Source organism: Anthonomus grandis, chromosome 12 (genome assembly GCF_022605725.1).
Source record: "Anthonomus grandis grandis chromosome 12, icAntGran1.3, whole genome shotgun sequence".
Taxonomy (NCBI): domain Eukaryota; kingdom Metazoa; phylum Arthropoda; class Insecta; order Coleoptera; family Curculionidae; genus Anthonomus; species Anthonomus grandis.
In genome coordinates, this window is record NC_065557.1 from 26,144,845 (window position 1) to 26,266,783 (window position 121,939).

Here is a 121,939-nt window from a genome sequence, read left to right on the forward strand (position 1 = left end):
ACACCTTCGTGGAACTGTTGATGAAGCCATGGACATAATTTTTGATTTCCTGGAAGAAAACTCGGAAGAGTGTCAGTTTTCTTTGACGAGGTTGACAGAGTTATTAGGTGAGAATACGCTTGATGTACGAACCATTAAAAGTCGCCTACTTAAAAAGTATGGAGATGACATAACAGTAGTTACCACATCAAACAAAACTCCGCTTGTTTGCTTTAAATATACAGGATACAAAATCTTATCTGATGCATGGTATACTGATCAGATATCCGATCCCCAGGAAGAGCAACCACCCGCAGAAGGCAGCAGCTGATATTATCCGGGAGGATATTCGCTCTAAAGTATGCAACACAGAAGAATACCCGCCCTCATATAATTTTTTGCAAGATGTGGAGTCCGTAATACCAAACACGCTAAAAACATTTATGGAGATCGCGATTTTAAAAAACAAACGAGGATCTTTGGATAAGTGGCATAAAAAGTGTGTTGCTCTGTCACACTCAATAGTGTCAGCTGTGCCTCATGCATATCTTCATTGCTTCATGGTGTAGGTGTTTATTTATATTATAAATTTGCGTCCAGTCATCTTGTTGACTTGTTATTCAACATGGGATTTTGCGCGAGTTACAAAAATATTGTAAAATTAGAGAGCTCCGCCATCCTAAGACCAGGCCAAATGCAACTGGAGCAGAGGAGTTTTGTGCAATTCGCCTTTGACAACGCAGATTTTAATGTTAACACCCTGGATGGATTAGGCACCTTTCACGCTTTAGGAGGTATAATGATGGTTACTCCTAGTGAATCAATTATCCCAGAAGAAAGTTTTGCACGAGTGGATAGATGCGGTGCACCCCAGCTCATTCGCCAAAGACCACCTATGCAGTTACAAATCTACCAACCAAAAAATAAACAAGGTTTGGCTACCATCACTATTCAGGATGTGGATAATTCTCAAGAAAGGCCTGAAAACATTGTGCCATCTTCTTCGGATGTTGCATGGCTGTTTGGTAAGAGTATGAAAAAGTGGTGTATACCTGGATGGAATGGATATATGGAATAGGCCTCCGCTCACTTGCCTTTCGAAACAACAAAAGTTGTCTGCCTACCATTCTTAAATCATCCTCCAACACAGTATGACACTCTATTAACCGCTCTTCGGGTGGCAAATAAAAAATGTGATGCCTATGGTCAAAAAACATGCCTCGTGACGTTTGATCAACCACTATACAAAAACGCTAAAGAAATAGTGGAAAACTGTGCAGATTCTGAATTTAATAACGTGGTTGTAGGGTTAGGTTAGGAGGATTCCACTTACTTATGTCTTTTATAGGAACAATAGGCAAGATAATGGAAGGATCTGGATTAAAGAAAGTCTTTTCAACTATTTTTGCGCCAAACAATATTGACAAGATAATGTCTGGGCACTCTTATGCACGTGCTGTGAGGGCTCACACTCTTACTCAGCTAGCATTACTCGATGATGTGTTCTGCAGCTTTGACCCTTCTACCATCTTAACGATAGCCGAAAATGGGCAATTCCAACTTATCCAAAACAAATTTACTAGTGCGCTTGATAATCTTGAACTCAACGGTCCAACAGCAAAGCTTTGGGTTCAATATATCTAAATGGTAACTTTGATGAAACAATTTATCGACGCAGAGAGAATGGGCAACTGGGATCTGCATCTAAAAACCATTCAAAAAATGCTGCCATTTTTCCATGCAGCTGGCCACTTTTTTATGCCAAGTGTGCCCACATGTACCTCCAAGACATGTTAACACGGAGAAAGAATGGATCCCGCCGAATTCCAACTGTTTACAAAAAGTGGATACTTTACGATTCGACGAACCAACAAATTCTGGTGTGGTATATGGTCAGACATGACAATCGAACAGGTTCTTATGAGGTCAATAAAATCATACGGAGGTTTGACCCGGGGTCGCGGAATGACAGATAGTGTGCTAACCCGATGGACATTAGGAATGATCTACCTCCAAAACATATGCACAGATGTGGAAAACTACTGCGGTTTTATGAGTGGTACGTCTGAACAGCATATTGATTTACGACAATCCAGAATGACTAGAGACGAAAAAGATGTAGAAAAACTGCTTGCTTTCTTTGATCTTCACGCACCATTTCCCAAGAATGATTTCATTGAGTAGTGGACTTGTTGGAAGTAAAGAGGTAAACTGCCACAATGCGGTAAAGGCGGTAAAGATTGGAAGAGAGATGATGTCAAAAGTTATTGGTGAAAATTTCGAAAATGTAAAGTTTTCTAGAAAAAATACTGTCAACACGCTTGCCTCTGTTACCTGCTCTGTTTTGATTGGAGAGAGAATGGTGACCGTTAATCCTCTTACTCTGTTCCACAGACTTTGCATTTTAAAAAAGACTGAAGAGGAACTGAAGGATTTTTTGCACACGAATTGTTGCCATTTCCCATGGCACTTTTTACTGAAAGTGGAATTAGAAAAGGTACGAAGTCAACATTTTATGCAGCCTTTAATTCTGTAAGTCTAAATGAAAATGAGCAGAGGAAAAATACGTACGTAGTTGTAGATGGTGGACATCTGCTCCACAAAGTTGTGTGGCCTCGGAATGTGTCTTTTGGAGAAATCAGCGCCCGGTATGTCAAATACTTAAAATCGATACGGACCAAATATAACAGTGGTTTTTGATGGGTATCCATCTGAAAATTAAAAAAGTTGTGTTATCTTTTCTTTTATATCAGTTAAAAGTCAAAAAAAGTTAAAAAATAACTAAAAAAAACTGGTGAATGCGGCGGGCATTTCTATCTCCCAGCGCAATCACCAATTCATTTATTTAACTTTGTTTAAAAAGATAAATACGAGGCGAGCTACGACAGTTCTTTAAAATGTCGTTTTCTTAAGATAATTTTTTTTACACATTACAGGGCAAAAAAAAAGATTAAAAATAACTTTAAAAAAACTGGTGAATGCGGCGGGTATTTCTATCTCCCAGGGCATTCACCAATTTATTTACTTAGTTTTTTTTTAAAAGATAAATACGAGGGGAGCTACAACAGTTCTTTAAAATGTCATTTTCCTATGAATATTTATTTATTTACACATTACAAGGCAAAAAAAGATTGAAACTAACTATTAAAAAAATGGAGAATGCGCCGAGCATATCTATCTCCCAGTGCATTCACTAATTTATTTACTTAGCTTTCTTTAAAAAAAAATTTGTACTTTTTATCGTACCTAAATAATAAACGAAATGCAAAAAGAAAACCAATCTATATATTTAAAACACTAAGCAAAATTTTTCAGCAAGTTCGTGAGAGAGTTGTATTGCATTAATTTACACGATCTTTTTTTTTAAATAATCCTCTGATTACCGAGACCTTTCAACACTATTTTTTTTATTGTTTTATTGCGTATATTTTTTTTTATAAAAACAATATAATTTTTAAGCCGATAACATTTTCTGTGCAGTATGGCGAATGCGCTGGTACGTGGATCGACAGGACCGGGCGAGGCGACATGCACATCTGACGTCACACGAACGATAGGTTATAATAATTATATTATATCAATCGCGCACCTTGACCTCAAGAAAAACGGCGTGGCAATTGTGGGTTGCATGTACTATTATTGGAGGCCTTCTTCGACTTTTCTTTTATTTTCACGCGAGCAACGCCGCGGGCATTCAGCTAGTTATTTTAATAACGAAAAAGAAAATAAGGGATTGCTTAGAATGTACAAGAAGAAGTAGCTAAAGCGCTTGGAATTAGTTTAAGAATGATGCAAAAGGTTGTATATGAAAACAAGAACAATCTTATTTCCAAGCAGGAAACAAAGTGTAAAAGGAAGAAGCCGAAGGCTGAAGATTTAAGTAAATCTGTAAAAATGACGTAACAAATTTGACTTAAAAAAGAAACTAATTATAACTATCATTATCACTAACAGAGTCGGAAAACTCTTCGTCATTTTCCGAATCTTCTTCAAATGGAGCAATGATCAATGGTTCAACTTGGATATCGAGTACTTTTTCTCTCTTCCACCAGGTTCTAATAACGTTTTCTGTGTGATCCACTAATTTCCGCCAATACTCCTTTGTGATGTGATTCAATGCCTCATTCCAAACAGCTTCAACCTGGTCAGATCTAAGCCCAGCACTACTATGATACGACGCATTGTCTAATACTATTAAGGAAGGTTCTTGCAAGTTCGGTATTAACTGTTCTTTTAACCATTTTTCAAACATTTCGCAATTCATATTGTCATGATAATCCATACTTTTAGACTTAAGAAAAAATTAATCTTGCACCTGGAACGCATCCCGTTGAAGACCCGGCATGTAAAATAATAAATCGTTTTCCCTGACCACATCATTTTTTTCTTTTTACGCTTTTCACAGATTCATCTTGCGAAGATTTTATTCTACTCTCGTTTCAAAATATCCAAGTGATATATATCTAAGAATACTTTCCTTAACTTTGATTTTTAATTTTGTGTATATTGTCTTAAAAATCCTATTCGTTGGCTCACAATATTTGGTAGTTCACACAAATATCTTCTATTGCAGTCTTTTTTATAGCGAAAACCTATGCTTTTAATTAATTTTGATAAAGCAGAAAGTCCAATTTCCAAGGTGCCGCGTCGCTTTAAAACATCCCTCAGAAATGGCAGCGTTATATTTGTTTTTAGCCTATATAGTTCATAAATCCTATCCCTTACTTCCATTTTTACACATTCACTTAAATCTTCAGTCTTCGGCTTTTTCCTTTTACACTTTTTTTCCTTCTTGGGAATAAGATTGTTCTTGTTTTCATATACAACCTTTTGCACCATTCTTAAACTAATTCCAAGCGCTTTAGCTACTTCTTCTTGTACATTCTTAGGCAACCCTTTATTTTCTTTTTCGTTCTCGAAGTAATTAATAACATTAAGTACCATTTTTTTGGCTTGAGGACTTAGAAATCCACAAAAAGGCTTTTTCTTTTCCATAATTTGAAATTTAAATTATCTTGTCACAAATAATGTCATCCTTCAATCGAAACGAGACAGGCATGTTTGTTATGAAAGTAATTGTTTTAGAACCACTGACATTTATCATTTTATCTTCTTTTGATACATTAACGCTGCATATATCTGTTTCGTTTATCTGACGCGTTGTAGTTAAAAAACGTTGTTGCGCAAATTGAAATGAAACGTAACTACAAAAGTTTGTCGTTGATAATCCGATACACTCGCACGATAAGAGCGATTTTGACTATAACCGTCATACGTTACTTCATTGTGATAAAAAAACCTTTTAAAGGAAAGCAAGTGAACTTAAAGAAAGCAAGATTCAAATGTATCTCAAAATGTTATTGGTAATAGTGATGTAAGTGTATAAACATGTCTTCTTTTTGTGTTGGTCAGCAAGACATGTTACTTTCCACTGCATTAGTTCAGGTACTTGATTCACATGGTCAATCTATAACTGCTAGAGCTTTGCTTGATTCAGGCTCGCAATCAAATCTTATAACTGAAGATCTTTGTAATAAATTGAATATTTATAAGCAAGAAATCAATATCTCAATTAATGGTATAAACCAGTTGGCTTCTTGCATAAGATATAAATGTAATATAGTGGTACAATCTCTTCATTATAACTTTAGCAAAAATAACTCTTGTCTAGTAGTACCTAAAATTATTGGTCATCTTCCTGGTAAAACCTTGGATGTGTCTTAATTGTAGATTCCAAGACATTTAAAGTTAGCAGATCCCGTGTTTGCTATTTCTAGTAATATTGATCTTCTATTGGGAGTTGATTTATTTTATTAACTTTTGTGCATTGGTCAGCTTAGCTTAGGTGATACTCAACCTATTATGCAAAAAACACGGTTTGGATGGATTATATCAGATCCTTGTACTGTTGGTCAAATAACGCAATCTTCAATTCATTGTGGGTTAAATATAAATTTGGATATTCAAAATCAACTGGAGAAATTTTGGTCAATTGAGAAACCCCCAAATTCTTTAAAGCCTAGGCTTACAAATGATGAAAAAGAATGTGAGGCTATGTTTGTTGAAACAATGAAAAGAAATAAGGACGGCCGATTTGTGGTTCAATTTCCCTTTAAACAATGTCCATCGGTATTGGGAAATTCAAGATGCTCCGCTAAAAGGCAGTTTTTTTCATTGGAAGGAAGATTGAATAAAAATCCACAAATGAAAGAACTGTATAGTGACTTCATGAAGGAATATGAGGCCATTGGTCATATGTCTGTATCAAGGGAGAATTCTGGTGATATTTCTTGCATTTTACCTCATCATGGAGTAATGAATGAGAATAGTTCTACAACTCGTTTGCGTGTCATCTTTAATGGTTCATCTCCCACAGATAATGAAATATCTCTTAATGATATTCAGTATACTGGTCCAAACATACAGGATAATTTGTTAGAAATATTATTAAGGTTTAGAAGACATAATATAGTCGTTTGCGCCGATGTTACAAAAATGTATCGCATGGTACTGGTTGATAAAAACCAAAGGAATCTGCAAAAAATTTACTGGAGAGTAAGTCCAGATGAAAGCTAAAGGTTTATTCACCCAATACTCTCACTTATGGAACCACTTCCGCCACTTTTTTGGCCATAAGGTGCCTTAAACAGCTGGGTCTAGAGTTTAAAAATGAGTATCCCGAGGCTTGTAATGTAATTTTACATAGTTTTTTTGTAGACGATTTGCTCTTTGGGGCAGATACTGTTGCAGAAGCTGTAGATCTAAGTTCTAAGGTATCTAAAATATTGTTAGCTGGCTGTTTTTTTCTTAGGAAATGGGTATCAAATTCATCTGAAGTCATTAGTCAAATCGTTGGAGATATCTCGAACAGTATTTTTAATACTCGTGACATACATTTTAGTGATGAGAATAAAACTCCTGGTGTGTATTGGTCTTTTAAAAATGATAATCCTATGTATCATATTTCCTTAATTAATAATAAAAATTATAGTAAAAGGACAATCCTTTCATCTATTGGTAAAATATACGATCCGTTAGGATTATTTGCCCATGCATAACTATTGCAAATATGATTTTTTAAAAATTGTGGAGTACAAAGATTGGTTGGGATGAATCTTTGCCCTCAAATATTTATCGTTTTTGGCATAAATGAAAACAAGAATTGGCGGTCCTAAGTAACTTAAAGATCCAACAAAAAATGCTTTGTTTTGATTTTGATGTTGTGGAATTACATGGGTTCTGTGACAGTTCTTTTGAAGCTTATGGTGCTTGTCTTTATATTAAGAGGGGTCAAACGCAAATTTCCCTAGTATTCGCCAAGGCTAAGGTAGCTCCTCTGAAAGTGATAACACTTCCCCGACTGGAATTAAGTGGTGCATTGGTTCTTGCGCAATTGGTCAGGACTTTTGAAAGATCAGTAAATGTAATTATTAACAAAACATATCTGTGGACTGATTCATCAGTCGTCTTAGGCTGGATTTCCCAGTCACCTCATAATCTACCAACAATAGTTGGAAATCGTGTATCCCAAATACAATCATTGACTTCAATTCATAATTGGCATCATGTCTCATCAAGGGAGAATCCTGCGGATATACTATCCAGGGGATGTTATCCTCAGTCATTGATTAATGTGGTGGAATGGTCCTCATTGGTTGAGTAATGATTGCTTAGAATGGCCCAAATCAATTATCGAAATTGAAGTTTTGCCTGAATTAAAGAAAAACGTTCACACTTGCCAGGTCTTTCCTGAATGTTTTCCAATGAAAAGATTTTCTAGTTTTTCTACTTTAAAGCGTAGTCGTGCTTACATTTTACGATTCTGTTATAATTGTAAGTTAGAAAAAACATTAAGGCATAATGGCCCACTAACAGCCCGTGAGCTAAGTAATTCATTAGAAAAATTGGTCATAATCTCTCAGAAGATTTTTTTCCATATGAATACTCATTACTTTTGCAAAAGCAGCTATGTCACAAAGGCCCTTTAAATATTCTTAACCCATTTATTGATGTGAAGGGAGTTTTAAGGGTGTGTGGTAGATTGGAATTATCGGATCTGGATTATGCCAAAAAACGTCCTGCTGTTTTGTTAGCCAAACATCATTTTACCAAATTGTTGTTTTCTTTTGAGCATAAGTTATTACATGCTAGTCCCCTTCACTTACTTGCTTCAATTCGTGAACATGGCTAATTGGTGGACGAAATTTAGCAAGGCAGACAGTTCACAAATGTTTAAATTGCTTTAAAGCAAGACCTAAATCAATTGGGCCATTAGTGATATATTTTAATATTAATTGTAGCAGCTTCTTCGACTGAACACAATTAGCCTTTTTCACCAATTTTACCTTAGACAATGATCACTCTGGACCAACCGCCAGAAAAAGGATAAATCTTGAAAATCTGCCAAATAAACACCCTGTACATTTTATTTTATATTTTATATTGATTTCTACATCAATGATACATTACTTTCTACATTGTTCATATCAGTGCCAAGGAAGGCGTCATAAAACCATCTACGAATCCATGCTTCACCGGTGGAATTAGTAAAGAAGAAAGACGGCTCCACCAAATTCTGTGTAGATTACCTACAACTTAATAACGTAACCAAAAAGGACAACTATCTTCTTTCTCGCACTGATAACACTCCAGATACTAGATCCTGGCTAGATCATTTGGAATATTGACAGACATTTTGGAAAGTGGTAACATCAATATTGCGACATGTATCAATTATTATGTGACGTAGATCGGAGATAGATTCTGGATGGGTGACGTAGACTTTTTGTTTTAAGTAATCCCATAAACAAAGTCCAGATATATAAGATCGGGCGATCTGGCTACTCGGTCGGCCCTCCACAACCAATCCACCTAATAGGGTAAGTATTAGTCAAATATTCTCTAACCTTTCTAAAGTGAGGCGGTGCCCCAAGTTAAAGAGTTGTAAATCGTATATAAGATGGGTTTCAGACAATACAATAATGTCAAACTCATAGGTAGCTTGCTTTAAAAAGCATTGAAATTCATCAAAGTTAGTGTGGCGGTTACATTCCACACTAATTTTAGCGCTCTACTGCATGGAGCAGAGACCCTCCTAATTTCTTGAGGGATTTTATTGTATTTCCAATCACTGGTTTGCCCAAGGGTTCGCCTTACTTTGGGAAATAAATCAAGCATCCTTTGATTTAACACAACTTTATTAAACCCGATTAATTCATAAAATGGTCCAAAATATAGTCTACAAAACTATACATTGTACAAATCACTACTAAAAACTTAACTAAACATCTAAAAGCTTAGTTGAAACATATCGGGGAAGTACCGCCGCGAGCTATAAATAGCACATAAAAGATACCGATCGGCTATTGCGCGCCAAAATCGGGAGCAAAGTTCAAGGAGACCGCCCGTGCGAAGGGCGACCGCGACCTACTGTTTTCTTGGTCGATCGACGACTTCATACTGCATACTCATTGATTGATTTGGGGTGGACGACGGACGGCGACGCGCGTTATAAATACGTCATTGTTGCATTATTTAAGTCCAAAGTTAGATGGCGTCACTATAATTGTTTTTACCACTTTTTCTGTTATTGTCCTTATAACTAAAGTTGTGCTGGTAACAACAGTTAGTCTTTAGGAACTTAGTCCACACATATTTAATTGAATTATTCTAAATCTGTTTCTTTATTTTCTATTTGGTTAAAAATATTAAAATTAAAGTTAATTAAGTGCGTAGGAACAAGATTTTATCCCTAATAACATTCTCCATTGTGATTGAGTGGTCTATATTTGACGCATTTATATAAAATACCTATTTCGCACTAACATTTTTAATAATAGACATTAATCAATCAATCAATCATATGCTTTATTGTCAAAAAATTACAAAATTTTGTAGACAAAGCTAAAAAAAATATAAAAACAAAATAAATACATGCAAAACTGTACAAAAACAATGTACCTGGTCAATAAAAATAAACACAATGGTCAATAACAGTAAATTAATTAAATACAAAATGAAAGTGCAATTCATTTACTAAAGAAAAAAAAACTAATATATTTTCTATTTTAAGACATAAAAAGAGCCAGTGTGTGTGTGATACCCAAAAAGTTATCCTAGAAAAAAATCCTCCACTGCGTACAAGGCTTTTTCCAGAAAGTATGCCTTCAAAGCATTGTGAAATCGAGGAAAAGAAGTAATTCATTTAATTTCCAAAGGCAAATGATTATGCATCTTTTTGGCTCTGTATAGAATAGAGCTTTTTACTAACTCGGACCGAGGGGCGTGCAGATAAAGATCATGCACTGCGTTTCGAAGTTAATAATTGTGAGACGGCCTACTTGGCATTTCTTACTTATGTTTGCGTACTAAGCAAATAGATTCCAATATGAATAAAGAGGGAAGAGTAAGTATCTTGTATTTTTTAAAGATTTCTTGACGGTGAGCTCTGCTATTAAGTCCAAGCAGATACCGAACTGCTCTCTTTTGGAGTTTAAAGATGCGCTCAAATTGAGTCACACCGCATGTGCCCCAGAATGGAAGGGCGTAACGTAGATGTGACTCAAAAAGGGCATAATAAACTGTTCTTGATGTTTGAAAACTTAATTCCCTGGAAACTGATCTTAAGGCAAAACATGCTCAACTTAATTTTTTATATAAGGCATCAATATGCAAGTCCCATTTTAGGGAGTAGTCAACATTAAGTCCCAAGAACTTCACAGATTCAACAACGTTTGGACGTTGTTAAGTACAAAGGGTTGAATAGTAGTTTTATATGATAAGACTTTAGTTTTTGAGACATTTAGGCACAGAAGATTAGAATCGCACCACGATTTAATGGTAATTAAGTCATTAGAAATAGTAGCATGTAGTGCCCTAGCATCTGGATTGCTCCATGTAAAGCTAGTATCGTCAGCAAAAAGACAGATTTTGCCACTGATGTTAAGATTGGCCATGTCATTTATAAAAATCAGAAACAAAATAGGGCCCAGGACTGAACCTTGAGGTACCCCACATTCTATTGGTTAGCAAGAAGACTTCGTTGTATCAACCTTTACAAGTTGATTTCTGTAACTGAGATACGATTTAAACCACTCAAGGGGCGTTCCTCTGAACCCATAGTGATTCAATTTGTCAATTAAGATGTTATGGTTTACACAATCAAAAGCCTTGGAGAAATCACAAAAAATTGTTGCTGTTGAATGATTATTATTTATACTGGTGTAAACACTATTAAAGAGAGAAAACATAGCATCATTTATGCACTTGTTACTCAAGAATCCAAATTGGTGAGGAGTAAGAATTTTATATTTAAACAGAAACGATAAGAGCCTTTTTTTAACCAATCGTTCAATGATCTTTGATAAAGTGGGAAGAAGTGCGATTGGGCGATAGTTTGAAGCTTGTTGTTTAGCTCCTCCCTTATGCAAAGGAATAATTATTGCAGTCTTAAGGCAGGTAGGAAAGGCTCCATTTTGGAATGACTTGTTAATTAAGTTTGTTAGATGGATTAAGGTGCAATTTGGCAGATTGGAAAACATTTTGAGAGTGAGCCCATCTGTACCAGATGATGATTTATTTTTTATTTCATTAATTGTAGTTTGAAGCTCTGTTGATATAATGGGAGTAAAAAAGAAGCTGTGTAAATTTTCATTTGGGAGATATGAACGAGGATCGTGAGAAGGTGTTATGGTAGCCATTAGAGTTTTAGCTACATTAACAAAGTAGTGATTAAGGTCCTCAGGTGAAGTAGGGATAGTGCTAGATGAAGAAGTCTTATTTCTTAATTCATTTACAATAGACCATGTTTATTTGGCAACATTACTTGATTCGATCATCCTTTTATTATAATAAATATCTTTTGCAGCTTTTATAGTCTTATGGTACATTTTTCTATAAAGCTTGACATAGTTATGAAAAAATACGCTGTCTGTCATTAATACGAAGTTAAAAATTAAAATAAAAATGATGAATATTACACATTAGAAATGTACGAAATATTAAAAAACAGTTTACAAATGTTACGGTTTAATACAAGATAAAATTAAAATTAATAAAAAATCGTTAAAAAAGGTTTTAGAAATTCGTTAGTACCTAAATGTCTATTACTTCCGTAGCTTTTTAATTGGAGGGGCTGCACACATTTAGGGGCTGACAGATCTTCTAAATCAGACAGTGGTTACTCTTTAAATGACGTTTTATTGGTCGGGTCCACCGTGCAGGATGATCTTTTCTCAATTTTATTGCGCTCAAGAAAGTATAATATACTACTCACCGCTGTATAGCAAAGATGTACCGGTAAGTATTAGTGACTCCGGATCATCACATGTGCAAGTAATTCAATGGCAGTCTAATCCATCTTGTGAAATTCACCCATATCTTTTAAATACACTAACATATAATACTGGTCCTGCTGCATATCTAGCTACTAGATGCTTGAAAGAAATTTCCTTAGAACTATCCCAAATTAGTTCCTTTATAAGTAAAATAATCCCTAAGGACTTTACGTGGATGATCTGTGTAGCGGCAGTGGTGCTGTTGAGGAAATTAAAAATATAAAAAAAAGTAACCAAAGCTATTAGGGCATATGGCTTCCAGCTTAGGAAATTTCACTGTAATGACTCCAAAGTTTTATCAGACAATAATAATTCAAGTAGTAATGTTTACTTTAGTGAAGATTCCCAGCTTAAAACACTTGGTCTATATTGGGAGCCCAAGGATGATATTTTAAGGTATTTTATAAAAATGTCCTTTAGTAATAATTTTACGAAACGAAATATACTATCATGGATAGCCCAAATATTGCTTAATCCCTTGGGTCTTGTTACCCCTGTGGTCATAACAGCAAAAGTTATAATTCAAAGATTAGGGCACCATAAATGATCTTGTGATGAATCTCTACCTTTAGACTTAACATTAAAATAGAGAAATTTTCAAGATCAATTAATCGATTTGAATGCTTTAAGAATTTCTCGATTTGTTCTGTTAAAAAATGCAACCCCTATTAGTTTGCATGGTTTTTCTGATCCCACAATCTTTGACTCCCGCGCACTTTCTTGTTGGAGAAGAATTAACTAGTATGCCTGATGACAACTACTTATCTATATCCGACAACAGACTCGTGAAATTCAGGCGCTATCAAAAAATTATACAGCAGTCAAATATGTTTATTTTGTTGTAAGTTTATTTTGACGGTCGAGTGAGGATAATAGAAGGATAACATTAAACTTTAATACAAATTTTTTAAATTTTGTTTGTTTATACCGACTACAAAAGCCACAAACTAATTGCAAAAAACTGAGACCCTTACAATGGAACGGTGTCGTTTTTATTTGGTTTTTAGTTTCTTAAACATCAAAACAGTGGCAACCTCTGTAGCATTTTCCATACTTTGTTTGGTTTCTTTTGAAAAATTTTAAAATATAAACATAAACAAAAATTGGTATTATTAATGCTGTCAACTGTCAAACAAATTCTAAGAAAATCAACCGAAGAATTTTTCAGAATTTTTAAGTAACCGAGCAGCAACCTGTGATTTACGGAAAATTTTTTGATTAACCGGTTAATTCAACTGGTGAATTAATAGTGAATTCTGAAAAGTGCCAAAGTTTACAAAATAAAAATATTCACACAAACAAAAATGTTCAAGTGTTATTTAGTTATAACATGAACAAATAATTCGCTCTTAAAAGTAGTGGTAAATCAAATAATTTTTTGTGAGGAGCAGTAACTTTTATGATAATAAAGTGACGTTAGCATTGACAAAAAATACAAACTCATTTAACTACAAACAAATTACACCTGAACAGGTGTATGCAAAAAAGAATATTTCTTCAGTAATATTAATATTCAGTAATAGTTCTATTCTCTAAGAGTAAAAAATATTTATCAATACAATTTGTGGAAATATTGGAACAATGATGGTGGTGAAGAATTTGAGTTAACATTACCTGATAAGATAGTTGAAGTGGACATACCACTAGTGTCTACGTTCTCTGAACTTGCAAAAATGCTTAAATTTCATTATCAACAAATTAGAATATTTTTTTTTGCTTTTGGAAAAAATTAAAAATAACTGTATTCTAACAGAACCTGATATTTTAGCGGAGACCATGGAATTGCATCAAACCTAAGCTTTACCTCAGAGGGATAATCAGAGTTATTATAGAAAAATGGTCGAAACAAACTTTAAACTATAATAAATCCTTCATCCATCCATGCCTTCTTTAACATGGGGTTTATAGGAAATGTGTTAAAAATGTTTAAATTTGTGTTTTCCCTATATTTATATTCATATTAGTCCTTAGACGATTAATAACGTAGATATTTTTGGTTGTCTTAGTTAGGTTGTGGCAAAGAAATAGACAATCCTGACATTTTTGTTAGTTTTAGACAAACTAAAAAAAGTCTTATTTTTACTCTGGCAATATGATCTTAAAATATTTGCACCCAATTTTGTAACACCCTGTACATATATTTTAAATTGGTTTTTTAGATACTTTAAATTGTGTTTCATGAAAAATATGGGTATTTGTACAATGGTACGATTTAAATATGGAGTGCATTGAAATTCCGATACGTCCGGACTATTCCACCCAGGTTAAAGAAAATAGATTATCATTGACCAATTTTTTAAAATTCTTTATTGTATATGATAGTTCCAAAGGTTACATAATTTATACTGCAGTAAAATTAAAAGACACAGCAGTTCCGTTAAAATTTTTTTTCAAAGTAATTTAAAAATTCATTTGTCGCTGGTGAGTAATTACAAGGTAAAGAACTTTTAAATTACTAGATTTGAAAAATAAAAGTGTTTAGTGTAAATTGCTCCAAACAATAGAACTTTGATTATTCTTCTTTGAGTACCGTATAAAAACAAACCTAGATTTGTAGTTCTTCGGAGAATTATAGCTAAAATAATATGTCTCGAATTTTAGAAATAAAATTTAAGTGGAGCGAAATGAATTTTTTAGAAATGATTTTATTTCAAACACCTGTACGGGGTAAGTTTATATTTAATATGTCAATTGAAGAGTATAAGACTGAAATTATTAAAAATGCAAGATGAAAAAAAAAAACGATTTCTTTAATAGCATTTTCGCTATCTAAGTTGTTTTCTTTAGATGATGTTCTAAGATATCCAGATTATTATAAATCAACTTTTCTTCTACCTTTTTTGCGGAGGTTTTATGAAAAATAATCATGCTAAAAATTAGTCCTACAAGCAGCAATATGCTTCTTGTTTCCCTTGTAATTTTTCCTTCTTTTTCTGAAATCGTGAATAAAATAATAGATGGGAACGCCTTATATGTACCGGGATATACAGGGTCCTCCAACAGTGCGTCGGTCTTCCATAAAGCCTAAAAAAATTAGGTTAACATTTTCTAACCTCTTAAAAAATTTTTGGGACCTGATAGCGCATATCTGGAAAATATTTTGAAGTATACAGGGTGCTTCAAAAAAGTAGGGCGATATAAGCAGTATTTTTTTAAAATGGAATGCCATTCTTTTTATTTTATTTTTAAGACCGCCTTAGGCTACCTAGTATACGCGCTAAATATGGCTGCTTTGTCATGCGCAGTTTGACTGCAATAATTTTTTTTATAAAAAAAATCTAAAAATCATTACATCATTTAATTTCATCTTGATACTAGAAATGTTAATTCAATGTCAATATTGGACTTAAATGGGATTCTAGAAGAATAGAGAATGACTTTGACTTAAATTGTTTCCTTCTGTCATATACAGGGTGTTCGTAGTTAGCAATCATATTTTACGAATTTCAAAGCTCCATTTCTCGCTTTTTTTAAATGGAACACCCTGTATATTTTTTATTCATTTAATGAAGATTTGTTTCAGCTGGTAAAAACAAAAATTTGATCATGATGTAATTTTTTTCTAAACTTTAAGTTATTTGATCTTGTGACCTTCATTTGGGGTGGATTGCTTTGTCCTTTTGCTCGCTGCCTGCTGTTTCTTCCTTCTTGATTTTATCTAATAATTATTTATATTATTAAAAATATTGTAATTATATATTAACGTGTCTACTTTTATTAAAGTGTCTTACTAATTTTGTTCTTCTCAATTTAGAGACTAAGATTGTTACGGTTCAACTTAGCTTGGAATTTCCATCATATCCACAAACACATTTCGGACAATAGAAGAGTTCGTTTGCAATATATACAGCTCAACGAAAGAAATATTCACGAAAAATTATAATTTCACCGCCACGAATTCCAAATCACCATATCAAACTTCGATACTTTGATCCTTTCCCTGCAAAGATGAACTCTAACAACACTTATTCCGGATAATAAACATTACTCTTACGGCTAAAGAGAGTCGTTAAGTAAATGATAGAGATGAGTAATAAGTATGAACTAATAGCGTCAATTGAAAGATTGAGTCTGACGACAATGTATGAGGAAGATGAGGACAATCAACGTCTATTTCGTAAATAGCCGGATATCATATTTACGAAAAATTCTGAAATAAGTTCTTTTAAAATTATGTGTTTTTAAAAGTATAATGGATAAACTATTGCATACCACTTTAAATTCCTGCAAGACTGACTTTGCCGATAGATATACATGCAAAACCTACATTTCCGGCTATTTAAAGGTATAAACTATACTTATGCAAAAAGATATTTACAATCAAATGAGTCACTAGAATGATTTCACTAAGCATGTTAGACTGCATGCAAGACCGATTCTACCGATAGATATCGATGCAAGACTTGCATTTTTAAAAATTTGAAGGTATAAACAATACTTATGCAAAAGGGCATTGATAATTTAAATAAGTCAGAATACGAATTTTATTATGCAAATGCATTGGTCCAGCGTAGCGCTGCCACTCGGGTGGGCTGCATCTTCTATAGTTTAGACGATGCCCAAAGGCTAATAAAAACATTTCATCCATAATCAAATTGTTCTAAAAAATCTATAGCCAGCTTTCGTATTAGTAGGAATACTTTACTTAATACACCGACCTTTATGTCCTTTAACCTATATAACAACAAAATGACGACAAAATATATTAAATGTAAAAATGAATATTTATAAATATACTTAGTAATGTCAGTACAATATAATTGTACATTTAATTTTTAAATGTTTTAGTTAATATCCGTATTATTACCTACCGCATGATTAAGATGTTGCTGGAAAACAGAATTAAACTCTCAGTTGCCGTAATAACAGCATTCTTTAGTTCTACGCAAGTTATATGGTTTATTTATAGATTATGTACTCTTCGCGACATTAATTACTTCTGTAATTATATACCTGTGACGATTAATTCATATTTAGTAAGTAATAATTTATTTATTGTAAGAAATTTATTCTTTATAGTAACTATCGATTTAAGTCAGTTGTAGCGATATCTCAAGTGATTGCAAAATCAGAATATTTTAGAATGACAGTCTATTACATTGAAAACCACTTTTGGTTGGAAGAGTGGGCTCCAAAGGAGGCAAAGCAAGAGATGAAAATTAAAATTGGACTTATAAAGAAAATTTTTTTAAGCTGCAAGATATTAAGTATTGTATATTTTGTCCCTTTTAATGGTTTTGGCTATTATAGAGATATGTTTCCAATTATGGATCTTATACGGTATTTTAATGCACCCATAATACTAGGATGGATTTTGTATCCTATTATTTACTGCTTAATTTACTCCTCTATTACTATGTTGGTTTTGTTAACTTTTTTCATTACATCATATATGACTCAGGTATGTTATAATATTAATAATAATTTGACTACATGAAATACAGTCTGAGTTTATAACTTGGAATAAATTCAGTAGTTCATATACTTATTTTTTTTCTCAAAAAAATCCTCGGACCCGTCGATTAGTATTTTTAGTTAAAAATAGAGTCATAAAATATGTCCCAAAATATGATATGACGTTATCGATGATTTTCTAAATATCAACCTCTTAGAACATTGAAGAGCTAGAATTATTGCCACGGAACTTTGGGCAGCTTGTTTGCTTGCAACATCTCTGATGCAATGATGCCAAATGCTTATGTAAAAATAGCTAAAAAACAATTCATAATATCATAAAAATTTGTCAGTTATTTTGACAGGCAGAAAACAATACTACTGTTCCTCTTTAATAAAATATGAAGCATTTTTTTAATAAAATATGAAACTCTATAAAGAAGTCAATATTCAAAGTTAATTGAATGCAGATAACGTATATTAGAGAAAAAGGCAATAACACCGCAAAGCAGCTCGATCGCATTGTTGATTTCTCCTACACAAGAAATCAGTGACGGAACCAGTGACGTCGTCAAATAATATTATTTGCATGACAAATATTTAATTATAATAGATTGTGGTTTAAATTATAAACACTATTACCGTTTATGAACTCTTGGTGCGTTTTTTTAACGTACTTCATAGAGTAAAGGTATCTAATAAAAGCATTTTTATGGAAATTCAATATTTTATAATTATTATAGATTTCTTAATAAGTTTTTATTAAGGTTTATTTCTATGTTTCCTATTCTACGTTTATAATGGCGGTTCTCCCTTGATATGATGTTAGTATTTACTTGTGAAAAGGTCGGCTTGAAACACCTTTGTCTCATGGTGCAGCATAAATGGCACAAGCTTTTACCATCGTAACAGTTCACAAAAATACTCAAATGAGAAATTTTTCATTTTCAAGCAAAAATCAAAGAAAAAAACACCTGTGCCAAACGTAAACACAAAGCCGCTTGACAAATAACATTCCGCAAGTTCACTTTTGCTTGCGGTGTTGCGATTCCAAATTTTTGAAGGTGTTATTTTTGCGCTTAGAATAAGATCTATTTCTATTTTTTATTTTTAATCCAAAATCTAATCCCAATCAAGTTAAATTAACATTAATATATGTCTTAATATATAGGTGAAAATTTCCTCTTTTGAAAATGTGTGTAAACTTGGCAACAGAGAATCGGTGAATATGTTTGTAAACAAAACACCCCCTTGCCCCTGAGCACAAGTTGAGCTCAAACAAAGTTGTTTTTTTGAAGAACAAGTATTTCTCGTAAATCTGAGATCAATGAAAATCGTCCGTTCAAGAAAAGCCTAACATTTCCACTAGACAAGTTACGCGCGAATTGGAAGTGAGTCAGTCTTCAGTAGTAAGGGTTCTGAAGGCATAGAAATTTCATCCATTTTAACTAGAAATTCTCCAGACACTCAGTGAAGAGGATTTTGATACAAGAATGGAATTTTGCAAACAATTTATGGAACTACTGCAGAATAATACTGCTAAAACAGAAAATATTCTAATATATATTAAATATAAATATATATATATATTTATTATATATTTTATATATTTTTATATATATAAATATATATAAAAAAAATATATATTAAATATTATTTTATCTATTATATAAAAATATATAATATATATATAAAATATATATTATATATTTTTTCTGACGAGTCAACGTTTATGCTGAACGGAGAAGTAAATCAAAGCACAAGTAAAATTTATATTGGATGAGGCAAGACCATACTCAACACATAGAGAAAGTAAATGTATGCAAGATTTTGCAGTTTTTACAAGAAGAAATAATTCGAAACCTAGCTGCTTTATTTTTTGATCAAATAGAAGCTGATATGCCAAATAGCAATATCTAGTTTCAACAAGATGGTGCGCCTTCCCATTTTGCATAACTGCTTATAACTTATAACAAAATTATTTGCGAGTACGTTTAGGATAATATTGAATGGAGAGTGGACTACATTTTAAACATTTTAAAAAACTTTTTGAATAAAACAGATTTTATTATTTATATTATATAAAAAACATTATTTTAATTATCTAAAACGGTTATTCACACAAAAATTTTTCACGTATGTATAGTTCGATACGCTATTTAAAAAATACGCAATTAAAAATTTTTAGAACACACTGTATTTGTAACTTTGTTTTCAATAACAAAGGGCGCAACTAAACATACTAGTCAATGGATCCGAGGATTTTTTTGAGGAGCAAAAAAAAGTACATGAACTACTGAATTTATTTCAAGTTACAGATTCACACTGTATATATTATTACTAACAACTTTGTAACCGCAATGTCATGTCATTGCCAGCTGTTGTCGTTATATAGTAATACCAGCGCTTTATTTTTATAATATCCACAAATTTTCTAGATTGTTCAAAGAATTTTATTTTTTTTTATATTTTTATTTTATTTTTAATATTGTAACGATATTGGCAACGCCGCAGGTACCACCTGTTTTTCGTCATTCTGGAATGACACAAGCGAGCACACCGTACATCTCTCGAGACGCGTGAAAATTTATCGAGAATCTTCCGGACAGCGTTCACCTGGAGTATATTAAAAGCTCCGTCGTTGCTGACGACTTAGTCCAAGTTTGATTCGGAATATTGACGCGAAATTTAAATCGGACATAGAAAGTAATAAGTAAATACAATAAAAATAGTTATTTCTAGTATTCCAAAGCGATCTTGTTTAGTAGGGTAGTGAGTAAATTAGTCTGCAATCGAGTATTTAATTCGCAATAACGATAGGTAAAAATGTTTCATTGGTGTCAGGGGTAGGGTTTAAGTTAAACGTTAGTCTGCGGGATATTGATGAAATATAAATAATAGTGAACTGAATCAAAGTGTGTGAAAATGCCAAAGCTGGTGGATTTAAAAGTTGCTGACCTGAAAAGGTACAAAGTAAAATATAGTAAAATAAGGCGGACTTGCGGACGCGGCTTCATAACGTACTACTTGAAGAAGACGATGATGACCCAGACAACTTTGTTTTTTTACGATATAAGTTGTAATGCTTAACTGTTGCATGGTTTAAAAAATAAATTACTACAAAATTGTGCCAAATTGGAATCTAAATCTAAATTCTGCAATACTGGAAGAAAACTCTTCCACACTAAGAGTGATTTTATTATGCGAGGTTGGAAGAAAAGATTTTGGAAACAATGCCAATTTAAAAAGTGAGCTTGAAGAAAAGCTAAGAGACGGGTAAGCTTAACACGACCCCTTGAATTCGGTAAATAGAAGAGAAAAACTTTAAGGTATCGATCAAGCGCATGTTTAGGAAAACGATTGGAGGACGTAGCCGCCAGGAGCGGAAGTTGGAGTAAGTGGAAACGTGACAAAGCAGGTAACGTAAAAACAAACCCTCTAAAACGCGCTACTTCCACTCCCGTCAGACTAAGGAAGGTCGATACAAGTTGATGCAAAAAGACAGTCGTCGACCTGTCTTCAGCAAACCATAGCAACAAGATCCTGCCTGTCATTGTCAGCAGGCAGAGAAGAAAAATGCTAAGTTATTAAGAACCACCATCGACGATGATACTTGGCAAAATGAGGATCTTATTCTATATCTATATTGGGATCTTCCTCTTGATCTCTTGATCTCTTGATCAAGAGGAAGAGCCCGATATCCAGATAGTCCTAACCTGGATAAAGGAAGTCAACTTGGGATGAGTTGCCAAGTATTCTCCCATTGTCAACTCATATTGGGTATAATGGAACTTGGAAGACGGCGGAAAATAGTTGACCACAATGGCAAAGAGGAAAAAAGGCAAATCGTTGTGCCTAAATGTCGAAATTGATAGGAAAAATCCATAAAATCCATACCAGTGTGTCAGGAGAACATTTTGGAGTATTAAAGATCCACGGAAAAGTAAGGGAAAGATTTTCCTAGGTAAATAGCAAGGCAGACTGGTAGTACTGGTATAGGAAATGCGTTATATGTATGGCATAGAATGGATCGCAGATAAAGCAGAAGGCTTTGATGCGTCAGTATAATGTGTGGAAAGTCCCTTTTAAAGGATTGCTATTGACTGCTGGTCCATTTCCCGAATCAGAAGCAGGGAATTACTAAATCGTGATCATGATAAACTACTTCAGCAAATGAGTGGAGTCATACCCTCTACAAAACCAGAAAGCCCCTACTATCGCCAATGTCCTAATAAAAGAATGGATCTTCCAATTTGCTGTACCCTTGAAGCTACAATCGGGCCAAGGGCGAAATTTTTAATTAATGATATTCCAGAACCCCTTTAAGACGCTTGAAAGCTATAAAAAGAGAACTACTGCATTACACTCCTAGTCAGATAGCATGTAATAGATTGCAACGCATCAGTAGTAGTATTCTTTAGACACCAAAAAGACTGAGATAGGTGTCTTCATTTGTTCATGCAGGCTCATCGATCGGCCATCCAATAAAGCACAGGCGAGCTACCGGCTCAAATAGTAATAGAAAGGGAACTTCGTCTTTCATGCGATCTGAAGTTTGGTTGAACGCCAGGAACAGATGTTGCCGGAGAGGCCTACGTCAGTGAGTTGCGTAGGAGAATGCATCTTATTCATAATTAAGTGCGCATTTCTATTAAGATGCCAGCGATCGAAAGAAGGACGCATATGGTGTCAATGCCATAGACCAGATGTATAACAACCGTGACTTGGTTTGGCTTTATTACCTAAGAGGCGGAAGGGTTTATGCTAAAACACATCGCGTGAGAGCACATACCAAAGAGGCGTTACATCAGAAGCTAACGTTTGGGATGCTTTGTGTTCTCTAAAGGAAGAATTACTTGCCGAGAATCTAAGCAGCCAAGCAATTCCCAAACTTGCATGCCATCTCAATGACCTAGACTGGAGGATGATTCGAAGCATGTTAAAAATAGTCTTCAGGTTTCCAGATGTGCAATTTCTGCTGTGCTGTTATAATTACCAACATTGCTCTCTAGAGAAATCCGTTCATTTGTATTTCTACAAGAAATCCAGTTACAAAAGGGGAACCGATTCTAATATATAATATTCCGAAATAAGCTTAGGGAGAGAAAGAGGCAACATTTAAGTCATAACAGACATAAAAAGTAATAAATCAATGCGTTGAAAATAAATACTTTTAATAGTCGTAAGTGATTGTGTTTAGATTTATTTACATACTAGTGCAAGTTTGTGAATAAATTAGTGGACTATTTTTGTGCAATCGAGTATTTAATTCACCCCTATCGGTAAAAACACTACAGTATATAGAATTTCATGTTAATAAAAAAATTAATGGTTAGGACAGGATAAATTTCTGGACTTAATACATTAGTAATAATCATCTATATTATTATAATGACGCATAATAATATAGATGAAACCGGTTAAATAGAGCATGATACCCTAAAATACATACAGGAGTCTGTTTAAGTCATAAAAATTGAACATCGCGTTTTTGAGAAAATGCAAAAAAATATACTTTTGTTAAATGGAAATTTTACATAAATTAAAACAAAATTCATTTTCTTTATAAAAAAGTTTATTTACACTAATAGCCTAAACCAAGGAAGAAAAAGTTGTAGCGATATTAATAATTTTTTAAATGCATATTTAGACAAGTTGGCTTTGAACTTTTTGAGACCAGAATAAATAAATCATTGTTTGAATATTAAAATGACAGTAGCCTTAGTGCGGGGGTTTAGATTGCTTCCAAAGCCCGCAACATTTGAGACTTTCATTGTCTTTTTTTTAAGGCTACGAAGCACCATAAGCTGACTAATTTCAATCGGCATAAAAAAAAACACGAAAGGTACTTCAAAACAGTTTAACTAAAAAGCTTATCACAAAACCAGAAATAAATAGGGCTACTTAGGAGAGAATTTGCATACGTATTAAAAGGTGCAATGTATAAAAATTTACCTAAACTAAAGAGCCAATGGCCATTAAAAAGAAAAGATGATGCAACTTTTCGTTAATCGGCATTACATAGGTGCTCGCCGGGAACATCAAAATTAGACATCAAAATAGGCATTACATTCCACGCCGGCGAGGAATACTTCGGCGATTATAGAGCTTGTGACAAATATAAATTTTTATTCAAAAAATTGCCTCTATTTATTATTTTCTATACTGTTACTATTATTTATTGTCTTTTGTTGCATCATTCTTCCCCACTTTGAAGTATCGTTAGTTCTAAACAAACAGAATTAATTATCTTTGGGAAAATGTCGGGGTAACCGGTAAAGGATATAATATACGGACTCACACTAGCTAGCGTTGTTTTACGTACCAATGTATCAGATAACTACACTTTTAAAATTACTTCTTATTATACTGATAATGATTAAAATAATAGGAAAGACGAGTATTGCCTCAAATGCTGCAGGTATTGATGGGATAACACTTCAGATGGTGAAACTGTGTTTGCATGTAATAATATTATATATAACTCATATTGTCAATAGTTGTCTCGAACATGGTCATTTCCCAAATTGCTGGAAAGAATCTCTTGTTACCCCACTACCTAAAAAACATGATCCTGTCAGTTTTACAGATTTAAGGCCTGTTAGTCTGCTTCCTGTGATATCAAAAGTTCTGGAAAAAGTGGTTCATGTTCAGATTGCTGATTATTATAATACAAATGGCTTTTTTCCTGTGCATCAATCGGGATTTAGAGCTAGTCATAGTACAACAGGTGGACTTCTAAATATTACTGACGACATTGTAAACATTCAAGATAGGCAAATGACCGCTATATTGATTTTGATAGTCCACTCTAAAGCCTTTGATCATGCGTTGATGTGTACCAAGTTATCATATTACGGTTTTGGGGAGGTTGAAAAACTGTTCTTTAGTTCATATTTAACAGGTCGAAGGCAGGTAGTTAGGATAGGTGGTGAGACATCGCAGAGTAGAAACATTATTTCAGGAGTGTCACAAGGTGATGATGCTGCTGCTGAAATTTTAAATTCAGATTTATCTTATGTTTTGCAATACTCAACAGAACATAATCTGACAATTAATCCTGCAAAACCCACAATGTTACTGTTTTGTTCTGAAAAGAAACGGGGCATACTCATGAATCAACTTAATATTAAGATTGAAAATACTCGGTTGTCTTTTGCTAACTGTGATAGAAATTTGAGTTTGTGTATAGATGTACAGCTTAATTTTGAACAACATTTAAAATCTTTACTAAAAAGAAGTTATGTGATAACGAAGCTTTTATATGCAAGCAGACACCTTTCAAATTTCAAAAAACCAAAAAAAAATTGTGTTATAAATTAAGAAAATTTGATCATCTCTCAGAAAATATAAAAGAATTGGGTTGGCTTAAGTATGATAACTGATATAATATTAACTTGACTCTATTTTCTATAAAACTAATATGTATCAACAACCTGTATATTTGTTTAAAAAACTAATTTATAGGGAGGCTGTGCATCGCAATCGCTCTTTACGAGAGCGAGGGAGTATTACTCTAGATTACTTTTTTTTTTTAAAAAGAGCTTCAGTTATAATTGTGTTAACTTATATAATAATTTACCCCTTCAATTTAAGCCTTGAGGCATGCAATACTGGGTATTTAAGGTTTAAGTACAAGAGGTATTGATTAGATCTGCAGTAGATTTTTAGGATTTTTTTAGTGACAGATATAATGTATGTAGATATGTACTCCATTGTTATATTGTTATGTTTGGTTAAAACTATTTTATCCTCAGCGTTATCTCTTAAAAGCATTCTCTGTTAACATTTAAAGATGACGAACTTAATATCTGGCGAATTGGTTGAGTGGAAGAATCGCCAGGAGGCTAAACTTGCATTGTATGTACAAAGAAATACTTGAATAAAGGCGTTATTTATTTATTTGTTTATTTTGAGAGTAAAAAAAGGGGCTAGAACAATATTAATATCATGTATAGTGTAAATGTATAAACAAATAATCATCATAATCTTAAGAGTCAAGGGTTACAATAGATAAGTCGCTATGAATAACTCCTCCCCCCTCAAGTTCAGAAAATTCAGGCTCACGAATTTTCAGGCTCACGAAGTGCTTGTGGGGTCATATTTGGAGGCTTTAATTATAGGCATATTTGGCAGGTAAGTCTTAGGCTTCTAAGTTGCCAAATAATTGTTATATAAATACCTACTGGGACTGCAATAAGGGGCCATCCATATTGAGTGCATAAGTAAATATTACAACAATGATGCCAACTTTATAACAAATTTATTTTTAATAAACAATATAATAATGAACAAAAATAAATCCAGAACTTATTTAAAATAAATAAAGGATATTAAATAATATGTACATAATTATGAAACAAATTGTTAATAATCTAAATGTTCGAAATGACCACCATTATTTTATAAGCATTTGCGCCCATTGGTTAAAATTTTTTCTCGAATGTTGTCGAATGAATTGAAATTTTTAATCTTAGGTCCTCTAAATTTTAGGGCATAGTTTAATAAACCTGGTTCTTAATAAAACCCCATATGGAAAAATCCATGGGTGTTATATCAGGCGATCTTGCGAGCCAATTTATAGGACCGTTATTACCAATCCGACAAATATTAACATAAATAAAATCTGGCGCGGAAGCTTGATGACTTCTGTCAAAAATATTATTTCTGTTTGGTAACCATGGCAACGCAGATTTCAACTAGTGTCACAGTCAATTAAATTAAATGAATAATATCAATAAGTATCATAATTTAAAACTAAATTTATTATATATTAAAACATATTTAGATTAGGGTTCATCGGGTTTAATACAAATAATCACTAGTTTAATAAGCTTAAGCTTTTAATTTATTAAATTTTAAATAATGAGGAAATGAATAAACACTTAGAAGTATTTAAGTTTTTAGCAATTAAAAAAGTCAGATCTGCACTAAGGAACAATTCCTGATGATGGTTATTAATACGTTGAAACGTTGGGAAACATGAATGAAATATATCATTTTCAAGGTAATCAAAAATGCGTTCATAATAAGTTTAAAAAAATGCAGATCCGTATTCAAAAAAAAAGTTGATAGCCGTTGCCAAGATACCAAATGTCATAAAAAACAATTAAAGGTTTTGTAGAGCACAAAAAATTATAAAACTTTGTAATTAAAAGTAAGTTTTTAAAAGTAATAGTTTTGGAAATATTAATTAAAACAAAATTTGGCGTTTTTTATAAATCACCCTGTAATTAAAAGTAATAAATATTTTGCAACGCTGTAAAAGGATTTAGAATAAGCATCAAAATTCCGACCTCGTATAGTTTCGGAAAGAGCAATAGTCAGAAATGGGACACCCTTTATATACGTTATTTTTTTAAATCATCGACAAAATTGAACTCTAGGATAATAATCGGGTGCAGTCATACCTTGAACTTTCTGGAAGTGGTAAGGGTGGAGTTGTTGCTCGTGTAGTACCCGCCAGACAGAAGCGTTACTCGTATTCATATTCTTAGCGACGTCACGTGTGCTATTTGATGGTTCATCGGCACCTCGCTGAAGCATTTCTTCTTCAAATTCGACCGTTGTTACGGTTCGAGCAACACCAGTATCATGCATCTTGGTCTTAAACATGCCTGTCTCAGCGAGCCGCCGATGAACCGTAATAAACTTTTTGTATCCAGAATGCTGTCGTTCGGGATAACGTTCATGATACAACCTGCAATGCATACAATGCATTGCAGTTTGTTGCTCATTATGCCAAATGCATATCCGCCAATTCTTGATTGGTAAAATTTTCCATTAGCAATAAATGTTTAAAAATTGTAAGCTATAAAATTTTTAAACATGACATTGACAATTGACGTTGATAAGCGTTGATTTTAAACAATTGTTGTTATGGTATCATGTACAAAAGGTAAAAATAAATGCAGCAGATCCTATTTAGGTAGTTAATGTTTTTTATAAATGTTAACGCGTCTTAGGGCCGTAGTGGCGTAGTGACGCATTTTCAGACTTGGGTTCCTATACTCAAATGGATTCTTCTGTTGCACTGAACAACCCCCAGAAGTTTGATCCGATAGTTCTGAAACACCCTGTATATACCTTAGATTTACCAGAACTTGTTAAAGATTCTGAAATACATCAGTATGCTAATGACACTCAATACATACATTATTTTAACTCTGATAATTTTGATAACGTGGCTGTATCAGCTAACTATTAACGCTGATTTGTTGATTGAGCTAATAAATCAATTTTCAAAAGAGCATAACCTTGTCATTAATCGTAATAAAATAAAAATACGATGACACTATAAATTTAAAATACGAGGTTCTGTCTTTATAGAGCCATCATCAACTTTGTTTTTCTTTGTCGGCGCTGTATTGCCCATTTGAAGTTTTGAATAGCCCTTTTAATTACCTTTTTAATGAGGTATCTTGTATTTCGAATGAGAATTTAGGGTAACTCCTATAATATTATATACCTATCTCTCTATCGCTCACGGAGCTATTACCCAAATTACGTGTTGGAAATGCAAGTGTGATACACTGTCGAACAGGTAATTAAAAGAGCAATTTAAAATTTTAAAATTCCAATACGGCATCTAACTATTATAATGGAAAGTGTATACTGGGTGACCCCTTTGGACAGGCTCAGATACAGCCCTAACATCTTAAATAGAAAGATACAAAGTCAAATGATACATCATCTTGAAGCTCTTGAAAAATGCTTTTCAATGATACTATAGAAAATTACATTTTAGAACATTCTTCTCTGATTATCAAGGAAGCCACATTTTTTCATATTATTTAATTAAATTTTCAAAAGGAATTAAATATTCAATATATAATATATAATATATAATATATAATATATAATATATAATATATTCAAATATGCTGGCATAAATAAATCAGAAAGGTACTTAAATTTCATAAGTTATATCCCTATAAACTGGAAATACTGCAAGAAGTTAAAATTAGTTCAAGTAATGAATTTATATAGGTAATGAAAAGAATAGGTCCCATTATATTCCCTTAAGAAACGCTAATTTTACATAAATTCCTGGACAAAATTATCGCACCTGTAAAATTTGGGTATTTTAAAATTAAACTTACGTGAGTATTGACAATGCAATTTATTTAGCGAGCTCCACCATGTATACAGCAAGAGATTAAGAGTACCATGAAACAAAAATGTTTACGATTTACTGTACTGACCCATCTAATAAAGATTAAGTTTACTCACCGGGGAACCTCGGTCCTCTTGATTCAGTCATGCCAACAACCATCAATTTAGTTACTTTATGTTTGCTAATAATTTACATATATATCTTCTTTCTTTGACGACTAGCTAGTATCCCCTAAAATAGTTAAGGCTACCCCAGACGCTCCACTGCCGCTAAGCAGTAAGCATCTCAACACTCGGAAACTAAGATAACATATACCGAGATCTTAGAATCCAAATGTGTCAATCCAGAAGACAAGTTAAGGCCCTCTATAACTCACAAGACCAATTCGAAGGAACTGCGCGCTCAGAACGCATCCCTGTCGATTGCTACACAATCGACCACAACCTGGTAATACCTCGCTAAACAGCGACAAACTCTGGTATACCATAAAACTCTAGCCATGGACTTACACAACAATAATATAAAATATTACTCACATGAGTTATGTGATGAGCCACCCTGTAAACTACACAGAAGCCAAGATGCTGACCTTGCAGTTCTCCCGAAACAAAACCATTGTGTCCGCCATTTTTCAGATAGTCAATTGTAGTCCGTTATTCATGTAGCATATACTTATTGTAATTTTAATTAATAAATTGTTTTTAAAAAGGAAGTTCGGGAGTTTAAGAATTTAAGTGGCGCAGTCGGTAGGATAGTCCGAAGTCCAATTGATTAACGGCGCGAACGGATTTATCGATTGTCACGTTCGTTTTAACGATTTATCGGACTATTTAAAACTTGGTGAAAATTCTGTGGAGGTGTTGGGTAGATTTATCGCAGATCTACGACTTAGCAGCACACCATTGGAGGTTCATCGGTGATTGAAGTATCGTCCATTCACGCAAGGAGGCAATAGCTGAAGTTGTCCCTTATAGAGATGCCCGTCGCCTTTTTTATGTAAGTTCAGCTCATATAAATATAAATGTCGTATGAAGAGGATTTGAGCGTAACTTTAAATAATTTAAATATTAATACGGCTTTAGTTGACTCAACATTAAATAATACTCCTAGTAATTTAGTACTTAATTCAAATCCAATAATTATGCCTACTTTTAAACCAGAATATCTTAACTGTGTTCCGAATTTTGATGGGAACCCCAACGATTTAAATCGATATCTTGTAAATTGTGAAAGTCTTATAAAACACTTTTATGATTATACAAATCCAACTAAGTTTCAAAATACTTATTTAGGTAATTCGTTAATAGGGAAATTGGTTGGCAATGACCTAAAACTCACTTTAGAACGAAATTTCGCTGACCAAAGAGACGAAGCTTGTCTCAATCGCGACTTGGTAATGCTTAGGCAAACTGGTCACGAAAATCCAAACCAATATTATGATAAAGTACCTCATCTTTTAAATAACTCTGTTCCTATGTAGATAGTCATGAACAAACAGATATTGCAAAAAATTTAAAAAGAAATATGTATTCAGATTTAGCCTTAAGAACTTTTGTGTCCGGTTTAAGGGAACCGTTAGGGACCAATATACCTTGTATGGGTCCTAAAAATCTGGCAGAAGCGTTTCAATTTGTTAATCAGCAAAATAATAATCGGTATTTTCAAAATAATAATAGATTAAATAAACCTCAATATAACCAAAACTTTAAAACCCATAACCCAAATAATAATTATGTACAACCCCAGTTAAACAATAGTAATTTTAATTCTACAGCCTCAAATGATTTTTTCACAAGACAAAACACTTTTCCTTCTCAACCTGTTCCAATTAGACCTAGGAATTTACCCCAACGACCATTATCAACAAACTCTCAGGTTTTTGGTAAACTGCAGAATAGAAATTTAAACGTATTTAGACCTAATCAGATCCGAGAGAGAGATCTCCCGCGACCAACACCTATGAGTATCAATTCTAGACAAGTATCTCATATTTCTTAAAATAATCAAAGTATGAATACTTATAAGGGTAATAATTACCAAAATAAATTTCAAAAAAGACCAAATAATATATTTAAACAAACAGGACCACCAAACTTTATATCCGAAGAATTGTATAATACTGAGTTTAGCCCCTATTGGGACGAATATAATAATTATTCTGATAATTATTATGATGAAGAATACGAGCCCCAATTTTGGGAAAATAATATTCAATCTCAATACGAAGTTTACGAGCCTGAAGATGTACAACCAGAGCCTGAAACTTCATCAGAAAATTTTACGATAGAGCCTCAACAGAAAATCAACAGTTAGCAGCACCTATAATAAGTTACAATTTAATTACTGCTAGTAAATTACCCTACATTTTATTTCCAGAACAGAATCTTAAGTTTTTAATCGATAGTGGTTCATCTAGATCGTTTATTAACCCCGATTTAGCTTCTAAATATTACGCGAAAAAGATTATAGAAGAGCCTTTTATTGTGTCATGCGGAAATCAAATGTCAGCTCATAAACATAGTACTTTAATTCTCTAAATCATCTAAAATTTTTAATTTACCCAGAGCCGTACCCTTGAAATTTTATTTATTTAAATTTCATGATATTTTCGACGGACTCTTAGGAGTAGATAATCTTAAAATTCTAAGAGCTAATTTGGATTTTGGTAAGGGATATTTATTTACCCCCAACTCGAAAGTTTAATTGCTTTTTCAAAGTACTAAAAGAAACTTAAATCAAATTACTGTAGAACTCCGATGCGAACAAGTTATTAAAATTAAAACATCTATCAAAAATGGTGAAATAATTATACCATATCAAAGTATTGGAAACTGTGAAATTCCAGAAAGTCTTTCTATTGCTAAAAATGGTGTAGCCATTACTACAATCTTAAATCGTTCAACAGAAAAAGAAATTTTAGACTTTTCTGTACCAATTAAAGTAGAACGTTTTAATCAAAAAGAAATAGAATCAATTGATTTTAATCTTATCGATGACTGTATGGAATATCATAATATCGACATCACTAATTCAATTCGAACTGATCATATGAATAAAGAGGAGAGAAATGCAATTTTAAAATTATGTAAAGAATACTCTGATATTTTTTATGACGAAAATACCCCTCTTACCTTTACCAGCGAAATAAAACACGAAATAAAAACCACGGATGAGACCCCAATTTATTCAAAAAGTTATCGGTATCCCTATATTCATAAGGATGAAGTCCAACGACAGATTTAGAAAATGCTTGACCAAAATATTATTAGACCCAGTTCGCCCCCCTGGTCGTTACCAATTTGGGTAGTTCCAAAAAAGGTTGATTCCAGCGGCAAACATAAGTGGCGTGTCGTAATTGACTTTCGAAGACTTAACGAAGTCACTATTGACATGCGCTATCCGTTACCAAACATTGCAGACGTTTTGGATAAGTTAGGCAAATGTATTTATTTTTCAACCCTCGATTTAGCGAGTGGTTTTCATTAAATTCCCATGAAAAAAGAAGACATACCAAAAACTGCATTTAGCTGTGAAAATGGTCATTATGAGTTTTTGCGTATGCCTTTCGGGCTTAAAAATGCACCCGCAACGTTCCAACGAGCTATGGATAACGTTTTTCGTGGTATTCAAAAATAAAAATGTGCAGTATATATTGATGACGTAATCGTTTATTCTAAATCTCTACAAGAACATCTAGATAAGTTACGCGAAATTTTCCAACGACTTCGCGAAACAAATTTTAAATTACAATTAAACAAATCCGAATTTCTAAAGAAAAGAAGTGGCCTATCTAGGACATATTGTGACTTCACCAGGCGTTAAACCGAATCCCGACAAAATTAAAGCAATAAAAAGTTATCCAATACCTAAAACGACTAAACAAATCAAAGGATTCTTAGGCTTGTTAGGTTATTACAGGAAATTCATTAATAATTTCGCAAAGCTCACAAAACCTTTAACGAAATGTCTGAAAAAGGTAGCTACTATAACTCATAATACCGAGTTGTTAATTGCTTTGAAACTTGTAAAAATTTACTAATAAATGACCCAATACTTCAATACCCGGATTTTAGCAAACCTTTTAATTTAATTACAGACGCCATTAATATTGCATTAGGCGCCGTCCTTTCACAAGGACCTATAGGTAACGATTTACCCATAGCATATGCATCCCATACGTTAAATGATATGAGGTCAATTACTCAACTATAGAAAAGGAGCTTCGTATTGTATTGTATGGGCAACAAAATATTTCAGACCGTATCTACATGGGCGTAAGTTTAATATAATTACGGACCATAAGCCTTTACAGTGGCTTTTCTCTTTAAAAGACCCATCGTCTAAATTATTACGTTGGCGTATAAAATTAGACGAATATAACTAAGTATACAATATATTACAAAAAAGGCAAATTAAATACTAATGCGGATGCCCTTTCCCGTATAGAAATTCACGTGAACGACACTGACGAACAATTTAATCTATGTAAATATATCGAAGAATTTAATAAAACTCTTCAAGAGACTGAGAATCTTCCCGAGGAGAATATAAACCCTGACGTCGACAATATTTCGTTGGCTGTCCAGCATGACCCGACAGAGCAATGCCCTCAACCTGCTGAACCTAACATTAATATCACGAACCCTGATAACGATGATGATGACGCAACGGTACAGACCAATGTCCGTTGCGTCAACAAACAAAACAAAACAACAACAAAACTCTATAGTCGGCATACCGATAGTAGAAACTCCAGTTAATTATGGTTTAAATCAAATTATTACTGTCGTTTTGCATTCTCCAGCGGTACCAAAAATTAAAATTTTGTTTGAAAAAAAGAAGCGAATTAGATATCGCAAAATAATTTTGATAGCTATATTAGAAATTTTATTAAAGATTATGTAAGACGGGGAATACAATATCATCTGTATTTCGAAAACCCTGATTTTTTCGAACCTTTTTGTGAAGTAATTAGGAAAACTTTTAAGTGGCCCTCTTTAAAATTAAAACGTTGTTTAAGCAAATTAATCGACGTAACTCACAAAGAAGATATACAAGATATAATAAAAAATTATCACAAATCAAAAACAAATCATCGAGAAACCGAACGTAGAATTAGAGAAAAATATTATTGGCTTGATTTGAAAAAATCAATACAAACCTATATAAATCATTGTGAAATCTGTCAAAAATGTAAATATGAACGTCACCCTGTTAAAGTTAAAATGAATATAACACCTACAGCTAATAAACTTTGAAATACTTTATATGGACGTTTTTACTGTTGAAAAAACTAAGTTTTTGACAATAATCGATTCTTTCTCTAAATATGCGCAGGCGTATCCTATTTCTACAGCCGAGTCTGTCGAAGTAGCTGATTGTTTATTAAATTTCTTTTCCCACCACTCAGTACCCAAACAAATAATAACCGATAATGGTACTGAATTTAAAAACTCTTTAATCTCAGAATTGCTTGATATGCATAAAGTAAAGATTCATTTTATTTGTCCAAATCATCCTGATTCTAATGGTATGATCGAACGATTTTACAATTTTAGAACATATAATAATTTTAAATGCGAGCGGATTTCTAAAAACACCAGCTATTAAAAAAATGGTTTATGCAATTCTTGCTTATAATCATACGATCCATTCCGTAACTAAATTAAAACCGGTAGATATAATTAGTGGACATATATCAGAAAATAGCCCTTTCGACATTAAACTCGATCAATTATTGATTAGCGACTATGTCAATGTTCATAAAGATAAAGTTAAATTGCTATACTCTCGAATTAATGAAAAATTACATCAAAGTAAAGAGCACGTTATTAAAAATCGAAATAAAAATCGCGATGACCCCGAAATTTTCCAACCAAATCAACAGGCTTATATTAAAAATCATAGAAGACAAAAAACTGCAAACGTTTTCAGAAAACCAACGATTCGTAAAGACTACTGATAACGCTCAGAAAACAGTTTCTACAGATGTTAGCAAAAAGATGCATATGAACAATTTAAAGCGACCGCGAAAGAAATTTTCTTTTAGCGACTCCGAATAAGTAGGTTTCTATCTTTTTTAGATTACTCACGTTCACCGTGGGAATCCAAGGAACCGGCGATATCGAAATAAGAAACTTAAGTACCATGCTGGCTTAATTCCTGTACAATTAGGGTTAGCTAAAATACAAGAATCGACTTATAACTTAATACATTATTTTAATCTTAATCCGTTAATTTTATAAATAGATCAGTTAGATAATAAATCTGATAATTTAAGTTTAGTTTTAGAGAGTAATAAATATTATAGGAATGATAGTCTTAACCAGTTAAAAATATTAGACTTAATTAGAAATAAAGTAAATATAAAACTTCATGAAATTTTACGAAATTATAGGGTAAAAAGAGGTTTAATTAATGGGGAACCTAGCCCATCTTTAAATCAATAAGTGGTAATTTGGATGCATCTGACGGCGAAAGATACGAAAAATTGATAAAACAACTAGAGCAAAATCAGCAAAAAATAGCTGACGGTTTATCAAAACAAAATCCAATATCTCTAGATGTCATTGACCAATTTAATGACACAGTAAGCAAAATAATAAGTAATCAAAAAATATTAGAAAATAAAATTAACGATATTTATTCGCTAATTTTAGGTTCTGAAGGTCACTATTTTACTATTAAAGAATATCTTGATCAGTTAATTAATCTTTATGAAATAATTAATTCGATTTTACAGGATATCGAGAATTCCATCACTTTTGCAAAAATGAATCTCATGCATCCTAGTATAATAAAAACAAACGAATTATACAAGGAACTTTTAAAGATCGAAAAAGGCTAGATAATAATAAGTTACCATTTAAAATAACATTAGAAAATACTTTTATAATTCAAAAGTTCATTGACATTGAATGTTATATTTCTAACAACAAAATAACATACTTTTTAAGAGTCCCAGTTATGCAAGCTTTTGACTTTAAATATTATCATGTATATTCTGTACCAATATTTAATGGGAGTCAATTTAAGGCGCTTGTTCCACGTAATAAATTTTCGCTAAAAAATGAGCTTTACCATGCATTTACGAGCAAGCCCTGCAAGAAAGCTACCCCTCAAGACTACATCTGTCAAAGGCTTAGCCTCAAAGAAAATGGAGTCAATGAACCTTGCGAGATCCGAGCACTGGACAACAAAAACACCTCCACATGCCAAAAAGTCCAAGTTCTTGTGACAAGATCCAGAGTCCTACCTATTGATGAAACTAACCAATTGATTGGAGTTTTTCCCGAACCCGAGGTTACTAACCTTAATTGCACTCATCACATTGAGTCTATTCGTTTGCAAGGCAGTTTCCTCTTCAATATTCCACGAAGTTGTGAAATGCAGACCAGTCAAGGACGTTTACTGATTAATCAACCAATATTCAATAACCAATCAATGATCCTGCCAACAATCGAAGAACCAACGGTCCAAGATAAATCAAGCTTTCAAATTTTGCAGAATCCACCCTTTAATCCCTTGGCAGAACAGTCGATTATTGAACCCCCAAATTTATGGACAATATTTATTTATTGTTTAATTGCTATTGTAGTTAGCTATTGTTGCTATAAAAGGTTCCAGTCTACTAGATGCCAAAAGAAGCCCAAGATTCCAGAACAGATCAACCTAGGAGATGTTCCACTTCAACTTTAGCCCGTTAAGTTGAAGCTTAGGGGGGAGGAGTTATGTGATGAGCCACCCTGTAAACTACACAGAAGCCAAGATGCTGACCCTGCAGTTCTCCCGAAACAAAACCATTGTGTCTGCCATTTTTCAGATAGTCAATTGTAGCCCATTATTCATGTAGCATATACTTATTGTAATTTTAATTAATAAATTGTTTTTCAAAGGAAGTTCGGGAGTTTAAGAATTTAAGTCATGTCGACATGATTTCACCTGTGCACAAAACAATCACAACCATTCTATTATCCACCTAGTGGACAAACACCACTACACCTGGTAAGCTATGACCACTTTATATGCATGGCTCTTTATAAGCCGAAGTGCTAGCACTCACTGCCTCTTTTACTTTTTTGGGTCTCTCTCAATGTCTGCTTATATTATTATTTATGTTTAGGGTATAGATTTTCAAGGATGTAAGATAATCCTCGGGCGGTTAAGATACTTTTAAACGAATACAGGGTGATTATAAAATATAAGTTTATTAAATTACCTTAGTATATTTTACACACCACTGATTATTTTGTCAAGAAAATTTAAATAAACATAAAAATTAGTTAAAACAGTTATATATCTTTTCTCATACAAAAATCAAAACTAGACAAAAACTACGTTTTTGTCTAGTTTTATTTTCTATTGTTTTATTTTTCTATCTTTTATATTTTGTATTTTTTATTTTATAAATCTCGTTTTGTTAAATAGAATTAGCAAAACGATAATTTTTTTGGTTAATAAATAATGCATAGTTAACAATACGTATTATTAATTTTTTTTATCTTTATTAAAAAAAAACTATAAAAATCAAGTGGGGCGATAATTTTGTCCCGGAGTTTATTTCTGGGGTACTTAAGTTGTTATTTACTTTGGTGTATTGCTTTCTTGAGGATAAATACCTTTCAACGATTTTCAACACAATGTCTCTCACTCCATAATGTTCAACATCAAAGAGGTTTTGGTGAGACACTGTCGAAAGCCTTAACAAGGTCCATGAAAACCACTGTCACCTTTTCATGGTCGTCAAGGCCTTTGGCGATCTCTGAGGTAAGCCACTATATCATCGGTGGTCCCTCTTCCTTCTCAAAATCGATATTGTCTAGACGATAAGATTTTAGCTTGCTTGAAAAAATGTATCAGTCTATCCTTTAATGCTTTTTCAAATAATTTGGCTAGATTATTAACTAGGCATTTGGCTATGAATTGGAGTTATTAAGGAGACTTTAAAGAGTTCTGGTACCTTTTCCGTTTTAAAGATTGGATTAATTATGTGTCGTAAGGGTAAAACAATAAAAAGGTGAATTATCATTAATATCCTCCTGATTATTCCGCCCATGCCTGGACTATTATCTGATTTTAATGATGATATGCAGGGTGTTAAAGTTTTTAAAAAATTTAGGTTTTTTTAATAATAACTTATTGTATCTAACAATATTGTATGACATTTTTATGAAATTTGGTACAGTCGGCAAATTTGAAAATGTCCCTCGCATCTGCTCTCAGACTTCGTTGCCTTACAATTTGGCAACATGGCTTTTGACTGAAAGGGGTAGCGTACGGCGGGCGCTAGGGTGTAGAGTATCGATCGAGTTTAGTTGTGTATAAATAGGCAGGGGTGACGGAACTCATTTTTCAGTAGATGGGGTTTTTGCAATGGGACGTTTCGAATATTTTTGTGGCTGTGCAAGCTAATATTAAAAAAATCAATCAGTTTGTTTTTCTTCCTTATGTAAAGTTTTTAGGACAATGCGCTATAGTGTTTTATACGTTGGCTAAATGCGCTCTTCAAAATTCTGTTTGGTTCATCACTTTTGAGAAATTACCTTCAGTTATTTATTGGGACACACTATTTCTTAACTCCAAATTATTATTTTTTTGCTTGATCTTTCACAACCTATATTTTTGTTGTCAAATGCTGCTTGTTGTCAAAATAAATAGAAAAAAAATCGTCTTTACTTTTTTATGCATTACATAAATATCCTAATCGATAATTTCTTTGAATTTTTTTTTATCAAAGTATTACTTTATATTACTCATCCAACATTTGAAAAATAAAATGCAACTTAAATAAAAATACCAATCCAAATTTTAAATTGTTTTTTACTTTTAAAGTGTGCGTTATTGTATAAAATAATTAAATTTAAAAAAATACCTATTTGTTTTTTTTATTTTTAAATATATGGTGTGTATTTAAAAATAAGTAAACAAACAGATGTAATTCTATAATAAAATAATAGTTTTTTTTTATTCTGGCAGTGTAAACCAAAATATAGGTAATCATAAAAAAAGGAAACATTATAATAATAGAAACTTTAAGTGCTACAGCAGAAACGATAGGTATATGTTGTATATGTTGAGATTTTTCTCTTTCATCCTGTGTCTAGGAAATAAAAAACGCGAACTCAAACCTGTTTAAAGCATTAAAGCGTTGATTGAAGAGGCGAGAAGATACGCATATTTACGGGCAAAAACGTGACCCAAAAAGCGCGCGGCGGTTAGATGGCGCCACGCTCAAACGCGCGCGGAAATCTTTTTGCCGTTTGTGTCTCATTATTGTTTAGCGGAGCTCGCCAGCATCGTCTAAGGGAGTTTTTGCATGTTTGGCGTATTATTTTGTATTATTATTGTTTTGAATTATGTCAAATTCAAGCAAAATTAACGAGTGTGCTTATCGGGGATGTACTAATACTAGGAAGAGAAAAAACAATTCACTTAGTTTTTTGAAAATTCTTTTAGTTTTTTAATGGGAAACTGAAAAATACCAGCAAACGAGAGAAAAACAAACTTCTAAGAAGCCGCATAGCAAAATACATATCGTATCTAATCAATGACTGAAAATTAAATCTTGCCTCTTCAGTCAATGTTTAAACAAATAAAATAAAAAATATTGATAAAGATTGTTTAAATAATCTTTATATGTAAATACTTTTACTATCATTTATTTATGATTATTTTGTTATGTAAAATTTTCTGCTAAAAATATATACGAGCCCCGTCTTATTTCAGTTGGCCCGCTTAGTAAAAAATTAATTTATTATTCTTTTATCGAATATTCCACAATATTACAATACCAAAAAGTATCTCATATAAGCATTATGTGTTATCTCTAAAATTAGATTTTGGTTGATTGATAAATTTTTGAATCATATTTTAAATAGTAGAAATAAATTTCTTGTTTCTATTTTTTATTTTATTCTAACTCTTTAGGCATATACAAGGGTTCTATTCATTAGGTCTGAAATCCACTAGCAAAAAATTTGGGATGGTTTTAATCACGGGTAGTATCAGAACTTAATAAACCCCATGCCTCAAAGAATTGCGACTGTTTTAAAAAATAAATATATGTTCAATATAAATGAGTTTACTTTCCCATTTTGTTGTGTTTATAGAGTAAGTAAAGCTTATTATTTGTTTAAAACTATATAATACTATAAAATTTGTCTTTTTTTTTGGGGGGTTTAAACAGAAATTATTAAGAGTTTTCAATTGGGCCAACTGAAGTGGGACGGTCCTCGTATGTTATGAACAATGTAATTACATGGCGATTATTCATAATGCCCAATGCCCGGGCAATTTAAGAAATATGATGCTATTTATCAAACCAGAATATTAACCCAAAAATAATCCAATTTTACCATTTTCTTTGGTTGGATATATAGGGTTGGATTTTTTTGGGTTATGTATATATGCTGCTTATGTATTTTTGAAATCAATTATTTTCTTGGGTATTGGTAATTGCCCTATTCTGCCCAACACTAATTCTGGCCCAACATGGTTTGTACATTAGATTATGAAGTTCCTATACTTTTTACATAAAAAAAGGTGCTCTTAGTAAAAGTCGGTAAATATCACCGTTTTTGTGGAAATTGACTAAAACCAAACTAAGATGCTGTATCTTGAATTAATTATTTTAATAATAATAATAATGCTAATTCATTGCCACTGTCAGTATTTTTAAAATTTGTCACTGTCAGTACTTTTTACATGATATTAATTCCCTTTTTATTACGGTTAAGTAATGGATTACACTTTTGCTGAATACGCCGATATGCTTTTCATTTATGGGGAAGTTCGATGTAATGGTAGAGCTGCTTCTAGACTATATGAAGAGTGGTTTCCCGAAAGGCGAATCCCAGCTCACACACTTTTTGAAAGGGTCAATCAACGGCACAGGGAGACTGGCTCTATTAAAATAAAACGCCAAGATAATGGCGCGCAAAGGAACATCCGAATCCCAGATTTTGAAGAAGAAGTGCTTCAGCGATTTGAAGATAACCCATCAGTAAATACTCGAGCAGTTGCTGACGCGATGCATGTAAATCATGTTAGGATATGGAACGTTGTTAATGAACAGCTTCTTCGGCCCTACCACCTGCAAAAGGTGGAATCATTAGGACCCAATGATTTTATGCCCCGCGTGAATTTTTGCCATTGGTTTCTTGACTGGTGTACAGAAGAATCTCAATTTCCAAAATATGTTCTTTTTACTGACAAAAGGCTTTATTTACAAAAGAAGGCATTTTTAATTCTAAGAATAATCATGTGTAAAATGAGGAAAACCCTTGGTGGATGATGAATACCCATGGTATTCATTTTAGCAGCTATCAACATAAGTTTTCGGTCATTTGTGGGCCGGCATTTTTGGAGAACGCTTAATTGGTCCAATTATGTTGCCTCCTCGTTTAACGGGAAATATTTATTTAATTTTTTTAAGAAATGTACTGCCAGAACTATTAGATGATCTGCCCCTAAATATACGACAGAACTTATGGCTACAACACGATGGAGCGCCAGCTCATTTTCCACTTATTGTCCGCGAGTTTATAAATGAAAATTTTGGAAGGCGCTGGATTGGCCGTGGAGGCCCTGTCACCTGGCCAGCGCGCTCACAAGATTTGACACCCTTAGATTTTTTTCTTTGGGGGCATATGAAAAGTCTCGTATATGAAACTCCAGTCGAGTCAGAAGAAGACCTGGTGGCCAGAATTTCCGCAGCTGCTGAAGTAATCCAAACCACGCCTGATATTTTTAACCACGTCAACCTTAATATGGTGCGTAGATACAATAAATGTATCGATCGTGGCGGCCGGCATTTTGAGCAATTAATATTTTAAGTTTATTTTTGTAATACCAATTTTTAATAAAATTTGTTTACGTTTCTAAAATTGTTAATTTGTTGGTTTTTTATTACACTTAAAATCATTTAAACATTTTATGCCTCAAGGTAATTAAAGTAAAGTACCAATTTAATAAAGTGGCTACCTTAACTTTTTTTAAACATTTATTTTATATTTAGGCCAGATTTTTTTTTTATTGTTTATTAATAATAATAGATAATTCATTTTTGTATCTCATAACTTGCTTTTCGTCAATTTTCACAAAAACGGTGATATTTACCATTTACCGACTTTTACTAAGAGCACCTTTTTTATGTAAAAAGCATAGGAACATCATAATCTAATACCCAAACGGGCAGAAATTAAAGTCTTAAAGAAATGGGCCCAAATTTACCAAATACTCCCCTGATTCTGAAGCCCCTGGTAAATATTTTTTTTATTTAGTAGGCTCAAAAGAATAAACGTACTAACAATAATTTACCTCCCAAAATTGGTTGCGGTAGCTAAAGTAGTTCCAGAGCTATTAAAAAAAAAACTAGTTTGTAAAGGTTATTTTCAAAGAGCTCTAGCTCCCTGAGGAAGCTTTTCCGGACCCATGTTTATATGAACTTTTGTTTTTCTTTTGACGTTTTCTATCTGCCATAGAAGTTTGTAACATGATCAACGGAACACCCTGTATATGTTTTTAAGGTTAATTTTTTTTCAAGGTTTTTTTTTTAATTTATAAGCCGTAGACCCAAAAGCTTAAAACACTTTACCATATGTATATTTTTGCACCTTGTATAAAAAATAACAGCCTCTGGTTCTGCCGAAATGTAGGCAAACTCTATAATATACTGTACTTTTAAAAATAAGCAAAATTATATTACTTATATTACTTATTAGATTTTATACTTAAAAATTAGAAAAAAAAACAAAATATGAAACTAAACCTTTCAATATTTTCTCCCAAATTTATACTATGGAATATGCGAATATGTCCTGAAACAGAAATAGCGCAATGCGAAAACTCCCATTTCTCTGCGATATTATGTCTCGTAATTTTTAATACCAAGGCTGCCAAGCGAGTTTCATCATTCCTACGTATGGGGGCGCCACCTTTTAGCTTCTAAATCGCTAGATAAAGCAAAGAACGGCTGGCTGCTGCGGTCACGAAATTTTATACAGTATTTGCGCATCTTTTCGCTTTTCAATCAACGATTAAAGGTTTCATAAAAAATAGCGCGCTATGGTTAGCACCGCCTCCTAGCATTAATAACGTAATGCGAGCTGAGATACTACCAAAACTACTTATTTTGGAATACCCTGTCTAGCGCTGTAAAACTAAATACTTGTACTAAGTACTACCATAATATGGGAAAAAAATTAATATTTTTGTTTCTTTTTCCTCACATTTTATTTATAAGTATACCTATATAAAAATACAGGGTGTAGAACTCGTCAAAAGAAGTTGGTTGATATACCAAAAATTGCCTATACTCGTATAGTAAAAGTTGCATATTAAGAAAGTTAGTTTGCGTTATTGAAATTTTTTTACTCATTATCAAGTTAAGTGGACATTGTTTTTACAAAAACTATTCAAAATTGTCCCAACTTGTTCGATTAACCCAAAATGTTGTTCGGCAAATCCATATTTTAAATTGTTTATGTCTATATTTTGGTAAGAGGTAGAAAAAAATCTATGTGGTTCTCATGAGTAAAGCACACTTTTTTACTGAAGTGATGAATAAAGTAATATTTCCGTTTGTAAATAAGGCACTCTCGTGATTTCTTCTTGAATAAAAAACTATTTTTTATATATTTTTTATTGAAGCGAAGTTAACTTTAATTACTAAACTTTAATTGTAGTAGTCCCGTATCTTTTTTTATTTACTTTTTTTTTAAACCTTATAAAACGTATAAGTAATGGATCAAAGGTCAGTTTCAAAGCGAGAATTTTATTTCCTATTTAATGACAAATTACAGTTCTTTAAGTATAACATCTTAATAACAATTAATAACATTCATCACTACTCCTAACAAGCTTTAGTAAGTATAATTACAACTTAAATCTACAATAAAAATACTTTTGTATTTAAACTTTTAAATAGTCTACGTATTGTGTTTTTTTCGAAACTTATACCTTTTTTTTTTAAATAATAATTATTTAATATCACAGGATGCATTTGGTATTGGTATGGCTTCTTAATTAATATTTGGTATAAAAACCATTTGCGTCAATGCATTGTTGCAGCCTTTTCCGCATTAATCCCGCGTATAATTACTAAAATCGGCTCTCCCTCTAAAAGATTACCAAACTCTTTGAGCGTGGGCTAGTAACGTTTCCTTCGATCTAATTTGGCCTTGATTAAAAGTATCCCAAGAATTCACCATGTCAGCCCACAAATTTTCGATGGGGTTTAAGTCGGGGCTTCTGGATGGCCATGGAATTAAATTAAATTCCGGATGTTCTTCAAACCATGTTTTCGCCATACGGGAGCTATGAATTGGACAATTATCGTGCATAAAGGATATTGGTCCAGCCGGATATAATATTCTGTATGAAGGCAGAAAAGAATTTTCCAAAATGTCCACGTAGTCCGCGGAATTCATTTGAGGTGGCGGGGGTTACCAGCATTCCGGGTCCATTTTGGGTCATCCAACCCGATAATGACAATGTTATTCTCCCGCTTTTTTCAGTTTCTTGGACATAATGGGAATCACATCTGGTACTTGTAGGTCTCCACACTAATTGATGGGACCTTATGTCCGATGAAAACGTTTTTTCGGTAAATACCACATTTGACCAGTCTCGGTCAATATTTTCTTGAGCAAACCTAAGCCTTCGCCCTGCGTTGTCGACGGTTAATTTGGCCTTTTTGGCTGGTCGTCTACAATTTATTCCAACATATATAACATCCAAGTTCACGGTTTCTTTGACCACCCGGCTATTTGTGAAAGGGTTATTTCTTACTTGGGTAACAATAGCTTCTCTCATATTTTCGGTCAATACAGGTTTCCTTCCAGGATGTTGTCTGGTTTCTACATGCCCTTCTGCTTCTTGACGTTGGATCCAGCGTCTAACTTGTTTGACCTGTTTATGAAGCAAATGCAGTAATTAGTATTAATTAATTAAATAGATATCTATTATACTATTAGGTTAGTGACAACAGTTTAGCAAACGGGTGGCCTATATGTATAGGTATAGATAAAAAATAGCAGTAAATATTTTATTATTAAGAATAAGTTAATAAAGTAGGTACTAAAAAAGCAATAACAGCGCCTCTTAACAATAATATAATTTTATATTATTTATTGGTGTTTTTTTAAAACATTCAGAGCGTTACGTCAAAATATATTTCTATGACAACTTTTTTTAATATATGGTGAAAAGCAAATAAAGCGAAAATATTGACAAAGTTTTTAAAGTGAAAATATTTCAGATTAAAATGTTTGCTATGACTTTTATAAAACCTTCATATTTAAAAATAACAACCGGCGCGAAGAGACAAAAATTTTTTTAATTATAATAAAAGCAGGCGATAGAATTCTTCTCTTCTTTTTCGTAAATTACCTATGTCAAAGCTCACTTATGTCAATGCTCAGTCTAATATCGTAAAATGCATATACATATGTATCATATTACTAAATCGAATAAATATAATTAACGAGGTAAAGCTTAAATTTGGCATAAAAAAACCCATTCACAGGTATAATAATAAATACAATAATAATACAGATATAAAAATATACTAGATGGATACAAATAATGCGGTAAATAGGTAGCGGATTGACTCACGGTGCGTTTTGGACTAAATATTATTTTAATAAACATTTTTTAATACGGCCACTCCCCTTAACCCTCAACTGGTGCAGTAGTGAGTCAGATATTAAATTTAGAATTCAAAATATCGCCAATCTATACTACATTCGACTACCGTTTTTGAGAAACCTTTAAACCCAATAATACTTTTTTTAGGGTATGGTACTGCATTCAATTTATTTATTATCTAAAAAAAACTATACCTTCGTTTTTTAAATATTTAGAAAAAACTTGAATGTTTTCAAGATATCGCGTTGCAACACTTTAAAAAACTCACCCTGTATAAGGGTTGCTTGGATTTAAAGAATACTACCTGAAAAAAACAATCAATCATATCTAAAATGATTTTACTTTAAAAAATAAAACAAAAACATTTTTTATTTTGATAGACCCAATAACATGTATATTTTTCTTTGTTAAAAAATATAGGTAAGTTTTATAACTTTTTTACATATCTATCGATAAATTAAACTTAAGATATGTAATTTTCAGCTATTTTTCTAAATAAAAAGTTTAATGAAAAAATTATAAATTACCCTCGAAATCACTCCTATTTGAATAGATTCCCAGGACGATGAGATAATAATTTTCGTTTTTGATCTATTAAATTTATTAGCTTATTTCGGGATATCAAAAAAAGTTGGTTCCATATAAAAACAAACCTTTTTTTTAATGAAAGTTAAAGAGAATTTTTGAAGATTTTTGACAAATTTCATAGTTTAGTTTAAATAGATTTTACCTAACAAAAAATTTAAACGAAATGCATACAAAAAAAACTTACTGAAAGATCCGTAGCCATTGCTATTTCTCGTAAGGTGGCACCCATCTCATGCATAACAATAATTCTAGTACGAATTTTCATGATACTCTCCCTCTGTCCAGGCAATCTTGGCATTATGAAAAAATATTACATAAAACACTTTAAAAAATAAAAAAAATTAAACACGTAAATAGACTCGAGGCCCTTATAAACACAAAAGACAGTACAATTCTACTTACCATCAAATTTATTTATAATTACCACCTTATACATGTTACCTGCATCCCCGTGCCGCCAATTAATATGGCAAACCCTCCTTAAAAATAGATCTTAAAATTTACAATGGTACCTTATACACAATGTTATAATGGGATCGATCGCATAAGCTGCCCCCGCATCAGCCCCCGTTACTTATTTTCGATAAATGCCACTATACTTTCTGCATTCATACAGTGTAGCCAAATTGTGCTTAAATTACGTGTAAATGGGTAAAGAGCCACGGAGCGAGGGACATTTTCAATTTTGTTGACTGTACATGTATTCTTTGCATCAAGACGCATTTTTTGATGTGCAAAAAAATATTTTCTCGGTCAGTGGCGTCCCTACAGGTCTTCTATTGAATATTTTTTACTAAAAAAAATACTACGCCACTGCTTATTCTTAAAATGAAATATATATTTAAAATCCTCAATAATTTTTTGGCAAATTTGATCTCTTGTTTTTTTTTTGTCCGACGCATGGTTTTCGCTTAAAAAAATAACAACAATTTTACTTCCCTAAAAATGTGATGCGGTGTGAAAATGTTTGTTTGTCGATTGCAAGCAAATTAAGGGATCAGATTTATTACAAGAAGTATAAAAAGTTAAAAAATTTAAATAAATTAAGAAATACTCATGTTTTTAACGCGTTTAAAAAGTAAACGATAGTAAAAAAGGGTTGTATTGCGTCTTTGTTTAACGCAAATAAAGTCGCGAGGTAGCCTATGCATGTTGCTTATTGCTCGTTGCTATGGGCAACGAGCTGTGATTTTAAATGGTAAATTTTTCTTTATCTAGTTATGCATGAATAAATGACGTTTTTATACAAAAACATCGATGATGGCAATAGCTGTTGTCTTAAAAAGTAAGTTGTTCATGTTATTATTATACCATTAAATGTTTTTTTTTTTGTTTTTGAACTATTGAGTATGATAATTTTCAATTGGCAATGGGCTTGGAAAATTTAAAAAAATATATATATATTTTCCCAAAAATAAATACAACATAAATTTATAAGAACAATGACGTTTATTTCAAGTTGTTAGGGTAAGTATTTGCAAAGTTATAAGGCTGCTAGTCTGGGGTTTTTTATACCTCCCGAGATCCCGTCCCAAATACGCGCTACGTCATAGACGCCGGCGCGATGGTGTATTATAGAGCGCTCGCTAGCCAGCCAGCCACAGCCTAGGGCCCAGGCGTTATTTTGACAGGGTGGTTTTGTTTGTTGACACTTTGACTTTTAACTTTTATTATTGACGTATTTTGCTTGTTGACTAATTACAATGGAGCAGGGATTTGTTCGTGGTCAGTCAGACAACTTACCCATTATATAAACGTAAATATTTTAAAACTATAAATTCTATTCAAAAATAATTAAAAATAAACTTTTACTTTGACACCCTGTTTTTCAAAAACTAAGCATTTTTCTTAGACAAGGAAAATGAGTGGACCTGTAATCACGCACTTGAAACAAGCTGCTTGCCACCAAATCTGCAAAAATGTCATCTGCCAATTATTTTTCCTACGAAATTTAAATCAAAACACTGAACATCCCACTTTGATGTAATATCCAAAAAGTATAGATTTAACCAAAAATTTTACTTAAATAAAACCAAGAATCTCTTAAAATACACTCAAAAACAAGTAAGCGTGTCACCATAATGCGAGAAAAATTCGGCTCACTTCGTTAACATTGTAAATATAGGCTAATACCGGTCCAACCATTTTCCTTGTCTAAGGCGTTTTTCGACATAGAACATATGTACCCTACATATGAACTTATTAAAATTCAATAAAATATTTATAGCAGGTATGTGGAGCAGACATTTTGAAAAACACAAACAACAGCAAAAACATGCATAATAATATTAACAAAGCAGCGTGCGAGGTGGACATGCTAGCATCGGTCGTCGCGTCCACTTGGGCGCCTGTGACGTATCATCCCGGCCGCGCTGATACAAGGAAAAAATTAAACATGGCGTATTTATTCGAACTTTGAAAATTAATTGTGAAGTAACTATAAATACTAGAGAACTGAAATAAATTGCTAAATTTAAGTTGGAGCCTGTTCTTTTTTACTAAAAAATAATCGAATTATCGTTTCCAAGCTCATTAGTTCAGAAATACCTACCTAATTTTACTTTAAAAATAACAGGGTTTTAAGTGCAAAAAACGAGTTTTATTTAATTTTATGAAACTAAGCTTACATGAATGGCTTAAATGTATTTTATCTTAATTACACTGATTACAAAAATTGTTGAAAATGGCCACCTTCACTAAGTAAGCATGCTTCCGCTTGTCTACGCATGGAATTACGCACACGTTCAAATACCCCGAGCGTATTTCGTATAGTTTCACATGAGGCAACTATTCGGTCTCTTAACTCTTCTAGAGTATTTACGGGAGTTTTATAAACTAGAGTTTTAAGGTGCCCCCATAAAAAGAAATCTAAGCTATTGATATCGGGGATCTTGCTGGCCATTGTGGTCCTCCGATACTGAGTATTTAAATGGTTTCGGATAATTAAACTAAAATGAACAGGGGCACCATCGCGCATGTACCATATTCGATTTCTTAAAGTTGCACATATTTAAGAAGCCCAGGCAGTTCTCTTTCGGGAAACTGTAAATATGACCGATCATCAAGGCACCCTGCTAGAAATAATGGGCCTATTAGGTAATCACTAAATTACCTTATAGGCCCATGCATAGACCCCTGCCCAAACATTAACCGAAAATTGGTGTTAAAAATGGGTTTCTATAATACCATGAAAGTTTTACTATGTTTTTTATTAATTTATTAGTTTAATAACACCCTTTTATATTTTACTTACATAGTTTTCCCTTGAAAATGGTTTAACAACCGAAACGCGTCGGGATTTTTGAATTAAAGATTGTGAAGTAAACAGGACCCTTCGCCTATTATTTTGCTTTGCAATTTGGTAGGTCTTAAGTAAATACAAATTTTGTTGCCTAAATTGAATTAAAATATTAAGCGACAAACATAATTTTTCAAACAAGGATATGTTTAACCCTAAAAATATCTAATATTGGTCCCTAGAAAATATTTTCCTCACTCATCCCAAAAAGCCGCAAAATAAATTTAAATTTAAAGTAAAATTTAAAGTGTAAATGCTTGGTTCGGCATAATAGGAAGCCAAATAATAAATAGGACCTGTGGTTTATTCTTGATTAGATGGTTTTTAAGTGGACTGTATTTGATAAGGGAAGCTGATTCTAGTTATTAGTTCAATTTTTCTTTATACCCTGACTCAGTCCTCAGTATTTATATTGGGCGGTAAATGTGAAGTAGTTAGATATTAACAAAGCTCGACTTACCCATAAAATAGCACAAATAAGGGTAACATAGGTCGAACCCTTGGCACTGTAAATTAGAAGCCGTAAAGGCGTATCTCAAGTGTCGCGTGCGCGTTAATTCTTGCTACTGCTCGTTTACCTTTTTCTCCTAGGTACTTTTTTTTAACATTCTTCTCACTTTAGCGTAGGTACCAGGGCAATTGGATAAGAATGAGGAAAATACTCTAACAATTTTATCGGGCCCGGGAATAAGTTCCATTATACGACCGAGCTGCCAATTAAGTGGTAACGCATTTTCCTCCTTAATTAGCACCAAGGTACCTTCTTTAACAGAATCCGTTTTCGTATGCCATTTAGCTCGTTGTTGGAGAGTATGGAGATACTCCGATTTCCAACGTTTCCAAAAATCATTATGTAAACGTACCAATAGTTGCCATCTATCTAGTCGATTGATATTAATATTTGATAAATCGGGATCTGGGAGGGCAGTCAAAGGCTCTAAGCACAAAAAATGTCCAGGAGTAAGGGCGGTAAGGTCACTAGGGTCGCTACTCATAGGACTAATTGGCCTTGAGTTAAGAACAGCTTCGACCTGTGTTAGGACGGTAGACAGTTCTTCGTAGGTAAGGATCTGTATTCCTACTACCCTTAAAAGATGAGTTTTTACACATTTAATGTTTGACTCCCAGATTCCTCCCATATGAGGACTAGCAGGTGGATTAAAACGAAATGATAAAGTCTCTTGAGCAACGCATTCTGCAAAGATTTGTCGTAAATACTTGTTAGCACCTACAAAATTCGTTCCACAATCAGCGTAAATGCAAGTAACGCGGCCTCGCCTAGCCAGAAAACGCCGCAATGCTGCCAAAAATGAGTCAGAACTCATATCAGACACTAACTCCAAATGGAGAGCTTTGGTTGCGAAGCATATAAATAAGCAAACATAGGCTTTTATAGTTTTTGCGCCTCGTATTTTTCCCAATGTGATTGTAAAAGGTCCGCAAAAATCAACGCCAGTATGTAAAAAGGGTTTTGCCTGCGAAATTTGAAATTTGGGCAAATCTCCCATGAAGGGTTGAAAAGAAACTGGTCTAGTTTTCCAACAAACTTGACATGGATACAAAATTTTTTTGACTACGCGCTTAGCGGATAAAACCCAAAAATTTTGTAAAAGTAAAAACATTGTTGTTTGAATGCTACAATGTAAGTATGAACAATGAATGTAGGTTACCAGTAAATTCGTTAATTTGCAATCACCAGGTAAAAGTACAGGAAATTTTTGGTCAAAGCATAAATCTGAGTGAGTCAAACGTCCACATACTCGTAGAATACCTGATTCATCCAGAAAAGGATTTAACCTTTGAAAAGGCTTTGGTAAGCAAGATTTACTTTGAAGCAAATTAATTTCCTTCTTAAAGTATATTGATTGAAAATATTTAGCAATAAATAAAACTGCATTGTGTAACTCAACGTCTGTTAAATATTTATGTTTATAATTATTTATTCCTTTCATTGCCCAGCACGTAAAAAGTATGCCACAATTCTTTTTATAGTAGAAAAAGAACTGTATTTCTCAAATAAATATTCAACAAAATGTTTTGAGGGAGAGACTGTCAAAGTCACAGTTTGTTTCTCTGTTGTTGTTTCAATGTTCTCCAGGTTTAAGGGTAAATCGGTTGTAAGAAAATTCCAACTTTCTATTGGTTGATATAAGAAGTCAGGACCTTGATGCCAGAGAGAAAAATCTAGAAACTCCGAGGGATACATACCTCTTGAACCACAATCAGCAGGATTTTGTCCAGAGGGCACATAAAACCAGAATTTAGGATTAATTTTTTCTTGTATGTAAGCGACTCGATTCGCAACAAATGTTTTTCACTGATGTGAAGAGCCTTTTATCCAACTCAATGTCACTTGACTATCCGAAAAGGCAAAAATATTATTGATTTGTACCTTATCTTGTAAATTATCGTAAACAAATTTCAACAATTTAGAAAGTAGAACGGCCGCGCACAATTCTAAACGGGGAGTACTTTGTCTTTTAAGAGGTGCTAATTTAGATTTAGCAGTAACTAAGTAAATATTGACAAATGAAGAAGAGTTAATTATACGTAAGTATACTACACAACACATTCCACGCAAACTTGCATCACAGAATCCTACAAGCTGCCCCGCTTGTACAGAAGAAATATCGATTTCTCTTGGCATATGAAAATCTTGGAGTAACGACAACTCGTCTTTAAATTTTGTCCACTTATCCCAGACATTCAGGGGTAAAGCTTCATTCCACTGTAATCCTAGTGACCAAAGATGTTGGATAATAAGTTTAGCAAAAAAAGTGATCGGGGTTAAAAACCCAAGAGGATCGAACATTCTGGCAAGATCGGAGAGAATGGTTCTTTTTGTATAACAATCCATTTTAGAATTATCAAAAGAAAAAAAGAAATAGTCCTTTACTGGGCTCCATTTTAGACCTAGAATTTTTTGAACATTTTCTGATTCTTGGTCAAAAGACAAGGCATTTGTCTGTATATGACTTTCTGGCAAATTGGCAAGTAATTTAGGTTCATTGCTTGTCCATTTTCGGACCTCAAAACCACCCCTAGCCAATAACTCGATTAATTGATTTCTTAATAAAATTGCCCCTTTTAGATCCATACTACCTGAGGTGACGTCGTCAACAAAAGTAGACTTCCTAATTGCTTCAGAAGCAAGAGGAAGATCTGAATATTCCTCAGCCAAGTGTAGAAGAGTTTGAATTGCCAAGTAAGGAGAACAAGCAACTCCAAAAAGCACAACATTAATTTCATATTCCCTTATGGGATCTGAAGGAGAAAATCGCCATAAAATACGTTGATAGCGCCGTTGATCGGAATGTATTTTAATCATTCGATACATTTGTTTAATGTCACAGGTAAAGACAATCTTATGCAAGCGAAATGATAAAAGTATGGCTCCCAAATCTTGTTGTAACTTAGGACCTGTAAAAACAGCATTATTAAGTGATAGTTTTCCAGCCGCATGACTACTTGCATCGTAGACTACCCGTAAAGGTGTAGTACTGGAATCCTTTTTGAAAATCGCATGATGTGGAATGCAAAAATAATCATAGTGAAGATCACCGGGAAATGAAACTTGAGTCATGTGTCCTTGATCCAGGTAACCCTGCATAACCTCAGAATATGTTAAATAATTAGATTTATTTAGCAACAAACGTCTTTCAAGTTATAGAAAACGTCGTAGTGCCAAACTACGAGAATCACCAAAATCAGGTTCAAGTACTTTAAACGGCATTGAGACAACAAAACGGCCATTTTCTTCGCGGAATACTGTAGAAGCATAATGATCGCGACAGTACTTTTCTTCAGGAGAAATGTGGTTTGAAGAAGGCATCTCCTCAATTTCCCAGAATTTTTGTAAAATAGAATCCAGATGGTTACTCTCGGTTAATGTAAAAAAGTATTGACAATTTTATTATACGGAGGTTTCGTAGCCAATCTGCCCATTATTGTCCAACCAAAACATGTGTTAAGACACACGGGCTGCTCAGGACCGAAATAAATTCTACCCTCTCTCATCACATAAGGGTATATATCATTCCCAAATAACATATCAACTTTGTGAGACTGATTAAATTGAGGATCTGCAAGGGATAAGTTAGGTATAAAAGTAAAGCAGCTTTCATCGTATGAAACCGCTGGCACATTTTCGCAAATTTTATCCAAAATAATGAAGGTAGTATCTAAAGTAAATTCGACATCATGAAGTGAGGAAATCGTACAGTTTATTCCCGAATGCGCAATGGCATTCATAGAATCAAAACCATGTAAGCTCATATTTGTATGATATTTACGGAGTCCTAATTTATTGGCAAACGATCTTGTTATAAAAGAGCTTTGCGCACCCGAATCGAGGATATCGCGAGCTATTTGCCAATCTCCTGAAATATCTTTAACTTTTACTAAAACTGTTGACAATAAAATTTCATGATTATTTAATAGCATACCGACCTTTGAGACCTTTTGAATATTTGAATCAATATTTCCAGAATGAGTGCTAGTAGAGGGGCCAGGTAAGCCATCACTAAAATGTGTATTTTGCATTTCAGGTAATTTTTGAAGATTATTATTATTTGCAAAACATAATAATGAATGATGTTCCTTTGAACAAATACGACATCTTTTTTGCGAAGTGCATTGCGCAAAAGTATGAGCAGTTGCAAGACAATTAATACAAGCGCGTTGCTTTTTAATAATGTCATAACGCTCATGGGGTGTTTTTTGTAAAAACAAAGGGCATTTAAAAATAATATGTTTTTCTTTACAAAGAAAACAAAAACCTGCAATATCAGTGGAATCAGAATGAATCAATAGGGCAGATCGACTTTTAAAACCAGAACTCAAATTATTATTACTACGAGGGCTATGATGAGCAGGGTAATTTTTAGACGACTCTTGACGAGCCTTTCGAGGAATTGACTCCAAAGCTAAACACTGTTTGCTAACAAATGTTTTAACACTTTCATAGGTTGGAATTTTATTTGACGCATGCGCCTGTTCAAATGCCTTTCGCGTAATCGAATCCACTCTTTCCAGCAACATATGAGACAAAATAAAATCCCAACTATCTGTATCGAGTTTCAGATTTTTTAAAGCTGACAAATTTTTATTAAATGTATCTAGTAAATTTCGTAAAGAGGTTGGATTTTCAGATGTCAAGGGACAGCAATTTTCTATTTCTTTCCAATAAGACGTGGCCATTAAACGTATGTTATTATATCTGTCGATTAATGTATTGTAGGCTGTTAGGTAGTTTTCATGTGTTACGGGCAAATCTGCAATTAATTCTAAAGGAGGACCTTGCAAAGTAGAGAGTAAATAATTAAATTTTTCTATGTTACTAAGTGACCTGTTTGAATGTATAAGGCAGTTAAAGGTTTGTTGATAGGTCGTAAAAAGTTTAAGGTCACCTTTAAAGGTGACTAGTTGAATTTTAGGTAAAATATTAATGTGATCATTATTTCCAAATATGGTGCTGTTATGGGGAGCTCCACGCTCTACTGAAGACTCTTCTAGTGGTTGCTCAAACATTTCGTAATATGTAATTTCAATATCTTGGGAAAGATCAATAAAATCTTTCCAAATAGCATTTTCTTCTTCGATTTTAGCATTATCAGAAGCTACTAACGATAAAATATTATTATGTTGTTTTTCAAACCTCTTACAAATTTTTGAAAAATTTCTATAAGTCACTTTAAATTTATTACGCCAACTATCATTAGTTTTAGCACGAGTAGAGGTATCAAATAAAAGTTTAAGTTGGTTAATTGCAGTCTGCCGCAACACCTGACAACGCAAAAATTTTTCCTCCGCGGAAGGCATTATTTTAAACAAAAAAATTAACACCCTAATAACACCGACGAAGAACAAATGGAATTAACTTGAATAATGATTAAATTCTACTAAATATTAAATTTAAATTAATCATATAGTATGGAACATAAGTATATTAATTTTTTATAAGTAAATAATTTATTAAAATCGATCGCAGATAGAAGCAACTTATCGATTTCCCCGGTAAATACCAAATATGCCTAAATTTGTAAAATAGGTACTGCAAAACACGTTGACCTTGAACTTTATCTCCGGTATACCGTATTTTTGGTTTTTTATAAATTGTAACACTGTATTAATACTAAAGGGCTATTATTTTACTAAACATTTTTACGTATATAAAAATGATATATGTATGTAAAGGCGTGGGCACTTTGCAAATGAAATAAAAAAATACTGAGAGCTGTTCGTTAGGCACGCAGAAAACTGACAAAATTTTCTAAAATCTGGGCTCGAAGGCCAAAAATGGTCTATTCTTGATTAGATGGTTTTTAAGTGGACTGTATTTGATAAGGGAAGCTGATTCTAGTTATTAGTTCAATTTTTCTTTATACCCTGACTCAGTCCTCAGTATTTATATTGGGCGGTAAATGTGAAGTAGTTAGATATTAACAAAGCTCGACTTACCCATAATTTAGCACAAATAAGGGTAACATAGGTCGAACTAGTGTTGGGTTGCTATTTAGCAGTCTGCTACTTTTTCACTGCTATTTGGTTTAGTAGCAACTGCTATCTGCTATGAGTTTAAGATTCGCTGCTATTAAAATAGCAACTGAATTTGTTTACGCAGGCACCTCGGCAGCTGATTGTCTGGTGTCTCGTTGGTTGCAGCGGCGTTTATGGTGCGGCGTCGGCGATAGCGTTATCGGAAAGAAGTCGGCTTTTAATATTTTAAAAATTAAGGAATAAAAATAAAAGCTTTTAGCGATGTTTCTTTGTCCACTCGGTCTGTTTATAGTTTATAATAATTGTTCCTTTTGCAAATTCGCTCATGGCTTTTTACAGTTTAAAATTTAACAGTTTAAAGTTTACACAGTTTACAGCTAGGACTAGCTATGTACGACATGTACGTATCGAATAAAACTCAAATAGCACCTGCTATTAAATAGCAGCTATTTTCGACTGCTATTTTTGATTCGCATTAGCAAAAGCATTTGCTATACGAAAATAGCAGGTTTCTCCCAACACTAACCCTTGGCACCGTAAATTAGAAGCCGTAAAGCCGTATCTCAAGTGTCGCGTGCGCGTTAATTCTTGCTACTGCTCGTTTCCCTTTTTCTCCTAGGTACTTTTCACATTCAACATTCAACATTCTTCTCACTTTAGCGTAGGTACCAGGGCAATTGGATAAGAATGAGGAAAATACAAGGAAGCAGAAAGGAAATATCGGGAAAAAAAATGGACAAATAAAGTTTGTCGAGCATAAAAGTATTACCAAAAAAATATTAAGTATGTGAATAAACAGTATATAAAACAAAATAAAATATTCCGATTCAATTGCAAATTACCCACTGCAGATACCAGAAAGTATAGACCTTATCCAGCTATCCAAAAAATATTAAAAAAAAAAATAAAATAAAAAGATGTATGGGAGCAAACCAACCTGTGTTTTATGATAGCACTTTAACAGGAAGGAGATATGCTATCATATTACCTCATAATATATGGAGCGCTGGAAAATACGTTCCCATCAACTAAATGATGTAAGAATATCAATTCAGACTGCTTAAAAATAAATGCATTGCGACATGTGGCTCGATTCGTTAGTCACCTAGGTCACTAGACTTAGTTGACCTTCTTGGCTACATGATGCGTCTTTAAGCGTCCTCAAAAATGTATTAAACAAGATGGCAATGTTTTTGTTCATTTATTGTAAATTAAGTAGGTTTGATGCTATTCTTATTATTCAAAGCAAACTTGCGTAAATGAATCACTTAGTAAAATTATTAATATACCTATAACTTTGTTATTGTTACGTTTAGGCGATTAGTGTTAATAAACTTTTTTATTAAGAAAATTATTGTCTTTTGATCTTATGTAAAAATATACAGGGAGTTCCATTTAACAAAAATACATTTTTTATATTTTAGAAAACGCGATGTACAATTTTTTCTCTGGCCTTGTGGTGTTGGAAACAAATTCAACAACCTTTTATTTGTATGTATTTTTGAACTGTGTTAGTAATTAAGTAACGTGCATGCCTATGACGCGACGCTACGCCAGTGATTTGATTTTAGTGACAAGTGATTGATGTGACATTGACTTTGGGCGCGTAAGCCGCGTTGTTCGTCAGTGCATTCTAAAAGTCCGCAAAAAGCACACTGAAATCTTTTTTAGTTTTCTATTTTATATTTTAAGGCAGCAAAATGCTGAAACGTATACATATATTGAAGCAGTTACATCGCCGAATATGTGTACCAGTAAAAAGGGTTTGCACAGGCCTCACCAGTTTAATACATATTAAAAATCCTACTAGTTTGCTCATTTAACCGACCATGTTACATATTAATAACGTAAACATTAAGACACCAATAGTACCAACTTAATCGGAGGCACCCTGGATACATATTTCGCTCTAACATTCTTTGTGTTTCGGCTCAGAAAGCGCAGAAAATTATTTTTTAACTTTATGAACCAATTATGAACAGATAAACTAAATTTCTAAATTATTATTAAATTTAAATTAAGTTATTACTTAAGTAAAAGAAAAGTTAAAGAATTTGCTAAATGCACACAATTTTTGCCCTCACCTGTAATGTAAGAATGCTTGGAGTATAGTCTTTTTACGCCATTTTTTTTGTGCAAAACTGTAAATTAATCTTTTTAATTTCAATATCAGGAATTTTTAATTTTGACCAAGAAATTAATGTGTCATTTTCTTTTTGTTGCTTTAAAATATGTTGGGCATAAATCATTGAAACTTTTTCTAAATGGTTAATGTTTTTTAGAAGATCACTTGTTTCCTAAATAACTCTGTTAAAAAATTACGTCCCTATCTTTTTGAAGCAGAAGAAATATTTTTGTTGCAATAATTTATTCATTTTTATTTTAAACTGATATATTTAAACCTTATGTATATAATATATCATGTACTAGTACACTTACGCGACATATACAAAAGTTTTTTTGGTAGATATAAAAATGACCAAATATCGTAAAATTTTTTTTTAATCTTGAAGACTTATAACTTTATCGTTTCCAACAAAACATACTTTATTTATTAAGATATATTAATTACCGTTAAAAATAAATATAATAAAATAATCAAATATACAAAGAAATTATTGAAAAGTAAACATGGGAATGGCGTGCGAAGCGCGCAAGGGTCGTCAGCCTCGCTAGTTATATAGTAGATAAATATAATAAGTAGTGTAAAGTATAGAATTAAAAAAATATGTTTATATTGTTTTATACAACAACAGAGAAAATATTAAAAATATGTATATTATATAATATAGTATATTATAATAAATAAAATACACGTATTATGTTAATTTAATATGTACACAACGTGTTTAAAATGCATGTAATATATTATTTATAAAAAACATCAAAAATAGAAAAATTGATGACATAATATGTGAACAAACCCTTAATGCGTTTATGCTCTACATTACATTAACAATTCGCGATTGATCGTAAAAGACTGGAAAATTTTTTTCAATTCACGCAAACGACTTTATTATAGGGTCGAAAAGCACTGGACTTCAACCCTGTTAACATATACTTCAGTCAACAATTGGTTTGGTTTTTCGCGTATGACCTATATTTAAAAAAATCCGCGAAAACATTGTTATTATTATTGTGGAGGGTTGTTGGGTGGGGTCAGAAATAAAACAGAAACCTGTTTACCTAAATGTCGACGTATCGACTTATATTAATTCATCCTCAGGACACTAAGTCTAGGTTTCTTTAGTTATAATTAAAACACATTTATAATAGGAGCGTAGAATTATTTTTAACATGGGTTAAATTGTAGGTGTTATTGTGGGCAAACTAGAATCAACATTGTTATTATTGTTGGAACCAACGCATTTACGCCTGACAAACAAGAAGCTGTGACAAGCTTTCAATTGGCAACATACATTTTTTAATGCTCTCGTTCTCAGTTACAATAATTTTGAAGATCCGTCATCAAATAAAACACATGATTTGTTCTTCATTAATTAACTATTATCTATCGTGACAACGAATGACTGACAAACATGGCTGTTTTACGTTCCCCTCACAGCCATCGACACATTGAATCTAAATTGATCAATATCCGGTGTGAGGTAGAGTACCGTGTTGCTAGATTAAGCAAGTTGTTGCTAGATAGCTGTTGCTAGATTAACTTGCAGTATTAAGCAAGTCAGGTCACACAAGAGTCTATGTATTCAGATTAGCCAAATAGGATTTCGTATATATTTTTTTTTATGAAAGACAATTATTTTAAAATATGCAAAGAATTAACGTGAAAAGAATAAGATTTTATTATAATACAGTTGTTTTAAATATATATACATAAAATTTCTTAGAATAAAATTAGAAACGGAGTTATGAATGAAAGTATAACAAAAAGCAACAAAAAATTTTTTTTTCTTTCAGTATTAATTATTTTTCTAAATTGGTTGAATTTGAATGAAACCCGTGAAAAGGGAGATTCACATTCGTATTGTGCATGAAAATCTTTACTGAAAAGGAATTTTTTATATTAGTATTGGCTATGTAGTAGCATTATAGTAATATTCATAATGATAAATAAAAAATAAATACTTTAGCGCAATTTGACATTTTGTATTTAACAAAATATCAAAACCTAATATATATTTTTTTAAATATAACAAAATCTTTCTACAAATTCTTTAAAATTTTAGACAATTCTTATTAAATGGGTAATTTTAAATATCACTAAGGATTTGGAAAATTTACATAACCATGAATTTAATATTATAGACGATGATAATTGTCAGAAAATAATCGCAGCTAGATTAAAAAAATGCTTTAAGCAGCATATTATATTAAAAGAGTAAGTAGTACAAAAATATTTCTTATAATAGCGATAGTAGTACTAGTAGTAAGGGTGGGAGAGCTAGAGCTCGGCAAGTAGGCCTAAACAACCCCTTTTCGCCAACTCCAGAATCACCCGTCCCTACGCCCCCTCTCCCAATGCGCGGTCTTCACTGAGTCGGCCAGAGTGGACTTTCTCTTATAGCAAGAAGGTGTGGATGCCTGTTTAGACTGTTGTGGCCAGTCAGGATTCCCACCAAGTCTTTGATACTCTGTCAGTTATATATTTTGCCAGTTCGTCGGCCCGCTCATTGCCCTCGATACCCTGGTGTCCTGGGACCCACCTCAGTCTCACTTCCCTGTGTGCTGCTGGCCTTTATAATACGTATCTGCATTCCTGGACTAGCGCTGAGCTGATCCTGTGTTTCTAAATCGCCTTAAGGGCAGCTTGACTATCAGAGTAGATGCAAATCCCCCCGTTACCTTCCAATGCCTCTCGTTTGTTTGCTACTTCAAGTATAGAAAACACCTCCGCTTGGAAAACTGTAATGTGTTTCTCTAGTGGAAAGGATTCCCCTGTGTTCGTTCTCATCCTGTACATTCCGGCTCCGGCGGAATTGATGCTTTTCATTCATGATCCATCTGTGTACCAGGCCTGGAAACCATTTAGTTCACCGACCTTTCTTCCCTTATCGGAATCTCGACTTGAAATATCTTCTTTAACCTTAGTTTGCCACTTTCTCTAGTACATCTGGATATCAGAATTGGTATGTTGTTACACATCCTGAGAGCAATCGTCATATGGTCTTTTCTTAAGTGAACATTGCGGCACTCTCCGCTATCCTTCATCCTCTTATGCGCCGCCATGGCCTCCCTTTTAATCCAGACTAGAAGGTCCAGTGGCCCAAGAAGAATATTTAGTGGTATCGTATATGTTGTTCTCATGGTTCTAGTAATTCTTAAGCAGACCAGTATTTGCAGTCTGGTCAGCTTTTAGGCGTTAATGATCTTCAATACGGCTGGCCACCATGTCACGAATAGAGCCACTGGAGAACGTGGAGTTTTATACCCCATCTTGTACCTATTTTACGCCGTAATTGCCATATTAGGGCTGTTGCCTTATTTATTGTCTGTTCTACGTGAGTTTTAAACGTGAGATTGCTATCTAAAGTAACTCCCAAGAACTTGACCTGCTGCCTCAAAGTAAGGCGAGTCTGTTACATAATAGGAGGTTTAAAGCCCGTCAAATTCCGCCTCTTAGTAAAGAGAATGAGCTCCGTCTTTTCTGGATTGACCGACAGCCCTATCTCCCGACACCACTGTTTCACTATCCCACACGCGGCTTGCATCCGCTCATAGACTGTGTTGACGAATATAATAGCGGTAAAATCGTGTTTAGCTCTGGCCTTACAAACAACGTATTTGAACATGCAAAAAAGCTAAAAAAAATTAAAACTTAAAAGCTATTAATTATTTTAAGTAATAAGTTCATATAAAGCTTATATGTTGCAGCTGATCTTCGCTTGTTGCAGTATCGTCAACACATACTTCATGCGATCATATTAAAGATTTGTAATGCAATTTGAATTCGAAGTCAGGAATTCTTTTATATCCTTCTTTTAAATTACTGATGCAAAATGAGACCGTCGAAAGCGAATAATAACATTTTTCATCACACATATTTTTTGCATGAAAGCCAAAAAAAACAGGTTCTATAACTCTATATAATGTCCATAACTATGAAAGGGAGCTTAATTGAATTAAAAAAAAGTTCTAGTCACAATCCTCGTATTTGATATTATTATACAGAAAGGCTCGTTTAAAAATTATTCGGAAGCCGATGTTTCAGGGCGGTAGTAACATCTAGACATGTGATGAATAACAAGAATGTCAGAAGTATGACAAAATAACCAAATCGGACTAAAACGGAATACGGTCGTAGAAGTTTCTAACATCAATGCGACCACAAAATTATTAGTGGAATTTAATAGTCGTGTAACCAAACCGAAGTCAATATTTTTTTCGGAAATTTATGTATAACTTATTTACAGATATGCATATAAAGTCAAAAAATATTTCTATCTAACTGGAGCTTGGCCACTGGCAGGAATAGTTATATTAATAGGATGTCTTTTATATATCTTTCTGGTTTGTAGAAATAATTTTTTAGAAACAATATTTTTAGTCCTAATAACTTTTAGGATCAGTCCAACAAAGGCTCAACGTTTGCCATGGTTCAGGAAATTTCAGGTTGTGTTGTTGCAGTATTTACCTTTTCTTTTTTGGGACAAACTTTTCAAATCCAAGTAAGTCAATAATATTAACAAGCAAACCTTGATGTATTTTAAAAATCAATAAATATACTAAAAAACTAAAGGCACACACTATTTAGTTTTAACGTCAGATTACAAATTTTTTTTTTAACCTGATTCCCGTTGACATCTTTTAAGGCAGACAAAAGTATATAAATATGGATATGATAACCGATATCATATCCATATGTAGCGTGCTTTAATTTTGTCCAGCAATAAATATATTTATCAACATTTTATTTATTGCTGGGTGCTAATTAGTAATTCATTAGATGTTATTTGGTAGCTTCCCATTTTACTTTAAAACAATTTTCTTAAATTTTGTTTTAAACTATTAAAGGCAATCAGAAAAGTGAGGCTATTAAACGTAGGATATTTCAAGATGTTTGTATTAAGTTTTTTTGTCATGTTTAATAATTAGTTATAAAATAATGAAATTTTACTAAATTTACCAAGCAACCAGGAAGGAAGTAAGTACTGAATCTCAGGTATAGCAATGGCAGTGTTGATTTCGTAGAAATATGGCGACTTTTAGAAATTCTTTTATTTATGAAATGGAACTACAACATGAGATTCTTATCATTAAATGAAATTCTGTTCCCAGAACGTGCCAAAGAAGAAAAAATTATATTTTTGGCTATGGGAGGCCGACTCCAAAACTGTTCCAAAAATACACAATCGGTCTTAAATTACTTGAAAGTTATAAATGGCGTCAATATAATGTGTACAAAGAGAAATTATTCTGTTGACCTTGCACACGTTTTAAAACATCTTAGACATAAGATAAGGTTATTGAGACCCAAAAAATATAAGTAGGAGCATAAATAAATCAAAATTCAAGAAACACATAAATAATTCGATCGTTAAGCGGTCTGTATCGAATCCTGCTACTATTGCTGATGCTTTGAACAAGGCCCATCATTTTTATACATATGTATAATAAAACGTAATCAAGGCGTTAGAAAAAAATTCACGTATGCTACAACTTTTTTTACGAATATATACTACAAAAGGGCAAACTCTATGATACTTGAGTATCTCGAATAGAGCCAGTCTAGTTGCATACAAACTGAGATACCTAATAAATTATATTGTGGATTTAATTTCTACAACCATCAACATGGAAATTCAAGAGGTGTTTTTTTTTCGCTTAAGTTGATGAGTCGACTGATATTAGAGAGAAGTCTCGAAGTGCAATTAGGTTTGCCCTTTCTAGGGAAATAATCAAACCATTAAATTAGTGGAATAATGTTATGATAGTACTAGTGTAGTACGGCCACATCAATGGACTTCAGGCGAAAATAAAACCAGTCCCTCGAAATGCTCTGTTTTCGCACTGACATGCTCATAGATTAAATATGGTTGTGCAAAACGGTAGCAACTGCATACAGAAGGGCAGAATATTTTTTGCAGATATTATGGGAGTTCCTTAGAACATTCAATGCCAAGAATAAACCTACCTGCAAACCATAGGCTATAAGTTGTTCATCATCTCTCAGACATTGATCTCAAATCGATTTTTCAATTTTTCATACAATAGATATTTTTCTTAATCCACTGAATATTTTTTTAATGTGTCGTATTTCATGACAGCTAAAAAATTTACTCTTTAAACTTTTCTTTTCGTTGCTAACTAATATATACTTTGAGACTAATCAATAAGACAACAAACTTTTCAGAATAAAAAAAATATTCTAAACAAAAAGTTATTGAAAAAAAGACGTAGCAGCAACGTAGAACACCTCGTATGTTTACAATGCAAGTATCCAATGTTGCCACCTTGTTAATTTTTTCTAAAAAATTAATTAAAAAGTAAAAATGTTAAAGAAATCAAAAAAGCTCCCAATATAATATTTGGATAACTTTTTTCTATAATATACATATTATAATATCTATTTGTAATATGTATATTATTTATTGCATTGCATTGCATATATGTATTTGTTATAACTTTTTATTAGGAAGTAAATAAAAGGCGAGTTTACTGCGAAAAACTACCGACAAACAAGATTTATTTAAGTAAAAGCAACCATGATGGTGCAAAAAAAACAAAACTACACACACAGCTCACACAGCTGATCATGACACACGTCATACAAAGACAAAACAGAAAACATTCCAGATAACGACAACAAATGAGTACATTACTGTGCAATGTTGCCACGTCCCTAAATATTCTTTGAGATAATATATTCAACACCCCCACTATCTCAAAGAATAAACAGTATTAAGATACTAGACCTAACTTGTCTACAAAATACATATGCTTAACTCTAGGTAACCCCTTTGTTAAGATGTCAGCCACCATTTCATTAGTCTGCTGATACTTTATACTAATCATATTGTTTGAAACACACTCTCTAACAAAATGGTACCTTACATCAATGTGCTTAGACCTTTTATGAAATACAGGATTTGCAGCCAATTTATGAGCACTCTGATTAACATTGAAGATAGTCACAACACCCTTGAAATCAATAAGTTCACCCAGCAAATTTTTCAAATAAACTGCTTCCTTTGAGGCCTCACAAAGACCTATGTATTCTGCCTCTGTACTACTCAGAGCAGTTGACCTTTGTTTAGAACTTTGCCATGATATTGGCCCCCCTGATAACCTGAAAACATACCCTGTATATGATTTTCGATCAGCATCATTGGCCCAATCAGAGTCTACAAATCCCTCTAGATTAAATACATTATCTTTAGAAAAACTTAATCTAAAATGTATAGTACCCTTTAGGTATCTAAGTATTCTTTTGGCACACTGCCAATGATATTCGGAAAAACAGTTATTAAACTGACTTAAGTAATTAACTGCGAATGTAATATCCGGCCTAGTTAACACTGCTAAGTACCTAAGACTTCCAATAAGTCTTTGATAGGGCAAATTACTCAAATCAGAATTTTCATTATTTTCTACCTTTTCCACCTTAGCTTCTATGGGAGTACTAACTACTTTACAATTTTCCATACCAAAATTTTTCAAAACCTGATTTACATAATCTGTTTGATCTAAATAAATAGTATTATTTTCATAATCCCTTGAAATTCTAACCCCCAAACACTGTTTGGCTTCGCCCAGGTCTTTAATGTCAAATTCCAACCCTAATTTTAATTTCAAATTGTCAATTTCCCTTAAATTATTTGAAAAAACAAAAAAATCATCAACATATAATGCCACTAAGGTTAATGAATTTTTGTTCTTCTTTATAAATAAACAACATTCATATTTTGATTTACTGTATCCCAGATTAGACAAAACTTCATTCACCCTTGCATTCCATGCTCTTGATGATTGCTTTAGTCCATAAACAGCTTTTTTTAATTTATACACACTACTTTTATTATCTTTCATAACAAACTCCTCTGGCTGTTTCATGTAAACAGGCTGTTCAAGAAAACCGTTTAAAAAAGCTGTTTTCACATCAAGATGTATAATTTTCAAATCTAATTGTACAGCTAAGCTTACCAACAATCTTAATGTAGAATGCCTAACTACAGGTGCAAACACTTCACCATAGTCAATTCCAGGTTTCTGTACACAACCTTTTGCCACAAGACGTGCCCGATATTTCACTTCTCCAGTGTCACTAACCTTAGTCTTAAAAACCCATTTGCATGGAACCACAGTTGTCGAATTTGGTACACAATCAACAAGTTCCCAAGCATTATTGACTTCAAAACTCTTGACCTCCTCGGCCATGGCTTCCCTCCAAAGTTCAGCATCTGCTCTACACATGGCTTGCTCTACAGTCTCTGGATCACCATTAAAATTGACACCACCGTCTTGCATACAGGCATAAGTTATATAATCATCATAGTGTTTTTGTTTTATTGGTCTTTGAGATCTTCTCACTTCTAAGTTCTCTACATCAGGTTGGACAGTGTCATCAGCCCCCGGGAACACAAAATCCTCATCACTGGTAGAGTCTACAGTGTCATAGTCTTCCTCTGAGTCAGACTTCACTACATTCCCATTCTCCTGATTAGCTTCAGCCCCCACTGAATCTCTGGATTCCTGTGGTTCACATAAAATGTATTGCTTGGCTAGTGTGTTGATCTCTTCAATAACAACATCTCTACTTATTACAATATTCTTTGTCTCCGGGTCATACATCCTGTAACCTTTTATATGGTCACTAAAACCAACTAAGACCATTTTCTTCGACTTTTTCTCCCACTTAAGACGCTTCTCTTTGGGGACTAAGACCATTCCCTTGCTGCCAAATATGCGGATCTGACTCACATCCGGTTTCCTGCCATGCCATTTTTCAAAAGGAGTAATTTCAAGTCCTGACACTGCCGATCTGTTCCTGAGATAAACTGCAGTAGCAACAGCTTCTGCCCAAAAAAGTTTCTCAAGGTCTGCATCATACAATAAACAACGAGCCTTTTCAACTAATGTACGGTTCATCCTTTCACTCATGCCATTTTGTTGTGGAGTGTAAACATTAGTTTCTTGATGCAAAATGCCAAACTTCTTATAAAAAACCTTAAACTTGTTACTATTAAACTCAGTTCCCTGATCAGTGCGGAAAATTTTAATCCTGCTGCCCTTTTGATTCTCAACAAAATTTTTAAACTCTTGAAATTTTTCAAAGGCCTCATCCTTGCTCCTTAGAAAATAGACAAAAGCCATCCTTGTAAAGTCATCCTCAAGTATCATGAAGTATTTGGAACCCCCAAGAGATGTCACTTGATAGATGTCCATTGGACCACATAAATCTCCATGTATTACCTCCAATGGACCATTTGCTCTGTTGCCTCTGTGACTAAAGGGTAGTCTACTTTGTTTCCCTTCACAGCAAACCTCACACAATTCATTAGGCTTAACCATTGACCCCTTAAATTCAAAACCTGTGACTAAACCATTTTTCATAGAATTTAAGTCTTTGTAATTCAAGTGCCCAAAGCGCCTATGCCATATTTCACTTGATACTGTCAAACCTGCTAAATTAATCTGGGAATTCTTAAAATCAAGCTTATATACATTATCCACTAATTTAGCTTTAGCTATCAGCTGACTATTTTTGTTATATATGTCACACCCTTGATTATGAAACACAACTTTGTTCTGATTTTTAATAAGTTGACTTACCGACAATAAATTGGTCATCAATCCTGGTACATATAGAACATCAGAAATTTTAACAGCATACTCCCCATTAGCTATTGTTGTTATGTTGACATCACCACAACCCTCTATAGCCAACCTGGTATTATTTGCCACAGTGATTTCCTTCACAGGCAAATTTTCCTTCATGTTTTCGAGCCAATCACTCCTTGATGTGAGGTGAACACTACAACCCGACTCCACATACCAGTCAGAGTTGTTAAAATTCCCCGACAAAAAAACTACATTAAAAGCATTGCTTGAATCACTATTATTTCTTTTAATTTCTGGACACTTATTCATAAAATGCCCTGTCTTTTTACATTTAAAACAGGTCACATCTTTAGTTTTTGGTTTAACACCACTACTACTGCCACCTCGATTTCCCTTGCCGAACCACTTGCTGCCAACATTACTTCCAGAACCCCCTTTGGTCATTTTGCTAAACGAAGAAGTTGCGAAAGCACCACCAGATGACTGATGTCGATTATCAGCGCCACCTAGGTGCATATCTAACAACCTAGATTTTATGGAATCTGCTGTAATGTCAATACCTGCATGTTCAATTGCAATAACCATTGGTTCGTACTTGTCAGTTAATCCAGCTAACATCAAGCTACCTATTAACTCCTGACTGAGCTGAAAACCACATCTTTCAAGCTTTTGTGATGTATCGATTACCTGGTTCACATAATTTTCCATTGATTCACAACAATCAAGCCTCAATGAAATTAATTTCCTTAGTAAACCAATTTTACGTGCAAAACCTGAATCCTCATAGAGTCGCTTTAACTTGTCCCATACATCCTTGGCAGAACTACTATCTTTTACGTGAATAAATAGCGAGGAATCCAAAGTTAGGATCAATTTTGCCTTGGCCTTGCTTACTAAAACGGTATCAGTTTCAGATCCATCGATACACTTCGATAATCCCTCTAAGACAAACACATTTTCTACTGCAAATGCCCAATCTGCATAATTTTTCCTCCCAATCAACTTTGGCACATTATTCAGATAGTTCACAGCCATTTTTTCGACATTCGCGATTACCGTTTAACTTCCTATTTTACGCCGACACGACCAACTAAAAAACACGATTGAAATGTGGCGACGGCCTAGGGCTGCGGTCTGGGCCCATAACCTGTTATAACTTTTTATTAGGAAGTAAATAAAAGGCGAGTTTACTGCGAAAAACTACCGACAAACAAGATTTATTTAAGTAAAAGCAACCATGATGGTGCAAAAAAAACAAAACTACACACACAGCTCACACAGCTGATCATGACACACGTCATACAAAGACAAAACAGAAAACATTCCAGATAACGACAACAAATGAGTACATTACTGTGCAATGTTGCCACGTCCCTAAATATTCTTTGAGATAATATATTCAACAGTATTGCATACATATCCTTTGGGAGTTATAGCCGTTTATAATTTTTAACATCTAAATTACTTATTTTGTTTATTATATATTAGTTAGTTTGTTTATTCAATTATTGAATTGAGTTGGCAACCATCTAAAATACGTTTAGATATTTATTATAATATATAATAATATTATAATATATTATACAAAAAAGTTTTATTCAAATCCTTCGGGAGCTTTTTACATTTCTTTAAAATTTTTCATTTCTTAAACACAACTTAAACCGAGTTTGAAGGTATAGAAAAATTATTATTAACTTCTATTATTTTTTAAGTTATTGGGGAGTGGCTTACACCCCTTCATTCCCTGAAAAAACATGTATCTCTAAGATATATGTTGTATTTTATTATTTTTTATTTACACACCGAGGTTAAACGTGTAACAAAATTATTACTAATTTCTATGATTTTTAAATTATTTGGGGGTGGCTTATAACTCTTCATCTTCTTCATCAAAATTTTTAACGATTGCTTTGATTTATTTAATTATTGATTATCTTACAAACACTTATCTTTCATGCTGCAAAAAATTAAATCTACATCCCTTTTCTCTATACGTAATTATAGTTTTTCTTAACTTTAGTTTAGAAGTTTACATTTAGATTTATTACATAACGAATTATTTATTTTTAAAATCTGATAAAATAGTGCCTTTTGGGAAAAAGATGCAGGGTACCTTTTATTCTATTAAATAAACCAAGGATTCTTAAAATTTTTGATTATCAGTGGCGTACTATTTTTTTTAATTAAAAAATTACTCTAATGCCTATCTGATCTACACCACTGGCTGAAACTAAAACATTTAATTTTTACATTTAAAGCATCTTTATTAGGTAGCCTTATTGAGAAAATTTGACACCGATATCTTAAACAGTCAAAAAACTAAAAATTAATTTATTAATTTTTTTAAAAACTTTAACCCCCTGTATTTTGCTTCCGAGGCATTTCCGTTATATATATATATATATATATATATATATATATATATACGTTTATCGAAAAGAAAATGCCAACTTGTATAAACAAATAATGTCGTCTGGAGAAAGAAATTTAATGCCGTGAATTCGTGGAAATGTGATTGTTGATACTTTACACTGCGATAACTCAAGTAAAATACGTGAAATTAAACGTGGAAAAAATGGATAAAATGGAATGGATTTTAATTTGATGATGTAAAAATTAATAATTGGAAAGGACTGACCTCGATTGGTTGCCGCCAAGAAGTTCCAGCTTTCTCAGAATCCAAGTTCCATTGTTTGTTTCGGTTTCGTTTTTCGTGTTTTCTTGGTTTATCGGGCTCGAAAAAGGACCATATGTTTAATGCTTATGCTTCGGCCTCCGTGGGCGTCATTAATAAGCCTAGAGCTGCTTTTTTACATTTTTTATTTAACTCATAAATTAACAAATTAAACATAGCGTTTACAACAACACAAAACTTATCGAGAACGAGGAGAGCAGTGAGCCATGGATGGCGGTATCGAGACGAACAAATGAACTGTCAGAAGTTCTGCTTGCGCGAAGGCTGAAAAACGCACACGTTTGTCCAGTTATGGACTCAATAGTGTTAATCCTTATAAATATTTTACTTATGTGTTTCCTGTATTATATTTCGCTTTGCATGCTAACTTTAGATTATAAATTAAGTTACACGACGTAGGATAAGTCAATCTTTGTTCTTTACTTCACGTATTAATGTATTCTTGTTGTAGAAATTAAAAATGGGTTTTTTTTAAAAGACGCTTAAATCAACTCGAAACGTAATTGGTGCAGTCGGTAGGATCGGTTCAGTTCTATTCGATAACGAACATATCGTGAACGTGAGTTTTAACTCTTTAGAATCGATTCGAACGTAATTTCGCACAAGAACGACGTGATAGCGAAGACACTGGTTCACCACCGAGGTATAAAAAGGCTGACAACTTACCACTATCGAAGCTGGTAAGTGCCCAATTTTTCCTCAAACCTTTCCCCTAGATTAAATTGTTTTAATTTTTGAAAATTAACCAATTGTAATTGAATAATTCTACCTATTCAATTTCATTTTATTTTTATTTAGGAATATTCTATTTACAGAATATAATTACGTAATGAATAGCATTTGCATTTTATTTTGCTAATTGATTTATTTAATAATCCATAATTTTATGTCAGAAACTAGCGTTGACAATTTAGCAGAACAATTTTTCAGAACCCTCAATTTAAGATCGAGAACTATTGAAATACGTAACAATATGCCTAACGCACTCGAAAATATGCCTAACGCTAACGGACAAGTAGCGGCCGTTAACTACACACTTTTAAAGATGTATGTGGACACAATTTTCCCTTATAATGGTGATCCAACTACACTGAATATATTTATTTCAGCTGCGGAATTTTATTTGAAACTTATGGTAATCAAGATGACCCTATTTTAAAGAATTATTTAATTAGAACCATAAGAATGAAATTAGTAGATCGCGCCCAAATACTAGTAGGTAGCCGTATGGAACTAATAACTTGGGAACATATCAAAAATGCATTATTAGATTGTTTTGGCGACAAACGTAACTTAGAATGTTTAGAACAAGATTTATTCGTAGCTACCCCACACAAATTCGAAAAACCTCTTGACTTGAATTTGCAAAAAGACTTCAAGTTTTGCGTAGCACTCTAGCCCAAAAAATTAATGGTTATTTAGATAACGAAATGGGCTCTGAAACAAAAGTAATTTATCTAAGACAATATGATTCGGTTTGTTTACGTACTTTTATCAGAGGGTTAAACAACCCTCTTCAAAGTATAATAAGATTAAAAAACCTCGATTGTATTGAAATGGCAATGACGATGATTAATGAAGAACAGAATTTCCATTACACGCAAAATCTATTTAAACCCATGACACCCTTAAACAATAATAATGACACTAATAAACAATTAACCATACAACAGAAAACAAATAATTACCCACCAAGAAATTTTAACACAAATACATCATATTATAATCAAAATCAAAATAACAACAATTATAGAATACCCCAAAATTATTTTAACACACAACTCCAACAACATCATTCTTTTAACAGAAATATGCCGCTTACAAATAATAATTATGCTGCTAATTATAACAATAATAATTATAATCACACACATAGGTCAATTTTTCCCACTGGCCCAGTACACATACAACCTAGGCAACTACCTCAACGTCCCTTGCCTACAAATCAACAAGTCTTTAGCACACCTAGAAATGTGTTCAAACCAACAGGTCAAGTACCCTCAAATAAATCAGAGCCTATGTCAACTAGGACAAACTATACAATACCACAAAGGTCAAACCATTTTAGACCTGCACAATCTTTTAACCACCAAGAAATTTTACAAAATTATTTCCAAATAAATCATAACGAAGACAATACTTTTAACAGCGAATATGACAACCCCAATTTAAGACAAATACCCCCTGATAATTGTTTTAATCAATAAAATGATTATGATTATAGTGTTAATCAATACCCTGTAAATGACGTCTCAGAAAATCAGTGTATCGATCAGAATGATTATGCCGATAATCAAGACATTTTTTGCTTAGACAGCCCACCGACGAATTCAAAATAACGATAGATTTAAATAACCAAGAATTTTATAACAGATTACCATATGTAATAATTCAACAACCCCCTATGAAATTATTAATCGACACAGGATGTTATCCATCCATGATAAGACCATCTATTGCCGAAAAATATTTCCCTGAAACGATTTTTCAATGTTCATCTCATTTAAAAACAAGCGTAGGTGAAAAGGAACTTTTATACAAAGCTAATATACCCGCATTTAAAGAATTTAAAACTAATTCCAATATAGAATTTATTTTATTTAATTTCCATAATTTTTACGACGGAATTATAGGCCTTCGTGAATTAACAAATTTCAGTCTTAATATTGACCTAGTAAACCAGATGCTGATAAACTCAAAAATACCGAACGTAACAATTCCATTTTACTACAGAGAACCCGATACAACCTTTAAATTAACAGTAAATGCCCATGAAGTAATAAGTGCAAAAGTACCCGTAGCAACACGATATACATGTGACGTAATAATACCTGAAGGTACTATAGATAAGCTATACGTGCCCGAAACTCTATGCACAGTAAAAGACGGTTTTGCTCGTGTAGACATTTTTAACAATACAAACGAAAATATCACTGTTGACCTAATTAAACCCATAGATTGTTATCTTTTACCGGAAAATGAAAAAGAAAACTATCATTTCTTTCATATTGATAATATAATAAATGAAAATTATATATGTAAAAAAAATAAATACCCAAATAATTTTGACAGAAATAAACCCGATATAACTAATTTAATAAGACACGAACATCTAAATAATGAAGAAAAAAATCGACTTTTTAAATTGATCAAAGAATTTTCCGATATATTCCACGATGAAAACGAAAAATTAAGTTTTACTAATAAAATGAAGCATGAAACTTCCTATACATACTAAATTTATCGATATCCATTTATACACAAAGAAGAAGTTCAAAGACAGATTAACAAAATGCTTAATGATGGAATAATTAGACCAAGCTCAAGCCCGTGGAGCAGTCCTATATGGATAGTCAGCAAAAAAACCAGACGCAAGTGGCAAGCAAAAATGGCGTATAGTAAATGACTACAGAGGCGTAAATGCGAAAACTATCGATGATAGATACCCTCTACTAAATATTAACGACATACTAGATAAACTAGGACGCTGCATGTATTTTTCAACTATTGACCTCTCATCTGGATTCCATCAAATCGAAATGGCGCCAAATTCAATAGAAAAAACAGCATTCACCATCGAGAATGGACACTATGAATATGTTAGGATGCCATTCGGACTTACAAACGCACCAGCTACGTTCCAACGTATAATGGATGACATATTAAGATACTTACAAGACAAGCTATGTCTCGTATACATGGATGATATTATCGTATTTTCAGCCAGCTTAGAAGAACACGTTAAAAATCTGAAACTAGTCTTTCAAAAATTAAGAAACGCCAAATTAAAAATTCAGATAGATAAGTCAGAATTTTTGCGCAAGGAAGTCGAATTTTTAGGACACGTAATCACTAAAGAAAGTGTCAAACCTAACCCAAGAAAAATCGAGGCGATTCTAAAATTTCCTATACCAAAAACCCCGAAACAAATTAAATCATTCTTAGGACTTTTGGGGTACTATAGACAATTTATAGATGGATTTGCTAAGATCACCAAACCATTTACCAAATGCCTTAAAAAAGGAGCTACAATTAAACATACCCCCGAATTTATTAAAGCCTTTTGAAATACGTAAAAATCTCTTATGCAATGACCCCATACTACGATACCCCGACTTTGAAAAGCCGTTTATTTTGACAACCGATGCTTCGAACATAGCAATTGGCGCAGTATTAAGTCAAGGAAAGATAGGCCAAGACTTACCAATAGCATACGCATCACGGACCTTAAACCAAGCGGAATGCAATTATTCAACAATAGAGAAGGAACTATTGGCCATCGTTTGGGCAACGAAACATTTTAAACCCTACCTATTTGGAAGAAAATTTGTAATAATAACAGACCATAAACCGTTACAATATCTTTTCAACTAAGGAAATGTTATTTCCATACAGTAAACTTTAGAACATAAATGCGAACAGGCTTTTTCCTAAACAATTTTATTTTTAAAACTTTCAGCACAAACAAGGTTAACATTATATTTTAAAATTATTACTTATTATTTGTTATATTTACTGTTATTTGACAATTAGTACAAGTATTGAAAACTGGAAGAACTTGGGAACTAATAGCATTATTTTGTTGAATATTTTCCAAACTAATAATTTTATTTGTATGACAATAACTATTACTATAAATGATCTTGATGTATTGGTTTTTGAATCCGGTATGGTAACTAAAAGTTTAGATAGTAGGTCTTGTATATCTTGTACAGTCATTTTAACCAGCTCGTCCATTCTGCAAGCTCCGGAAATTCCAAATATTACAGCTACCTACAACAATAAATAAGCATGTAAAGAATCCAAATATAATTTGAAGTTTTGTAAGTTACCTTAATCATTAAATATTCCTTGTCTGGAGCTTCCTGAATAAATTTGTTTATTTCTTCTTTAGTTAAAATCTTGGATTTTTTTGGCTTATAGGCATGTGCTTGTTGTTTCAGGAATGCCCGAAGTTTTGAATTATCAGATATATCCACATCATCTCTAATTGCAAGGGTTGCCTTCAACATTGACAATTGGCCCATAAAGTTGAAGAATTCATCTTGGAACCAAGCTCCAAGAAGTATGCCATTACAACATTTTCCGAGAAAGAAGTTACATTTTTATTCGTACGGTAGTCCATGAAGCGGTTGTATGCATAGTTATACTTATTTCTAGATTTTATTGGTAACAATTCCAATGATGCAGCATTCATTGCCTTCGTGAGTTCTGGGAGGGTTTCAGAAATGGAACAGTCATCATCACTCATCATTTTACACGTTACTTTGGCTTTTTAAAACGTTAAAAAATCAACACTTTGGAAAGACGCCACAAATAAACTTTTCACTCGTCAAGTTTGACAATTTAAAATTATGTACTTCGTTTCCGTAGTTACAAAACAATGTTTCATGGCTTCTTTTATTTAAGGGAAAAATAATTATGTTGATTTAAAATTTTTAACATGATTAGTAATAATTTACCGTAATTTTAATGATTCCCGATTTTCGGAAAAATAGTATGTAGACCTCGTAGGAAAAGCCACATTCCCCGACTCCGTATTGCCAGTCTCGGCTTGCGCCTCGACTGGCAATTTTTACGATCGCCCGGGAATGTTAAGCTTTTCCTACTAGGTATACAATATACTATTTCCGAAAATCGATAAGAAATAATACCATTTTTGACAACATATTTGAAAGAAAAAGTCAATATTTCCTCCAACTTGATTGTTGCCTGGCAAGCGAAAATAACAGTAAGGAAATATTCATTTCTGTACTGTAAGGAAATGTTATTTCCATACAGTAAACTTTAGAACATAAATGCGAACAGGTTTTTTCCTAAACAATTTTATTTTTAAAACTTTCAGCACAAACAAGGTTAACATTATATTTTAAAATTATTACTTATTATTTGTTATATTTACTGTTATTTGACAATTAGTACAAGTATTGAAAACTGAAAGAACTTGGGAACTAATAGTATTATTTTGTTGAATATTTTCCAAGCTAATAATTTTATTTGTATGACAATAACTAATATTGGGCGTTACTGCAGTATTAGAAATATTAGAATTACTTTCTTGATTTTTTTCTGCTGTGAAAATTTTATTTGCCACTTCTTCCTTATTAGTAAGAGACTCTTCTATATATCCTTCAGCGACGTTTGTTGATTTCCATCTACCCAGTCTCTTTAAACTAGTAATATCTCCACCAGAATCAACAAGCATTGTGGCAGAAGACCGACGAAAACAGTGGCCGGTATATTCTTTCAAGTTTGGTAAATTCAAATAACTGGTCACTATTTTAGGCATGTTTCTAAATTGGTAAATTCCTACTACTTGTCTACAACCTCTTTCATTTTGGTACTTAAAAAAAAAAGAGTGGTATTGATGTCTCTTGGTCTTAAAGAGACATACTTGCGGTATAGATTTAAGTACATTTCGTTTACTATAAATGATCTTAATGTATTGGTTTTGGAATCCGGTATGGTAACTAAAAGTTTATATAGTAGGTCTTGTATGTCTTGTACAGTCATTTTAACCAGCTCCTACAATATTACAGCTACCTACAACAATAAATAAGCATGTAAAGAATCCAAATATAATTTGAAGTTTTGTAAGTTACCTTAATCATTAAATATTCCTTATCTGGAGCTTCCTGAATAAATTTGTTTATTTCTTCTTTAGTTAAAATCTTGGATTTTTTTGGCTTAAAGGCATGTGCTTGCCGTTTCAGGAATGCCCGAAGTTTTGAATATTTAGATATATCCACATCATGTCTAATTGCAAGGGTTGCCTTCAGCATTGAATAATTGGCCCATAAAGTTAAAGATTTCATATTGGAACCAAGCTCCAAGAAGTATGCCATTACAACATTTTTCGAGAAAGAAGTTACATTTTTATTCGTACGGTAGTCCATGAAGCGGTTGTATGCATAGTTATACTTATTTCTAGATTTTACTGGTAACAATTGCAATGATGCAGCATTCACTGCCTCCGTGAGTTCTAGGGGGGGGGGGGTTCCAGAAATGAAACAGTCATCATCACTCATCATTTATACGTTACTTTGGCTTTTTAAAACGTTAAAAAATCAACACTTTGGGAAGACGCCACAAATAAACTTTTCACTTGTCAAGTTTGACAATTTAAAATTATGTACTTCGTTTCCGTAGTTACGAAACAATGTTTCATGGCTTCATTTATTTAAGGGAAAAATAATAATGTTGATTTAAAATTTTTAACTTGATTAGTAATATTTTACCGTAATTTTAATGAATCCCGATTTTCGGAAAAATAGTATGCAGACCTCGTAGGAAAAGCCACATTCCCGGACTCCGTATTGCCAGTCTCGGCTTGCGCCTCGACTGGCAATTTTTACGATCGCCCAGGAATGTTAAGCTTTTCCTACTAGGTATACAATATACTATTCATTCACTATATAGAAATAAAACCATTGCTTTTACAATTAGAAAATATAGAAAACGCTTATAAAACTTTAACCGCTTCTTGCAATGACACTAATGTAATTCACACTTTAATTATGCATCATATGAATACTGTTAATATGCTTTCGCATGCAAAATATTTTATAGATGAGATTAAAGTTAAGCTTAATAATATTTAACCACATAATTTAAGACATAAAAGAGGATTAATAAATTTTGTAGGAAAAGCATCTAAATGGCTTTCTGGTACACTTGACTCTGAAGACGGAGAAAAATACGAAAAAGCAATAAATTCTTTACGCAACTCCCAGAACTCTTTTAGACAAGAGTTAAACTTACAAATGTCATTAACTAAGGATTTAATAAATAACTATAATACCACAATATTCGTATTAAATAAAAATCAAAATTCATTAAAGGCGCACGTTCGACTTTTTGAAAAACATCTAAATAAAACAATTGCCGACATTTCAGTATTTATGAAACTTCAAAATACAATAAATCAACTTATAGTAATTTTAATTAATTTTATTTTAATTAGATAAAAAAGTTTTATCACATTCCTGGATAATCTGGAAGATGCTATTATGTTTGCTAAGCTAAATACATTACACAGCACTATAATATCAGCTTCTCAACTAGAACAAATATTTTTAAATCTTACTACCCTTTATGGTGAAGATAAAGTTTTAATGTAATAATCAGTTAGCGGGACTACGGGGAGTTAGTTTTTCAAATGACAAAATAATATTTGCCATTCACTTTCCAACATTCATAAAAGAAAAAATTGTACTTTTTCACTTGTTCAGTATTCATGTTAACCGAACCATATTTATACCCAAACTCCCTTTCCTTTTATCCGGCACTTACTTGCACCAGTATCAAGAAGATGTCTGCCCTATGATAGAAAAAGTATATGTTCGCCAGAACGCCTTAAGCCCTCCAGAACAGGATTGTGCTACATCCCTCATTAGATGAGCTGAGAACTTCCCGTGTAAACTACTAACTGTTAATGTAACTACCCCTATTGTGCGTCAAGTAAACGAATTTATAATAGTTATTCCTACCGATGTTAAAGTTAAAATTCAAAAGTTGTGCCAAATTAATCAACTCTTCTTCGTCGAGAGCCCCAGTATATTTGAGATACCTTTTAAATGTGGTATCGAAGTACCACCTTTTTGAATCAAGAAGAAATCCTGGAAAGCACCCCTTTCCAATTGCCTGCAATATATTTTATCAATTCAATAGAATTCCAGTTACCACGGGACACTATTCAACTCGACTCGATCGATTTTAACCAAATTCGATCCCTTCAAGATCAAGCCAAGATCCTGAAAAATATTCCTAAAGAAGAAGACGATATTCACTCCGTAGCCTGGAGCTTAGCTACAACCATTGGGATGATACTTATCATAGTTACCATAGCTTTTACAGTAAATGAGCTATTTTTCAAGAAGAAACCAACTGAAGACTTAGAACTTACAGAACGAACAGAAAATAGAAGACACCCCTGAAGAAGAATCTACCCCGGGAACTTCAGAAAACAAAGCTTCCCTATTGTTTTCCTCTTAGGTGGGAGGAGTTATGGACTCAATAGTGTTAATCCTTATAAATATTTTACTTATGTGTTTCCATTATTATATTTCGCTTTGCATGCTAACTTTAGATTATAAATTAAGTTACACGACGTAGGATAAGTCAATCTTTGTTCTTTACTTCACGTATTAATGTATTCTTGTTGTAGAAATTAAAATTGGGTTTTTTTTTAAAGACGCTTAAATCAACCCGAAACGTAATTGTCCAATATTGTCTATCTCTTTTGAACACATGGAGAGGCGCCGATGACTCTAACTAAGAGATGGCGCTAGTCGTCCTTTGTAGTAAATTAAAACATGGGTGTCTCAAACAGTATTAAAGTATTCCATCCTATTATTTATTCAAGAACTGCTGTCTCTACTATTCGTAAAGCTAAATGCTTTTTAAATTATTTCAAGAATTTCAATTTTCCACTTCTGTTAAATATATATATAAAGATATGTTTAGATTTACAGATGTATTATTTGACGTTTTATAAAAAAAAATTATTAGGGGTTTTTTACAAAATAGAAAAGCTTTTGATATATTTTATGGAATTGCTAAAAACATGATGAAAATTTCTGAAGATATGTATGCAGAATATAGGTAATGGTCCTGAGCGCATAGGAACTTAATAGAAAGATTTTTATTTACAATAATATTATTCTTACTTATTTACCAATTTTTTTTTGAAGTTGTTGACAATATTTTTCAATAAATTACGGACAGGTTTGCTGATAATGAGAAATTGTTATACTTAGGTTTATTTGAATATGCCGATTTGAGCATAGATTAAAATGTTTTAAATATTAAATACTGACAAACAATTCCGAACTTTGTCATCTGAACAAGAAATTATTAGAAGTATTTTTAAAAGTGATTAATAAGCCTATATTTAATATCTATTAAAAAAAGCTTGTTAAACAGAATTTATTTTCTTATATTCTTTAGGTTTTTATGATAAAATAATTAAAGTTTAATAGCTACATAGAAGAGTTGGTTTAAAATTTAAGACCTAACGCGTTTATATTTTGTGATCAGTGTTGCTTTAAATTTATTATTTATGATTTTTTCTGTGTTTATGTTTTTTCTATTCAAAAAAAACTTTTAGTTGTGTTTGCTTGTTTATAAATAAATATATCTTAAAATTGATTACTATGATTTCTTCACAAAACTTAAAAGAAAGCGCGAGACGCGCTAGACTTTTTGTTTCCGACGCTTCTTATACGTCATTTATTTATAATAAAGGACTTGGCCTCACCAGTTTTGTTGACCACGGATGGCCACTGATCACCCACAGATCTAATCATTTGGATTCATATAATGTGACTGAAGATAAATGCATATAATATTGCCAGTAGCTACTTTTTTGGTCTTTAATAAATCACATATTCTTTTGCTAAAAACAAAGGTAGAACAGGTTATTCTTAAAATTGTGTGAGTAATGGAGATTTCTGTTCTACTATTGAAATTAATATTTATATGTATTATTGAATTTGCTAAAAATGTAATAACATTTTTGTTTTAATTTAGATGAGTGAAATCTTAGATGCTGCTTTACAAGCTAAATGGTATTATTTCAACACGAAAAATCGAAAAATATTCCTGATATTTCTACAAAACTTAAGCAAGGATGTTAATCTGGAAATAGCCGGCTTTTTCTCGGTTAATTTAGAGCTTAGTATATGGGTAAGATAAGCGAATATTTATATAAGTAAAAATTTAATTAAACTAGTATCGCACTAAAATAAGGCATCGTCATTTCTGAAATCATCAATAACATTTTTGTTAAATAAGAACATTGGATAAGATCTATCTATAAAGGCCCAGCCCACCCAAAGTTCCTGTATAAGAATACCTCTAATTTTAGTTTTGGGGTATGTTTTAGTGTTGTTTTAAATCTAGTTTTTTTTACATATTGCAAGCAAAAAAAATGCACCAAATTTGCCAATAAAATCCTTGTATATAAATTTGCCAATAAAATATCCTTGTGTTTTCAAGAATAAAGCTAAACAATGTACAGTAGAAAATTAAGCAGGATTAAATTTAGACACCTGATGAATACCGAGCGGCTCGACATTAAAACTCTTTTTTTTTTGTAATGAAAGAATAATAAAAAAAGACATTTTACGTGTAGGTATTTCACATTTTTTCGCGTGCATTCTTCGAGATATTCAATTATTTTCTGCTACTATTCAAAAAGTATTCAGAAAAATATTGATATTTGACTCGTCCTCTTTTGACAATTAAAAACAAAGCAAAAATTAATAAAATGCCATGGGATAAGTTCTAAATGTAAATTTTAAATACTACTAGGAATAATGTAAAATTTCAGACAAAATAGACTGCGAGATGTGCACTCTTTTGGGCGGTGACGCGCCTCATGTGTGATCTCAGTTAGCTTCCATCATTTATTTTCTAGGGTCTAAAGTGCGTTTTAAATAACCATAAATGATCGTGTAAATTCAAAATTTAATAAAAAAATATTTTTAACTATTTTCTCTTTGAACAGTTGTGTATAATAATTAAACTTCGTTGGTAAAATTCCTCAATCCAGTATATTCGGTTTGTAAAACGTATAGTGTAATAAAAAGAAGGGTATATTAATTAAAATATTGTTTACAAGCAAAAAAGGCCACAAGAAAAAAAAATTTGAAAGTTAAAAAATAAGTTTGTGTAATGTATAATATATTTATTTATGTTATTAATCGATAGTCCCTAACTTATTAAATATACTTATTAAATAAATAGGTAATATAATAGCTGCTATTGAAATAGCATATATACTTAACTGCTATTTTAATTAATCGGTAGCAGAAGCAACTGCTATATGAAAATAGCAGGTTCAACACATCACTGAGCTACTATATAACTGAATCGTAAAACGTAAAAAACTATGAATCCTTACAGTTCCGAACATTAAATTATCATACTACTAGCGCCATCTGTTACTCGTAGTTCAAAGATTAATATATTGGTTAATGTTAAATATGAAATAATCAAATATATATTTAATCATTATCAATCGTGATAAATAAATATCTTTTTACGCTTTTCTACCCCTCGTCACTACTATTTGAACCTTCTCAACTATTTATTTAACTGTTGCCTCATGTACTTTCTCATTCCAAGGCGAGGACACGTCACAGACTACAGGTATAACAAATAATAGGTAGGTATATAATCTTTTTAGATGTACAAAATAAAGACCACGCATAATTTCCAAAATGTAGGTATTCATAATTAATATTTTACTAGTGATATTTAATTTTAATTGACTTTGTATATTAGTTTATAGTTGACACTTATCACTTCGATTTGTCTTTAAACACCGGAAACAAAGTATACAGATCGTGTTATCGTGAGCTACGTATTACCCAAAATAATGGCAACACCGCTTGGTTGCGGCTTGCAGGCGGCGGAATTTTTCGTTTTTATTTTTTGAACCGGGAGTCAGCAGACCTCAGTTTGCTGTGTTACTGCACGTTGCATTAATAATTTTTGAGCGTTATTTTCGTGTTTTTTTCACTATGGCTGCTTATACCCCTTCCGAAAGAGTTCAACTAATTAAATGGTTTTATGGAGGCAATTCGGCAATACAATGTAGAGATTTGTTTTCAGTGACATTTGAGAATAGACCGATTCCTTGTGCAAAAACGGTTTTAAATGTGGTTACAAAATTTGAGACATCTTTTTGTATTCAAGATTGTAAAAAATGCCACACAAAACGTCAAGAACCACCTTAGGGGCCTTAGATGGCACCTGTTGAAGTGGTCCAGGATATAGAACGGCGGGAAGAAATGGTTTGCGGTACCCTAGAACTTGATTCGACACGGTCCACTAGAAGTGTTGGAGAGGAACTGGGAATGAGCAATAAAACTGTTGCTCGTATCTGGAAAAAATATGGGTACAAATGTTTCAAGTATTCAAAAACTCAGGAAATATTTCCTGAAGACCAGTGGCGAAGAATGGAATTTTGTGAAATCATGATGGAAAAGGCAAATGAAAACGAATATTTTTTAAAAAATATTTTGTTTTCTGATGAATCTTCTTTTCCATTACATGGCAAAGACAATCCTTCCATTGTTCGTTATTGGTCTGAGGAAAACGAGCACAGAAGTTGTCAGTTTCGTACCCAGTATCCTCAGAAATTGAATGTTTGGGCAGGTATTTTGGGCGACAATGGTATAGGGCCATTTTTTATTGATGACACTTTAAACGCCCAAAAGTACCTTGAGTTGCTGCGAAACCAAGTTCTTCCTGCCATTCAAATCCTACCTGATGTAGACCTGGAATCGGTTTATTTTCAGCAAGATTGCTGTCCTGCTCATAACGCGGCTAAGGTAAAACAATTTTTAACAAATACTTTTCCCAACCGCCTTATTAGTGTGACTGGCGATATTAAATGACCTCCTAGATCTCCAGATTTGTCTCCAAATGACTTTTATCTGTGGGGTTACTTTAAGCAGACCATTTACAAGCATGAATTTAGTAGACCAACAAATTTAGAGAAGTTGCGAAATAAAATTGTCGAAGGTGCCAATTCCATTTTACCTAAAACTCTTTTGGAGGTGCGAAATAGCTTTTACGATAGGTTAAGTTTTTGTTTATCGAAAGAAGGCAGTTTATTTGAGCTTTTTATTTAAAAAATGATATGTTGTTAAGTTTGTTTATTAGAGTTTTATTTCTGATTTTTTTAAATATTTTAAACAGAGTTGATATTTTATTTTTTATTAGAATAACGCTTTAATTTTCATTATGCAAAACACAGCATATTAAACATTTTAGGATTACAATTCTATGCGGGTTTTACACATTGTCATGTCTGTAAAACCCGCATTAGAATAGATATTTTAAAAATGCCTGGATTTTCGCGTAATATTTTGGGATATTTTGTCGCCAAACGACGCAGCTCCCACGAAAGTCAGATGTTTACTAATCCCGTATCCCGTCCTCGGCAGTGTTGCCAGGTATTACTAACTGTCACGCGCCAGTTTTGACACTAAAATGCGCCTCCAAAGCGCCACCTTTTGACAGGACGCAAAAACTATTAAAAAATTAGCGGGAGTTTCAAATATTGGACAAATGTGGATTTCCTTTTATTCACAGTTTCCTATACCGGGTGCTGCATCACATTACGCACCATAGGAATTACAATGCAAAAATAAAGAAATAGAAATTCCTGCTTCCCTAATTGTTTTAGCTAAAAAGTCTATAGGACCTTTTTTGTAGCAAATTAATTTTGCTATAAGAAGGAATTTTTATAAAACGAGATATTTGAATCGTGGAGGCAAAATCTTCGAAAATATTCTTTCCCTTTTCCCTTCCCATCACCTGTTTGCTAATTAAGAAACAAACATTACCTTTTTTGAAACTTCAAAAATCTGTCATATTATGTAATAACAACAATATTTATTTGCAATAAACTACTGTACCAAGTTTAAACTAATAATTACACTATTTCATAACTATTTTATAAATAAAGCACTTATTTCCCGTGTACTAGTTCCAGAATAATAAAGTTTTATCATCTCTACTTTTTCCTGTATAGAATAATTCATTTTAGAAATTTGATACTGTAGTAAGTTTTAACAAAGGTAATGTTTGTTTCCTAATTACTAAACAGGTGATGGAAAGAGAAAAGGGAAAGAACATTTTCGACAATTTTGCCTCCACGATTCAAATATCTTGTTTTATAAAAATACCTTCTTATAACAAAATGAATTTGCTACAAAAAAGGTCCTATAAACTTTTTAGCTAAAGCAATTAGGGAAGCAGGAATTTCTATTTCTTTATTTTTGCATTGTAATTCCTATGGTGCGTAATGAGATGCGGCACCCGGTATAGATATACATATTTATTATTTTATTAAATATAATAGTAATTACCTAATTTTAATTTGTTTTTTTTTGTAATCAGAAACAAATGTGTTTAAATACTCATATACTTTATTTTAAAAAAATATGGGAATAAAATAAATGGGAATTCTACAAAATAACTTTTTTCATAAAAATAATGACAACAAAAATATTACATATTTCTAAATTAAATATTCTAACATATTTAACAAAAAAAAACATCCTATATATAAAGCAAAATCAATCAATATCAATCAATTTCAATTCAAAACGCAAAACACAAACAATAATGTTGCCGCCATGTCAACTGTCAACATGACAACTGTCACGGTTTGACGGTTGACGAGCAAAGTTGTCATAAGCATCTGTAGTGCTAAAGTCCAGTTTACGCTCACGCTCATGCAAAGGCGAATGGCAGACGATCCCTTTTGGTAGTTGGATTTGAAATTAATAGTATTAAGAACCAACCAAAACCAATGCTTCTTTTGACTAGTTTACAATCAAGGTGCACGATACAAAATACAAAAGCGCCACTTTAGGCGCCCAGCGCATGTACCAAAATTTTACACGCCATTTGAAATTTAAAAGCGCCACTTTGGCGCAAATGCGCCACACCTGGCAACCCTGGTCCTCGGGCCGGCCGGGGTGGTGCTCTGTCGCAGGCACTCGTACACGCGCGACGTTAGAAAAATTTCGCCTCTATGCGGTTTCCTATAAGTAACGAACGAAAACACGATCTGTATACGTATATGCGTGGTAAAACATAACTTAGGTCAATTCGTTTAGGTAGTGCTGTTGCAGCTATTTAATATATGTGTCTTTTTAAGTAAAAAAAATATTTTTTTTAAATAATAACAAATATTTCGTTAATTGTTTATTAATAAATTAAATAAGATTTTAAGATATTTGAAAACTTAATTATGAATTAGTTATTACAAAAATAAAACCCCAATTTAAAATTAACAAACCTTTTTATACCTACGTTTTTATCTTTTTTATGAAGTGTTTTAATCGACACTGTTTAAAACTAGGTTTGCAAGCTTGTTTATTTTTGAGAATACGCATTTTATGATAATAATAAACATAGAGAAAACGTAAAAAAAACATTAAAAATCGCTCTTTTGAGTTAAAAGAACTTATTATAGATCATACACTTTTTGTATCAATACACCAATCAGAAGTAATTTATTTCCTGTATTTCCTTTTGGCAAAAAGAGCATTTACGCTTTTTCCACAAGGCTGAAAGCAATCTTTTTTTAAGCAAGCAAATTTTTTTAACTTTGAGTCACTATTGATGAGAAACGAGGACATATTTATGCGTAACCTATAGATATTTATAGCTTTTATACGCATAAAGGTTGCTATGGGATATGTGATAATTCGCTGCCTGTTACATATGCATGTACGTACTATAGACCATTATATTACCCTTATACCGCATTAAAAAATCAAAAGAAAAAGATTATATGTATGTCTGCGAGGTTCACAATAACCTTAAAACATTGAAAGGCTAGAATTAGTAAACAGCAACTTTGCTTGAGTTCAACATGTACATAGGGGCAAGAGGGGTGTTTTGTTCACAAACATATTCATCGATCCTCTGTTGTCACGTTTACACGCATTTTCAAAAGAGGAAATTTTCAGCTATATATCAACACATCTAATAATAATAATGTTAATTTAACTTATTGATCTTAGATTTTGGATTAAAAATAAAAAGTAGAAATAGATATACCGGGTGGTGCGTCGCCGAGCGGAACATAGAAAATCCCATGTAAATTTTAAGGGGGTCAATTATTGGCTTCTCTGTACATTTTACAGAAAAACTGTAAGATAACTTTTTTAAGAGACCAATCTAGGTAACCCTCTGGATAACCCCTAATTTGTTATAAGGCTTTGTCAAATCTGACGTACAGCCGAATACAAGAAATGTATTTTTTTGTTTTATCAATCTCACAACCATACATTCACAAAGTAAGACTTAATTATGACTATTATTTATTAAGTAAATATTTATTAACTTAATTATGGCTATTTTTTCGTCGATTGAATAATTCATACTTGTTTTCAAATATCTGTCACTGATTTGTTGACACTTTTCCTCACGTAAGTGACAATATTTATTTTACTGGTGCCCGTTTGGTAAAAATAAATACACTCACCCTCGCGAGGGAATACTTCCCTCTCTCTTCTCTTATTTATATTTTTTGACAAAGTTTTTGTCAATCACCTCCTTACCTCCAGCTAACCTCACTTTGATATGTCATAGAAGAACCTCATTAAAATGTCTATTCAACAGTGACAAAAAAATTAAATCGAACGCTTTTGATTCAAAATTTTCTCACCTCCAGGAAATATCTTTTTGCGGTAGTGTAGTTAGCCTTACAATAGTAGCGTAGTTTTCCACAAATTTTCGATAATATCTCTTTATGAAGATTACAAATAGGGAAAGTCTTTATCTCCAAGAAAAATGCATGTAGGTCATTTAGATAAATGTATTATCCATTTCGGCTGTGTAAACAGCCATCATCAGATACTAAAATAAAATACAGATAATTCAAGACAATTTTGAAAAAGAGCTTATTCGCTATAACAATATATATTTAGAACTTTCCAAAACATTACAAAAAACATATACGTTCACCAAATAAAACAAAAATTACCCGTTATCGAGAAAAAAAACAAGAATAAATAAAAGAATTAAAATTAAAGACATAGTACAATAAGGACATCTACGATTTAAAATATATAATTTATACTTAGGACGATACAGATTTCTACATATTAAAAGAAGGTACTATAAGGAACTATTGTATATTAGCGTTGCGTTAAAGAAAAGATTTTAAATTTTGACTAATACAAATGTTATAAGATGAAAGAATTAAAAACAATAAAGGTAAAAGTTATTTTCTAGGGCTAATTGAATCAAAAAAGCGTAAACTGTCAAAGTTAGTTTGCTCATGCATGTGCAGTGCAGTCTGCATGTGCAGTCTGGAGAGTTTATGGCCCTATTTATTTCAAATGCTTCCAACAAGTCCAATTGTAACCCTTTCCCACAATTATTTATTAAAATTAGAATTAATTAAAACTAAATATTTCTTTAAAAATAATTTTTGCTTCTCCAAAATGATCTAAATAAATCTATAATGTATTTAGATAATAATACACGTTGTCAAAAAAAAAAAACAAATAAATATTTAAAAACCATGAGATACCTACTTACAATTATTTCAAAATTTAATAATATTTCATAAAAGTTTCTTATTTATTATTTTCTTCTCTTCTAAATTAAAATAACACGAAATAAAAATATTAATTTATTGTCAAAAGTAAAATTTAAATATATCCTACTTATAAATATATCAGTAACATTTTTATTTTAGATATTTAATAAATCATTTGCAATCCTCAGCGTATTTGGCACTACCGAATAAAGAAGTGTTTTAACCCTTAATATGATGGTTTATATGGACTGCATTAATTGGCAAAAACGCTGTACATTTATCAAGCATCGCGTTAAAATTTAATTTTAAAGGTATATAGTATAGTGGAGCTTTAGCTTTTAATTGAATATATTTCTTTCACATGTTAAACTTGTTGTAGTTTTAAAAATAAAGTCATATAGCAAACTTTTTTTTTTTTAATTTTTCCTTCTACTTCATAATAGTCATTATTACTATTTCTACCTGTCCGAAGAGAATTTAAAAAAATGAATATAAAACTATTTAAATTACGAGACAGTTTTACCACTAACCAAAACTCTTTATTTTTACTCTCGACACGTGTTTCGCTAACGATGTTAGCATAGAGTTTTGGTTAGTGGTAAAACTGTCTCGTAATTTAAGCATAACACCAAAGGTTCCAACTATAGGACTATCAGGATGACTTCACGGTCAGCGGAATAGAACTTGTATTTTATGATCAGTACTAAAATTAGATTAATTAATGCAGATGTTTGGTTTCTAAATTCTTGCAAACGCCTTTCAGTTTTTCCAAAGTTTATTGATGTATCTTTTAAAAGTAAATCCTAATTTTTTAAGAAGGCTGAAGTTTTTGCAAGGCAAAAATGGCTAGATTTTGAAATCAAGTATTTATATAGTAAACGTAGCATTTTACAATTAGCAGCATACACACTTTTTAAAAAACTTACTTTTAGACAAACTGATTTAGAGTATCAAGCATGGAGCAATTTTCAAAGAAACATGTTTCAGATTATTAACCACAAATACATTACATACATATATACAAATCTTCTTCACTAAACAAAAAACTAAAAAAGTTAATGAGTGCAAAGGATAAACCACAAAAGGAAAAACCCATTAATATCGTTGAAAATCAATCCTCTCAGTCATTTAATGAGAATGAGTTTGATGTTCTTAATAAGGGTCTAAACTTTGCACCAGTTTCAAATTGCAAAAGCAACCTGGAGGAGATTGTAGTAAGTATTGAATCATCAATTCAGTACTTGCCAGAATCTTTAAAAGGTTTTGCTAGAGAAACGATTCGCAACCAAATTACAAAAAATCTTGCCAAATCAAAAAATACATTGGGTTCTAATATTGTTAAACGACTGAGAGAAAAAGATTGTTTCTATTTAAAAGTTGACATGGGAATCAACGTTGTTATTTTAGATAAACCAGAATATTTTAAACGAGTTGATGGTCTTATTTAAAATGGCCCATATAAAGAGATTCCTAAAAACCCTCTATCAAAACTGGGTTCGCAGGTTAAAATAGCATTGAATGACTGCAAAAGCCTTGTTTCCTCTCCAAAAAAATTCAAGTTACAACTTTCGAACCCAACAATTCCAAAATTATATTGTTTACCAAAAATCCTCAAACCTGGCAATAAAATGAGGCCAATTGTCTCTACTATAGAATCTCCAACTTACAACATATCAAAGTTTTTAGTAAATAACCTTATGAATGTTTTTCAGTCATAAACAGCCAACAGTTTATTTCAAAAGTCAATAATTTAATTCTAAGTGAAAATGAAATTCTTGTTTCTTTCGATATATCTTCTTTGTTCCCAAGCATTCCTATACCAGAAACTTTGAAATATCTGATTGGACTTCTAAAAAGTAATGGCTTCGATAATATCCAAGAAATAATTAAATTAACAAGTAACTTTGTATGTCACAAAATCTTTTTCAATAAAACAATTCAAAATATGAACAACTAGAAGGTACAACCATGGGTAATTGCATCTCTCTTTTCCTAGCAGAGCTCTTTATGAACCCTTTTTGACTTAAATGCAAAAAATATATTCCAATACTTTCCACGAGTTTGGTTAATATAGGTTGATGAAGTGTTTGCCGTGTTCGACAAAAGCAAATGCAATATTGATAATTTTGTAGAACAACTCATTGATCTATTAATTCCATTCTTGCAAGAATGGACTACTTCTTCAACTCAATAACTGTCTTCCATCTATTAAATTTACCTTCGAACAAGAAACAAATAAACAACTTCCATTCTTTGATACTCTTGTCATCAAAAATAATAATAAGTTAGAATTTGATATTTATAGACTAACAAAAATGTCAGGATTGTCTATTTCTTTGTCATAATGTGAAACTAGGACAAAATTATTATTTAAATATTCCTTGAGTCACGCAGTAGCAGTCGTTACAGTTACGGTGGTTTTTACACTCATAGGAAACTTTTTCTGTCCTCAGTTTTGTTATAATCCGATTTAATTTGACCTCATAATTGACCAGCAAAATTTTTCTGTCTACATTTGCTACCTGCTAAATTAAGTTCGTGTTATAGTAATTGTTTTATAAACACTACATATTTTGGCTAAACTGGACTTTTAGCTACCATTCATCTTTGCGAACTTCTTTAACCTGAGCTTTAGTGCTTGTGGTTTCTGGTTGTTCAATAGTTCCTGCTTATCAAAATTTTATAAATTTATTTAAAAGGTTCTTTGAAGTAAAAATAAAATATAACCTTCTTTTAAATGCTGCAAAAACAAAGAGGTTACAAATTTTTTCTTCACATCATTTCTTGCCGTTTATTACCTATGTTGGATGGATAGATGCAGCAATGTAATAAAGATTAGAAGTTATGCGATTTATTGCTCATCAAAATGCCAAACGAAGGAGTTGAACTTGATGAGTTTCAGAATAAAGTTTCTGCAGTAACATCTCCATTATCCTCTAATACCTCTAGAAATAATATATCGGCCTCAGCCGATATATTAGAAATTTCTTCCTTGGCTCACCAAGGAAGAAATTTCTCTTATTTGGATACTTTGCTATTTACCTCTCTTTAAAATATATAACACCAGAGTTAAATTCGACTTTAAGAGTCAGTCGACGAGTAGGTTACTCACTGAGAAAATGCAATAAAACTATAGTACCTTACTGTACTAGGCTGACAAAAAGGAATTTTGTATTCATATTTCTCAACTCGCAAAATTCAATTATGGGAGAACGTCTAAACTCAGCAGTCGTAAAGGAACATCTCTATAGTATGCAGCACACTAATGTTATCATAATTGGACCAATTCTTACAACGGATCGACATTTGCTTAATCTAATTATAGCCACTCAGAATCAGGGAATGCCATCCCTTATTGATGGCATGCTTATACCACGCATAGTACAGGGTTGTACCGACAAGAGACTTATGACGTTCTACCTGATTGATGTGTGCGATCTAAATTTTAAGTCTTCAAATTTTTCCAAAAATCGAAATATAAAAACTCTAGAATAGGCTCGTCTTCGTTCTATTCTTATTCCTCAACGATCGGCTATGATATACTCTTAACTCCTTGCACTATCATATAAACGATTCAATTCATTTCGACCATACATAATAGAAAATATTCTTATATGCGACACAAAGAGGCCATCAGCAACTACCTATTCCCACGTTCGCTCTTATTCAGAAATCAATTTTTTACGAATGTAAAAAATTGATTGTAAAAAAGGTATTCAATCACCTGCCATGCAACATTAGAGAGCTTCCGATACTCAGATGCTTTAGACACAGGCTTAAAAAGTATTTGACGGAAAAGGCCTATTATAAGGTTGAAGAGTTTTATGCTTAATGTTTTGTAAAATCTACAATGTATGTTTTTGTATGTATATATAGCTTTTGATTTTCCTTCTTTTTGGTATACATTTATTTTTTAATGTTTTTATTCTATTTTTTTATTAATTTTTAACCTGCTTTCGATGCATGCAACAACAAATATTTCTTCATAACAATAAAGCTTATTTTAATTTGATTTGAATATCTATGTTACAAAATTTTTTTTTCACAATTACTATAAACCTCTGATTAAACAAAGCATGGATGGTATTATGCAAGACCATTTCTATCTCAAATTATAATAACCCTGATTATCATTCCGAGTCAAGGCTTAGGTTTGATGCAATTTCATGGTCTTCGCTAAACCATCAGCTTCTGTTAGAATATAGTATTCTTCATTTTTTCCAAAACCAACAAAACTATTTTCAGATGACCAATTTGCTGATAATGGACTTCAAGTTGCAAGTTCAGAGACTGTAGACACTAATCGTATATCCACTTCAACTATCTCATCAGGTAATTTTTTTTTCTCAGAGATAGAAAAGGCATTCTTGCTAAGGCTGGCCTTTCAAAAAATAGCTTAACTTGTGAGCAGTAAATTGTTGTTATACATTGAAAGGCCATATGTAATATTCCTAAATCTACAATGAGCAATTTATCTAAATTAAGGTTACTTCTGAAAAATTAAAGAGTACATATTGCTTCTTTAAAGTCTTGTAATAATGGTGGAAAGTTTCAGGTTATAGAAGAGAACCTTAATGAAGTAACTAAAGAATTCATTAACTCTCTGGGTTTACGAGTAATTAAGGCACTTTTTCCAATTACCATCTCCAAGAACTCTTAAAGCTATACTCTCCAATATACCTTTCAATTCTGGACAAATGAGAGCAATTTTAGAATAAATTCAAAAGAAGGCAGTCTTTATGAGTGTACTATATCGTTGCTGTGCCTTAATGAAGTATCTCTAAGTTCTGGACTTTTTTATGAAAACTCCAGTAAAAGAATTTGAAGGTTTGAAGACTTAGGTTCTCTGAATACAAACTCCAACTTTTACATCATTTTTTTGACCCGAACCAATGCAGACTATACCAGCAACTTCCTAATCGGCCATGCCCTCTAGAAGATTTTTATACTAATTATTGTTGATTTCTAGAGTCCCAAAAGTAGGCGTCCAAACGAAGTCTTTTGCAATAAAAAAACCGTATATATTATTATCCGATTGTTGATGGTTTAAAAGTTATTACCGCTTTTCTGGTTTTTATAAAAACAGTGTAATGCATTCTGTAAAAAAATTATAAAAAGATTATGAAAGAAAGAGTCATGTATTTGCTTGCTAATTATTATGAATATTGCCTTGAAGAATGTACCTTACCATAAATATTAATTGGATGCACAATTGCTACTGTCACTAGTTAGAAAATGATAACTGTTTAAGTTTTACATATGAATTTTTGCGTTTGAATTGATGCTGCTATAAAGAACATGCCCGACCAAAAATTAACATTTACTAATCTATTAATATAATCTACTATCTCAATCTGTTCATCTGCGGTAACTATAACCGCGACGAAAGGGGGAAGAAGGCCATAAATACTGTAAGAAATTCATTTTGAACTTGGTCTCGAGGCATTTTCAGTGGCGCACAATATCAATTAAAAAAAATGGGTATTTTACCTTTTTATTTTCTACTTATCTAGTTTTCTTATTTTTATAACCAAGAATAAAAGCGATTGATTTTGTAAACCTATATTAATGGACTCAAGGAATCCCATCTTCTTAACCCATTTAATTTTTTTCTTAACACGATTTGAAGTAAATTTTTTAAATGATTTAATCTTCATCATAAAATAACAAAATTAAACAAAACACAAGTAAAATTAAACACTAGAATCTAACTTAAATCATCTTCTTCTATAATTAATTTTTCAGGACATCCTCCATTATCTGGTCAGTTTTCCAATACCTACCATATCTATATCATGCCTGACGTTATTTTTCCAATGATTGGAACTGAGAAGACTCAATACCCTCATATAATAAATCTAACAGTTTGGTATAGCTGTTAAATCACCAGTATTATGATTTCTTAAATATCGCTTTACTTGGGCTCACACTAATTCTATAGGGTTTAATTGGCACATGTGGGGTGGTGTTCTTGGTGGAATATGTCCATATTCTTTCATTAAGTTGTCTATTTTATAATTTTTAGTGGTTGTATTAGGCTTATGCGCACATAATAAACCGTAAAGCTCAAATTTTCTTTTTGAATCGTCAAAATTAATTTTATTGTCTTTGAGCCAATTTACTATTACACGTTTTGTCGAGGATTTTGTGGACACTAGTTGCTAATACAGAGTGATAGAGGGTCCCTAGGATTGTCCATAATAACAAAAATCTGTTCTGGAATATTTTGCAATAGTTTTTTTTCTATCCATTCCGTAAAATTTGTTTCGTTCATTTGCCCGTGATAATCCCCCGTAGATAGTCCAGCTTTAAAAATTAGAGATGCACCCTCAACAAATTCATTTTCGTTTCCAGCATGTAGTACAATGTAGCGTTTTTTCGAACTAATGTTTTCTGCTATTCCGAATATTCCATTAAAATTTTGCTCCGGTTTTGACATCTTCTCCAATATTTTTTATAGTCCATTTCTTAATCCGTAGAAGCACACGAAAGGGTCGATAGCCATAAAACGGTCGTAAACTAGGAGAAGCTGTTGTGTTAAATCTATGGAAAGCAAAACATATAGATTGCTTAATTTTGAACAAGCCCAACGTTTAATACTTGGATTCAGATTCTTAAGCCATGAAACCAGAAAATGTGGAAAGTATTTTCCCCACATTCATTCAAGGAGGGGTCTTAAACCAGATGGCATAACTTCGGTTGGCCTCCCAAGCTTAATACAAAGTAAGTTAGAATGGTCTTCGTAACACGTGATCCCACCAGAGGTGTAAGCTTAAACCTATGTTAATGATAAGCTGCTTGGGTTAAACTAGAATCTTTAATTAATAATTTAGCTTAATCATTATTAAGTTAGGTTAGGTTTGTTGTAACCCTTCACTTATAGTTCCCCAATCAAGTCCGCCCTCTTTAAGAGATCGATAATTTGATTGGGAAAAGCCTTCTTAGTATTTTCCACCTTAGATAAGACATTGCCGAAGATGGCCTGCCTGATTCTCTCTGGTGCCGGACATCTGCATAGAACTTAGAACATTGAAAGGCTAGAATTAGTAAACAACAACTTTGTTTGAGTCCAACCGTAGCCGATCGATAGTTCTAACCGTGACACTGGTCTCGTGGCGTCAAAATTGAAGCCGAGATTTGGTGGCGCACGCCGTACAGTGGAACGACTAAGTGGAGATACCGCGGGACCTAATATTTTACATTTTACAAGATAATATATTTTTTTTATTATTACGTATTTTTAGGTACATGATAAATGTTTTAAATATTTATTATTATTTATTTTATTGGAAAAATATACATAAACGGTGTTTCAAATTTGTCTACCCTCAAAATACGAAGATGGATAATTTACCCCAAAGTTGCACATTATTGACTTATAAAAGAATATGCCATATAAAAATTATATATATATTTTATGTGGTTTTGAAGATTATTGAAAAAAAAAACAAATTTTCAAAAACTTATTCTTGACACTTTTGTGGGTTATCTTGGTTGTTGTGGGAAAGTTTTTGCATTGCTGTATTACTTTTTCGTAAAAATATTAATGCCGAAAACAAAATTAGGTAGGCACCTACGCCAAATTTTTGTTGCTTAATTTTGTAGTTTAAAATTTTAAATGCGTAATCTTACTATAAACTATAGTAATAACTGCAGTAAAATATAATTTCGAATCAACGCAAAATATGTGCCCCAGCGCGGAATTTTTGCCATCGCGATGCGGTTGTCGCCTCGCATGATTTCGGCTTCTGTTGTGAGGTATCGATGGAAGCGGGGATAAGTGTCCAGGCTAGAATTATCGATCGGCTACGGTCCAACATGTGCACAGGGGCAAGAGGGGTGTTTTGTTTACAAACATATTTGCCGATTCTCTGTTGTCAAGTCGACGCAAATTTCCAACGGAGGAAATTTTTAGCTATATTTTTACAACCATTATAACGTTAATTTAACTTATTTGTTTTGTATTTTATAGAAAAATTTAAAATAAAAAGTATTAATACTACAATTAACCAATTTTAAGAATAAATATAATATCCTTAAGGAAAAAAAACAAAATCATTAACATTCTTATCCCTAAAACTGCTTCTAAAAAATTTGAAGCGACAACACCGGAGCTTAAGCGCCTGAGCCATACGCGTAGTGTCATCTGTCAAACGGTTTTTTGTTTATTTTCGGGATTCGTGTATTTTCAATTTTTGGTTTAAAAAGAAAAAAGTCACATTTTAGTGTTTTTTTAATTGCTAAGATGGCAAAAACTTATGTCGTTTGTGCCGCATCATGATAAAAAGGTGATTCAAGTCGATCTTTTCACAAGTAAGAACCGATACTTTCATAACATCACATCATGGGGTTACCATCAGCATAAACGTAGAATAGGGGATCTTATAGATATAAACCTAATAAAAACTTGAATGTGAAAGTGTGCGTAAAATACCAAAATATTTATATTTTTAAATCTAAATATTTTTTGAACATATTCATCTATCAATAGGCTATCTATAAAAAATATAAAACTATAATTTACATATATAATAAATTTTTTTAATTATTTCTTTTTAATTTTGGTAATACTATATTCTTATGTATATTATTCTAGGGTAAAATCAAAATGATATGCTGAGGACCTAAGCACTGATGATTGCATCGTTTCAAAAGCTAAATCACTTGTCACCAAATTATGGAAAAAAAATAAAGAACAAAAAATTAAAATTCGAAGATTGCAACAAACAAATTTGCGCCAAAGAAATTGAATTAGATGTCTCAAATCATTATTAAAATACTTAAGAAATAATAACATGATTTTCAAAAAAGCCCAACATACTACATATTTTATTTGACTTGTAAAAGTACTTGTTTGTATATTACTACTAATAAACTATCTAATCTAATCTATTGTACATAGTCTTTATTCTCAGGTAAGCTTTATTTTTTAGTATAAATTAATATGATATAATAATTGGTATTAGGTATTATATAGGTCACTGTTAAATGTCTCAAAACCATTGTACAGGCTAAATACTCATAATAAAAATCTTATAACCTATAAAAAACCTGCAACTCCTTCACAATTTGAACATCCTTGTAGTTTTAACTCTTTCCGCTGAAGCAATACTGTCCCTTTGAAAAAGTCAGCACCATAGATGTAAAACTGAGTTTTGTCCAATATAACAATAACAATAAAATTTTGCAAAATGTTAAAAATTTGTGTCTTAAAACATGATTTATTAAGAAATCTATAATATTATATTAATAAAATATTTAATTTCCATAAAAATGTTTTGACAAAAATGCTGCCTTTTATTAGGACCTTCCTCTAACGAAGTCCGTTAAAAAACACATAAATAGCTCATAAATGGTAATATTACTTATACTCAAACTCTATAATAATTAATAAAAATTTATCAGGTAAATATTTGTTGATGACGTCACTGGTAGAGAGTGCTTGTATCGGTGGCATCAACAATGCGATCGAGTGGCGTTGCGATGCCATTACCGTTTTCTCGTTTCTTCTTTATTTTCATTTATTTAACGTATATATTGACTTCGATATAGAGTATCTTTTCAAATTTATTTTAAGAGAGCAGTAGTATTATTTTGAGCCTTCGGAAACAACTGAAAATTTTTATGATATTTTAAAGTGATTTTTGCCATTTCTCTATAAGCATTTGACATCATTACATTAGAGATGTTGCAAGTAAACAAACCTGCCCATAGTTTTATGGCATGCTACTTCTAGCCTTTCAATGTTCTAAAGCATAGAATGTGCTCTGTAGTTTTCTCTTCCTCCTTGCATAGTCTGCATTCGGCGATTTTCTATTCATGTGGTGACGCAGCCTACCGTGGTCGGTATACATTCCCATTAGGGCTTGTAGGTACTGTATCTGTTAAGTGCCCTTATGGTATCTGTTACCTTCCTTGTTAGGTCTGGTATAAAAGCCTGCACATGGTTGTGCCCTGGTAATACCTCCCAGTAGCGTATCATAGCATATCCTTCAATAGTTCCATAGGGACAGTTTTACTTTTTTCACTGTTTTGTCAAAATGCGAGTTTTAATTAAGCGTCCTATCTAAGGTTATCTTAGATAGGACGGTTATCTAGGTATAATGTATCTATCTACCGTATAAGGTTATCTAAATATTTTATCTCCGTGACAAATTGGATGATTTCTCCTCTCAGGATCGGCGGTTTGAATTCGCTCCTATTCCTTTTTCTGATGAATTGCACTTTTACCATTTTATGCGGATTAATGGTAATTTACTCCCTCTCGCACCGAAAAAAATATTTGCAACGAATTTTGTATCACCCTATATAGTCGTTTTATTCTCACTTGAATGAGGATAAAAACGATGAAAGCGTGCCGACGAAAAGACCGATAGACCGGGCCCGTTTTAAACCTACTTTTTTTCGCATAATTATCGTCAGATTGCGATACAGCGGCAGCATACTTTGCCGTGGCGGATTTGAGAGAGACCGCCCGAGGCACGTGTGCATCGGCATCAGTTTTCAGTAGCAGATCAATAAACTGGAAAATAATCTCTATCTTAAAAATACCTGATTTTATTTGGATTCCTAACCTAAAATATTGTATAGACTGTCACAAATGTAACTGACGGCAAATTAAATTATTTATTTTCCTTAGCAACTATAAATAACTAAGCAGGTAAAATAACAATAAATACAATAACAATAAATACAGTTCGCCCAGGATATCTATGTTGATGAAAAGAATGCGGAAAAAAATTCAGGTTGTTATTTAGTTTTTTCCACGGCTAATCTTTGGAATTGCTGTTTATATTGGTAGTTTCCGTTTTAAATAATAAACGAATTGTAGATTTGGCAAACCCTAACGGGCAACATTTTGAACACTTATTGAAATAAAAACTGGTATTTTCATGTTTTTGTTTTCTATCTGAACAAATTAAGATAAACAAAGATTTTTCTAATTTACTCGAAAACGAATCGACCGATTTAAAAAAATCAAACGTCAAAATAAAAGATTTCGAAAGACCTTTTAAACAAGCTATTACTCGATACCCCTTGCCATTTAAATTTTTTGAGGGGATGACCCTGGGAGGCAGAGAGTGAAGTAATTTTAGGTTAGAAAGTTGTCCCCCTTAACAAACCTCTTGACGTATTTCGGCGTTTTTTTTTTTAACAGTGGTTTTCGATAAATCTGTGGTGGGAAGTTTTCAAATGAACACCCGGTATATAGAGAAGTGCGGGTTGCCGTGTTAACGCGAAGAAAATTTTGCCCTTTACTGAAGGTACAATTCAAACTAATATTGACATTTCTAAGCTATAACTATTGGCAACCTCTCTAACCAATCAGATTTGAAAGAAGGCGTGGTCAAACCCAGCACCAAATTTGAATATAGCGTGGGAAATTCGAATTCTAAGACGGGCCTAACTTAAGAAAACTACTAAATGTCACAACCTACGTGTACTCCACTCGATTAAAACAGATTGCCATCAATACTTGCTCATTCACATTTCCTTTTTATATTTCTTGTTATAAAAAATATTAAAAGAATTTGCAGAAAAAGAAACAAATTTCCCTTATACAAATCTATTTTAATCAAAAGAACACCAGCTGACTGCAATTTAATGTAGTTTTCTAAGATTTCAAGTATTCTAATACAATATAAAATTAACAATCTTAATTTAAATGACAATATAAATTATAATATAATAATAATATTCTGTGATATGTTTTGTTTGTGTACCAAAAACTGTAATCAAAAAATAATTAGTTCAGTAATAAAAAAAGTTTGAAAATAATAAATTTATTTAAACTTCCAAATATGTAGAACAAAAAGTATGAAAAACTCAAAATTCTATTTAAATTATATTATCCTACATATAAATATGATAATAACTGCAATTGGAAAGCCAATTGTATAATTTTTTTCTCTACTTAATTATAGAAAAAATAAAATAAAATAATAATATACCAAATAAAACCTAAAATTCTCTAAAAATAAACATGTAGAACAGCAAATAACAAAAAATATAATTGTTATACTACTGCAGAAAAACAAAATATATTTTAATATATCTCAACAATCACTATAAAAATAAATCTATATGAAAACTATAGTATTTATATAACTCACATAAAGTCTACATAAAATAATTTTAATATTGTTTATTTCCTCTGTACAAAGCACATGCACATACATAAACTAAAGAAAAGTCTTACTCACAGTGCAAAAAAGAATAAATATAAATATTATTAAAACATCTTACATCAATACATCTTACATACATATAAATTATTTAAAGTTCCAATTTACGAATGCAACTAATTATCTAGTTCCAGAAAATTTCCTAAAATTAGACATTTTTAAGGGGCGTGTGAAAGATTTAAGTCATAAAATGTAATGAAAACTATTTTTCCGTGATTACTTGATTAAAAATTGAAACTTTCAATGCTTTTCAATATTTTCTCTACGAATATGAACCAAAAAGTAAAATAGAATATTATTTTTTATCGAAATACGTAAAAATATACCAAGTGTCCCATTTAAAATAAGAAAGTTAGTGTCACTTCCTGTTATACCGAAAGTGATGGAAAGTAATAGAATATGTCAAAACATGCTCTTATAACTATTCTATCGCTATACCAAATTTCAATTGTTTATCTTGAGAAAGTAAAAAAGTTATTAAGTGTTCCCTGTTGTCTGTGTCATCCGGTATACTCTAAAAATCAATAATAATTATTATAAAAATCCTATAACCTATAGATAGGCCATGTACACCAATTAATAAAAGATAGAACAGTAAAAGGAACTATACATATTATGTAAATTGAATATGTAATGTTCAACTAGTTGTTATACAACATTATATTTTATAGTAATAAACTGCCCATTAACAACAATGTGATATAGAATTGGCTTGTTGTCAGTGTACTCAATAGTTAACTCTTTTATAGTGGCTATATTATTACTACCTTGATCACAAATAGTTGCACAGACCATCATCCTAATTGAGTGCAAGTCTTTAATTCAGTTAATATAAGATTTTTTACAACCTCCGCCTAAACTGAACGTTGTGTGAAAAAATAAGACACTGGTATTTTATAAGTTTTTTAAAGATCTTGAAGCATGAATTTAAGAGTATGATATGCTTGGTTGAATTTTTTACTACGGAACTTAAGTCTTTAAGCCCTGAAATTCTTTGACTAGATTTTTCATAGCAATTGAGAGGTAATGAATTGTTTAGTTACTTCATTAATATTTTCTATAAACTGAAACTTCCATCATTATAAAGAGGCATTAAAGAAGCATTATACACTCTTTTATTTTTCAGAATTTAAATTTAGATTACTTGCTCATAGTGGATTTATGGGCATACATTGCTTTTGTATAACTACAATTTCCTGTTCAGGAGTTAAGCTATCTTTTGAAAGACCAGCATTAGTAACCATGCCTTTTCCATCCTCTAATAAGAGAAAATAATATTTATCAATAAAATTTGTTAAAATATTGGAGCAAACCCTAATAGTATATAGTAAATAGATTGTGAACTAAGTAATAATTGATGGTAAGGTAATCCGTATATATGTGTAGAAAACTTATCCCATTTCAAATTTTACACCCTAATTCCACAAAAAATATAACTTGAAATTAGAAATTGAGGTAAATAGACAGGCATTAATTTCTGCAAATTTTCCTTGACCCACGAAACCACGCCTTTCCGGCCTTTCCAAAATAAAAATGAAAAAAAGTAAACGTCAAAAGTGTCACTAAGATCACTAGTGTCAAATTTTCCTAATATCAAGTCACCCTAAGCCACGAACTTAATAAATATACCTTGACTGCCAATTCAATGAAAAGTAAATGACCACTACTAGGAAGCCGCCATTTTGCGTGATTGTGTCCTTTCGATGTTGGTCACTCTGACAAATTTTAGTTGTGCCAATTATAGGGAAACAAAACAATTAAACTTTTTGAGAAGTTATATTTACAAAAATACAAAATAGAAAGTTACATATAGGTAAGAATTTAAGATAGTTGCGTTAGATCTATGATTTTTCTTGTACTTCTTTAAGAATTTCGTTAAAATGTATGAAAGAAAGCAATCCTCACCTAAAATGAGAAAAACACTATATAAACACACTATCCTTTGGGATAATTGAAAAAGACTATTGATGTACAGTGTAAATAAAAGAGGCCCAAGCACAGTACCCTGTGGCACACCATACTCCACCGCACGTCCAGAACTCACTGTTTCATTAATTTTTACTTGCTGTTGCCTATTTTCTAAAAACGATTTTAATAATTGATATGGTAATCCAATTATACCCAGATCAACTAGACGTTTCAGCAAAATATGGCGGGACACAGTGTCAAAGGCTTTGGCTAAATCAATAAAAATGGTCATGCATTTCATACCCGAGTTTAAACCAGAGACAATGTGGTTGGTTACCTTTATTAGTGCATCATCTGTACTGTAATTTTCCCTAAAGCTATATTGCTCATTAGATAACCAATGATACTTATTTATAAATTAAGTGAGTCGTAATTTTAGGCATTCAATTAATTTACTAACTGAACTAATAAAGCAATTGGTCTATAATTGGACGGTTCTTCCCTACTACCAGCCTTGAAAAGAGGGATAATAATTGTTTTTTTAAGAATATCAGGATAAATTCCAGATGAAAAAATTTGGTTTATTAAATAAGTCTTATTATTTCATTAGAAATATTATCAACAGTGCTAGAGGTTTTGTACTTTAATGAATTAATAATTTTTATAAGATAACTAGGCAGAATAGGATTTAAAAAGAAGTGATTGTTGGCCTTTATACTAGGAAAGTTGTAGTCATTAGAATTATTTATTTTGCTAACCAAGTTAGCCCCACAGAACTAAAGAATTTGTTAAACTCCTCAGCAATTAATGGATCAGTAGTAAGAGAATGGCCTGCTTTACCTTTAATATGTTTAATGTCATTGTTGCCACCAGAAAATTCTTCAATTGTACATTTTTTGATAGTCTGCCAGGTCAACCTAGGGTCCCCTGAGTGAAAGGAAAAGAGACCTTTAAAATAAGAAGCTCTAGCAATATTTAACACTTTAGTAAGCATTTTTCGATATTCTATAAATTGGGTTTTATAATCAATATTTAGAGGATTTAATGATAAACATTTCTTTAAATAATCCCGTCTTCTTATTGAATTCAAAATGCCCTTTGTTACTCAAGGTTTTAAAATTCTGTGCTTGCATTTGATATACTTACTCAGAACTACATAATTTAATATAATTAGTTATTTTATTGATAAAATTTTAAGCACAAACATTTGGGTTTTTTTCACTCTAAACATCCTGCTAGTCTTCTGAATTAAGTCTTAGACTAAGTTAAGACTTATCCAAATGTTTAATTAGTCTAGAACCAATATTATTACTACTTAACAGAGGAATATTTAACAAAGTAGGGAAATGTTCTGAGTACCCTCCTCTTAAAACAACAGCTTCGGAGGTGAATTTTGACCTGACAAAAATGTGATCTAGACAACTTAGACAATCACCCTGTTCCCTAGTACCAACATTAATTTTACTCAAAAACCCTTTTGATAACATTAAGTTTAAATAATTATTAACAATATTACACCTTTCATTTAAGAGATTCAAATTAATATAACCACAGAACATTTCTATCGCACATACAGGGTGTCCCAGCGAAAACGAAACAGAGCTATTTTCGGTATGAAAAAAAATTTTTTTTTCAAAAATCTCGGACACGTCGATTTTATTTTTGAGGGGGACAACTTTTCCTTACCAAGGCACCCTCATACCAGCAACCCCCTTCGAGGGGGTGGAATCACCCCTAAAATCCTAAATGGAACGAGGGGTCGTATGATACCTTATTTTAAAGGTCTTTTAATTCTGAATATAACTGCCAAATTTGAAGTGGCTAAAATTATTTCTCTGGATAAAACAGCTTGTCAAAATTGCGGAAACAGCGAAAATGAAAAAAGTATTATGGACTCTTTTTTGGATAATATTTTTAAAAGAACAAGGAAATCCTATTTTCGAAGGGGTCACTTATTACTTAAGAGGCCACCTAATACCTGGAATCCTTTACGAGGGGTTGAAAGCACCCCCTAAATCTTAAACAGAAAGAGGGATCGTGTTATACCTTATGTTGAAAGCGTTTTCACTTTAAATTTAAATGGTGACTTCTGAGTGACTGATGGATTTCTTCTGGATATGAAAGCCAAATAAAATTCTGGAAAAAATGCTTTAAATAAACCTTTATGCCTGAAACCCTTTCTTACAATTTTTTTTATTGGATCATTAAAACATGATTAGAAATTTATTAGTATTGTTAATATTATTGTTATTACACCTTATCAGCATATCATAAATAAAAACAAAATACCAAATAAAATGCAAACACAAGTATCTGAAGAATTTATTTAGCTTGCTAAATATCATTGGTACTTTTTTCATAAAGCAGCATTTATTTATGATATGATAACTGTTAATCCGCGTCTTATTTACAACATTTGCTTTTCAGATGAATGTACTTTTTTTCTTAATGGCAACGTAAACCGGCATAACTGCCGCTACTGGTCAAATGCAAATCCGGGCCAGTTTCGTGAAGTTCATACCCAGTTCCCTGAGAAGTTAAATGTTTGGGAGGGAATCTTGGGCGGCTCCATTGTTGGTCCGTTTTTTCTGCCCGGAAATTTGAATGGAGAAATGTACCGAGATCTCTTGGAAAATGCCGTATATCCAAGAATAGTAGAAATAATGGAAGGCGGAAATCATTCTGATGATGATCAAGTCGTTTTCCAACAAGACGAAGCGCCTCCACATTATGCTGCTGGTGTGAGGCAATATCTTGATGAGATATTTCCTGATCGTTGGATTGGAAGGAGAGGACCTTTTATGGAATGGCCAGCTAGGTCACCCGATTTCACCCCATTAGATTTTTTTTATGGGGGCATTTAAAAACAAAAGTTTACGCTACCCAACCAGACACCCTAGAAGACTTACGCCAGAGAATTATAAATGACTGTCAGATGATAACACCTGAAGTTCTACAAAACATCAGGCATCGTTTTGAGCAAAACCTGTATTCCTGCATGGAAGTAGGCGGGGCACAATTTGAACATTTAATAAATTGACGTAATTTAAATAAACTTGTTTTATTTAAAAGACACAAAAAGAAAAGGGTAGATATCTCTTATCTCTCCACTCTATCTATCTATATACCACTATACCTATCTACTAGGTATCTCTTATCTCTCCACGGCAGTAAAGATTGTATTTCTTACTATTTTTATATCCACAAGATATCCATCAGTCACTCAGAAGTCACCATTTAAATTCAGAGTAAAAAGGCCTTCAAAATAAGGAATGACACGACCCCTTTTTCTATTTAAGATTTAAGGGGTGCTTTCAACCCCTCGTAAAGGGTTTCAGGTATTAGGGTGGCCTCTTAATTAATAAGTGGCCCCTTTGAAATTAGGACTTTCTTATTCTTTTAAAAATATTATCCAAAACAGAGTTCAAAATACCTTTTTCATTTTCGCTGTTTCTACAATTTTGACAAGCTGTCATATCCGGATAAAAAATTTTAGCCACTTCAAATTTGGCAGTTATATTCAGAATTAAAAGACCTTTAAAATAAGGTATCACACGACCCCTCTTTCTATTTAAGATTTTAGGGGTGATCCCACCCCCTCGAAGAGGGTTACTGGTATGAGGGTGCCTTGGTAAGGAAAAGTTGTCCCCCTCGAAAATAAAATCGACGTGTTCGAAATTTTTGTAAAAAATTTTTTTTTCATACCAAAAATACCTCTGTTTCGTTTTCGCTGGGACACCCTATATTTGTCTATGGCTATGAAGATAATTCTCCAAGCTCGATAGAAAATCTAATTTTTCTATATTATGACAACGATAAAAGCCAGTAATACCAATATTAATACTATTTTTAACCAACACAGCCCTTAAGAAACTACAATCATTTACCTTTTTTTAGTTCAGCACTAACAAAAAACTCACTTCTTATGTAAAAAAAACAAACCCATCCCGAAGGTGATATCCTGGAATATTTAAATTTTGTGTTTTATGCTTAATATTAATAGTTTCTGATGAACCAATTATGTCAAAGTCTTTATTAAGGAATTGAAGATATGTTGTAAGGTTATTAAAGTTTTTACAGATACTACGTACATTGATATGAATAATATTAAGATAACTCTGTGGTTTATTAAATATAGTAATATTAGTTAAATCATCATAATAATCAGTTTTATATTCAGAAACATCATCGCATAGAACATTCAGCCATTTTATGTTTAGTAACTACAATTTTGTTTACGCACCTGTAGAAGCAAAATATTACTGTTTAAGCTCCCTAAGAATATTCTGACAGTGGTACACACTAAGTATTTTAATGGGTTTGTCACCCTCTTTCATCCTAGCATAAATATATCCGTTTTTACTTCAAACAAAACTATACCCTACCTTTCTTAACTTATTAGCTTCCTATAAAATATTTAATGAAACAGGAGTGAGTGAGATGTTCATTAACATAAATATTGTTAGCACCTTGGATCCTACACTCAACACCATTCAATGCACCAGCCGCTTTTTTCTTTTTCATTATTTGATTCTTCAATTCCCAGCTAGACAGAGTTACCAGAGGTAAGGGATTGTCTTCCTTGGTTTTTTGCAACTCGACCAGGCTAATTGCATCCTCATTCAAGGAGCCGTCTATAACTTTCAGCACCTTCAAAACATTTCCCTTAACGACACTTTCATTTTGCTTCATATTATTACAGATTCCAGTTATGGCGAAATTATTGGCTATCCAATCTGAAAGAACTTGGATTTTGATTTTCTCAGTTTCCACGAGAGAATTAAAAAAGTTTAATGGCTCCTTCATGTCTCAGATACCCGATCTTAGCTCCTTTACTAGCATATTTAGCTCCAATATGCTGCCTTCCTCCTTACTAATATGCTATTGTGGAATTATCTTTTTTACAGATGTGGATTGATTTTTATCTGAATTGGTTTGCTTAACTTTATCATTGCCACTATTAGCATGGCTTTCCAAACATGAAAAACAATTCCAAGATTTTTTTTGCTTATGAAGAACTGTAGCCTCTACTCCTGTTATTTTTGCACAAGGAAGGTGGAACTACAAATTCCACATTTCATTTTATAAACCGATTTACTAATTGTATTTCTACCAACTTTGCATAAAATCGGCCGGAGGCATTTTGCGTTTAACGTCAACGTTAAATTTTTGAAGATCCCTAACGTAAAAATGCGATGTCGAGATCAAACGTAGCCGATCGATAATTAAGTATCCTTAATAGAAAGTATCCTTAATATTACTATTAAAGCAAAACTCATGCACTCCGATTTGCATAAAAGTAAGAGGCCACTAAATAACGAACAATCTTGAAAAAATCGGGATTTTGACCAAACTTAATTTTTTCTAGAGGTTATGAACGGGTGGCAACTATCTAAACTTATGTTACTGTATACCTAAACGTATCCTTAATATCACCATAAAAACAAAACTCATGCACTCCGATTTGCATAAAAGTAAGAGGGCAGTAAATAATTAACATTCTTGAAAAAATCGGGATTTTGTCCGAATTTAATTTTTTCTAAAGGTTATGAAGGGGTGGCAACTATCTAAACTTATGTTAGTGTATACCTAAAGGTATCCTCAATATCATTATTAAAACAAAACTCATGCACTCCGATTTGCATAAAAGTAAAAAGGCACTAAATAACGAACATTCTTGAAAAAATCGGAATTTTGACCGAATTTAATTTTTTCTAAAGGTTATGAAGGGGTGGCAACTATCTAAACTTATGTTAGTGTGTACCTTAAAGTGTCCCAAAAATCCCTATTAAAACAAAACTCATGGACTCCGATTTGCATAAAAGTAAAAAGGCACTAAATAACGAACATTCTTGAGAAAATCGGGATTTTGACCAAACTTAATTTTTTCTAGAGGTTATGAAGGGGTGGCAACTATCTAAACTTATGTTAGTGTATACCTAAAAGTGTCCCAAAAATCTCTAATATAACAAAACTCATGCACTCTGATTTGCATAATAATAGGAGGGCACCAAGTAATACAAAATCTCGAAAAAAAATTTGGATTCCATTCAAATTTTATTTTTATTAATGAGACAGGATTTAAATTTATATATATTTAAAAGTATCGAAAGAAAAAATATCATAGTATTAAAATATAAGAACTCATTCACCATAAAATATCAGAAATTATGAAAATGAAATAACTAATATTAAACATTAAAAAATATTATTTGTCCTCATGTACGCTTGTTTTTTAAGATTATTTTATTTTTTAATGCATAAAAGAGATAAAAATTAGTACTATTACGTAATTTTTTACAGATGATGTTCATTTCTTTAGATTTTTAAAAATATCCGGCCTGACGCAAATAGTAGGCCGGTCACGCGGAACGGTAACTTTATGGCTGGCATTTTATGGATAACAGTATTATAGTTAGAGCTGAGTTACCTAGTTTTTATAAATCAAGTCGATCCTTCGGTCCTTTAAAGAAGCGAATCGGTCAATAATATTCTCGTAAAACGGATGTTGCATAAGTTCTTTTAATAGGTTTTTTATGTAGTGAAATAATAGCCAAACTGGAAAGTCTTTCTTGTGAAATAGTATTTCTTGTAAATGTTTTTAGCCTTTTTAAACATGAAAAACTCCTTTCTACGGACACGCTTGTCGATGGAATGGTGAGAATTAGGCAAAATAAATTATAAGCTTCCGTAAAAATGTCTTTAGTTTTAATTTTATTATTAGCTCTTGCAAATTGAGCAAATTTAAATTTTTATAATTTATATTTTAGATGGAAAAAGAAATGCCATATGAATATAAAAGACGATCAATAAAGAAATATTTGTAGCTGTTATAAATTAGTAAATGAATGATTTTTTTATATATATTTACTGCGTGATCAAGATTTTTAAGAATATGAAATTAGGTAATTTATAAATAGTTGCCAAATTTGATTTTTATAGATATCTATGTAGTACCTTATTTCATTTCATATCTCTATTGCTACAATAATGAAATCATTTTATTATGATAGCGATAGAGGTATGAAAGCAATATCCATTATTACTGGAGATAGTTGTTGGATAGGGTCAGAAATTAAAAAAAAAACAAAAAACCAGTCATCCTCAGGACACTAAGTACTTCTAGGGTTCTTTTTCTTTAGTTGAAGTTTAAACGTGGGTAATAGGGAACGGAGTACGGTAGAGCGATTACTTAGTAAATAAGTACAAGTGCATGAGTGAGTACGGTATATACAAAACACATTAAACAATTCAAAAATTATGATATTATTATTAATGATAATACTTCAAAGTTTGTATTTTTTGTTTGGTATTTTAGCTTGTTTTAAAGATGTTTTTATGGTATTATATTAAAATTTAGTGTGAAAAAACCTCTTACATATCATATTCCTATGATAGGTATAACCTATTATTTATTTAAAAGGTCTTTTATTTTTTCTACCAAAATGACTGATAAACATGATTTTGATAAAAAAAAAATAAAAAAAATTGCCATTTATGCCAAATATATTATCTAATTTTTATATATTTTATGACATTTAAAAAGTTTTATCAAGTACACGAAAATGTATTTTATTTTATTTTTCATTCGCAAATATCATATATTTTGTAAACAAAAATATATGACATTTACAACTATGAATTTTACACAAAAATTAGGCAAAACTTGAAAATTCAATTGTTAGTCACAACGGCGGCCGGGATGCATTTAACTTATACCATACAATGCGAAATAAAACACAACGCAATGTTTGTACGTTTTTTTATTCATTTTAAGCTTTATTTTGTTGTGACTTAAAAAATGTAACATTTTTCGATTTTTTGCACAACATGGCAATGTTTAAAGGCACCAAAAACTTCATTTTGACAGTCCATTAGATTGCCTAATTTACTCATATAACAGTTAAGAATCACTACAATTGCTGAGTATAACGTACAAATACACCTTTAAAATATTTTTTACAATTCTTCTGTGGCACGCCTATGCTTTACAAAGAAGATACCGCTAATGACCCGAGTTTTAGTTTTTCTGCTGTTCGGATTGAGTTTATATGGACTAGTGTAGATGATTTCAATTCGAACACCTTACAAATTGGGGTACGGTCAATATACTAAATTCAGGCATTGAAACAAATAGCAAAATATATAATGAGCGGTCCTCGTATATTTAAAGACATCTGATCGCTGGAAATTCCTAAACCCCGGCCCGTTCAACGAGAAATTTTGTCAGAGAGAGGTAGGCTAAGTCCCCAGCAATGACGTGTAAAAGACGAAGACAAAAGATTAGGACCGGCGCTTGGGGTTTGAATTGTGGACGGGCCGGTCCTATACGATAAATTTTACAAGGGTCTGGTCGTAGCCGATCGAGAGTTCTAGCCAGTTATATGCAGACACCCTTAGACATTACCATTATGAGAACTACGCTCACACATGAGTTCCCGTGGAAACCCATGATCATACAGAATATATGCAAGCGCATTTATATTAAGATTATAAATACTATTGTAACCCATTTCAGTTAGCTTTATTTTCTCTTGACTCTGTACATGTAGAAATAAAAGTCGTGATAATTTGTAAACGTGTTGTTTTTAAAAACGCTCTTTTCCCGTTCGATCATAAAATTGGCGCAGTTCGTAGGATTTGCTAAAACGCTTCGACAAAAATCGCGAATAGTTTCCGTTTCTACGGTTACTTTGGCAAATCGAACACGCATCGCTGTGGGAAGAGCAGAGAACGCACTTGCAGTTGTCAGCGTTGGTGGAAGACAAACATCGCAGAAGCCAACATAGCTATGAGGACCAGGGATTAGAAGACGAAATCACTTCTTTCCTATTGGACGCATAGATTAGGAAGACCAGGGATATAGAAGACAGCATCACTTCACTCCTATTGGCACTAGGTTAAGCAAGAATCCAAAAGAATGATACGAATCTTCATTCTACTGTAAGTAATTTTAAAAGAATTATTTAGTTGATATAGATTATTTTGCTCGTTTGACAAGTGAAATTTTTAATCTTAGAATTAGCTAGGATTTAAAAATTTTTGTTATAATATAAATTTTCATTTTCTTGAACGAATCACCTTAATGTCCGATACTGACGATTCTGACGTCTCATTACAGGAATTAATTAAAAAATATAAATTACCAAATTTAAGGAATAAAACTAAACCCGCGTTTAATTTAAAAAAATATGGAAACAAATCAAGCTAGTATGGAACAAATTACAAATGCCAGCACTAGTGGAAATAACACTAATGTAAACTATTCCCTTTTGAAACTATATGTGGATACTATTCCTAATTTTGATGGAAATCCACATACTTTGGCTGTTTTTATCAATAATTGTACAAGTTTAATTAATAATTTCTATAAAGAAGGTGATGACATTCATAACAATTTTATAAGTAGGGCAATTATTGGAAAGTTAACTGGCAGAGCTCTAACTTTGATTGGTTCCAGAGTAAATGAATTGGAAACATGGGAAAATATAAAAAGCGCATTAGAATTAAGTTTTGGTGATCAAAGAAATCTTGATTGTTTAGTTCAGGATCTAATAACATTATCTCCAAATAAGGGCGAAACCCCGTATAATTTTGGTATGCGTTGTCAAGATGCACGATCTTTAATATTTTCTAAACTAAACACTTTAAATCTAACAACAGCAGATAAAGAATTAAGAACAAAAAACTATGATGAAACGAACTAGCTTTAAAAACTTTTATTAGAGGTCTAACCGGAACTCTACAAAATAATATTAGAATTAGGAACCCCGAAAATTTAGAAAAAGCAATGTCTCTTGTAATTGAAGAAGAAAACTTCCTTTATAGTCAACAAAGAAGTAATACCCTTAATACCCATAACTTTAGACCGACCCCAAGAATCATACCCTTTTCACATAATGGAAACGCAAGATTCCCTAATTTCCCAAATAACCATAACGTCATTCCCAGATTAAATCAACCCCAAAATAATTTTAGACCCAACCACAAATTTTAATCAAAATTCTTTTAGGCAAATTGCTCTACAAAATAATTTCGCTCAGAGACCAGTTTTTGGACAATCCTCTTTCTTTTCGAGAAACAACTCACCCCAATTATTTTAATAGACCAGCTCTAATCAAGCTTACAATCCAAATAGATTCAATAATAACCAGAATCAAAACAACGTCCGACAATTACATGAACCAATGGACATTTTATCTGGCCATTCCAGACAAAAACCCAATCAATTGAGGTACACGGAAATTTCCAATGAATACGATTATGATTATGAATTCGATTATGATTATAATAACTATATAAGAAATTACGAAGAACCTTATCAATATGATCCATATTATAATCAACCCGACAACAATGCAAATAATACTGAATCATCAAATGATACTATTGCAAGCAATTTTAACCAACCCACACAAAATGAAAATATGCATCCGCATCTGCATCAACATTGTCAGAACGACGACAACGATTCAGCAAATTTTACTATAGACCCAACCAACAAGGAAGCGACGTAATACTTTTAAATAACACATCGGCAGACTTACCATATATAATTATACCCGAAATAAACGCCAAATTTTTTATAGACACAGGAAGTACCAAAAGTTTAATCTCAACAGAAATTGCACATAAATATTTTAAGAAATTTATTTTTAATGAAGACTTTCAAATCCAAACTGCACACATGATTTTCTATCATGACAAAGTAATTTCCATTCCAGCTTTTAAACTTTTTAACGTTAAAGAAAATCATAAATTTTATATTTTCGATTTTAGTAATAAATATGATGGTCTCATAGGTGTTGATTTGCTTAGTCAACTAAAAGCAATCCTAGATATTAATAACAAACAAATTAAAACACCATTTGCTAAAATACCTATCGTCTATGATCTAGAAAATACCCAATTTACATCTGATATCCAAGAAAATATAAGTCCAAATAAATATTCAATCAAAATACCCGGTAGAACAAAGAAATTGTTAAATTACCTGTCAATAAGGAAAAAGGCATAGCGATTTTTGATTACATTAAATTCGACGAAAAACTTGAAACACCTGAAGCAATTGTGCGAATTGACAATTACTTCATAACAACAGTAATTACTAATAGTGACGAAATTCCCAAAACGATTAATATTTTAAAACCTTTTAATATAGAATTATTAAATCTCAATGAATTAAATTTAATAGAAAACTTAGATAATAGTGAACAAATACATGATAATAAGTCATACATTATCCAGGATAATTTATTAAAAAATAACCTAAAAAACATTCGTGTCGATCACTGTAATCAAGAAGAAAAACAAGCAATTAGAAACTTATGTTACGAATTTCGAGATATCTTTTATTGTGAACAGATTCCTTTAACCTTTACAAACAAAGTACAACATAAGATAAACTTAACAAACGAAACACCAATTTTTACCAAAACGTATAGATACCCCGAAGTTCATAAATCTGAAGTCAGAAACCAAGTACAAAAAATACTCGAACAAGGTATAATTCAAGACTCAGCTTCTCCATGGTCAAGTCCAATTTGGATCGTACCTAAAAAGATGGACTCATCCGGAAAACGAAAATGGAGACTGGTTATTGACTACAGAAAACTAAACGAAAGAACGATAGACGACAAATATCCCTTACCAAACATCACGGAGATACTCGATAAATTAGGAAAAAGTCAGTATTTTTCGACCTTAGATTTAGCTGACGGATTTCACCAAATAGAAATAAACCCTGAGGACATACAAAAAACGGCTTTCTCCACTGAAAGAGGACACTACGAATTCAAAAGAATGCCGTTTGGCTTAAAAAATGCACCCGCTACGTTTCAACGGGTAATAGACAATATATTGCGAGGACTACAAAACGAAGAATGCCTAGTCTATGTGGACGACATTGTCATCTTTAGCACTTCTCTACAAGAACATCTAGATAGATTAAGACGAATTTTCACTAGTCTAAGAAATGCCAACTTCAAGGTTCAACTTGATAAATCGGAATTCTTGCGAAAAGAAGTTAACTACCTTGGACATGTTATTACTAGAGACGGAGTTAAACCGAATCCCGATAAAATAGAAGCAATAAAAAAATTCCCTTTACCCAAAACACAAAAAGACATAAGAAGCTTTCTAGGATTAGTCGGCTATTATCGCAAATTCATCAAAGATTTCGCACGTATAACAAAACCTTTAATGCGTTGCTTAAAGAAAGAATCCAAAGTAATACACGACCAAGATTTTATTTCTGCCTTTAATATCTATAAAAATTTGTTAATTAACGCACCTATACTGGAATACCCTGATTTTACAAAAAAATTTATATTGACAACAGACGCATCTAACTTCGCTATTGGCGCCATCTTATCGCAAGGAACCATGGGCTCAGATAAACCCATAGCTTACGCCTCAAGAACTCTTAATGAAAGCGAGACAAAATATAGCACGATTGAAAAAGAGTTATTTGCGATAGTTTGGGCTTGTAAATACTTTAGGCCGTATTTCTTCGGAAGAAAGTTTACAATATATACCGACCATCGACCATTAGCATGGATAGCCAAACTAAAAGAACCAAATTCAAAATTAATAAGCTGGAGATTAAAATTAGAAGAATTTGATTACGGTATCGTGGTCAAAAAAGGCAAACTAAACAAAAATGCCGACGTTCTTTCTAGGATACAAATTAATGCAATAGAAAATGAATCAATGATTAACAACCCAGGAAATTTCGAAGACCAATTAGATACCTTAGAATACCTGCGACAAGTAGCAGAAAGTTTTACACTTTATGAATTACCAGACACAACAAATATAAATGCGAACAGAAACGAACCCTCATCTAGTCATCAAACCCGAAAAACAAACAAATAAAAATTCTATCTGATATACAAATAAGACCACCGGATACTGAAATAATAAATAATGAACTAGACTAAACCGACTCACAAACGCAACATTCTTCGATCAATGAAACTACCAACAACGGAATAAAAATACTCGATGAGATGATCAATAACAAAACTAATCAAATATTAGTTTTTCCCCATATTTATCCTAAATTAAAAATCAACCAAGACAACTATGAATACCATAAAATTCTAACAATTCATATTCCTCAAATTAATAACGAACATTTAATAATTCAGTTTTTAAGGGACTATACTATCCTAAACAAAACATATTGTATCTATTTTCACACAGATGATCTATATAAAAAATTTAATGAAGTTTATTTAAACAATTTTGCAGAAAATGGCCTAAAACTTTTAAGATGTACTAAATTACTTAATACTATAACTGATAAAGAAGAACAAATTTTATTAACGAAAAACCACCACGAAGGAAAAGTAAACCATAGAGGTATAAACGAAATATTAGAATATCTAAAACGTAATTATTATTGGATAGGCATTAAAAACACTGTAACCGACTATATTAATGCTTATGATATTTGCCAAAGAGCCAAATATGCACGAAAATTACCATATACACCCCTTATGCTAACAAAGATACCATCAAAACCTTTTCAAGTAGTACACATGGATGTATTTTATTATGACGATAAAATCTATTTGACTTTAGTAGACGCATTTTCAAAATTCGCGCAAGCAATTCAGATACCCGGCAAAAATGCTATTACTATATCTAACGCACTAATTAAATTTTTCTCTTATTGCGGTATACCAGAAAAACTAATAAGCGACAATGGATCAGAATTTAATAATGATACGATTAAAGAAATTATAAATTTACACAAAATTAAAATTCATTTCACTACTCCATATCATCATGAATCGAACAGTATAGTAGAACGTTTTCATTCAACCATAATTGAACACCTAAGATTATTAAAAGAAAGTTTCCCCCGAGATAAAGAAAATTTAATGGATTATGCTATTATAGCCTACAATAGTTCAATACACAGTGCAACACATTTTACACCTTTTGAATTGACACATGGACACACTAATTCCAGAGATCCTAATGATATATTTCTGTCAAAAGAATTTTTTAGTGATTACGCAGAAAATCACAAAAACAAACTTAAAAATGTTTACGAAAAAGTAAAAGAGAATTTACAAACAAATAAAGAAAAGGTTATTTCAAAACTTAACACAAAAGGAGATACAAATGATATCTTCCATATTGGACAAATTGTATTTAAGAAAAACCCTTTAACAAGAAATAAAAAGAATAATAAATTTATAGGACCTTATGTAATTTCCAAAATATTAGATAGAAACCGTGTAGAAATATCCATAAAAAATAATCCTGATAAAAAGGAGATTATACACATAAAAGAATTAAAACAACCGCCAAATGTTGTTTCAGATACCGCTCCTGCGCATTCGGAGAACTAAAGGGACCCATATTCCACGACATGACTGACAACCCTGGATTACTACCCCTAAAATTAGGAACAGCCTACAGTAAAGTAAATTCATGGTCTTTTATCCAAATATTTGACTTAACCAACATAACAAGACAATTTTATTACTTACAAGAACAGTACGCTCGAATAAAAGATATTTTTGAAAATCAAACCGATGTCTCAGCAACTTACCAAATAGGTTTCCAAAATACATATAACCTAGCACTTTCATTAGAAAACAAAATAATGATACAATTAAGTCAATTAAATCCCTTATTTAAAAATAGGAATAAAAGAGGCCTCATAAATGGCTCCGTAATAAAAGCCATAACCGGAAATTTAGATCAAGATGATGCTCAAAAATACGATAATGCAATTAAAATATTATCCAATAATCAAGAAAAGATTAAAACAATTGTTAAAGATCAAATCTCATTGCTCGAAACGTCCATAAAAATATTTAATAATAATGTAAAGAACCTAACAAAGAATCAAAATATCTTAAAGGATAAAATAGGTCAAATCGAAAATACTATCCGTACAATGGAAGTAAAGTACATGGGCAGCTATAATTATCTATTTTTAGAAAGTTTACTTTCCCAAATAATTGCACAGTTTCAATCGGTATATGATATCTTCGAGAAGATAGAGATACCCATCACTTTTGCCAAAATAAATATCTTTCACAACTCTATGATAGAATCAAATGATCTCTTGAAAGAAATTAGCCAAATTCCAAAATATTTAACATAAAGTAAATTGCCTTTTGTTCCACAAGCTGAAAATCTTCTACTTTTCGAAAAAATATTAGAAATTAAGAGCTATAGCAAGGGAAATCAAATTATATTTATTATTGATATACCACTAGTTGAAAAAGCTAAATATAACTATTTTCATCTTTACCCTTTACCCATAATGAGTAATAACTCTTTTAATATGATAATACCAGTTTCCAGATATTTAATATTAAATGAGCAAATCATGTATTTTTTGAGAAATCTTGTAAAGAAATCAGTCCGGAGGAATTCCTTTGCTACGAAACCAGTCCCATGAAATCCGACGACGATTCTCCATGTGAAATTCAACTCCTAAAGTTTTCACAAAAGCTGTCCAATTGCCAACCAGTCCCAGCGCATATTGGAAAAGAAAAATTCCAGAAGTTGGAAGACAACAAATGGATTGTTATATTCCCTAATCACACGGTAGCTGTTCAAAGATGCAGTAACAATATCGAAAACATCCCCCTCAGAGGAACCTACCTTCTGAAACTAACTCCCGATTGTGAAGTTCACATTAAGAACAATATTTTGCGCAACTTCGTTACAATGAACACTAATTTCAAAAACATTTTATTACCTAAGCTTAATCTTAATCCTAATTATTCTACTTCTAATAATGTAATTAATTTTAAGCCTATAAAACTAGATAACGTTAATTTAAACAAACTAAGCGTAGTAAAAAGTGCAATTGAAAATCAAAAACAAAAAATTAACTCTATTAATTCGTATATGTATACAGACGTTAATGGCTGGATAATCACTATGTATATATTAATTTTACTTTTAATTATATTCCTCTTCATAAAATTTTATAGGAATAAACTAAATTGTGAACAGAAACAGATGCCTAAAAAGCAAAACACCCAGAAGAAAAGGAAACCAGACCAGGAAAACCCAAGTGAAGAAAGAAAAATTCAACCACCAAAAGAATCCACCAGCCATCAACCCCAGAATTCTGTAGCAAACCCCAGAATTCTTTTCTAAAGGGCGGATGAGTTATATGCAGACACCCTTAGACATTACCATTATGAGAACTACGCCCACACATGAGTTCCCGTGGAAACCCATGATCATACAGAATAATATATGCAAGCGCATTTATATTAAGATTATAAATACATTGTATTTATTGTATCTATCGTTATCGTTATTGTATTTATATTGTAACCCATTTCAGTTAGCTTTATTTTCTCTTGATTCTGTACATGTAGAAATAAAAGTCGTGATAATTTGTAAACGTGTTGTTTTTAAAAACGCTCTTTTCCCGTTCGATCATAAAATTAGCCGTGACACTGGTTTCGTGGCGTCAAAATTGAAGCCGAGATTTGGTGGCGCACGCCGTACAGTGGAACGACTAAGTGGAGATACCGCGGGACCTAATATTTTACATTTTACAAGATAATATTTTTTTTTATTATTACGTATTTGTAGGTATATGATAAATGTTTTAAATATTTTTTATTATTTATTTTATTGGAAAAATAACGGTGTTTCAAATTCGTCTACCCTCAAAATACGAAAATGGATAATTTACCCCAAAGTTGCACATTATTTACTTGTAAAGGAATATGCCATATAAAAAAATATATATTATATTTTATGTGGTTTTGAAGATTATTGAAAAAAAAAACAAATTTTCAAAAACTTATTCTTGACACTTTTGTGGGTTATCTTGGTTACTATGGGAAAGTTTTTGCATTGCTGTATTACTTTTTCGTAAAAATGTTAATGCCGAAAACAAAATTAGGTAGGTACCTACGCCAAATTTTTGTTGCTTATTTAAAAAATCGAAAATTTGAATGATTCCGAAGATAATCAAAAAAAACCAAAAAAAAATAATTTAAAATCCATTTTAATTTTTTCTTAAACAGGAATGCAGCAAGAGATAGGCATTATTCTAAATAAAATTAAGATTGTAAAAAGAGTAGTAATTGTAAAAGGAGTACCGCCAATTAAAAAGGGAGATAGTGTACCTTGACGAAACTTGGAGACGACACACACGATGTTGTGAAATATGGTTGGGTGGACACTAGTAGTAAGTGCACACTAAATGGACCTTGTTCACGCGGTAAACGGGTCATCATACTTCACGCAGGTGGTAATAAGGGTTTTATTCCGAACGCTTTACTATTATCGGCCAAAAATATAAAGGACTCTTCGGCTGACTACCATGAAGACATGTCCGCCAGTCTATTTGAAAAATGGTTTGCTGAACAATTACTGCCAAATCTATCCCCCAATTCAGTCATCGTGATGGACAATGCATCTTATCATTCAAGATTATACCACAAAGTGCCCAATAACAGCACAAAGAAGGATGACATTGTTAAATTTATGGAACTTAAAAACATGGAAATTCCTCAAAAGGCTACTAAAAAGGTGTTATTAGAAGCTATAAAAAAAAAATTCAGAAGGAATATGTTATCGACAAACTCTGCGAAGCACAAGGTCATTCAATTTTGCGCCTTCCTCCCTATTACTGCATATTTAATCCGATTGAGATGATTTGGGCGGCAATCAAGGACAAGGTGAGAAAAAGACATCAATTTCCAACTGACAGTACTTTTGTACTAGGAAGTATAAGGACAATAATTGATGAAATCCACAACAGTGATATATGGATGAAATGTGTCCAGAATGTTATTAAAAAGGAGGATGAATATGGCATTTTACCCACAATTGACCCCATTATTATAGACCCAAATTCGGATTCAATTCAATTCACTTTATTTGATATTATTAAAATTAAAATTATTGTCATTTGCCATAAAGCTGACTGTGCTTTCTGTTAAGAAAAGACGATATATAAAGAAATAGTTGCAGGGAAATATTTTATCAGGTTAGTTAAATTTATTACAATTTTAAATATTTTTTCATTTTTATTTTTAATCTAATTTGTTCATATTTTATAGGCGTATTTCTTGACAACGACAATTAATTTAATTGTCGAAACGTCGTAAATTCATAAAAAGTTTAGTCAGATTTTCTTCGTTTTATTAAGGATTAACATAGGGACAATAGGAATTTACGTGTTTTTGTGAAGAAGAATTGAGCTCAGAGGTTTTTAAATTCTAAACCTTAAAAAACAAAGATTATTAACGTATTTATTATACCTCAAGTCAATTATTGTACTTAAGGATTTTTGAACTTTAATTTTATTTAAAAAAAAACGAAATATCGTTTTAAATTTCAGTTCTTAAATCACTTGAATACGTGTGGAATTCGTTTTTCTTCTTTACAATAGATTTTTGTCTAAAAAATTGAGATCAATTACTTATTCAGAAATTTAGACTCAGTGGCGAAATACCCAAACAAATAATTTTATAACATTTTTATAATAAATAAAAGTTCTTAGATATGGTATTAATAATGTTTTATACGTATTTATCTCGGTATTTATAGTTAATTGGTGCTGCATAAGATGGCTTAGTTGTGTAATTTTCATATTAGGTCAAAAAAATTTTGTAATCAAAATTTGGGAGTAGCCAATGACCAACAAGCAAGTAATGGGAAAAAAATTTAAAAAAAAAAATGCAGTTTTAAAGCTACTGTCTATTACTTTACGATTTCACAATAATTGTCTTCTTATTTGTATCCAAAACGAAATTGATTTTGATTCAAATAAGCGAAGTGATTTTGTCTAAAATAAAATAAATAGAAAATAGAAATTTGTGATTATATACCATATTATGTACCATACCTAAATGTAAAATTCTCAGCCACTTTTTTATTTTGTATTGAACTCGTTTGTGTTCCTATATAATATACTCTTTTTTTATTTACCTTTAGACTTTATATACATTTTAGTGTATATTATTTTTTTAAATTTTGTTTTTTGTATCTTTACAATGTATTTTGACCTCATACAATTTTGTTATATTGTATACATTATACATTTTTGTACTTTTGTAAGTTTTGTATTGTTTTATTTATACTTGGCTTTGTCTACAAATTGTACATTTTCTTGACAATAAAGCAATATATATATTATGTTATTTAAAAGGTCTTTTATTTTTTCTACCAAAATGACTGATAAACATGATTTTGATAAAAAAAAAATAAAAAAAATTACCATTTATGCCAAATAATTTATCTAATTTTTATATATTTTATGACATTTAAAAAGTCCTATCAAGTACACGAAAATGTATTTTATTTTATTTTTTATTCGCAAATATCATATATTTTGTAAACAAAAATATATGACATTTACAACTATGAATTTTACACAAAAATTAGGCAAAAATTGAAAATTCAATTGATAGTCACAACGGCGGCCGGGATGCATTTGACTTGTACCATACAATGCAAAATAAAAC

The 121,939-nt window shown here is 32.2% G+C and overlaps 1 protein-coding gene and 2 long non-coding RNA genes across 3 annotated transcripts; 2 read left to right on the forward strand and 1 right to left on the reverse strand.

Moving 5' to 3' along the window:
• The first annotated feature begins 673 nt into the window (after window positions 1-673).
• Window positions 674-88,693, forward strand: LOC126742833 (uncharacterized). Its single transcript, XM_050449637.1, has 9 exons — window positions 674-1,004; window positions 17,103-17,290; window positions 17,350-17,630; window positions 21,038-21,170; window positions 60,046-60,179; window positions 62,230-62,326; window positions 62,380-62,484; window positions 80,823-80,978; window positions 88,531-88,693. Exons 1-9 carry the CDS (start codon window positions 674-676, stop codon window positions 88,579-88,581), a joined length of 1,476 nt encoding a protein of 491 aa, XP_050305594.1. The 3' UTR covers window positions 88,582-88,693.
• LOC126743076 (uncharacterized) lies at window positions 47,296-48,536 on the forward strand. Its single transcript, XR_007662775.1, has 2 exons — window positions 47,296-47,344; window positions 48,287-48,536. It is a non-coding gene; the product is annotated as an uncharacterized LOC126743076 (long non-coding RNA).
• LOC126743075 (uncharacterized) lies at window positions 74,716-75,701 on the reverse strand. The gene is made up of 2 exons (XR_007662774.1): window positions 75,125-75,701; window positions 74,716-75,065 (listed from the first exon to the last, which is right to left on the reverse strand). It is a non-coding gene; the product is annotated as an uncharacterized LOC126743075 (long non-coding RNA).
• Window positions 88,694-121,939: the final 33,246 nt, after the last annotated feature.

Bases quoted from the DNA above. Each gene is read 5' to 3' on its own strand.
- LOC126742833 (XM_050449637.1), top strand. From the start codon at position 674: ATGCAACTGGAGCAGAGGAGTTTTGTGCAATTCGCCTTTGACAACGCA. The intron at 17,291-17,349 runs GTAAGTAATAAT...TATCGATTTAAG, and splicing joins TGACGATTAATTCATATTTA to TCAGTTGTAGCGATATCTCA. The intron at 17,631-21,037 runs GTATCCTATTAT...AAAAACTTTAAG, and splicing joins ATAATACTAGGATGGATTTT to GTATCGATCAAGCGCATGTT.